This window comes from Musa acuminata, chromosome BXJ3-6 (genome assembly GCF_036884655.1).
Source record: "Musa acuminata AAA Group cultivar baxijiao chromosome BXJ3-6, Cavendish_Baxijiao_AAA, whole genome shotgun sequence".
NCBI classification, from domain to species: Eukaryota; Viridiplantae; Streptophyta; class Magnoliopsida; order Zingiberales; family Musaceae; genus Musa; species Musa acuminata.
In genome coordinates, this window is record NC_088354.1 from 30,247,483 (window position 1) to 30,391,661 (window position 144,179).

The 144,179-nt window shown below is 38.5% G+C and overlaps 9 protein-coding genes across 18 annotated transcripts; 4 read left to right on the plus strand and 5 right to left on the minus strand.

Annotated features, from left to right (window-relative positions):
• Positions 1-239: 239 nt before the first annotated feature.
• LOC103988906 (uncharacterized) lies at positions 240-5,470 on the plus strand. 5 transcript variants are annotated; one of them, XM_065154510.1, is made up of 8 exons: positions 317-347; positions 668-738; positions 1,755-1,953; positions 2,042-2,280; positions 2,355-2,613; positions 4,056-4,235; positions 4,872-5,027; positions 5,110-5,470. In XM_065154510.1, exons 3-8 carry the CDS (start codon positions 1,942-1,944, stop codon positions 5,284-5,286), a joined length of 1,023 nt encoding a protein of 340 aa, XP_065010582.1. In that variant the 5' UTR covers positions 317-347; positions 668-738; positions 1,755-1,941; the 3' UTR covers positions 5,287-5,470. The 5 variants fall into 5 exon arrangements, with proteins under 5 accessions (XP_009405857.2, XP_009405860.2, XP_065010582.1 ...); XM_065154511.1 differs by having other exon boundaries at positions 2,089-2,280; XM_009407582.3 differs by lacking the exon at positions 668-738 and having other exon boundaries at positions 240-347.
• An 8,251-nt stretch (positions 5,471-13,721) lies between these two features.
• LOC135639961 (probable inactive leucine-rich repeat receptor kinase XIAO) lies at positions 13,722-15,218 on the minus strand. Its single transcript, XM_065153997.1, has one exon. The coding sequence runs from the start codon at positions 15,073-15,075 to the stop codon at positions 13,852-13,854; it is 1,224 nt and encodes a 407-aa protein (XP_065010069.1). The 5' UTR covers positions 15,076-15,218; the 3' UTR covers positions 13,722-13,851.
• A 2,093-nt stretch (positions 15,219-17,311) lies between these two features.
• On the minus strand, positions 17,312-37,016 carry LOC103988908 (uncharacterized). 4 transcript variants are annotated; one of them, XM_018827054.2, is made up of 12 exons: positions 36,733-36,876; positions 36,590-36,603; positions 36,397-36,506; positions 36,236-36,310; positions 32,325-32,407; positions 31,767-31,818; positions 28,554-28,646; positions 25,467-25,535; positions 25,281-25,382; positions 25,080-25,148; positions 19,280-19,336; positions 17,312-17,660 (listed from the first exon to the last, which is right to left on the minus strand). In XM_018827054.2, the coding sequence occupies exons 1-12, from the start codon at positions 36,771-36,773 to the stop codon at positions 17,574-17,576; spliced, it is 852 nt and encodes a 283-aa protein (XP_018682599.2). In that variant the 5' UTR covers positions 36,774-36,876; the 3' UTR covers positions 17,312-17,573. The 4 variants fall into 4 exon arrangements, with proteins under 4 accessions (XP_018682599.2, XP_009405863.2, XP_018682598.2 ...); XM_009407588.3 differs by having other exon boundaries at positions 36,590-37,016; XM_065153998.1 differs by lacking the exon at positions 17,312-17,660 and adding an exon at positions 18,434-18,633 and having other exon boundaries at positions 36,590-36,893.
• A 567-nt stretch (positions 37,017-37,583) lies between these two features.
• On the minus strand, positions 37,584-43,359 carry LOC103988909 (GDSL esterase/lipase At1g54790). The gene is made up of 5 exons (XM_009407590.3): positions 42,989-43,359; positions 41,725-41,925; positions 40,181-40,347; positions 39,585-39,855; positions 37,584-37,966 (listed from the first exon to the last, which is right to left on the minus strand). The coding sequence occupies exons 1-5, from the start codon at positions 43,221-43,223 to the stop codon at positions 37,698-37,700; spliced, it is 1,143 nt and encodes a 380-aa protein (XP_009405865.2). The 5' UTR covers positions 43,224-43,359; the 3' UTR covers positions 37,584-37,697.
• Positions 43,360-51,380: 8,021 nt separating this feature from the next.
• LOC135640767 (BTB/POZ and MATH domain-containing protein 1-like) lies at positions 51,381-59,088 on the minus strand. The gene is made up of 4 exons (XM_065155502.1): positions 58,406-59,088; positions 55,380-55,728; positions 53,457-53,733; positions 51,381-51,798 (listed from the first exon to the last, which is right to left on the minus strand). Exons 1-4 carry the CDS (start codon positions 58,849-58,851, stop codon positions 51,620-51,622), a joined length of 1,251 nt encoding a protein of 416 aa, XP_065011574.1. The 5' UTR covers positions 58,852-59,088; the 3' UTR covers positions 51,381-51,619.
• Positions 59,089-61,192: 2,104 nt separating this feature from the next.
• LOC103988973 (RNA-binding protein Y14A-like) lies at positions 61,193-65,728 on the plus strand. Its single transcript, XM_018827349.2, has 3 exons — positions 61,193-61,549; positions 64,891-65,027; positions 65,306-65,728. Exons 1-3 carry the CDS (start codon positions 61,378-61,380, stop codon positions 65,321-65,323), a joined length of 327 nt encoding a protein of 108 aa, XP_018682894.2. The 5' UTR covers positions 61,193-61,377; the 3' UTR covers positions 65,324-65,728.
• Positions 65,729-69,779: 4,051 nt separating this feature from the next.
• LOC103988974 (protein trichome birefringence-like 11) lies at positions 69,780-71,901 on the plus strand. The gene is made up of 4 exons (XM_018827545.2): positions 69,780-70,189; positions 70,331-70,723; positions 70,809-70,967; positions 71,404-71,901. Exons 1-4 carry the CDS (start codon positions 69,831-69,833, stop codon positions 71,756-71,758), a joined length of 1,266 nt encoding a protein of 421 aa, XP_018683090.2. The 5' UTR covers positions 69,780-69,830; the 3' UTR covers positions 71,759-71,901.
• Positions 71,902-72,808: 907 nt separating this feature from the next.
• Positions 72,809-78,597, plus strand: LOC135640658 (uncharacterized). 3 transcript variants are annotated; one of them, XR_010497432.1, is made up of 9 exons: positions 72,817-73,207; positions 74,294-74,407; positions 74,508-74,576; positions 74,695-74,714; positions 74,797-74,849; positions 74,981-75,011; positions 75,099-75,180; positions 77,375-77,473; positions 78,174-78,298. XR_010497432.1 is itself a non-coding variant. In XM_065155335.1 (8 exons), the coding sequence occupies exons 1-8, from the start codon at positions 73,021-73,023 to the stop codon at positions 78,368-78,370; spliced, it is 753 nt and encodes a 250-aa protein (XP_065011407.1). In that variant the 5' UTR covers positions 72,809-73,020; the 3' UTR covers positions 78,371-78,597. The 3 variants fall into 3 exon arrangements, 2 of the variants coding, with proteins under 2 accessions (XP_065011407.1, XP_065011408.1); XM_065155335.1 differs by lacking the exon at positions 77,375-77,473 and having other exon boundaries at positions 72,809-73,207; positions 78,174-78,597; XM_065155336.1 differs by lacking the exon at positions 77,375-77,473 and having other exon boundaries at positions 72,816-73,207; positions 78,178-78,597.
• Positions 78,598-83,930: 5,333 nt separating this feature from the next.
• On the minus strand, positions 83,931-90,713 carry LOC135641083 (chaperone protein ClpD2, chloroplastic-like). Its single transcript, XM_065156117.1, has 12 exons — positions 89,927-90,713; positions 89,013-89,173; positions 88,669-88,898; positions 88,473-88,581; positions 88,260-88,390; positions 87,740-87,841; positions 87,369-87,650; positions 86,799-86,893; positions 86,409-86,703; positions 85,799-86,032; positions 84,604-84,837; positions 83,931-84,382 (listed from the first exon to the last, which is right to left on the minus strand). The coding sequence occupies exons 1-12, from the start codon at positions 90,565-90,567 to the stop codon at positions 84,077-84,079; spliced, it is 2,820 nt and encodes a 939-aa protein (XP_065012189.1). The 5' UTR covers positions 90,568-90,713; the 3' UTR covers positions 83,931-84,076.
• Positions 90,714-144,179: the final 53,466 nt, after the last annotated feature.

The window sequence follows — 144,179 nt, forward strand, 5'->3', positions numbered from 1 at the left end:
TACACTATAAGAAAGATTTATTTGTTTTTAAAATAAAATACTCTGATAAATTGTAAATATTAGAATGTCGTATTGTCAGATGAACAAACCGCACCCGTCAAGAATTCGGTTTTATTTTTTTCGACGGGACGGACCGGACCGGTCCGGGCCGGACAACCACGGAAATCGAACAGCCCATTGGCCCCCAATCCACCTTCCCACGCCCCGCCCCGCTCTCTCTCTCTCTCTCTCTCTCTCCAAGAAAACCCTCCCCGTACTTAGTACGAGAGCTCTGACCTTTGACCTTCCTCTCGTTCTTGCAACCGGAGCAGGCGGAGAGTTCGAGAATGCCGATCCTTGTAGCTCAGGTAATCCCTGCCTCCCACCCACTATTCTCGCCTCCCGTCTTCTTCTTGAATTGATCGTGCGAGCTCAGTTCACGTCTCATGTGGATCCCAAGTTAGATTCCTTCTTGTTGACTCCTTTTAGTTTTTCTGCGAACCACGAAAGCGCGGCTTTTGGGAGCGGAACTTGTGCTTTGATTCTGGTGCTTGTAGAGCTTAGCTAGAAGTAGAGCTTCGAATGTGGTTGATGGCTGGAAGCAGCAATTATTGTCATTGTGAACCTTTTCTTCGGGAGCTTGCTGTTATCTTTAGCACACGAACATAAAAATGTTGTCTTTTTACAGAACACAACAGTCTGATCAACAGGAAGGTGCAGTAAGAGCAAGCGGTACTCCTTGGGATGTCGCATGATAAGGTCTTTATTTCTCAGTTAAAAGATATGAATTTTGCGGATCTTCTGTGTCGTATTAAGCAGAGAAAATATGGATGGTTGCGAGAACTGATTAATATTTGAAGGTGGGAACGATAAAAAAGGGGAAAAGGAAAATCGATTTGGGATGATGTTGGAGTTTTTATTGTGATAATGTGTCTGCATGTGAAGACGGGAAGAAAAAGGATGGGAATGGAAGTTAGTTCTCGGGCCTTGGGCTAGGAAGGAGTGATTGTCAGCTAGCTATTAGATAACATTATATGCCAATTGGATTTTATTCTTTTCTGCATTTGTTCTTAAACATTTTTAGCATAAGGCCCCATGAAGAAACATGATAAAATCATAGGTTTCCTTCTTTGGCATCATATGCTTGTTCCAATCTTTGTTAATCTGTATTAAGATCTATCCAACTAGTTATGCTAGCAAAGATCCTCCACTCTGTCATTGCTTTTAAAAAGAAAAAAATTCCTTTCTAAGAAAAATCCATTTGCTATCTTGTCTAATACTGAGTAGTTTTCCATAGTGCAAAGAAATACTTGAGCATTGCTGGCCTGCACCAAAAATGTAATTTTTGTTGACATGCCCTGTGCCTGTGACATGCTGGGATGGAAGGGCATGACATCTGTTATTAGCTGAGATGAGCCAACAATATGCATGAATTGTTGATACATCCTTAGTATGACACAGTACAGAGATTCATCCTTGGTACAACATAGACTTCAGTGCTGGCACAGTATGCCATGGTTGTAAAACTCGGATCTTCCTAATTAAATTTCAAACCATAATTCATATAATGGGCAAAGGAGTGATCTTGAGAAGTTTAGCTATCTTTCACAAGCATCACTGAAATATCATATTCGCATTCCTCCTTCCCACTGATTTTTTTTGTAGAATCTTCTGTTTCTTGTTTCCCACCTATTATGGCGAAATCAAATGTGATATAAGAACATAATCCTGGATCTAATTTGTCACTTATGGCTCTTTTATATGTTTTTAAACAGAATCTTATCGGTGCCCTGGAATCATTCTCAATATTTATATAGCATTTGCTCCACCCTGCTTCTGCAATATCATATATTGATCAAAGCTGTTATTGTGAAATTATCGACAAGCATGATTGGAGTTGATGGATTATCTGCAAGAGACAGGACAAGAAGTTGCATAACATAGTTATGATTCTTCTTGATCATGCAAGACATGGTATTTTCACTTTCCCATAATGGTAGTTTGATTTGATGCTAATTTTGTTCCAATTAAATTTACCTGACTGTCAATGATGCATTTGCAGAATGCATATTCAATTAAGACTTCAACATGTTTACATTTTCCACTTAGGATGGCTCTTGTCCTCTTTGTCACAATGTTTGGTGCCTATACCTGCTACATCTGTTTGAATCAGATTTCTGTTGAAAGATCAAAGAGTATGCTATTTGGTACCATAGTTACACGAAATCAATGCGAGATTCATGCCATCCCACCTGAGGAGATCCCTTATGTGCATTTTCCACAACCAAAAACTTATAGCAGGTGCACTTTTCATTGTTATACTGCTTTTGAATTTGATCATCCTTTAGTCTAATGCATGCTGCTGATGTAATCAGGGATGAATGCTCATGCACTCCTGTAAGGTTCTTTGTTATTTTGTCCATGCAAAGATCCGGTAGTGGGTGGTTTGAGACATTGCTAAACAGCCATCCAAATATCAGCTCAAATGGGGAGATTTTTTCTGCCGCAAGAAGAAGAAATAATATCTCAACCATTATAAACACATTAGATAAATTGTATTCCTTGGACTGGTTTAGTAGTGCTGCAAAAAATGAATGTGTTGCTGCAGTGGGATTTAAGTGGATGCTGAATCAGGTCTGGATATTTCTTGCCGTATTTATTATCATCTCCTTTGTTGTGACTTTGCTGATCTGGGTGACCTGAGGTATTAATGAAATTATATTAAAAGTTTGGTGCCTAGTGACATCCTGTGACTTGATCAGAACTTTAGAATGTCAGGTATCCATGCCAATGAAATGATATAAAAATGCTAGAGGTAAAATGTTCATGGAGTGCAATATTTAATGGAAAACGAGAAAGGAATGCAGACAGAAATAGCATAACACCTTAATCCAAAGTTGCAATATAATAATTATATTAGGAAAAGTGAGAACCTGTCTTCGGTATGTGTAAGACCAAATTGTTTGCAACCTGACTAGCACAATTCTCAAATTAAATGGGTCTAGGTGTATGGCAAGAGTAGCTATAGTAGTAATTCTCAACAACCATAGAATTGGTGTCAGCCTTGGTATAGTATGCTACCTAAGGTTCAAAGATAAATGATGTGTTATTCACTGGCTTTTCAAGATATAAGAGACTTTTTATTGACTATTGTGTAAAAGGTAAAATTTTATTCTGGAGTATTTAGTATGTTTGCTTATAGACCTTTTGAAATTTCATACTATTAGGAATGCTGCAGAAGGGATGCTTCAGAATTTTCATGCTAAAAATATTATTGCTTGTATGACATCTAATTAGGGTTGAATAACCTTGGTCTCATGGAGGCGAAAAAACCAAATTTACAGTGTTATTTACTCGAAGAGTGATTTACAGGGATATTTGCACTAAATGGAAACTTTATCATGCAAGATTAAGTTAATTGATAATCCAGCTTGAGATGTACCTGAATCATACTACTAATCCTATAAGTAGCAAGGAGCTACTTTCCTTCCTAGAGTAGGAATTTAACCCTAGTTTGAAGAAATGTACCTGACTGTTATCACTATAACCTAGAGGGGATTTAAATGAGGCCTTTGATGAAAGATATCCATTTTAATTTGTAATATTATGCCTGCTCTGTATTGCCATAGCTAGATTCCCTATATAAAAATTAAGAATCCTTATGCCATCGAAGCAACCTTGCATCATTGTGTGACCAGTTCCATATATGCAGTGTCTTGACTGTCATATAACCTTTTTATGGTCTGTGTAAGAATTCCATGTCAGTTAGAGGCAAGGGGTCTTTTCATATAGTATATGCATTTCGATAGGTTCTTATGTTTTCATGTAAGTTTGATTTAGGCAACTGTTTTGAATTAATTTTGTTTGTGATTTATAAATGTCACGTAGTTCAATTAAAAATGCAACTTCTTGAGGAACAAACTTATCCACATTTCAAAATGTAACTTAAATTCTTTATGAACTTGACTATGAGGCTTAGATATGTTTGCCAAATACTTTTTCCTATTCAAGCTTAGAATACAGTAATGCTGACTTGGATGATTTACATGCATGATTATTGCTTTATGATGTGTCAGGGAGTCATGGATCATCACAAAGAGATACTTGATTATTTCAAGTTGAAGCATGTTTCTATCATTTTTCTTTTTCGGAGGAACATCTTACGAAGGCTTATTTCTTTGCTCGCTAATGATTACGATAGATATGCAAAGCAGCTAAATGGTATTCACAAATCACATGTTCATTCAACAGAAGAGGTCTCACTCTCTCTATCATGCCACTGTCATCTATATGTGATATAATATTTGCTTCATTTGTCCTCAATTTCTTTCTCAGTAATGGATACTGCATGAGTCTCCATGACTTAAGATCTTACTTAATTTCTCTTTTCTTTAGCTACTGAGAGTATCTGAAAGTAACAGACATGTATCCTTTACACACATCAACACACACACATATTCCTCTACTTTCTTATTCTTCCTCTCATATGGCTACCTTGTCAGCCTACTATCTCTCCTCTTACCCTTTCCCTTTAAAAGGTTGACAAACTTACTAGAATTGGTTAAAACTGGCCATCTCTGCTGAGTTTGGTTCTCTGTTTAGTTCCAACCAAAGAAAAAATGAAAAGCAAAGTGAAATGACAAATTACATTAAAAAAAAAGAAAGATAAGGTATAAATTAGAGATTGGACTTTGACATTTGAATTTGATTTATTTGTCCTAGATGTTATCCATAGTTAATTCATTGATGTAGTGTTTCTAACAATCTTAAATTTTATGTGTATCTAAAATTTTCTTTTACAAACTTGTCTTATATTTGAAGCCTTGACCTCTTAATACTTCATATAAACCACATTCCTAATATTTGTTGTATGCCTCAAATGCAACCTGCAGGCTGAGGTTCTGGCACGATTCAAGCCCACAATCAATGTGGCAGTTCTGATGGCCAATTTCAGCTATGTTGAGAGGACGATAGCCGATTGCCTGCATTTCTTTAGCAGCATGCGCCACATTGTATTGTATTACGAAGAGATCATCGGCAATCAAAATGTCAGGAAAAACAAAATCTTCTATGATAAGGCTTGTTTTGAGTCACTTTTGTTGGTTGACTTTAATATTGCTCTTTGTGCAGGCTTTATCTCATGTACAAGAATTTCTCAGTGTTCCTGAGAGGAAATTAGTGAGTCGGCAAGTGAAGATTCACACCAGGCCCCTACCAGAGCAAGTTACAAACTGGGAAGATGTTTCCAAGATGCTCAATGGGACACGGTATGAGCATTTTCTTGGGCATTCTGATTATGGTGGATAATGTTTAAATGCCAATTTTATTCATGTTCAGATTAGTTGGTTAGCACAGTGTGATGAAATTCTTGAAAGTATCATTCTTGGTGATTGAGGAGTACAGTTTCAGTGACAAAATGTATTTGTTAGATGAAATAACCTGTTAACGAAAACAGGTGTTTTAGTTTCAGATAAAATGATTCTGCTGTCAACTCCTGAAAGGCATCAGGGGAAAAGATTTCCCTGCTGGTCCTTTTTCTTCCCTTTTTGAACTACCTAAAAGCACAAGATGATTGTTGAAATTTGAGAATATACTTCCAATTAAGGTTATAAATACCAGTAGGATCAAATATGTTTCAAACTGTATTCATGGATCTGCTCAAGTACTGATATTGAAACACAATAACACATAACTCAACATTAGTCAATATATTATTCATTTTATTATTTTATTTAATGATATTTGGATGATGTAGATCAGTATATCATTCTTGTTAAGTTACAGAAATAGTTATTTGATCGTTATTTAAACTGTTGGCTATGATAAATCTATATGGGCAAAGTATTAAATAAGGGGGGGTTTAAATTGTTGATGTGACCCAGCAATGTTAAATTTTGGCTGAGCTCCATCTCCTTAAGATGAATCATACAGCCAAGAATGATGGAGCTTGTGCTCCATCCATAAGTAAAGATTTCATAGTAGCCTTAATAGGCAATGTTAAATTTTGGCTGAGCTCCATCTTCTCAAGATGAATCATACAGCCAAGAATGATGGAGCTTGTGCTCCATCCGTAAGTAAAGATTTCATAGTAGCCTTAATAGACCATGCATTTCTCTTAGAATATTCACTTGGGAGACGTGCCACACCTTTTTGGAGTTAGAGATAAAATTGTATACATTGACTGTCCCAGATCGTGCATGAGTAAGAGTCTCGTGGTGTCACAGACAAAGCTGTAAACGGAGTATTTGATGTAATGTTTACGTACGTCCATGTCTTTTGGTTTTGTTCATGCTTTGCACAGTATGTACATGTAGAAAGCTGGCAGTAGGCTTGATAACTCCATTTTGGTTAATTTTGGTGGTCGTTTCAGACTTATAAACGCAGGTTGTGTGCAATCATCGCGTAAAGGCAAAATTGCCTAGAGACATGCTATTTAAGTTGCCATTTTAGGGGTTTTCTAGCTCCGTAGAATGGTGCGGAGTATTAGCTAGTACAACGCCCAAGAGCTACTCGGGTGGCACATTGCTGGATGGGCCTTTCAAGTATTGTCGAGGGTTGGTTCGCTGCATTGTTCTGTAGTAGTGTCATGTGGGCACTAGCAGTGATTTAAAAAGCGCTAGGCGCTAAGGTCCACAAACGCCCGAGGCGCTAGGCGCTCGCCCGAGCGAAGCGAGGCGCTAAAATATAAAAATATATAATATAATTAATAATTTCAAATAAATAAAAATTAACAACATTAAAATCAAAATAATATATTATTAATCTATTAACAGAAAATTAATCATTTCAAAATTCAAATAAACTTAATATTAAGAGTATACTGAGCCTGATGGAGAAACGAGGAAGCAGCGGATGGAGAAACGAGGAAGCAGCGGCGAGCGGCGGCGGCGGCAGCGGCAGCGGGAAAGGGAAAGGGAGCGGAAGGCGCGAGCAGCGGGAGGCCTCGAGGGAGGCGCGAGCAGCGGGAAGGCTCACGGGAGGGCTCGCAGGAGGCGAGAGGGCTCGCGGGAGGCACGAGCAGCGGGAGGCGTGAGCAGCGGGAGGGCTCGAGGGAGGCGCGAGCAGCGGGAAGGCTAGCGGGAGGGCTCGCAGGAGACGCGAGCAGCGAGAGGGCTCGCGGGAGGCGCGAGCAGCGGGAGGGCTCGAGGGAGGCGCGAGCAGCGGGAAGGCTCGTGGGAGGGCTCGCTGGAGACGCGAGCAGCGAGAGGGCTCGCGGGAGGCGCGAGCAGCGGGAGGGCTTGCAGGAGGCGCGAGCAGCGAGAGGGCTCGCGGGAGGCGCGAGCAGCGGGAAGGCTCGCGGGAGGCGCGAGCAGCGACAGCGGTGAGCAGCGGCAGCGAGCGACGAGATCGCGATCGGGATCGGGATCGAGAGCGGCAACGGCAGCAGGTTAGTGTTGGGTTAGGGTTAGGGTTAGGGTTGGGGTTATATCGGTTTAGTTGGTTCGATTGAACCAACTAACAACCGAACCAGGACCGAACCAGACTTAAAATTCTGGTTCGGTCGCCTTGGTTTACCCAGGCGCTCGCCCGAAGCGCCCAGCGCCTGGGCTCGGGCGAGCGCCCAGGCGGCGCTTGTTTGAAGCGCGCCGCCTGGGACATTAGCGAGGCGCTCGGGCCTCGCCTCGCCTCGCCCGAGCGCCTAGGCGAGCGCCCGAGCGCCTTTTGCAATCACTGGGCACTAGTGGGGACTTTGGTTTGTGATAGATCATCTTGGACCTTTTGTCATGCGATCGTTCAGAGCTTGCGAAGTCTATATTTGTAATTTGTATTGGCTATCAAGTATTTATTGAAACGACTGCTTATGGATCCCGAGTCAAACGCTTTCTCTAACTCATCTTCTCTTTTGTAGGTCATTAAGGGACCATAAGAGGTTTTAGGGAGATCCTTTGTGGACGAATATGCAAGGGTGCTGCACGACTTAAGTAAAACTAGCTAAGTCTATGACATATGGTATCAGAGTTGGATAAGCACACCTAGAAACACTTGACATGCAAACGTAGGGGACCTAACGGGGTTGCGTTGAGGGTAGCCAACATTCACGACTGTTTAGGGAAAACAGGTGTTGAGGTGTAGGGAAAGGAGTCGCTCAGAGGAGCGGACCTCCGAGATTGGCATTCAGAAGAATGTTCAACCCTTCGCGTGAGAGGCACCACGAGGAGAAACGAGCTGGGAAGAATGCGTAGTGCACAAAGGTTGGGATGGCTGAGTTCGAGCTACGATTTGACATTGGCAACCAAACTTGACGGTGCTTAAGGCAAGAGGGGTGCTTGGCAAAGGATGAGACCGTGCAAGGTAAGATGGGTTGCTCAGCGACCGAAAGAGTTGTGTAAAGCTCACAGAGGTGAGAAGAATTGCTAACTCGAAGAATTCAGTACTCATGCAAGGGCTTGTATGCGGGGACAAACTGTTTGTGGCTATCCCAAGGTGACTGAAACTCGTTGCTATGGAGCATTAAAACTTTCTCTTTAGCATGAGAAGGATATGTCCGTAGGAGGTTGAAGTGTACAACAAGTTCAACATGTTGTTAGGCCGTGAGAGGTGAAATGGGGGCTATATTGGCGAAGAGTCACAATCGAGCAAGTGCGTTTGTGAGGGTAGAACAATGCATAGTTTGTTCAGCAAGGCGGATTAGTCCAAGGAGATGATGGTCTCCGAAACTTTTAGAGGGAAGGATACGAAGAGGAAAGTTGTTCCAACGAGATAGATATCAAAGAGGGAGAATCATATGCAACGGATTGTACATGTTGAGAAATGGTACCTTAAGATAATAATTCCACAAAGCTCAACGAATCGAGTGAGCAACGAGGAGTCGTCGCTTAATCTCATATGAGGTAATCCATTGGTGGATGCATTGCGAGATCAAGTGGGAGAGCAACCCAAGGCAACACCAGATGAAGGCACTCTTGGAGCCGGTGTGGAAATCGGACTCAACGGAGAGTTGACCCATGGAATGGTGGGCATAAGGGCCACTATCAACTCAATGCAAACCGAGGGATGGAGCAACTTGGGTGAACTTGGTGAAGTGCCCAAGCCGCATGAAGGAAGTCGACATAAAAGATGGAACATAGAGCGAAGGCACGAAGCTTTCCCTAGACAGAGGTCAAGACATGAACTCTTACAGAGGTAAGAGCGGGATCATGTTGTTCCATGAGTCCCTCATTCTGATAAAGCAAACTTATCTTGTATGGTGCTAAAGACGACGGGAGCTTCGAGACACATACACCTTATCTCGGAAAAGCATTTGACGGAGGAATTAAGGCAATTCGACTTGCGAAGGCGAATTTAGGGTTAGAAGGTCTTAGCACAGGGCAAGAGGATGCGAAGGTAGGTACTCTTGAAGAATATGTCGCAGTGCTGCCATTCGAGTTGCTACAAAGGAAGCGATGCATAGTGGAGATTGTGCTAGGGGAGGTAGAGGCCTAGAATCCAGACAATGACACACCAACTTCAGCGAAATCGGTGGCCTTCGGGAGTTGCTAGGCGACGAACTGTCCTAGAGTTGTGCTTCGTCCGGGTGTGACCCAAGAGCGGGTGGACAAAATTCAATTGCTAAAGGAGCGAACATAATCCAAGGTGGCGGAGGCCGTGTAATGTGCTGGCAGAGGCCACACATGGAGAGATCGCAGTCCGAGTTCATCCCACAAAGATCAGAATACAATGGAGATGTCACCAGATGGCGACATAGTAAAACGAATCGTGGTGGAACATTTCAAGGCAATACGACATAGGTAGGAGATGTCCTACGAGGGATTGGATCATATAGAGGTATAATCAGGAGCTATTGGGAGCTTTATTATGGTGAACAACACGAAGGCAAGAAGGGCTATGGATTTAAGGAGTGAATGTCATAGTACCGCACAAGCGGGTCTTCCATGCGTGCATCGAATGTTGTATCGAAGGAAAGCCTTGGTCATCAGCATATAGGGGCTATGCACCACCGTGAGAGAAATTCGAGTGCAAGTACTATTGAGTCTCATGGGTAGGGCTTGATTATACAGAGGTATGATCAGAGCGGTTGGAGAGTTGGATTGCTTTAGAACTTATATTCACATAAGAGAGCCCGACATGTTAGAGGATAAAGCCGAGTAAGCGAACATTGCTACCAAGAAAGCTAAGGAGAATAGAATCAGCGTGAGCCCTGCAACATAATGACGGAGGCTATGCATGAGAGTTGTAGTCTGTCTTTCCATCGACCAAGGGGAATTGCTCGTAAGACATAGTGGTGTTGAAGCAAGTGGTTAAAAGGAGCGAGGAAGCAACGAGTCCAGAGGAACTCAGCTACCAAATCCAAGCATCAGTTAGAATGAAGGTGGACTTGGAGGAGTGCCACAGTGTCGTAGAGGCGGATCTACCGATCGCGAAGAAAGGGATGTAGATGCGAGGCAGCAGATAGTAGGGTCATGGGCATGGTAGCGCTATGGTACCGTTGAGGCGAGAGTTATGTGAAATCATCAATCCCTTGCTTTCATGGAGGGAGAGTGCTTGGTTGTGAAAGGGGCCGAGAAGGTGGAGAATATAGAGGTAAACTCCAAGTACCGAAACAAGGTTGAAGGGTAGAGGATAGGAAACTTCGTAAGATTGGTGTCAATAGACTTCTCATCAAGATAGACAAAGGTGGAGGGCTTCGAGTCGATGCAGCAATGCTCGACCAAGTAACGAAGTAGGCAGTATACTGTGTTGTACTTTTTCTACTCGGAGGATTAGGCAGTAGAAATGATGGAGAAGACGGTTCAATCCTAGAGGCGATCAAAACTAATGGAGACTTGCTCCAAGTCAGGGCAAAATTTTGCTCTTTTCTGATAAAACTTCTTGCATTCTAGAAGTTCGATGATAATGAGAAGGTGAATCGTAGTAGCTAACTCAACACAATGAGTGCAAACACTTCGAGTGCTTCGGGAGTGTGAGTAAAGAGTAGGCGAAGGCTAGTAACCAGCTTGATGCGTGGAGTATAATCCTCGAGGAGGTGCGCGAAGTAACATTGCCTTCTCAACTCTTAAGAAAATGGACAAAATTGAGTATCACAATTCTCTTATTTATTAAGTAGAGGAGCTTTGCACAAGTTTAAAGACCCTTCGAAGAAACTTAGTGGAAGACAATAGTGGTCAAATCCTCACCAATGGTGATCGATGCTATCGAGAGTAGACTTTTCGCTTCATTTCCCAACAGATTGTTAATCAAAAGTGAGTGATGCGAACCTACTTAGAGGCGACAATTAAGTGAAAGAGGAATCGATGGGCAAATTTTATGGAGGAAAGACCCCAAAACCTTCAAAGTCTACAATGCGATGTTCTTTAAGCTCCAACAGACATCTACCCAGTTCAAGCAACATAAGACGTTTGAGAGATGGGTACATAACAAGAAAGGTCTTTTCTTTCATTTGAAGGATTCGCAAGAACCAACAAGGATTAGCACAACTCGATCGACCCCACACTAGAGTCAGTCATTGGCGAGTTGAAATAGCATGGCGGATCAATGTTCGACTACTCAACAACAGCGGCAGAGTGCAGTTGGGAGCCAAGAGGCACTTTGCAGTTGGAGCAAAAGATTGAAGATTCAGGAAAGGCGAGGAGATACAGCGTCCACAAAGGCTTCGACAAGGACGTCGAAGGAATAAGTGGGGGAGAATGTTACGAATAAAGCTGTAAACAAGGTGTTTGATGTCCGTGTCTTTCGGTTTTGTTCATGCTTTTCACAGCATGTAGAGGGTTGGCAGTTTGCTTGACAGTTTCATTTTAGTTGGCTTTGGTGGTCGTTTCAGGCTTGTAATCGTAAGTTATCTGCAGTCATCACGTAGAGGCAAAACTGCCTAGAAATATGCCATCCAGATTGTCATTTTGGGGGTTTTCTAGCTTCATAGAATGGTGCAGAGTGTTAGTCAGTACAACACGTAGGAACTACCTGGGTGGTATATAGATGGATGGGCCTTTGGGGTATGGTTCGCTGCGTTGTTCCGCAGCAGTGTCATCTGGGCGCTAGCGTAGACTTTGGTCTGTGGTAAATCATCTTGGACCCCATGTGACCGTTCAGAGCTTGCGAAGTCTATGTTTGTAATTTGTATTAGTTATCAAGTGTTTGTGCATCCTGAGTTAAACGTTTTCTCTAACCTGTCTTTTCTTTTGTAAGTCGTTAAGAGACCATAAGAGGTTTTGGGGAAACTGACCCTTTGCGGATGGATATACAAGGGTGTTGCAAGACATAGACAAAACCAATTCGGATTCATCCTTTTTTTTTTTTTTTAATGTGGGAACATAAACTGAAGATAGCTATTACAAATAGATATACCCAAGAAAATATGATCAATTAACCAACAAATCAAATTCCTAGCAATCTTTAGTCATGCTGAATATGGATCGGGCTCCTGCAGTGAAACTAATATGTCATGTTGGCATCATGAGATGAACAGCATAAACTGATACATACTCATCATTTAGCAAACAAATAAGTTTGTCATCAGGCACTGTAGAACATGTCATTCAGGTTTCAACCCTTGGCAGCAGATTAAGCTGGCAATCAAGGCAGCTATCTTTTAACAACATGAGTTTTTTCTTATGATGAGGAGCTTTTTTTCCTTGCTAATATTATTACTATATTCTACAAGAGTGCTTAAGATATGACAAAGGATGAGCCAACTGGTAAACAGAATGATACAATGGGTGTGCAGAATCTAGTGCCACTTTATGCTGACATTTTATTGATTGAGAAGTAAAAAGATGTACATGCCCATCATAAGAATCACTGTCTGTCAACTCATTTCAGCAGTGAAAGCACATTTTGTTGTGTGTTTTGTGGGTCAATTCTTATCATTCTTATTACTATTCTGCAAGAATGCTTAAGATACAGGATGTATACAATGAATGTGCAGAATCCACTGCCACAGTGCTGACATCCACTGATTGAAAAGTAAATAGATGTGCATGCCCATCATAACTACTCCCTTTCAACTCGTGCTCAGCAATGAAAGCACATTTGTTGTGTTCTTGGTCAATCCTTGTTCAGTGGAGGCAGAACCATCTCAAGTGAAAGTACCCTTGCAAATTCTTGATGCACTTTACCTTAAATTTCTCCTCCTTTCTTCCTCTCTTTACTTCTAAGAAGCATGTCAAACTTTGCAATGTCTTCAATCGAGGATAGATTCAATTAAAGCATGCAATTTTGTGTATAGTAGTTTCTACCCACAGTGGATTGGGTTCATCCTTGTTCATATATATATATATATATATTTTGCTTTTCCATCTTCGTTCATGTTGAATGTATCATTGGGAACATGTGGGGGACTTTTAGTTGCACTTGGAAAAGAAATGAAACTCTCATTCTTTCCTTTTCTTTTTTTTTGTTCTTTTAGACCATTTCTTCTTTAACTCATTAAGAGGCTTAGAAAGAGAGAGATTGGTCAGGAATCTTGTTTCAATAAATTCTATGTATTTAAGATATACAAATGAATTGCACAGAAAGTGTGTGAAGATATGATCTTATTAGACTTGTTTAATTAATTATCAAAACAATTGATATTATTCAAAATTCAATTGGTCATATCAAAGTCAATTCATTTTATTGATATATATATATATATATATATATATATATATATATATATATATATATATATATATATATATATATTCTTCGCTTGATGCATTTCCTACTTACCAAGAGTTGATTTGTGATTTGGAGCCTCAACATAAGTTGGTGATTGAGGTTTCAATCCAAAGAATTGAGCTCAACTGACAGTCTACATTGCATCATTAGTTCTTCAACCTAAACCTTAACTCACAAAACTAATCAAAGAATGTTGTCAACGTTTACACAAAAAGGACTTCTTTTCTACTTCGTCTCCTTCTCGGGCGGCGGCGGCGGCGGCGGCTGCGATAGCGATTAGCCTCTCCAGTCGGGACACTGGTCGGCGGGGCGCATTCTCTGATTGCCGGCCTTGAGCGGACAAGGCGCGTCGAAGGGCGGTGCCATGCAGTTGTACTGCAGGCACAGCGACGCCCCCACCGGGATGGTGGCCGCCGCCGCAGGGCCGATCTCGAGCCCGGTGAGGAAGTTGTGCTGGAGGTAGAGCAGCTGCATCCCGTTGGTGAGCCCCTGCACCAGTCGGCTGGGCACCTCACCGGTGAACCGGTTGTTGTTAAGGTAGAGCCGCCCCACTGCGGCCAGCTGCGGCGGCAGGCGCCCCCACAGCCGGTTGTAGCTCAGGTCCACCACCGGGATGATCACGTCCCCATCGGGCGCCACCGGCCCGGAGAAGGCGTTCCGCTGCAGCTGGAGCTTCGCGAGCGGGAGCGCGAACACGCTCCCGGGGATGGGGCCCTGGAGCTGGTTGGAGCTGAGGTCGAGGAAGTTGAGGCGGGTGAGGCAGGGGAGGACGGCGTCCACGGCGCCGGTGAGCACGTTGGAGCCGAGGGCGAGGTACTGTAGGGACGGCGGCAGAGGCGGCACGGGGCCCGAGAGCTGGTTGTGCTTAAGGTCGAGGCGGAGGAGGGCGCTGGAGGAGTCCGGGAAGGGCGGGAGGGGCCCGGAGAGCTGGTTGTGGCAGAGGATGAGGTTGGAGAGGGCGGGAGCGGCGGCGAAGGCCGTGGGGACGGGGCCGGTGAGCTGGTTGTAGCTAAGGTCGAGGGTGCGGAGGTGGGTGAGGGCGCCGAGGGTGGGAGGAATGGGGCCGGAGAGGAGGTTCTTGCTGAGGGCGAGGAAGCGGAGATCGGAGCAGCGGGCGAGGGCGTCGGGAACGGGGCCCGTGACGCGGCCGGGGACGAGGGAGAGCTCGGCGAGGGCGGAGAGGCGGCCGAGGGCGGGATCGAGGCGGCCCTGGAGACCCGGGGAACCCGCGCGGGGGTCGCCCAGAGCTAGCGCCACCACGCGGTCCCCGTCGCATAAGACCCCGGAAAAGGTGCAGGGGTCGGCGGTGAAGTCCCACGCCGCGAAGAAGCTCGACCCGGGCATGTCCTCGAGGCCCTTCCGGATCGCCTGCATCGCCAGGAAATCCACCGGGTCAAGAATCCCCACCACGCCCGCCGACGCCAACACCATCGACCACAATGAGACCAACAAGAGGCGGCGAGGTCTCAGTAAGCAGCGGCACTCCATCGTCGTCGTCATCGCCCTCTGCTTTCCTTGTTTGAGTTCCTGAAGCAGAGAAGAAGAGCGGGGAAGAAGGGCGGCCTAATAAAGAGTGGGGGGGGTGATGGGATGTGGGTGTGCGTGAAAGGTGGGGGGAGGGGAGCTACAGCTTTTCTTGGTTGGGTGATTGCTTTCTCTTGTGGGAGGGCGTGAGCGCTTTAATGGCGGAACTGCAGAGAGAGAGAGAGAGGGGGGGGGGGCGTGAATGGCTTCTTTAGCTCTTCTTCTTCTTCTTCGTCTTCTTCCTTTTCTTTGTTGTCTGATGAGCGATCGTGTGAGATGATGGAGGCAATGGACCCTCTCGCCTCGTTTGTGCAGTATTAGACGTGAAGGATCGCGTTCTTTCTTTTAATGATTATTTCACTTGTCTTCTTCTTTCTTTTATTATATTACCTACCGTGGTGTGGTCCGGGGTCATAAACGGCTGTCCGAGCCAGGTGGTTCGGCGAGGGAGGCCGTTGACAGACGAACCGGCGAGGGTCACGTGAGCCTCGGCCCACACCGACACGTCGGCGGGGGTGGTGGCGTTGGCCTGCCAGGTCCAGGTGGGAGCCATGGATTGGGCCCCCTATGTCTTTACTTCACAAGGCAGGTACGCCTGCGGGTGTTCCGGATGAACGGGTAGGACGAGAGGTATCGCTCTTCGACGTTTCTCCCTCTTTCCATCAAGCTCTAACGTGATAGCGGGTAGAAGGGTGGGTGGGTTAGTGTGTGGAAATGCGATGTCAGGGTGACCTTTTGTTATCCTTCTCCATTGTTTGAGTATGTGACGATGTTATTAAATTAAGAAATAATGATTTTTATTGGTACTATTAATAAGAAAAAGAGTTAAGATGGGGAGGTGGAGGCGAAGACATGCCGTGAAAGCCGTGGCATTAAAATAGGTGGCGGCGGGTAATGCCACAGAAGTGGGCGGGCCAACAGTCCCGCCATCACGGGGGACCTGCACAGATCTTAATGGCATCATCGTGATCGTGTGCCCATCTCAAGGCAAGGACGACCTCCGAATCCTTGTGATGGACAAAGGGTCCGTTTATAGTTAATCAGCAGCAGGCGATATAGTGAAATTAATTACAATAAGGAAGGATGAATCAATCATATTAAAGATTCCCATATGGGGAGATCCGTTTGGTATCCTGCCTAGTAACAGTCGGTATCAGAGCTCAGGTCATAATATGATGCACTACTCAGCTTTAATAATTGAATTGAATTGTATTAATGTTCTTATTATTATTTGATGTTCTTATACTTAACAAATAGAGTATGACTCACTTGGGATTAATCAAGAAAATATCATGAGAATCAAAGTACAAGCTAGCTAATAAATATCCTACTTTAATCATGCATATAAGATATGATCCTCATATGAACCCTATAAGTCATCCTCGTGAGTGTGATAAAGAGAAAAGTCCAAATTTGTAGAAAAAAAAAAAACATAATCCTTTCTACGTTACTTGGAAGAAATAGAAAAAGAAAACAAATATAGTGATAGTTTTATTTTTTATAATCATATATAGAATTATTGAAAATAAAATTTTAAAATTTGAAAAAAAATATGATGAACTAACGATGACAGAATATATATATAATCAACTCCAAACAATTATATCAATGTTTCATTGCAATAACACCTAGTAGGCAGAGGTCAAAATGTTGACTGCGAATCGTAAGCTCATCTTATACGAATTATTAGAAACAGATCATAAATATTGATTTCATCTGGTTATGACCTTGGGTTGGGCGTACAGTCAGTCAAATCCAGCCCGAATTCATTGACATGCATAACCCTAGTGCTATATGATATACTAATTACTGATGAAAGTATGAAAAAATAAATAATTAACACATCACATTTCATTATTGAATCCCAGATATGCATCCAATTAGAACTAAAACTCAAATTGGATGAAATTTAGGCAACTACTCATATGACAACAATTAGGAAAAACCAGCTGAAAGTAACATTGCTAGATAAACTAAAATACATTGACCAAAGACTAATATGAAGCAAGATATGTGTGTACCTTAATATCAGAAATTGAGCCACATTTATACAAATTTCAGGTTCCATCATGGTTCTGAAACTTCAAGATCTCAGCAAGGATGTCGCATGCTTCCATTCACACATCTTTATTTCGAAATGTATTATTTGGAGCAGTCTCTAATACAAATAGAATAATGACAAGCAAAAGGATAGTGCTGACTCAGTAGAAAATTAGTAAGATCAGAAAGAAATCCAATTCTGAAAAATAGTTCTAATCACAAGGTCTAAAGCTCTGTTGATATGTATGATGCTCGAATGACAAGACCAGACCAACTTTATCCTGTTAACTGATTATGAAAATGCATGCTGCCAGAGAAATTAGACAAGACAAATCCTCATATCTTCATACGGATTTTACAGGCCAATTGAAACTGGCACTTGGACAGTGAGGCCGATTTGCCATTTCATATAACTGAATATGCCTCCAGAGATCTTATACTGATAACCGTGCGCAAAGACGCCAGTCTGCCCCAGGATGGAATAAGGATCTTTCAAACACCCATATGTCTCGTACAAGTACCTATAACAAGGAAAAATGATAATGTTTACATGATTATCATACATCAAGAACCACTAAGCTAGTCTTCTCCTAAACATCAAAAATCATTACAACTGGCATTTCAGAAGAGAGCATCTGAATTAACAGCAAAGGATATTGATGCTTCTGGTACATAACATGCCTGAAATGAAGGTTCCAATGAAGAGTCTGTTTTCATCCTTCTACATTTTTCAGCCATACCATGCAGCATCGGTTGACATACCACCCAGAAAACTAGTACCATACCGGTCCAACAAGGTATCAAAACCCAGTATGGACTGAGATTCTAGAGCTAGCTTAAAATGATATAGAAGATTACCTAGACAATAAATCAAAATAACCAGTGCATGAGCTTTTTTTTCCCTTCGGGTGTTGCTAAAAGAAAATTCTATTAATGTTACTGAGTTGAGGTTGTTCGTGCTATTTTTTGTGAGGCTACCAGCAATTCCATGGGGGAAGAGGACTGAGCTGCCATCTTTCATGCTTGGAGCATGGACTTGTCCAATGCTGACTTAAGCAGCATCTACCAAACTACACTTCTTGTAGAAAAGGCTCGAGTGGATCGTTCCAAAGAATCTTGAAACATCCACAACATTGATAGTGTAAAAGTATGGTTTATTCCTATAAAATTAAAAACTTGTCGGATGATTTAAGGACATGTAATCATCAAGCAATAATAATGATAAGATATTTTAAAAACATCTAGAGATGCTTCATGAATACTCAAGGGTGGGGCTTTAGCTTGTGAATGCTGACCTATAAATGATGAACAAGATGAATGATCGATAGAGTAGTATGATGATACTTACATATGATGGTACCTTTCTTCTTTCATCTATAACATAGATTAGCATGCTGGATTGTGCATACTTACATCTTCATCCTAGTAAGATTTATTAGTCAGGCATCTAGCTGACCAGTGACCATGTAAATTGGAGATGGAACACATCTTGTCCTGGTTCATCATGCAAAGCAAGCACAATTGTGTTGTCTGAACCAGCTGTCATGTATAGGCCAGCAAGATGAATACTAGAATTTATGTACACATGTTCAAAGCAGCATTGAACCATTCAAAAACAAATGAACATAATATTGTACAGCTACAATTTTTGTGCCTTAAACTATTGGCAAATGGGTCTACATCAAGCCATGCCTCATTGTTTTGATGGATGGTCACATGCTCAACACATATAAGGAGAATTCATGACCAAAGAATTCAAAATCTAGAATTCTTAATATAATTAAGTACAGTTTGGAATAAAATGCTTGTAAATTAGGGCCAATGAAGGGTATTGGATAAAATATAGCACTTACCACAAAGCAGAGTTAAGTGATAAAAAAAAGGTCCAACACACTAGAAAATTCTCCATACAACCTGAACATGATATTATTATTTTTGTGAATGCTGATTGGCAGCTATAAATAATCTTTTTATGTGCTAAATATCTTGTTGATACAGTAAGGCTATTTTTCTGATAGATAAGTGGACAATATCATTTATTTTAAAACCAATCAACCACGATTGCAGAGTTTTTAATCTTCAGCAACTCTTATAGACTACTTATAGACATAGCACTACAAAGTAGGATGAGATCACTTACCTCTTTTGTTTTGTCTCCAGAAACAACAGCACCTTTTGCATTATATGCTTCAAACCTCTACAAGGAAAACAGAATCAACCAGATCAAGAGAACTCAGGAAAACATATTGAGCATCATCTGGAGTAACATCAATGACCTCAATATATTAGAGAGATTACAAAGCTGACCAACCTATTCCTTATGTTTAAAAAGAAGATCCACAATTACATGCAAAACCAAAAGTGGAAATAAAGGATATTAAAAGGGAACCCAACATACACAATTCATCACCAAGTATCCCCATTGTCAGTTTGTATCAAATGTAGAAATTATAAATCAGTGGTTTAAATAGGTGCCCGAACGCTCGCCTAGGCGCTCGAGCAAGGCGAGGCGAGGCGAGGCATGAACACCTCAAGGGTGGACCAGGTAGCATGCTTCGGTGAGGCGTCGCCTGAACCCAAGCGCTAAGTGCCTCGGGCGAGCGTCCAGTTCAAACGAAGCAACTGAACCAGGCTTTTAAGTCTGGTTCAATTCAATTGTGGCTAGTTGGTTCGATTGAACCAACTAGCCACTTTCTTACCTGCAAAAGCCACTCCCCGCACCCCCGCATGACCCCGAGCCATCAACCCTAGTGCAGCTTCTTCCTCCGTCGCTGATGCTTTCTACCGCTACCTCCGCCGCAGACACAGCGGACTGAGGCTTCCTCTATCGCCAACTGATAGGTCCGACGGCCTAGCCTTTGTCCGCAGCTTCCTTCCATCACCGTTGCTTCCATGTAGTTCCTTCCACCGTCGAGGGAGAGGACTACAGCTTCCTCTTCACGATGTCACCATTCGCAACCTCTATCGTTGTCGCTGTTGTCGTCTGCAACTTCCTCCACCATCGTCGCTATCGTCCGAAAGTTCCATTGTCGATGACTTTTTCTCCCCCACTTAATAGTTCTTTTCTCCCCCTCTAGCTACAGTTAACAATAGTTTAATGTTGTATTTTTATTTATATAATATATTTATTAATTATATTATATATTTTAATATTTTAATATTTCAGAGTGTCTCACTTTGCTCGAGCGAGCACCTAGTGCCGTAGGAATTTTGGGACCTTGGCGCCTAGCGCTTTTTAATCACTGTTACAAATATCTATATGCAAATATTCAAACATCAAAAATAGGCATTTGATAGATGGCTTAATACACATAGTTAGAACGTCACAAGAGAAACAATATAGTTCATAGTTTCTCATTCAATTATAATATGACACCAGCGGAAAATTATCTCAATAGTGGCCCATGCCACAACATAATAGTTCATCAAGAAAAAAAAAGGGAAAATTGTCTTGTCAAGATCAAACTAGGATGATTATCATCATACACACTAGTTATATTTTCTTAAACATGTTCAGGCTTGAATTTTAACAAAGCAATAGTAGAAGATTTAAAAATAAGAGTTTGATCTTTACCTTTGATAATAAAATTCCATTCGGTATTATAAGTGTTTAGGTCCTTAGGAATCAATGTAGACAACTTAAAATTATATGGGATAAAAATCAAGTTTTGTTGGCCAACAAGGCCTTAGCTTTGATATTTAACTTTGATAATTAGGTTCCGTTCAGTATTATGAGTGCTTAGCTCCTCACAGATGGATGCAGATAAATTTAGAAATCAAGCATATGGGAGAACAATCAAGACAAAGTATTTTATATTTGGTCAACAAGGCCTGATATTCCTGTTCCAAGTATTGTGTTACCCAAAAAGTGGTTTGTCGACTTAGCCATTGAGTCAATTGGCTTGACTTGAACTGGACCTGTTTACCTAATGGGTTCACAAGTCAGATCCAAGTCAAGAAATTTTAACTCATTTAAAGGTTGGGTTGGGTTCAGGTCAAGCATATAATTTCTTTATGGTAAATCTCAACCAATAGTATGGTTTGGACTTTGCACCCATGTAACCAACACAAATAGTTGGCTCACTATGGCTTGTTATTGTTTTGCCTAGCTCAACCAAAGTTGTAAATTTTGTAGGTAGCAAGCAGAAGCAGCAATTCTCTGATGAATAGTGCTAAAATGGGTATAAGTCCAAAATACAAAATCATGATTTTGTACTATCAAAACAAATTTAATTATCTAGTATAAGAAATAAAAGTTATATTTTATCATCATACATATTAGTTATAAGAAATTTAATTATCTAGTATAAGAAATCGTCTTGTCAAGATCAAACTAGGATGATTATCATCATACATATTAGTTATATTTTCTTAAACATGCTCAGGCTTGAATTTTAACAAAGCAATAGTAAAAGATTTAAAAATAAGAGTTTGAACTTTACCTTAGACAATAAAATTCCATTTGGTATTATAAGTGTTTAGGTCCTTAGGAATCAATGCAGACAACTTAAAATTATATGGGATAAAAATCAAGTTTTGTTGGCCAACAAGGCCTTAGCTTTGATCTTTAACTTTGATAATTAGGTTCCATTCAGTATTATGAGTGCTTAGCTCCTCACAGATGGATGCAGATAAATTTAGAAATCAAGCATATGGGAGAACAATCAAGACAAAGTATTTTATATTTGGTCAACAAGGCCTGATATTCCTGTTCCAAGTATCGTGTTATCCCAAAAAGTGGTTTGTCAACTTAGCCAGTCTAGAACCCATTGAGTCAATCGGCCTGACTTGAACTGGACCTGTTTACCTAATGGGCTCACAAGTCAGTTCCAAGTCAAGAAATTTTAACTCATTTAAAGGTTGGGTTGGGTTCAGGTCAAGCATATAATTTCTTTATGGTAAATCTCAACCAATAGTATGGTTTGGACTTTGTACCCATGTAGCCAACACAAATAGTTCACCCACTATGGCTTGTTATTGTTTTGCCTAGCTCAACCAAAGTTATAAATTTTGCCGGTAGAAAGCAGAAGCAGCATTTCTCTGGTGAATAGTGCTAAAATGGTTATAAGTCCAAAATACAAAATCATGATTTTGTACTATCAAAACAAATTTAATTATCTAGTATAAGAAATATCCAGACCGTATTTTTAAAACTTGTAATAATCTTATGTGGAAGGTGTATAACAGTCTGGGCATGGATTAGTGCAAGTGGTGTATTACAGTTTAAGCAGGCAGCAGACATCAAACCAGCACAAACAAGTAACCTTTTCTCAAGCTGTCAAGGGTCAGAACCAAGTTCAAAGTTTGAGAGATGTCCATTCAACCTTTAAACCAGACTGTGGTCTATATTTAAGTTAGGGTTTACGGGTCAAGAATCATTTAATTTTTCTTCTGCTCCTCAAGCAATGTCACAATCTAGAAGAAAGGAGGCGATTAGAGAAGAAAAAAAGAGGAGGAATAAAAGGAGATGAATGTTACTGAAAGGGCAGAGTCCCCATTCAAGTATGTCCCTCTTTCTCTCTTTAATAGCTTGTAGACTGTTATAATGTGGTCCAACCCAAACCCTCTCCTATGAGCCTGAAACATAGCAAAAGGTTATTTGGCCCTGGATTAGCAAAGGTGTTTTCAGACCTAGTGTAGCATTTGGATCACTATAAGAGATGAATATAGGCAATCAGCATGATTCAAGGACAGATTGGTTCAATCCATCAATGCAGCAAAATTCAGTAGGCTCTGAACAAGGTTTAAATACCGGTTCATACTGGTCTGGTAAGTTACCAAAACCAGTATTGGACAGGCATTTAAATCCATGAAAGAGCCTGTCAAACATAGTATAAGCCTTGTCCAGCTCGGTACAACATTTTCTCAGACAAAAGAGTACTAACCACTATCATTTCGGGAAGGACAAGGGGCCTATCCAACTTTACAAAGGAATGGGCATGGAAATGATATTCCCATGCAACTCATAGTCAAATTAGGAAATGAAACAAAAGGAAAGGAAAGGAAAGGCTTGACCAAGTTTTCTCACCAACTCCTATTAGTAACAGGATTGGTTTCTATTTTTCTATTATTGTTGGACTGATATTCATCAACAATATTAATATCTATTAGAAAGATTTTAGACTTTTAAGTTGCTGGTGTATAAGAGTCCCAATATATGTCTAGTTTAGATATGGCAAATTACTTTGCTACTAGTTATCATACTTTGAGAGTTCTAGACACATGTTCGGGCAAATTGATAACATTAGCTTTTTTACTTACAAACTTGTACATGTAAAAACTTTGAGCCTGAAAGATTCATGGATGTTATTTTCTTTTCTCTACAAGATCAAATTATCTTAGTAGTTTAGCTCCCAGTTGATAGCTTTGGAGGCATTTTCTCCTCAAATTAAAAAAAAAAAGATCCTAGTTAGGAGGATCAATCCTAACATATATTAGTACCATATTAGTCCAACTAAAATCCAACAAAGGTAGTGATATCAGTTTCAAACCTTGATCCGAACACCAAATATTCATACTTCATAAGTGGATGTCACAAATTTCAAAATAAAATGCAACATGATTGTCTACAATATATATACTATATCAAAATAATCAATATACTACATCATAGTCAAAACAATGAGGCAGAAAACTGATCACACAGACAAAAGGTAAAAGGTTATTAATAGGATTTAAATGATGATGGTCTTGTTCAGATAGAGACTGGTGGGATGGGGAAGCAAATATTGAGTGTTGGGGCTATTTTTTTATTTTATCTTCATTTTGCATTTATATTAGAGTTAAAAATATAAACCACACTAGGAACTTTTCGTTGGAGGGAAATCTAATAAGGAAAAGGTCTGAGTTAGTGAAAGGTGAAATCAGTTGAATCAACTGCCACGTGCCTGTAGTGTGACAGTCACTGTAGCAACCAAGATCACTATGGTAGGTATCTTAAACTAGCATGCGGGTCTACAGACCTATCTGCTGTTCTAGGTGCAGCTTTTTATGACACTGGATTCAACTCTTATCAACCCAAATTTTATCCTGTAAATCCTGACTTGACCTGCTAACCTATGCCAACCCGACCAAATCAATAGTTATTGAGTTGGATCCAGAGCAAGAAATCTTGGTCCTCTTGTAAATCAAGTTGGATTACTGTCACCCTTATATGCCCTTACCACTCCATCCACTCCATCTTAACTCAACCCAAACTGTTACAGGGTCTGTTTAACCTTTCAAAAAACTAGATAGCATAGAGTGCTGTCTTACAACTTTCATTTGTGATATGTGCACCAAAGAGTGCAAGATTGATACTTTATGTAATATTAGTAAACAGAAAAATCTTGAAGGCAAGAAATATGACAAAACACTTGGTCTTTCTAACAATCAGATATAGAAAATAATAGTAATCTTCAGAGGCCTAGTTTAGCTAATTATTTTACTGCTATAAAATGGCACAAATACTGAGCAAAAAAGCTACATAGGTATGCTTGTGATCAGAAGTAATGTTTGCAATAAGAGTCAACCATGAAAGGAGTCAAGGTTTGAATGCATAGGACCACCACACAGCATAGTTTGTCACCATTTGCCGAATAACATAAAACACTATCATATTTAATGGATAATACAGTTCACAACAACGGTTTTTGAAGGTTAATTTTTATGATCAAGCCACCAAAAAACTTAGATCAACAGAAAGTTTATACATTGTGTACATTAACATAAGAGCCATTTCAATGGAATGAAGACTAGCTGTGCATAAAATTTATTCAGAATAAATAAATTTATGAGCATTTTAGGAACATACCATGAATAACTAACCTTATGCATAATAGAAAATGAAGAAAAACAGGAGAAATGTGTTATGCTAAAGAAAGGTTTAGGATGATTTTATTTTTCAAGAAAAAACATCAAAAGCAAAATATAATTAAATTAATATAGTTTTCAGAATATACCTGCTTTGCAGTTATTTCAAGTGTCATCTGTATAAAAGCCTTATCAAGATCATTTTTGTCCAAAGCAATCTGCTTGGAAGTCAAACAAAACAGAGAGAAAGGATAACTAAAGAAACAAATCTGAATATTTCTAAAAACATCATATAAATTACAAATGAAAACCAACTGTTAGATAAACCAACGAAGCAAACAAAATCTCACCATTCGAGCCCGCAATGTTCGGACACTAACCACAGGTTCAACCAATTCCCAGTGAACGGAACTCCACATTGATTCTCTTCGTTTTAGCTCATTCTTCAAGGTCTTCAATGGTAGAAACACAATTAACCAAGAGAATTTGTAACTCAAAACTACTTAAGGATCTGAAGGAGAAAAAGGGAAACTTACCGAATACATTTTTTCGGTGACAACTTTCCTTAGAGATGAAGTGTCTCCTTTTGCCAACAAAGTATTAATCTGAAAAGTTGATTCAAAGTCAACCCAATTATGAAGCGAAAATGTCCTTGGGCATGCATCTTCAACTCACCCATAATACAGTTCCTTTTTAAATGAAAACAAAAAAGAAGTTTCAAAAAACAAACACAGCAAGACATTATATATCTGAAGCCATAACTTATCAGTTCCATTTAGTAGAAGAACTGCATGGTCAGCCACAAATTATTGGAAGATACTGCTACATTGTTGCCAGTCATTATGGGAAAAAAAAACCTGACATTGCACAGTGACACTTGAAAGAAATTTGCTAAAAATAAACAACCTTACATACCAGCAAACAACATAAAAAAAGTTACAATGAAATTGATGAGATTGTTGCTGTACAGATCAAATTTTTACAAGGAACTAAAAGTATACTAAAACCTAGGTTCCTTAATGCAATAGTGACTCTTGTGAACAAATTTGAAATATCACATATTAAATTGGTTGTTTCACTTTCACAAACTCAGAAACAATTAGATTGGTCATGATGCAAGTCACCATCTTATAAATAGGAATTGGCAGATCCAAGAAGTCCAACGCTTAGGTCTAGATGAGACAATCTTGACATGCTGGTAGCAAGTCATGTCAGCTTCAAGCATAGTGTCCCTCAATTTCAGGGCTTGACCTAACTAACTGGATCTGAACTCTAATAGAAAGCATCATAAATCCCAACTAAACCATACTAACCATCCTAATTTCACTCTGTTTATTGTTTGAGTCCAGGAATCCTGAAATGCTAGGATTTGGGTTCATAGTTCAGGTTGAGTTCAGGTCCTTACTAGCGAACCTCAACCCTTCACAACCTGGCCCGTTGCCAGCTTGCTTGGATGTGGTTTGACTAGGCTTATAACGTTTCCAATGAGCAACATATTAGTCGTCAAATTGAATAAGCAAGAAGAGATTGCAACCAATGGAGAAAAAGTACCAAATAAAAGCTAGCTGTATAAAGGAAGGGAATTGGTGCTTAACTAAAACTTACAAAGAATCTTTCAAGCCCTCAATGATAATCATTGCAAGTCTAGAAGAAACTAAATGGTGCTTCACGAGCTTTCATGCGAAGAGAAATTACATCATCTTAGCCGTTCTCATCAAAAAGTTGTTTAGAGAGCACGACTCAAAGTTGAGAGAAGGCTAAGATTTGCTTAAGTGTTACAACCATCTATGTAGTGTTAAATTGCCAACTGTCTAAAAGTCATACAGAGATTCTAGACAAGAAAATCACGAAAGTCCTCCAACTGCAGGCCCTATGAGATCTGATAAACCACATTAGTACATTAAGCATCAATCTGAAGCTCTTCATAATGACTGTTCCTCCTCCCTCTCCCTCTCTCCAGTTTCCCCTCCACCTGTTTAAGACTCAGCAAGCACTTCACTATGATAGCTGCACCTTGACTAAACTTAAATTGATCTAAGCATAAATGAAGAGATACTAGACATGCATCCACAATTGTCATAGTAAAATACAATATCCACAGGGTCTGTCCTGACAGCACCAGATCTTAAACTTCCCAAGACATAAATCGATGAAACACAGTAACATAAATCCAAACACCAAAAGACTCACCACAAATCTATGCATGAAGCTTATGGTAACAAAGATCAACAAAAATTATAAGAACACACTGTCACGAACGGTCGTCGCGGACCCACAACAACTTCGTTCAACGAACCGTTCGTCACTTTTCCTACTTGTACAGATACATGGCAACATGTTTTACCTTGATTTTATATGTTTTTGCTTGAAAAATGTAAGCAACGACAGTTTGCAGCGCTGCAGTGCAACTGCTCGTCGTGCTGGGCCAAACTGCCCCAAAATGGCTCCGTTTTCGTATGTCACGGCCTGTTTTCTGCATATCGTAGGCTCACGCAAAACGTCAGCCATCTCAGCACCCTGGAACCCCTCGAGTGGCACCAGGGGGGATGGGGCTTCGGGGTAGTGTCGGACATTGAACAATCTACACAAGTTCGCACGTTACCTTGACGGGAACTTACCTTCGCGCCCGGCACCCAGTGAGCAGTTGTTTGTGGACTTGCAACTGTTCGTTGTACCTTATAAAGTCCTCGTTTTCTCCTTCCTCTCTTTTCTCTCTTACACTCAAGGTGCTCACTGAATTGCTTGTAAAGCTTCCCTCTTCGCAAGACGTCGGGACTTGTCCGTCGCTCATTTTCAAACTAATCAATTTTTTGTTTCGTAGATCTTTCAGGACCTGTATGAGGTTGCAACTAGGCTGACCCTTTGCGGACGCGTATATCGCAAGGGCACCTCATGACTTAGGCAATCCCAGCTAAGTACGAGGAGTTGGCATAAGGGTGCTTCACGACTTAGGCAACTCCAGCTAAGTTCGTGACTTTACCACGAGGATGCCTCACAACTTAGACAATTCTAGCTAAGTCCGTGACAATACGGAGCAACCTTCTAAATTCTCAAAAGTGCATGAAATTGATCTTAAACTGTCATAAGCAAAAAACCTTTTGCTGAAAGAATGATATCAGAGCATCTTGATGGCAACCCATCATTCCAATACTAGCATATGGAAGCAACAAAATTAGTTGCCACACTAGTGCATCGAAAAAGCTACATCAGCAGCAAAAAGATACTAGTTACCCTCTACAATATACACTAGTAGCCATTGCAATCAGAAGCAACAAAATTTGCCACTTAGTATTCTTGCCATTTGAGGCAATACCAGCAGTGATTAATACTTTTCCACCATCTATGGCAGCAAGTAATATATGATATTTGTTATTGTTTTCTAACTTTGTTCATAAATTTATTCTTTTCATGTTCAATTGGATAATTATCTTCTCAAGCAATATTAACATTTTCATGGATCAGTTTGCATATGATAACTAACCCTGTAATCAGTAAGTACATAGTCAAATGCAAATTCATAATCATGTCACATTGAATAGTACTCATAAAGATATCTTGCAGATTACTGAGAGAATGTAGGTCCACAATATGATACAAATCAATCAGATGAAATCACAACATACCTCTTTGTACAATCTTAAGGTGTGTTGATAAAAAAGCTTCTTCGAATATCCAGCTACTTTTCTCAACCTGTTGATGGCATAAGCACTCTTCATCTGCAAATCAGGCATAACTTAACCATTTGAATCATGTATCAGCAGTGGAGAGTAAATATTTTTTTCTGGATATGTGAGAATATAAAAGAATCAAGTCCATAAAATGGTTATGAAAGAACATCAAGGTAAATTTTGAACAATTTTGAATTAATTATAAAGAATATATTAAATCTAAACCTGGAACGCCCAGTCCTGATAGAATTTTGTATCAGATGTAGAACAACAAAAAATGCTAGGGGGATGGATCTTTTAAGATGAAATATAGTCATGGTGGCTCAGCAATAGGATAATATTTCATATCACATCAACCATTGGGTGTGATCAAAATCAGTTGGACCCTGATGTGTGTGTCCCAAGATAGATGCACTAAATTGTAATTTATTCTTCAATATTCCTAGTAACTATTAAGTATGGTTACCATAAGAACAAAATTTAAGTAAAAGATTTTCTGATACTCTGTTACACCAAAGACACCCTGAGGAATTCTACACCAAGAAAATGCCAACTAGTTTTCACCATGCATCGAAAAGTGGCAGCTAGCTGTTGCTACGTTAGCTTTTAGTATACCTGTTTAGTGTTACTACACGACTAAAAATTGCTTGCTCTGCAAGGATGTTCCTAGCAGAAAAATGAACAATGAATAATATTATTATAATTACCAATGTCATCTGATAAGAAAAAAAAAAATCCCCCTTTCCTTAGTGGTACGATTACTATCCTTCTTGTTGCTAAAACAATGAATATATTCACCATTCTTAAATACAGAATTACACAAGCTCTGAATAGTGAGTACAACTTGCGAGCTGAAAAACTTAAATTGCTTTACTTAAATTGCTAAAACAATGCATATACTGTTCGATAACAGTCGAAATCCAATTGTTACTGACCTGTACCGGTCGATAACAAATGAATTTTAACCATTACCGACAAACAACTCAGATCTGCCCCTTTCAAACGGTCAGATCCATTTGAAAGGGTTTTCAAACCCTTTTCTCCCCCTCTTTCACCCCCTTTCACCCTCTCAATCTCTTTCTCATAAACTTTTTTCTCTCATTCTCACATTTGCACTCTCTTAAGGCTTTACAAAGCTACGATTTGTAGATTGGATCAAGCTTGGGAGGCTAATTAGGAAGGATTAACACCTAAGTTAGAAAAATAACTCTTTAATCAAAGGTATATAGACAACTTCTCAATCGCATTCAGCTACCCGCTCAGTTTGAAGATAGCAATGATGTGGATAGCAGTGTCTCGACCGACGATGGTAACAACGCCAAGGAGTTGATGGTCCCGTTTACATAGTTTGAAGGTGGTGCATGGACCGTAGAGCAATATTTTACGCATGTCACCCAAGATTTAGATCATGGAACTCGACGTAATAGTTAGTCATTCTTCTCTGAGTAACCATACTGTCACGGCCTTAGCTGGAATTGCCTAACGCGTGAGGCACCCTTGCGGCCAAGACGCGAACTTAGCTTGCGTTGCCTAAGTCGCGCTTCGCCCTTGCGATAATGCTCCGCAAAGATCAGCCCACTTGCAATCTCTCGCAGGTCCCGAAGGACCTGTAAAAGAGAAAGTTGATTAGTTCGAAAGAACGAGTGACGGACAAGTCCCGAAGTCTCGCGAAAAGGGGAAGCTTTACAAGCAATTCAGCGAGCACCTTGCGTACACAAGAGAAAAGAGGGAGAGGGGGAAAACAAGGGCTTTAGAAGGTTGAACGAACAGCTGCAAGCCCACAAACAGCTGCTCACCGAGTCCCGGGCGCGACAACAAGTTCCCGTCAAGGCAACGTGCGAACTTGCGAAGGAGTGTTCAACGCCCGGTACTATACCGAAGCCCCATCCAACCCTGTGCCACCCGGGGGGCTCCAAGAGGCTGAGATGGCTGACGTTTTGGTGAGCGGAGGCGGATTCCAGAAATCAACCCGTGGCACACGAAAACGGAGCTGTTTTGGGCTGTTTTGCTCGGTTCGATGAGCGATCGCTTTGTAACGCTGCAGCTTGTTCGAACTTAGATTTTTACAAGCAAAATGACTCAAGACCAAGGCAAAACAAGCTACCAAGTAGCTGTACATGTAGATGAAAGCGACGAACGGTTCGTTGAACGGAGTTGTTGCGGGTGCGCGACGACCGTTCGTGATAATACGGTGATCGATCTTATAATACGTAGCAACATATTAGTGGCGAAAGTAGAAGTTCCGACATTCTACATGCTTCGTACCAGTACATGTCATAATCGTACTTGCTTCAGAAGCCATCTCGGACACTTGTGGTTCACGACGATCAGACTACGACCATCACCACATTGATGCACCAATGGCATACAGTGTATTAGTATACTCTGTCGTGAGATCAATTTCATGGGTTCGACAAATATATTAAATTGATATACAGATACATAGGATTAAGGATCCCAATCCACCGCCTGTGGAGTCCCGTCGTTCTTTTTGATGGTAGAACCAAGTATATCCATCTATCAATTACTTGATTCATTTAAATATTAGTGTTTAAGTTGTTTAACAAATAATCTAACAATTCAAATAATTTCTTTGTAGATAACTCAATATAAACGAAAGGACGGTCCGAACCATAAAAGCTACTCCTCAAAGTCCAAAAAAGATATGTGCCACTAATCTTCCCTAATTTTGATTATTTTTGCTAAAATTATACTATATTTATATTTATTTCAAACTTAAAAACCCTAATATAATTTTTTTTTCTATTTTTCAAAAATTTTTGGAGCTATTTTTGACCATTTTTCCTTGTCGTTGGTAGACCCTATCGTACCGACACACAATACATTAATATGCACCGTACCACTGATCGACCGATACACCGGTTCAAACCGATAAGATGACCCTTGCTCCAAAATATAAATTACTAACAAAATACAATACCATAAGAACGACTAGATCCAACACATGGTTGGCACTATAATAACAAAATAAGTGAACAAGACAAGTAAAATAATCACACAACAGAGAGAAGCTTCAGTTGTAACAAAAAATGTAAATATATTATGTCCTCGGAAAGATAAATGATAAATAATCTATGTTAAGAAAGATCAAATACAAGAACCTGCACTGTGGAAGGCGTAATCTCAAATCAGCATGCAAATAAGTACCTCCATAATTAAATCCTCTTTAGTTCTTCTCCAACCACTTCGCGTGAACCATCTGATTTACAATATATTATAACTCTATCATCACATATGCAAATTTGTATATATTCCAAGCTTGTAAATGTAATTGCTGAAAACAGACGACCTAGAGAATATAACGACACAAAAAGGCACTCATGATAAAGGCATGCAAGCAAATTGGCTAGCATTGCCACATGATATTTAAAAGAAAATTCCATTTTCCTAAAACTACACAATCTCAAAATGTGCATATATTATTAAGTAGAAACATAAACTTATTGTTTCTTCTTTGGGTGGTACCATGGAAAGATTAATGGCAATCTTTAATAGAAAAGAAACTGTCTGGGCTATCATAATAGTTGCACAAAGTGAGTTTTACATTATAATATTTACATCAACTCCAACTTTCGTGTAAACTTCAATTTCTAAAGAATTAAGAACACTTTCTCCTATGATGGTTATGAATGACAAAATGTCCACATCAATCAGAAAATCAAAGAGCTTAAACCAAAGAGAGGAATATAAAGTTAGTTTATCTACCTTCTCCAAAAGGAAATAGGTTCTCGAGGCGTATATGGTTCATAGACAAATCCTGGGCTCAGCATGGTCACCTTCAAAGACACCTACACATAATATACCATCAGTAGGAGTACACTTACTAAATGGACAGCATCATGTTCATGAATAAAGAAGTCTTAGCATTTTCAAGTTTATAACGTTTAATGTCATAATAAAAGATAGGCCAGGCCATGATGCCAGAATTAAAAAATAAGGACCTTATAATAGTAATTAACTTTATTGCAATAACAAAGAGATGGTGAGTGTAGGTGTACAAAGACTAAGGTTATCCGAGAGGGAATTTAACTCCAGCCACTGGGAAGGTCTTTTCAATTAATTGACCTCCTAACAATCTGAATTTCCCTAAGTTTGGTTTAACCAAGACTCACTAGGAAAGCTAATATTTTGACCCTGGATTCCAGTAAACACTTCACACTCATATTTTAAGTCTATGACACTACTCTGTTAAGTGTAGACGGGATTTTAGCAATACAAATGTGAGAAGTTACAAGAGAATGGGATGCAGGTTTGCTAGCACGAGAGGAGAATATGGATGTACAAATTTTCTAGGGTAAGAAAATGAAGAACCATTTCACAAAAGATGGACCTTAGTCAATTTAAAGAAGACGGCAAGTAATAAGTTCCTCTATCTGAGTAAGGAAAAAAGATACCTATTGACTATGTATGGTGAAAGACACTGTACAGTGGTATCATTGACAGTTGTGTTGAACATAGATCGACACTGGTATATTCTTATCAACATCCACTTTGTTCAATGAAATGCAGACATGCATTCAGATGAAGAGTGGACACTCTAATTTTATCCACATATGTTCCAAACTAGTGTGTCCACATCTAATCTAAATAAACATAAGAATGCATCAGTTGTTGGTAATGTCCAAATTTGACTTATCCAATTGAGACATCAATTACATACTTGCAAATATATACAGCATTGGCAGCAGATTGTACTAAAATAAATCGTAAAAGTGTGAAAAGACATGAATGGGATTGAGGTTCGCCACTGTGTGTGTAATCCACTGCCAAAAATGTGTCGCATTCATTGCCATGCTAGGTGTGAGAACATCTATCCATGATGGCCAAACAACAACTTGAACAGCACATACATGGTTTTGTTATTTCTTCTCATCATTCCAGGTTGCACCTGAATTATTTCAGGTGCCTTTGATCAAAATTGTTTAGATTGTTATAAATACTGTAAAAATGCATATATTCCAGCTTATATCACAATTGTTTATTCAGGAGCCATCATAATTAGTGAGTGATATCAGTCATCACAATAATGTGCCATGTGTGTCCAATGTTGGCCTCCATGAAAAACAAAAAAAAAAAAATCTTCATCAAGAAAGGCTGTTTCTTGATCAACTAGGCTCATAGGCTCACTATTCCAGGATATTGTTACTGATTGACTGTTAGGTTATTATTAGGAAGCAACTAGTGGAAAGAAAAGGAATACTGCAAACACCTTTCAAATCAACAACATGACTTCCTTGTCCACATTGCAAACACCATTCATTGTGTGATGTAACACCAACAGAAAATAGGGTACATTAGATGATTGTTAGAGCAACTACAATGCTCTCATCTCCCCATGGAGGGTGTGTACATTTTGTCCTACTAGTGTGCAATATGTTTATGTTGCGATATGAGATAATGCTGACAATATGACAACTAAAGTGTATCACCACTGCTCTCAGAAATGCCTCATGTAAAGGCACAATGTATAGGATCATGATATTGACTTCCATTGGCACCTGACCAGTGATGACATAATGATAAGGTTGATGTAGAGTAAGATTGGGGAACCATAATGATGAGGCATCAAAAATAAAGATGGTCCGATCATAATTAGGAGTTAGGACCACAAGGTACGAACAGTCTTTGTACTCTTCAGGATAGTATTGATCAGTGTTTCATCCCTTCGTAGTCATAACCAGTTTGCCTCTCTCTTTTCTACTTCTCATTGACCAATCAATATTAGTGCAATGCCCTTCTCCACCAAATGACAAGAACAAAGGTCTCTCCACCACTGTTATCATCACAACAACTATCCTTATCATTGTTGCTGTTTGCACCCCAAATAGAGGGAAAAAACATGTAAGAGCAAGGGATTCACAAAACTTTACCTAATGGCATCATATTTGTTTAAAGCCATTAAATTTGACCATATCCTCTGACCACATATCTAAGGAACTATGTGCTTCCACTGTAATCATGTCAATTTTACATGGAAAGGAAGAGGCTATTATACTAGTACATGAGGGCCAACTATGTGCTTCCACTGTAATCATGTCAAGTAGTTTTACATGGAAAGGAAGAGGCTGTTACACTAGTACATGAGGGCCAACGGGCTAACAACTAGCAATTAAAGCTTAAGAATTGTAGGCTATCTGATTAAAGGCCAGTTCTACTTGGGTTTCTCAAATAGTGGGCATATCATACTGGATCATGGAAATCATTATTAAGCAGGCCTAGCATCATAAATGTGAGGATGAGAGGCTTAGAGAAGAAAAGAGCTAACCCCAAGATGAAAGAACTAGCTTTGGATGGTACAAAGTCATATAAAAACGTGGAGTCAACACTAGGGCATGGACTTCACTTGTCGCCTGCTACAACACAAGGTTTGAAATTTCGTACCATACTGATGTATCGAGCTTTGCTCGGTACGATACGGTACATTGTACCAAGTGGTATGCTAGGGCATACCAAGCGGTATGCCTATATATATATATATATATATATATATATATATATATATATATATATATATATATATATATATAATATAAAAATATTTTTAAAAAAAGGCATACGTAGCCTCGACGACATCGCCTCCTCCTCTTCTCCTCATTGCCTCATCTACAGCATTCAACGAAGAAGGCGGTGAAGACGTCGAAGGCCGTAGACGTCTCCGGCCTTCGGTGAAGAACGTGGCGAAGAAAAAGGCCACAGAGTTACAGATGAGACGATGAAGGAGACCGCTGCCTCCCCTAATCCCCGTGTCTCCAGATCCTCCTCTTTACGACTCTCCTCGTCATTACCTCCTGGATCGATATCGTCAAGGGAGGGCGCTATCGGATCGGGATCGAGAGAGGGCGTGGAAACAAGTTCGCGTCGAGATTCTCCCGATTCTCCTCTTCTTCTCCCTCTTCTTCGAACACTCTCTCCTTCTTCTTCCTTCTTCGACGCTTCTCCCTCAGCCTAGCCGTAGCCAGGCCGCTATATCGAGCGGACCGCCCAGTAGTGGGCGGTCGGCGTACCGGTTCACAAGCAATACGATTCGAAATCGCAAACCTTGCTACATAATGGTTTTAACTTTTTAAGTTACAAGCTATGTGTAGGTTACGATGAGGACGTCAAGCCATTTATTGAGGGAGATTGTGATATATCATTGGTCTTGCATCAAAAAGTAAGAAAGAGGGTTATGATAATAAATAAGGGTCATTAGGTCGACTACTGGTAACTCTTGCCTAAGCATTTTAATCCTCGCATGGTTAAAGGAATTTTCTATTCGAATTTCTAAGCCTATGAGCTTAGGGGATCGAGGAGTGAAGAGCATAGTCATCTTAAGCAAACACAAGAGAAAAAATTATATATTCCTAAGCGAAAGAGCAAGAACTAAATGGGAATATGAAGACTAATCATGAAAATGAAGAACATTAGATACACACTCTTTTTTGCTCTCTCATTAACATCACAGAATTGTGGTATTCAATGATACTTCAATAGAGAGTCATCCCCTACAACCTTTCATGAAAACTTATTCAAGAAAGATTTTAGTTAAAATTCATTTTCTACTAAATATCCATATGGCTGACTACGTTTTAATAAACAACAACAAAACGATCAAGAAAAGCTACTCCTTTAACAACCTGTCTTGCTCCAGCGGGGGCTTTCACAATGGACATCGATCTAGAACCATTGAAGCAGATAGTGAACTCTGCAACCTGTCAAACAGAAAAAAAGAAACTACAGATATAAATATATAACACAACTTAAAACAACAAACACACTCCAACACGAACTCCCTCACCTTCGTGGATGACCGTGACGTGAAACCGCTCCCATCTCTGGCAGCATCCGGACGAAGGATGCTGCTAATCGTGCAAGAACAACTCGCGATGCTTCTTCGGAGAACAAACCCTGTGAAAATGAGGCGCGTCATTTTTACAGAACCTAGCGTACAAGAAGATTAAAAGCTTACGATAGAGATATAAGGACGATACCTTCGAGTCCTGAACTGAGGAAGTGTGAAGAGGATCGAGGAGTGAAGAGATTACAAGGGAAGTGGGAGTAAATCGCATCAGTTTTTTGGAAAGAGCCGAAAGAGATCGAATACTCTGAGGGAAGATGGGGAGTTTGAAATGACCGCTGGAAGCGCCGAATCGCATAGAATCTCGACAAGGCCATCCTCTCCCGCCGCCGGAAGCTCCAAGTAACTGTAGAGAGATCGAAGGTTGACGAGGGTTTTGGCTGCGAAACCCCAAGAAAGGACGCAGAGGTTTAACCGCAGCCGGTTCACCGTCGACGTCGTTTGGTTGGCTTGATCGCACAGCCCGGTTCAAGCGCACAGCTCCAGTCCTGGTGGCCGCCCTGTGTCTTTTCTGAGTCGCCGAGCAGGAAACCTCGGCTATCCATTAGATCATTCGAAGGGCCCTACATGGATACGCAAGAGCCAACAAGCTCAAAATAGGTTTCCTCCCTGTTTGGCAGCTCAGAGGAGATTGGTGAGCCGGGCCACCTGTCCCGTGTGAGACGAGAAACTCACATCTCCGATCGCGTGGGATCCACACGTCTCATCCGATCCGATGTGGCTCACCTTGGGCAAGCGCATCAGGTGTGTGAGACAACCAGGTAAGACGAGGAAATTTTGGGTGTAGATTTTGAGACGAGTAATATTAACCGGAGCTGGCGATTTCAACTTGCCATGATAACTCTAATTTAATTGATAAAAAATTTAATTATTTATCATAAAATTCTAGATTTAAAATTTCATCCTCCTCACTTACTCTTTGTAAATAATACACAAATAATTTTTTTATAATAATTATATAATATTTATTGAATATATATATATATATATATTCAATAATTTTCTAAAGCAACATTCTAATCAAGTAAAAAGCAATTTTACTCTTTTACTAATTACAAGCCTCAGAATGTGAATCCACAAAATAACAATGATCTCTAACCACAAGAAATTTGACTGCTTTGCAAGAATAGAGGACATAAACATGCATATATTGATGTAACTTGTATATATCTACATTTGGTTGACATGCAACTCTTTTGATAATGAACATTATACATTGAAATCTAGTGAAAACAGTGTAACTAAAACTTCAACTTGAGAGCAAACGGCATCTGGTCTGCAAATGGTGGATCGGAGTATCTCCCAGTGAGTATTTGGGACGATACATGAAGATTTGCAGCCTCTGTATAGTGTATGCCATCCCAATTGATGTATTCAGTGGCATCATTGCATGCTTTAGCTGTTGCTGAGCGTCCCTTCAGAACCTTTGTTTGTCCACAAGCGATTCGAGGATCGTAGTTCAATGGCAGTCCGCTATATCCACAGCATGCAGCAATTGGATTCTCAAATCCTGAAAAATATTGTGAAGCAAATTACAAATTGTTTGAATCGAAATGTAACATAAAAGTATAGCACAGAATCAAATACAATATAGTTTGGAACTATAAGGAGTTAGTTCATGAGGTAAACCCAGAATGCAAATACCAATCACAGATTATTTAGGTGTTGTATGTATCAACTTTCATTAAGAGAGACTGTTAAAGTTTGTCTTGGGATGGATCATACATTCCTAGGCCTCCATCACATTTGGTACGCACAAGAAGATGCACCTTTGAAGCATTTAAGATGGCTAAGGGAAAAAGTTGAAGTTGAATAAAGCAAGAAAAAATTGAATGCAAACTACTAATGCATTTGTAATAATTGATCACACTAGATTCAGACATTTACCACTAAATTTATTTTGTAAGCAGTGGAATCTCTCCCTAATGGTGCAAAACAGTGTCAAATCTAATTCTTCACAATGTTTCTGTTGGCATCATCTATCCTACACTGTCTCTGGTGGCTCATTGCAGTTATCCGTTTTGAGTGTATTTTCAGATAGCTCGCATAATGTTAAGACCTCTCCTAGTAAATATTTAAGACTACATGTGATGCCTCCTTTCCTACAAAATGTTAAATGTGGTTTAAGGTAGGATTCTCAATTTCGATATGTACCGCCCGATACATACCAATCCAAGAGGATACCAATATGCGGATCACCCTCTATCAGGCGGTACCGAAGCGTACCGACCAGTACTGCCCCAAATTTCAATCGTTACCGAAGCGTACTGATCGGTACGCTCTAGCATGATAGGTGGAGATATTTTAAAGGTTTTAGGGTGTACCGTCAGTATGCCCTGATATACCGACAATACATACTGTACGTACCATACCGAGCATAGCACGATACGTCGGTACGGACCGGTATTCAAAACCCTGGTTTAAGGTTTGATTCTTTACCAAGATATAAAGGTACCACCATCTCTATGTAATCATACTTCCACCGTAGAGTTAACTTCACAAGGGTCACAATGTGGCAGCAGGTAGAACTTGTTTTCCTCCATCTGTGTCCATGTTTTACACTCTAATCCCAGTCCACTTTTTTGGTGGCCTTCTCCGTGATTTAAACAAGGGAAGTAGTGCTAGCTATGGGAAATATTAGCAGAGTCTATCCATATAGTCCCAACCCCTAGGTGGCATTACTGCTTTCCTCAAGATAACTTACTCGTGTACAATATGTAGATACAATTTCATCATTTCCAGCAATGTCCTCCGTTTCACCCAGACCAGTATGAAACAGGTTGTGGAGGAAAGTTCCTAGTTCATTCCTTGGTTTCATCATTTCCAGCAGTGTTTATTTCACTAGGTAACATCAAGTTAGCTCACATTCATAAAAGATCATTTGCTCGAAGCGTGTCAAAAGTGAGAATTGTCCATGCATTTTTGCAAAAAAAAAATGGGACAAACAGAAATAAAAAATCAAGAAAACCAAAATGAAAGGACTGAGATAACCTTATAACAACAGGTCATCTCAAAGGACTGACGCCAGATGACATAGCAAGTAATTATTTCCTGAATCAACTTCCAAGTTCCAATAAAAAAAACTTCAATACAAGTAACCGCATTTGAAAGAGAAATTTTCTGCATACCATATCGAGAAAAGTTCGCTATGAGGTTGAACTTTATGGTGAACACATCAATGTAGGTAATAGTTGCATCAGCAAATACACCCCGCAGCTTTGTACAAAGTGTGTGAAGCTGTATGTTGAAAAGTTTAGCAGCTCGATTGTGAGAACTCACACATCCAAACTTGTCCAGTTTTGATGGATCTTTACCAAAAATGACTATGTTTTGACTTAAGCACCCAAGTGGACCAGTATTATGAATCCAGAATATCCTGGCACCTTGATCATATAATTTCTGGAAGCATAACCACAGAAGATTAGGTCAAACTATTACAACCACAAGAATCTACTGTAGAGAAACTACATCATATACCTTAGAGATCAAGCATATCGAACTCATAAAATGAAGTACATAAATCGATAACTCTCATAGCTTTAACTGTTGATTAGTGAGATAAGACTAGCTTTTCTAACTTCAAAATCAAATTTTAATGATACAATCTCAAAAGAGTGCTCCTGTATTAGACCATTTCACATAATAAAAAAAACTACTATCTGACAACAATTATTTTATTAATTATTTCATTAAGTTCTTGATATAAACAGAAAATAAATGGCACCTTTAATCCACTTTCAAACTCTGATAATATTTTTGGAATAGAAGCAATGACTTGTTCCTCAGTTTTTGAATAGAAGGCACCAGCAAGATCATTTTGGCCAATATCAAACATGTAAAGTCCCTGATCAAAGTAATCCGCTTGAGGAATGGATTTCCTGATCTTTTTGCCTGCAAGAAATTATAAAATAAGTGCTTGTTATGCCCCATGTTCAGTGCAGCTTAGCTAGGTAAATTACTAACTTCAAATTCTATGCGTTTGTATTTAGGGTTGATGATAGTTCTTTCTTTCTGCTCTCAAACCTACAAAACCCAGAGCTTAAAGGTTCTAAGGACTCAACAGAATGTTAAAGCAAGCAATTTGCAACTCATCACACAAAAGGAATATTTCTTTTAGAAGTTACAAAAATGTAGCTATGTCAACTAACAAAAGAATGTGCATGGATATAAATGCCTAGAATAAATAAGCAATCATGTATTGATTTGATTTAGGAAAGTGTTGAATAAACCTTCCACCTGACCATGATATTGGACCAGTTTTCCAAATCTAGTCCACCAGGAAGATTGCAGGAAATTGACATAGTTATCATCTCAGACAAAACCTTTCAAAACTTAATCATGCAACAACAATTAAATGACAAGTACTATTGGCTGTATAGCTAAATTAAAAAGTTTTACTTAAAGAACCTGTGATGCCAAACATAATTTGATTACTAGAAAGGAACACCCTCTTAGAGATAGATTGACTTCTTTAAGTGTGTGTTTCCTCAACTTCTTAGAAATTTGAGAATTATGTTCCAAGTCATATCCACTAAGAGATTTGCAAGCTGCCCACAGTAAAACGTCAAGCGTCACTTGTAACTGATTGCTAAAATATTATCCAAAAATTTGACATTTTTTGATAAATTCAACAGATTTGGCAGAGTTCAATAGAATTAGCCATCCTTGAGCATTTGGCACTTGATGTTACTGTTCTTTCGATTAATCTAAAATATGTGTATGAACTGTATATATGACTTCCTTGCTACAGAAACCTGCTCATTATGTATAAAGTTTATAAGATACCTTTTCATACCTCAATTAACTAATGGATAATGGAACACAATTCATTTAATGACAATTGTCACATTCTTAATTGTGCTTGTTGTGCCTGCAAATGAAAAATTAAAAGATGCAGAAATGCTTAAGAAATCTTGGTGACCTGAACATGCTAGAAAGTTAGTTTCTTAGGCCTTCGCTTCGTCTATTTAATGTTCCACTAAAGATAGATGTAACTAAAAAAAGGATCCATTCAATTTCTCTTTTTACCAAATCTCTTATTCACTGTGTTCAGCTAACAATTGATCATGGACACAAGGATATCAACCAAACAAAATGAAAAAGCAAGAAGAATGATATTAATTTATGATTGAAACTACACAGCTACTAGCCTATTACAATCAGCAATGTTTTTCCAATCAAAACTTCAGCGTCTCTGAAATATGTTAACCCAGCATGTATTGATAATCAGTTGGTTATGGTGCAAGAGTTAAGAACACTTGCACGTACCTTTGGTCTGTAACTGAAGAACTTGGTTTTTGAACCGAAAAAATTGAGCAACCTGGATGCCAAAGGAAAATGGACTGACTGAATACTTTGTTGCTGGAAGAATGGTAGACCCAGCTGCAGCAAAGTTGCAACCTTTCTGGAAGCTAGGTGCACCAACAGAATCCAAGTACGCATTAAGAAATGGCATATCCATAGCATCCACTGCAGCACTAAGAATGTAAAATAATAAGATGAAGCAACAAAATACAGTGTACAAAGAATACATCTTGCAGTATAAAATCTAATATAGCCAGATGGGAAAAATAAATTCAGAAACATTAACCAAGGACACTCAACCTATGTTTGGTCAATAATCGGGCAAAGATCAACAACAATACTTTATTAAATGAAAGTTGGTGGCAAAACTATCCAACAATAGATGACTACAGAAGGGCTTCAATGAAATTGCATGCAAAATTAGCAACTATGAAACTAAAATGACTCAAAAAAATTATGGATATTTAAAATTTCATGCTTCATCGAGCATCAAATTGATCCTAGCGTATGGGTCATATACCGCACCAATCTGATCTTGAACATGGCCATAAGTCTGCCCAATTTTTTTTATCCAGTGTGTTCTCCTCTAAGATGCTTCAATTTGAACTACATAATGTCTCTAGCACTCAAATGTATATAAAACCTTGCCTGGTAATTTTACCAAACTTGGAATTCCTAACGAACTCAGCAGTGAACTGGCTGACATTTCCTAGATACTAAAGCCTATAAAAAAAACTGAAATTTCTTCTCCATAAAAGGGTGAAACTTCCATCATGTTAGTTGTGTTGCTGAACTGGTTGATGAGTTGCAAATTCTTCTTGGCTAAGTAGCTGAAAGGTAGCAGTGGCTTCTATTGTTGAGGATCGTCAAAACACATTAATATATTGGGCCTTTTCTGAATGCGCGAGAGGGGGTGTCAAGGTTTATAAATATTTTAGATCATTTAGCTTAAGCATGTGAGATTTATGGTGATCCAATCAAAATCTCTATGACTAACCTGAAATCAGACTTCTAAACACCAGATTACGACAGAACAACCATCCCAACTCCAACATTTCAGCGTCGAATTAGAGTTTGGATAAGCAGTCAAATGTTATCATAATTATCTTGTCCTTGGAATGCATCAATTCCTTCCATTTTGCTTGTATTCCCCTAAAAAGAAAGGCGAAGCCAGCTCATCGAAACCCTAATGTAAAGGTCATAGATTCGGCGACAGAGTAGAACTTACTGAGGAAATCGATGATGAGGCGGCCGTCGCAGAACCGCCCAGCCGGCTTGGAGAAGTAGGCCCGCCCGTTGGGCGGCAGAAGGGGGTCCCCGATGCCAGCGGCGATGAGGTCACCCGTGTCGGAATTGGAGTCCCCGAAGTTGAAGACGGCCGGGTAGTCGAAGTCAATTCCGGAGGCCGGTGAGAGGAGCAGGGAGACGCAGATCGCGGAGAAGACGGAGGCAAGACTCGCCATCGGCGAACGCCGCGAGCTGGTATTAGGGTTGGAACAAGGATGTGACGCTGCGAGCTACAGGAGAAAGAGAGGTGGGGTTGATATGAGCCGACTGCTGCCGCAGACCACCTACGGTGCGATGGGTACGCTTACCGGAAGCGTAAGCGTGACGTTGACATGCGAATGACCGATGTCGCCAATGGGAATAAAGATATCTTTATTAGGGAAGTTGGTCTTATGAAGATATATCTTTACGGTTGATACGGTATTAGGCAAGTTGATAGATTGAAGCAACACATAAATGTCATGAAGGTCATTGTCTACTTTTGCAAAAGGTAAATAATGAAGATGGGATTTTGGTTGACTTATACAGTGGTAATTGGATACGCGCACACTTTTATTTGTGTTAACACGGATGTTGGAAGCTATTGTTTGATTTGGTTGGGACGGTGGGAAAAGTAAGGGTTCTCCTCCATTTTGGTGATGTTGATGAGGGGATTTATCTTTGGGTCAGAAAAAAAATTTCACCTTTGTGTCACGCATAAACTTCTAAATAGAATATTTGATGTAATGCTTATGTATGTCGGTATCTTTTGGTATGTTTATTCTTTGCATAACATGTAAAGGGATGGTCGAAGGCTTAATAGTTTCATTTTAGTTAGGTTTGTTGATGTGTCACGTGGATACTTGTGAGAGATTTTTGGTTTGTAATGTACCATTTTGACCCTTTGTTGTGTAATTGTTCAGAGCTTGTAAAGTCTGTTTTAATTTGTATTGTCTATGAAGTGTTTTCGAAAATGTTTGCTTGTGGATCCCGAGTGAGACGTTTTCTCTAACCTGTTTTCTCTTTTGTGGGTCTTAAGGGACCATGGGAGGTTGACCTTTGTGGACGGACACGTAATGGTACCACACGACTTAGGCAAAACCAGTTAAGTCCATGACAAATGGTATCAAAACGGGACAAGTACTCATAGAAACACTCATGCAAACGTTGGAACCTAGCGGGGCTGCGTTGAGAGTAGTCAGCATACGCACGACCGTTTAGGGGAAAACGGGTATGGAGATGTAGGGAAAAGGAGTCGCTCGGAGGAGCGAACATCTGAGATTGGCATTCAGAGGAATGGCCAACCTTTCGCGTAAGAGACACCACGAGAACAAGAAGCTTGGAAGAATGTAGAGCGCACAAAGGTTGGGATGGCTGAGTTTGAGCTACAGCTCGACGTTGACAACTATACTTGATGGTGCTCAAGGCAAGCGAAATGCTTGGTACAGAATGAGACCATGCAAGATCGAATGAGTTGCTCAGCGACCAAAAGAGTTATGCAAAGCTCATAGAGGTGATGGGAATTGTTAACTCGGGGAATTCAGTACTCGTGCATGGCTTGTATGCGGACAATGGAATATTCATTGCCATCCCAAGGCAACCGAAACTCGACGCCATAGAGCATTAAAACTTTCTCTTCGGCATATAAAGGATACGTCCATAGGAGGCTGAAGTGTGCAGCGAGTTCAGCATGTTAGTAGGCCTTGAGTGGTGCAGCGGGGGCTGTATTTGTTGAATCTCGTATTTTGATGATGAAACTCCTTGATATATGTTTATGATTTAATCTGCGTTTTGAGTGACGCAGGGTGCTTCGATCAGGATGAGACAATTAAAGCAGGAACATCATGTTGTGCCGGAGGAACATGTCAGAAGATTGGACGTCGGGCCGGTGGATCGGTCGACGTATCGACAGAAGGCTTCAGGCTGTGGACTCGGGCATCGGGCCAAGAAGAGCGGGTATTATGCCAAGGATATCGGAGTTGCGGAGTCAACTGGCCAATTGGGCAATAGGCTGTAGGAAAGGACGATGCGCCGAAGAATCGGACGAAGCGTCGAGGGACCAATGACATGCCGGACAACTTGATTAATTGCTTAGGATTAATTGTCTCGATCGAAGTTTTTGTTTTTGTGTGTGCAGGATTAACTACGATGAAAGAAAGACAAGCAGCAGGAGTTGCGCCGGAGTCAAGTTCATGATCACATTGGGAGTTCGAGAGTTCGACAGAAGTTCGGACGGTCGTCGGAGGTTCTGCGAGAACAGATCCGAGAAGTCCAGAAGCTTGCCAAGCGAAGCTCGTCGGAACTTGCCAAGTGGATCGTCGCAAAGTCCAGGAGTTTGCCGGAAGTCCGCAGGAGCATCACCGAGGGTTCATCGGATGATCGACGGAAGTTCGCCGGAAACTCGCCGGAAGAAGCGATTGACGCACCGAAGCAAAGCTGCAGAAATTGTCTTAGATCTAATCGTAGTTAGCACGTTGATTAAGTTGGAAAATGGGAGGTGATCCCATTAACTTAATCTTGGGCCAATTGGGCCCGAATTCGGACTGGTTTGGGCCAAGTTTGGAGCCCAACCAGTGATCTGGAATAGTGCCAGGAGGTGCAACCGCCCAGGCCAGGAGGTGGCACCGCCTGGGCTAAGCCTCCCAGCGAGACTGGGCGGTGCAACCTCCCCAGCCGGGAGGTGGCACCGCCTGAGCTCAGTCTTCGAGCAAGACTGGGCGGTGCAACCTCCCTGACAGAGAGGTGGCACCGCCTGAGCTTAGTCTTCGAGCAAGACTGAGCGGTGCAACCTCCCTGACAGAGAGGTGGCACCGCTTGAGCTCGGTCTTCGAGCTCTGCCAGGCGGTGCAACCTCTCCAGTCAGGAGGTGCAACCGCCTGATCCCGGAATTCCGGGATTTGATCGTTTTGAGCTCCAAATTTGAATTGGGTTGGGGCCTATAAATACCCCACCCATTCAGCACTGAGAAAGCAAGAACTTACCCGAAATCTTGATCTTTTCAGTGGTTCTTAGAGCTCAAAACTGCTAGTTTTCCTCCTCCTTCTGTTCTTCAAGTTTGAGTTGTAAAGAGAGGAGAGAAAACATATGTAAGGGTTGTCTCCTAAGCCCGTCAAAAGGAGTGAATTTGTAAGAGGGTAGTTGGCCTTCGCCTATTGAAGGAAGGCCTCTAGTTGACGTCGGTAACCTCATCGGTGGAGGAAGCCAAAAGTGGAGTAGGTCAAGACTGACCGAACCACTCTAAATCTCTGGTTTGCGTTTATTTTGAGCACTTTATCATTACTGCAAACCTCCTACATAGCTACTGCTCTCTGCGCTTTTACGAACGAGTTCTGTGCAGTTTACGTTCACGTCTTAATTCCATTTACAAACTGCAAACTGCTCTCTGCGCTTTTACGAACGAATTCTGTGCAGTTTACGTTTACGTCTTGATTCCATCTATAAACTGCAAACTGTCTCTCTGCGCTTTTACGAATGAGTTCTGTGCAGTTTACGTTTACTTCTTGATTTCACTTACAACTGCAAACTGTCTTCTGCACTTTTTTTACGAACAAGGTTCTGTGTAGTTTACGTTTACGTCTTGATTTCATTTAGAACTGCAAACTGTCATCTGCGTTTAGACGCAAACTGCGTTTAGACGCAAACTGCGCTTAGACGCAAACTGCGTTTAGACGTAAACTACGTTTAGACGTAAACTGCGCTTAGACGCAAACTGTGTTTAGACGCAAACTGCGCTTAGACGCAAACTGTGTTTAGACGCAAACTGTGTTTAGACGCAAACTGCGCTTAGACGCAATCTGCGCTTAGACGCAAACTGCACTTAGATACAAACTGTGAATCAGCTTTTGCATCATAATAGTTTCTATCGAACGAACGCAGCTTTCGGTTTTAATCGCTGTAAAATTTCCGCTGCACTAATTCACCCCCCCCTCTTAGTTTTCTCGATCCTAACAGTATTGACGTGGAGTCGTAATTTAGCAAGTGCGTTTGTAGGAGGCAGAACAATGCATAGTTTGTTCAGTAAATCGGAGTAGTCCAAGGGGATGGTGGTCTCCGAAACAAAGAAAGATGTTGCTCCAACGGGACAGTTATCCAGGAGGGATAGATCCCGATTTCACCAGAGGGAGAATCATGTACAACAGACCGCACATGTTGAGGAGGAGTACCTCAACAAATAACAACTCCACGAAGCTCAATAGATCGAGCGAGCGGCGAGGAGTTATCGCATGATCTCGCTTGAGAGAATGGATTGGTGGATGCATTGCGAGATCAAGTGAGGGAGCGACCCAAAGCAACACAAATGAAGGCATACTTGGAGCTGATATGGAGATCGGACTCAATGGAGGGCTGACCCGTGGAATGGTGGGTGCGAAGGCCACCATCAACTCAATACAAAAACGAGAGCGAAGCAACTTCGGTATAACTTGGCGAAGTACCCAAGCCACATGAAGGGAGCCAGCATAGAAGATGAAACATAGAGCGGAGGCACAGTGCTTTCCTTTGACAGAGGTCAAGGACATGAACTCTTGCAGAGGCAAGAGTAGGATCATGTTGTTCCATGGGTCCTTCATTCTGATGGAGCGGACTCATCTTACATGGTGCCAAAGACGAAGGGAGCTTCTGGGCATATGCACCTTATCTCGGAGAAGCATTTGATAGAGGAACTAAGGTGACTCAACTTGCGGAGGCGAAGTTGGGTTCAGAAGGCCTTGGCACGGGGCAAGATGACGTGGAGGCGGGTACTCTTGAAGAAGATGCAACAGTGTTGCCATTCAAGTTGTCATGAAGGAAGCAGTGCACAGCAAAGATTGTGTTGGTAGGGGCAGAGGCCCAGGATCCAAACAATGGTGCACTAATTACAGCGAAGTCGATGGACTTCGGGAGCTACTAGGTGATAGACTGTCCTAGAGCGGTGCTTCATCTAAGTGTGACCCAAGAGTGGGTGGATGAAGGTCGATTGCCAAAGGAGCGAACAAAATTGAAGGTGCAAGAGACCCTGCGATGTATTGGCAGTGGCCACACATGGAGGGATCACAATTCGAGTTCATCCCACAAGGATCAGAATGTAATAGAGATATCACTAGGAGACGACATGGTGTTGCGGATCATAGTGGAACAGTTCGTGACAATGCGATACACACGACATAGTCCCGTGAGAGACTAGATCATACGAAGGTCTGATCGGGAGCTATTGGAAGCTCTACTTCGGTGAATAACACGACGACAAGAAGGGCTATGGATTCACGGAGTGAAAGCCATAGTACTAAGGCAGGTCTTTCATGCATACATCGAATTTTGCATCGGATGAAAGCCTTGGTCATCAGCATATGGGGGTTGTGTTCCACCAAGGGAAAAGTTCAAATGTAAGTACCAGTGAGTCCTATGAGAGAGACTTGATCATGTAGAGATATGATCGAAGCAGTTGGAGAGTTAGACTGCTCTAGAGCCCATATTCTCTTAAGAGAGCCCGGCAAGTCAGAGGACAAGGTCGAGTAAGCGAACGTTGCTACCAAGGAAGCTAAGGAAAATAGAATCGGTGCAAATCCTACAAGGTGATGGCAGAGGCCATGCATGGGAGTTACAGTCTGTCTTTCCATCGACCAAAGGGAGCTGTTTGGATAACACAGAGGTGTTGAAGCAGGCGAAAGGGGCGAGGAAGCGACGACGAGTCCAGAGGGACTTAGCTACCCAAAATCAAGCATTAGTTAGAATGGATGTGGACTCGGAGGAGTGCCACAGAGACATATCTATTGATCGTGAAGAAAAGGGATGCAGATGCGAGACGACGGATAGTAGGGCCATGGGCATGGCAGCGCCATGGTACCACAGAGGCGGGACTTCTGTGAAAGTCAGTGATCCCTTGCTCTCATGGAGGGAGAGCGCTTGATTGTGAAAGGAGATGAGGAGGTGGAGCATGCAGAGGCAAACTCTAAGTATCGAGACAAGGCTGAAGGGCAGAGGCCAAGGAACTTCGTAAGACCGATGTCAATGAGCTTCTCATCAAGATAGCCGAAAGTGAAAGACTTCGGGTCAAGTAAGAGTGCATGACCAAGGAACAAAGCAAGCAGTACGCGGTGCTGTACCTTTGCTACTCAATGGAGTAGGCGGCAAGGTTAATGGAGAATACGGTACAATCCCAGAGGCAACCAAATCTATTAGAGAATTACTCCAAGTTAGGGTGAAAACTTTCTGCATTCCAGAAGTTCGATAGCATTAAGAAGGTGAATCACAGTAAGTAACTCAACGCAAGGAGTGCAAACACTTCAAGTGTTTCAAAAGTGTGAGCAAAGAGCAGGTGAAGGCCAGTAACCAGTTCGATGCATGAAGTACAACCTCAAGAAGGGGGGCGAAGTCAAGTAACCTTTGCCTTCTTAACTCTTAAAAGAATAGGCAAAACCGAGTACCCCAATTCTCTTATCTATCTAGCAAAGGAGCTTTGCACGGGTTCAAAGACCCTTCGAAGATAATAGAAGACAATAATTATCGAAACCTCACCAACGGTGATCAGTGCTATTGAGAATAGATTGTCCGCTTCATTTCCTAACGAAATGTCAATCGAAAGCGGAAGTGATGTGAACCTACTTGAAATGGACAACTAAGTGAAAGAAGAGTCGATGGACAAATTTTGTGGAGGAATGACTCAAAACTTCGAAAGTTTACGAGGCGATGCTCGTTAAAGCTCCAACAAGCATCCACCCAGTTCAAGCAGCATGTGGTATTTGAGAGACTGGCACATAATAAGGATGGTCTTTTCCTTCATCTAGAGGATCCGTAGGAATCAACGAGGATCAACACAACTCAGCCAACCCTACACTAGAGTTAAAGTCATTGGCGAGTTGAAACAGCATAAAGGATCAAAAGTTCGACTACTCAACAACAACAACGGAGGGTAGCTGGGAGCCAAGAGGTGCATTGCAGCTGGAGCAGAAGATTGAAGACTTAGCAAATGCGAGGAGTTGTAGTGTCGGTGAAAGGCTTCGACGAGGACGTCGAAGGAATAAGTGAGGGAGAATATCACGGACAAACATCTAAACAGGATGTTTGATATAATGCTTATGTATGTCCGTGTCTTTTGGTATGTTCATGCTTTGCACAGCATGTAGAGGGATGACCGAAGGCTTAATAGTCACATTTTAGTTGGGTTTGGTGGTCGCTTTAGGCTTGTAAATAAAGGTTGTGTAATGTGGACACTTGTGAGAGATTTTCGATCTGTAGTGGACCATTTTGACCCTTTGTTGTGCAATTGTTCAGAGCTTGTAAAGTCTGTTTGTAATTTGCATTGTCTATGAAGTGTTGTTTTTGGAAATGTTTGCTTGTGGATCCCAAGTGAGACGTTTTCTCTAACCTGTTTTCTTTTTTGTGGGTCCTAAGGGACCATGGGAGGCTTTGGGAAAGCTGATCTTTGTGGACGAACACGCAATGGTACCGCATGACTTAGACAAAACCTGCTAAGTCCATGACAGTTGGGCCCTTTGTATTTGCAAGGTATTAAATTTGGTTTTTGGGTAAACTTGTGGTCATCATCAAACTAATTGTTTAACATCATGGGCATTGGTTGTAAAGAGAATGGAATCGAACTGACAATTAAGCCATTGAACCGACAGACATTGCACTATTCCATGTAATCGAGCTATAAGGTTTTTGGTCTCTACTTCTCTTATTGCTACTAATACGCTATCTGCCTCTCTGCTAATCTATTTAAGACCAGTTATATATATATATATATATATACCCTTTCTTCCCAAGCTATCTTTTCATCCCAACTTAGTTTACAGAAGGGAAGATTGATGCTTACTTCTTTTACTGTGGTCGTTTCATAGTGTAAATATTAATAGGCCACAATAAATCATTCCTCTCATTTTTCAAACTGACCATCCACAACAGGATACACTTGCCTTGGTGAGTCCAAGATCAGATATGTATATTACTTCCGTCAAAACATTCCACCAGTTGGTTTTGAATATAACGAAATCAGGAACTGGATGATCGAGGAGAAAAAGAAATTGAGCACAAGGGACCTCTTAATAGTTGACCTTATATTTCTCAGATATTTCTGCGTCCCCCCATTACAGCTAATGTAATCAAATCGCCAGTCAAGAGACTAAATAAAAATGAAAACGAAATTATTATGATCCAAAATGCTACACAATTATCCACACAAGGCTATTTCACAACCTCCCGCCCTGGAGGTTAAGCGTTACACACGTACCACAAGCATTGCGTTGTTCAGTGAGGATATGGCGGGACTACTGTCACCAAAGCAAGAGAGGTAGTCCAACTGATGCAGCCAGTTAAGAGATGAGCCAGAGTGCTGTCTGATTCTACCCAATGCAAAACTATAAACGAACAGAAGAAGATGACGACCAAAAAACGCTCCACAATTATTCACGCAAGTTCATTCCCCACAACCTCAGTTCTGGCATGGTACAACATTGCAGGAAACCCTTAGCTCAGTTCTGCTGACAGTAGTCAATACAAGGCACATGGACATGGAAAATTTTCAAACTAGGATATTTATAACTTGACAAGAAACAAGTACAGGGCAGGAAGCAATGAACTTTCATCAATGGAATAACTGTTGCTGTTGCAGCAAATATCATATCCGGGGCTTCACCCGTCTTCCATTTGCATCACTCCCATCAAGGAGGGCATCACTTGAATACACGCTGGATGTTAGTGAATTTTCTCCGATCCTAGCGACGAGTGCAAGAAGCTCAATCAGAATAGATGGACAACTGACCTTCAAGTACTCGAATCCTTCAGTTTGCATCACAGCTGCACAATTCATTAGAACAAAAAAAAAAACAGTTAGGTCTAGTAACACAAGTTATCTAAGATACTAGTTGAGATTTTCTTTACACAGGCAGACAAGGCACGAATGCCGATTTAAGTACAGCCAACATATGCAATGTTATTCCTACAAGCAGAGAGAGATGCTTTCTTGTGAACCCCAAAACCCGTGTCACATGTTAGACTGCCTACTATACAGCACTTTCGCATGGCAATCACATAAGATGCGATCAGAGATCAGACACGATAATTTTTCATAGGTAGACGTTCAAATATAATGTCTGCCATATTCCAATTAATATATTAAAATGTTAAGAAGAAAACATCATGATCAATGTTAACATGCATTAGATGGTTCACCATCTACATGAAATAACTGAGACCTGAGAGTAGAGACAATGCATACTAAGAACAAGATATCACCAGAAAGACCATACAAACAAAATCAAATTCAGCAAGATCACAAGGAGTATAAATGGCAATTAACCTGTTAACTATGACTGCAGCCTACTACCCTATGCTCTATTAAGAGATAAAACCACTATATCTTGTAGAATTGCTCAAGGTCAAAACACCAAAGAGATCAGGTCATCGACAAATATTTTGAATCTGGTTAAATAATCAACTATATGTTTAATGCAAGAGACATTTCTGCAGAGACAAGTTTACAGTGATATCATTTCAATTTACAGTTATGCTGCGAAATAAGGATAAACTACAACAGAAACAGTACAGTGGTTTGCTTAAATATCACCCAATATGTGAGCAAGAATCAACATGACTAGACAATTAAATCAAATGTCATCTTTAGATCTAACACTCGGCGCTTCATAGAGTTGCAGATAGAAGAAACAAAATCATGATGTGCCAATGCATGAGAACAGACATCGAAAGCAAGACGATACTGTCTGGTTACTGAAAACAGATAAGCAAACAGAGAAAATGAGAACCTGACCACGATATGTCCTCTTAGTAAAGCGCTGAGATGTCAAGGAGGAAGATGTACAGGAAAACAACTTAATAGACACCATACAATTCTGGAATTGACATCTAGGGCGATTGATATGAATTGACATCTAGGGCGATTGATATAGCTACGCTGATCAGTAACAAGCATTCACAACATTTGTCATTCGAGTAACAGTACATTGGTCTTCAGATATAGCACTTGTATAGCATGATCCTCAGAAATCATGATAGCAGAACGTACTGTGAATTTTGATTCAAAAAAATCATCTGTACATAGCTTGAAAAAATTCAAGCAAAAACATTCAAATATCCTATTACCGATGTTTAGATGCATATACTAATCTTCACATAAATTAGAAAATACACAGTTTTTTTGCTGAAAGAACTAAAGCCAGTGTTGTAAGAATAAAATAGTCTTATAGTTAAGAGATGGAAAGCAGAACTTTCAAAGAAGAGCAATGTCATCTTCCTGTGGAAATGATTACTCCAATGGACAATTATCTTTGAAGTTCATGCCACACCTTGCTGATCGAAAACCAGCACTGGGAACAAACAGGTGACAGATGTGCAATGATATATAATAGACACCCATGTTGTGTTTGACCAGTCCTTAATTTTTTTGTCCTAAAGATGTCACCATGAGAATACATTTAGCAGAGGAATACTAGTCATACCTCTCAAGTTCTCTGGCAAAGCAACAAATTTGAGACAAACAGATTTAAGCTGAGAACAGTGATGCTGCTCAGCCAGTGCTAAAGTAGTGGCCACAGTATTTATGGCGACATCCTCACACAGCTTGACTTCACAAAGTATTTTAAGCCTATCCAATGCATAGCGGTCAGCAGCAGCAAGCAAATGTTGAGCCATTAGAGTGGAAGCACATTTTGTATTCAGACCAGCTAGCTCTTCCAAGGCAGGTAGGGAATCCCAGTATATGAAATGGAGTAGAGCCTGAAAACACAACAATATGCAAATTTTGCTTTAAGTTGTTAAAAGCTCAATTGGTATGATTACAAAGAGAATGACAATACTAACGTGCATGAGGAACAAATGTGATATACACAGATTCCACATTCTCACTGTAGCACACAGTATTAAACTATTAATCATTAGTTTTGTCTAATTAATTATAAATCACATATAGCAAATCCTTGTGCATGCAAAGATTAAAAAATGAAGATAAAGCCTACAGTAAGATGGCAAGCCCAAGATTGTATGAAAATTAGTTACACAAAACGCGTATATTCTGTGTAGTACGATATCATTGTCGAACATATGTTTTCAGTGTTATCCACACAAATGCATGCTGCACAGAAAATAAGGAACAAACTATGCACTACAATGATTATGTCATTGTCAATGGTGATCATGTTAAATTGATTAAATTTTCTTGTCACTTAATAAGGCTTGTGAATAAAATTTATGTTGTCTTGTATGTCAAAAGTATTTCATCCAACCAATATCACACAAAAAAAGAATCAACTAGAAAAATGTCATATATAGGATTTTAGTGTTGCGCTTGCTTTTAGGGAGAGATTATGATAAGTAAGAAACACAAGATCCATCAGAAAGCACTTGTGTAATTGGATTTTCTTGTATCATAACTCATCTTAAGGAAACTTCCCATGTTACAGCAATATAGTACAATGTCATCTTTAGTCAACCTCATTAGCATAGAAATAACCAAACACAAGGCAGACAAAAGTGCAGATGAGTATATTCTTGGTTTAACAGCAAAATATAGGAGTATCAAACCCTTCTGAAGTGTCAACAGTAACATAAATAATAACTTTATAATCAATCAAGTGTAGTATTGCAAGTGGCATAAATGTAGACATAAGCTTCAGCAATGGTACTATCTTACCTTGCATTAATCCTGAAAAAATACCTAGTATGAAAGAAAGAAAGCGGCCTAGCCAATCACTATGTGAACTCACCCAAATGATATAGAAAAGTATAGGTGATAATGTTTGACGAAGTAAATTATATAACTTTATCATTAATTGCATATTCCTTCTTAACATAGATCCAAAGGAAAAGCAGTCATATGGTAATTCATCTGTGCAGACTGTGAATATCAATAAACCTATCAAGACAAAAATTCATTCATGCCCTTGAGAAGAACCGTCATTTTTGTGTAGCAACTATATATAAAGTTCAACCTTAAACCTCAAATTATGATGCCACTATCATAGGTAGCTTCATCAAAACATAAAGCTTCTACGAGCAACAGAAACTTTGACATTAACCTCAGAAGTTATTCCCTTGTCGCTCAAGGTAACTTTTGGATAAAGGGGCTTGCCACAAACCCAAGAGACAACTGGCAAGCCTGCACTGAAGTAAACTGGCATTACTATGTATGTAATTTAAGACGTGCAACAAGACAGCATTTACTCCATTAACCAAAGGCCTAGAAAGAGCTTGAACTTGATCAAAAGAAGTAAAGAAACTACAATAACTTCTTAAATAAAGGGGAAAAGAGAAATCCAGTAAACAAGAATTCAAATTAGCCATAATGCATAAGTTAAATGACGAAAGAATCTGAACCACAAAATGTGACAACACCAAATCCAAATTAAGAAGCATAAATACCCTACCTTAAAAACTGGAGTTTCCATGTCTTCGACCTTTATACAATGCATGTTCCTGTCTTTCATCGGACCAAAAAGTTGAGCCCTGAAAACAGGTGAACGAGCTGCAAGGACCAATTTGTGAGCATTGAAAATCTCACCATCAACTTCAAAACTTACATCGGTTCCTTTTCCACTATCTAGAAGCTGGCCAAAATTCTGAGTTATGTTAGAAGATGGCACTGCAATGGTATAAATTTTGGGTCCCTCAGTGTGCGATCTAACAACGCCAACACTACAATTAACTAAGAGACAATCATCTTTAAGATATGCTGATGACTCTAAAGCACTTCTTCTGAAAAAACGCTTATAACCCCTGCATCATTCACAACAAATGCAATATTATTGTAAATGGGCATTCATAGTATAAATTATTGCATTCCTGTATAAAATTCACATAGTGCTATATTGCAGAACATGTAAAAGAAATGTAAGTATGCCCTTAAAAGAATGGCATGTTAACTTATTAAAAGCTCTCTCTTGAAAAAGATGAAAAAAATGTATCATTGATTATCTGAAATGATAAAAAGGAGAAAATTGACAAAACGAACACTGATCATGCTTGACTTAGTTATATCTTTAGCCAGCCAGACATTAATACCTAAAAGAAGCTTCAAATTGTTAATATGGAGCTTTCAGATGTCTATCAAAAATTATTCAGATGGAATAGTTCTTTAATACAGACTTCAGGAAAAATTTCTAACCTAACCAACTTCACGCTAATGTAACTTATTTTTTAGCATTACCATCTTTAACATTTGAGTTAAGAGGTAGAAAATCTTAATCAAGCAGATAATTAAGTCATTATGATGACAATAATACTAATATTAAGTAACTCAGTTTATGAGCATTACCGTTCTCTACAATTTAAGTACAAGGACATCTGAGGATGATTAAGAAAAATCTTATTCAAGAACATAATTAGGTCATTGTGAAATCAATGCTCCCTAATTTATAACCATGGACATTTTCCACGCAGAAACTGATAAAGGACAAGAACATCTTATCCAATAAAATTGTTGAGTAAAGGATAAGTAGATCAGACAATTAGTGAGACCACCAGATTTTACCACACATTTTCCACACAAAGCAACACGAGCTATCAAATAGCATACTCTTACTATTTTAAATGGATCACCAAAATATGCTAATGTTAAGTAGTTCAACTAGAACCATAAAACCCTTAAAACTGACTGAATTATATCATATTATAAAAACAATGAAAAACATCCAGCTAGCAAGCTTGGTAAGACTGGCAAAAGGGTCAAAAACTTCCTATGCATTTGAATCCTTCCTACCAAATTTCTTGATTGTCTATAACAAACACCAATCCTCGCTCTCCGCACCTCACCAGCATTACATCAGCAATGCATTGTGTTGCACCGGTTCCCATGTTCAGCACCCAGCCACAACTTGCATGTCATATGACCTTGGAAACCATGTTCCATGATGACCTACAACATATCTACCTAAAGCCTAATCTGATGGAGCCATGAATACTTCTCCCAATAGAGCCAGACAAGGGCCTAAGCCTTCTTTTTTGTTTTTGCTTAAGAAAACCCAGAGGATGGGTATTCAGAATAGTAATGTGAGTAAATAAAAGAGAGAGAGAGAGAGAGAGAGAGAGAGAGAGAGAAGAAGAAGAAGGGGGTGAGGGGGGCAGAGAGATAAGATATTTGCAACAAAATACTCCTAATAATTATCTGAATCAAAGTAGGGTTTGGGTATGGGACAATGTATAAGTAAAGAAAGCCTAAGAACCCTAAAAGAAGGTCAAGACTGAAATTTTTTTAATTTTACATTAATCTCCTGCAATTTACCAGTGATAGTTTTTTTCCTTGGTTTATTCTTTGGAGGCCCCTACTTCAGCTCAAATGAAAGGGGCACCTCTTAGGAGGCATCAGTCCTAACAACAAAGACCATGATCATTAACTAAATTCTACTGATAAACTGATACTGTGAAATTGTTACTAAAAAGCCAGATGTTGAATCATATAACAGAGCACATTATTCATATCAATTTTCTTCAAATAATGCATTAACACTGATAAGAATAAAACGCTAGTATAGTGGGAGTTTAAACATATCAAGGACTTCTGGCGAAGTGAAGAGAAATTCAAACAAGGGCATATTGTCAATGTGAACAGAAACTAATATAAATATTACTAGAACCTTCCAACTTTCACCTGTAAACAAGGGCATATTGTCAAAGCGAACAGAAAAAAATATAATCTATGAACAGATTACTAGAACCTTCCAACTTGCAAACACCTCTTAGGTTAATCAGGTAAACCACACTTTTTCCTATATCAGAACAGACTTTCACCTGTAAGTCATGTGAATATAAATATTTCACATTGTCAGAATTTCAAAAAGTAAAGGATTACTTTTTTAAACTCATGATCATCTTTTACAGTGAAAAAATTCAACATCCATGACCATCAAGACAAAATTTTCACTTAACAATTATTTGGTCATAGCTTGAGCTTAAAAGAATGAAGTGCGCAAGTACTGAGATGCCTCAAACAGAACCATGAACTGCAAGAATTTCCAAGCACACAGTCCAAATAAGAAAACAAGTGAACAAATAAAATCGATCAAATTCACCATGCACTAATCAGTTCAAGAATCAACGCATCCTTTCTTTTATGTTGCTACCTCATTCAGTAATTAACATTTTGATAACATCCACCCTCAGACAGCCATCTTCTTCGGATACCAACTAAATAAATGAAACTATAATTCACAACCAAGGTAATCACTAACGACTCATCAATAGCCTAGTTAAAAGAAGAAAAAAAAAACTTATCCCTAGAAACTAATTATGTCAATTTTATTAAGATGTGTTCTGCATATTTAAGAACGATCTACAAGATCCCAAAGCAAAGAAAAAATACATCAAACTAAAACCATCCCAAGAATCATAAATAAGTTATCCAACAAGAAAGAAACGATCGAAAGCATAATTCACACGACACGCCAGCCCAACTCACCACATGCTGCCGCGGTACTTGAGAGTATAAGGACCGCCCTCCAGCGTTCTCCCAAAGTGGCTATGAACCTTGTGCTGCTCCTTCCCGCTCTGATCCAGCAGCGTGAGCTCGAAAAGCGCCCTCACGTCGGTCCCCTCGCTCGCGAGGGCGATGAACAGTGACACGTACGCCGCGCCGTCCTCCAAGCTCTTCCCGTCAGGGTAGAAGTAGATGGCCCAGTCGTAGCCCCCCACCGTGAACGTGTCCGACGCCGTGTACTTGCCGATGCCCATCCCCTTGAGCAGCGAAAAACCGGAGATCCTAAAGTGGTGGGAGCCGTTCACCGTGTCGGTGATGGACGTCGACGCCGTCTCCGTCGGCGGCTGATTAGGCGCCGAGGGGTGGGAAGAAGACGAGGAGGACGTCCGGGAGGAGGTGCCTCCTCTGTATACCCTGCCGCTACCCATCTTGAAGGGCTCAGAACGACTGGATCGGCGGCCCCAATCGATCTAGGGTTCCGGCGAAAGAGAAATTGCCGAGGAAGGCAGAATCAATTGAAGCCCAACGGACCTAGGGTTTTGCTGTGGGAGATCGGGGGATTGCGATCTCACGAAATTAGGGTTCGAATCGACGACGGCTAAGGAAAAGGAAAGGGAAAGGGAGCGTCTATCGAGGTCGAGAGGGTAGAAGTCGGTCGAGAGAGAGGAAGAGGAGGTTGGGGGGCAATTAATAGCCGTCGGGATAGAACGAAGGGCGATACTTCTTGTACCCGTCCCGACGCAACCCTCTTTCCCACCTTCCCTGTGAATGGATAATTGGGTGGGGCCCATAATGAGTCACTGTCTCATCAACCCCCCCTCGTTGTTTTCAGTAAACGGGCGGTCGCGTTATCGGGTAAACGTTACTGGTGGGAAAAGAACGTTGTAGAAGAATATCTCGCAAGGGAAACGAGCATGGGATGCGTCCTCGTTTATGTTCTCACGTGTTTGGTGACGTACATTAGAAACTTTACGTGTTGCGATGATAAACTTCAGAGACCAATAGGCTATAACGGGCTGGACTTTTCATCGGGCCCATCTTAATAGTGATTTAATAACTCCGTATATTTTATGTCGTATTTGACTTTACCTTGTTTAATTAAAATATTTATCGATTTGAAATTTTTTTTTTTACCTTAATACTTTGATCAACTCGCACGAGCAAAATTTTGCAAGATTGGTGGAAGTTTACGGATGGAAAAGTCATTTCATTCACATTCAAGAGAGATTAGTACTTATCAAAATAAAAAAGAGAGATTAGTCATTTGGAAAAAGGTGACATTATAATTTTGTTGACGTAAGCCTATACAAACAGAGAGTGGTACCATTTACCGATAAGCATTTTAAAATCATCTTCGATACTTTGTTACTATTTTTACATCGTGGATTGGGAATCGATGCGACTTAGTCTTATCTCGAAGGTATAAGATTGTCTTGATAGGTCTTTATGGTGGTTAGTGTCGAGTATGAGTTAGTAGGAGCGGTCTCGAAGTGATCTTTGAGCCTCCGAGATCATTCCGAGGCTAGGTTGGGTAAGTTTCGTCTCCTCGAGGGTCTTACAACAAAGGTCAAAACCATGAAAGATTTTCTGACTCAACCTCTTTGACGATCGAGTTAGTTTTATAAAATAAAAATAGTAGGGGCTTTTGGGTCTAACTTTTGGTCCTTGTTTAGGTATGAGGGATCGATTTTTATACTTGAAAAATCAAGGAATGGATCACATCCAATGAGCAGCATATTCTTACAATCTTTTGTAACCCATTTATGTGAGGGATTGGTTTGTACGACCTCGAACAGTGCATCGTCGATAGAGGATGATGAGGGGTATTGCCTATAAGCCCTGATAGTTGATAGGGTTGAGTCGAATAATTTCTCACGGGTGACAAACCACGGGAGGCGCAGGTCGACTTGATCGTCCGAGAACCACTACCCTCAACAACCAATTTATATTGTCTCCTTTGGATTATAATCTACGATGGTCGACAGGTTGTTGCTCCATTGTCGATTGTGGAGGTGAGGACCTGGGCATTGTGTCTTTCGCGTCAACTTCTCGATGGTGATAAGCTGATGGATTATGATGGTTGCCAGAATATTTCCTAATAATACTAAAAATAAATCTCATTTGTTCTTGATATTGAGAAATTTTTATTGACATAAATAAGTAAATTCTTATCGAGAAATTATTTACTTGATTACATTGGTAAATAATAAGGCATACATGTTAATTTCTCATTGCATGTGCTCACTATTTCATCCTGATTATGTTTTAGAAATATAATGTTATTGGTTTATTAAATTGTATTAGTAACAATTTTTTAAGAATATACTCCTATCTTGTAAAATTTATGGATATACACATTCTTAAGTTAGTAAATTTGGTATAAAAAAAATTGTAAAAGTGTAGCCACAGGAGACAAAATTTTCATGGAACAGTAACAACTTAGTCATTTATTATCATAATATTTTATTAGCTATCAGATGGAAATTGAACTATTAGGAATCAAATTTGGATGCATTAGCCACCATTATGTTTAAGTCTTTTAGAGATAGTGTGGTGGAAATGTCAGTGCCACATGGCTGCCACATCAACGGACAACGGTGTTAAAGTTATTTTCATATGATTGCTACATCTTCCGAAAACAAAAACAAAAAACAAAATTTCTCGCGAATTCGCTTTCTGATGTACGTCACTATAGAGGTAAACAGACGTGGAGCCCATAGGAGCAAAACCGCCCCCAAAATGTTCGAATGCCTGCCGAGACTCGTCTCCTATCACTATAGCGGTAGTAAACTGTTTTGGGAGGTTTTATACTGCCGCATTCCGAGTCTCCGGCCTCGAAAGGAGGGTGGTAGCTTATTCTGTCACTCAAATCCGAGAGAGAGAGAGAGAGGAAATTGGTTGGTGCGGTAGGGGACGAAGAGGTGGTAGACTTCGAGCCCGATGAAGATGATCTCATGGACAAGGAGGCCGGCGCTGCCGAGGCCGACCCCTCGCCTGCACCCAAGCTCCGATCCACGATCGCCGGAAACGCCTTGGGCCCGGGGAAGACCAAAGGCAGAGGCTTCCGCGAGTCGGAGCTAGGGATTTCGATTCCCTCGAGGCCGATGGCGGTCCCGATCCTCAACGGTGCATGCTTGAAGAAAACCCTTTTATTATTTAATATCTAGGATTTTTGGATATGTGGTTTCTCTTTATTATTTATCTTTATGCTTCTGTTGCATTGGAGGTTTTGTTAGTTCGATCATTTTAGGGTTTATTCATCTGAGTTTATGTCAATGCATTGTGTTTAGAGTAGACGATTTTGATTTCGTTTTATTTAGTTATTGGAATTTTGCTTATCATCTTCATACACTTACTTAGTTCATGGAAGTAGGAGATTTGGTACTCACACTTCGTTGAGGATTTAGTGTTTGCCATTCTGCTGGTAGTCATTAGAACTATGTCACAAAAAAAGGAACAACATGGAGTTAATGAAGTTATCATGTTTGGTAGTTAAATGCCTGGTCGAATGTTATGCTTGTAATCTACACAGTAGTAGGTGGCATACACTTCAACTTTGTGTGTATATATGATGACAATTATAGGTGGGATTTTTAAAGAGTTTTTGGGGCGAAACATGCATTTCCTTCCTGCCCAAGCTACCACAGTGTCCGTTGTACTCGGATGTGTGACATTGTTAATAATCATTTTAACATTGAAATTTGAACTTTTTCACTCTATGAGCTGAAGCAATATATACAAATCAAGCCCTCAACATGGTCAAATCAATAAAATGAAGCTCCACATGTTTTAAGTCTATTGGTTTCAGTCTGTTCCATCTGACCATTTTGATACCAAGGAATAAACCAACAACTCCTTCGTGAATGCCTACACATTCATGTTTCTTTCAAGTTTTTTAATTATTTCTTAACAAACTATTATATTCAAATTTTCCTAGTTTATCATAGATTATGATCTCTATGTGTAATTAAAAATTCTAAAATAGAATAAATTAAGACATCCTTGTTGGTGCAATAATATAAAAATTATCCTTCAATGAAATCATAAATAGGTTCAAAATATTTTAAATTAAAATATGAGGTTTAGAATAAAAAAAAATCCGAAGGCACACTAGCATTGTCTTAAGCATATTTTTCAGTTTTGTATGAGCCTCTAATAAGAAACCACTAAGTTACAACCATATGGATTTTTTTACTAGCATGACCTTAAATAATCAGAAGATGTGTGAAAAGTAGAAGAATTGAAAACTCAAAGAAGATAAAAAGTTCAAATTTTCTCTCTTTTTTTTTCCCCTTTTTCTTTAATTTTTCCTTAAATTTCTTTTACCTTCTTGCTTGATGTGGAAGAGACTTTTATGCCCTCGTCCATCCATGAATATCTAAATATCCATGAAGAGACTTTTACCTTCTCATTCTTCTGTATAGTCAATGAATATCTAAATAACTATCATAAATGAAATAGAGTGAATTACGTTCCTTTGACCAAGACTTTAACTAAAACACAGTATGAAACTAGGAGCAGTTGCATCTTACATGCAATCAACGATGCTCGTTGTTGTTGGCATGCAAGTGTCTTACAAGTGCCACATGACTCTTCTCCAGTGTCTCTTCCTCATCCAGCAAAAGGGTAAAAGAAAATTTAGGAATATCATAGAGAAACAAAGAAAGAAAAAGGAGATAATTTTAACTAAGTTAATCTTTTTCTAGTATTTGATTTTTTAATTTTCTAATTCTTTCATTGATTATGCTCTTGGTGTTCGATCCGCTTTTGATTCTTCTCGGTCGTGCTCGTAGAAGAATCAACCTCATAGAAGAATTGACCTAGTTATATATCGGGTGATTTTTTGTCAAACACAATAATGGGGTTGATGCGATTCCTTGTCTTCTTGTGCATGTCTGATGAGAAATCACTGATGGATTCTTTTATGAGCATGATCGTGAAAAATCGGAAGACATTTCAGTACTAACAACATAATAAGTGAAAGAGTTGAAAAATTGATAGAACCTAATATAGAAAATGATTGGAAGTCAAAATTCTCTCCTTTCCCTTCTTTATTTGCTTCTCATTTGTCTTAGATTTTCTTCTACGTTTGCTGGATGGGGAATATACTTTTATAACCTATTCCAATTAATGGAAGAGTGTCATGTGAAACTTGAAGGTACAAGATAGTAGCGCCAAGTGTTGTTGCATGCACCAAGGTGCGATGACCCTTGGTTCCATATTATATGAGGGCTAGTTGCGGTCTAGGTGAAGGGAACATAATTCAAAACCTGAATCATTCTGTTTTCTTCAATTGGATGCTTCACTGAACAAGGATAATTCTTTGAAAAAACAATTAGTTGCATGAGCAGTTTTTATCTTATCATTTATTTTATCAGTTATTCATTTGTTTATTTGTTTGAAGTAAAATTTGTGTTTTGTGAGGATTCCAAGTGTTTTTAGTGGGAAACATAGATTTGTTATCTTACCCATTCTATTGTAGTGCACGATGTATGCACATTGACAATTCAGACATCATACATGCATGAGTGGACCATTCTGCCACTTATCACACCTTGCGTGCATGCAATAACACTTGTCTTGGCTGTCACATTAGTGCCATGTGGGATTCCTCCATTGGTTGGAGAGGCTATAAAATTCTCTTTTCCATCAAGGAAAAAAGAGTCTGTTTACGGCAGTGTCGAAGATACTTTGAGGGCTTCTGGATGTATGATTAATCTGAACACAGATGTTTGGTGTTGTAAGTTTGGAAGCAATTTTCAAATTTACACTAAATGAAGTATTTACCTTTTCCCTATCATAAAAATGTTTAGTTTGATTGGATATTTATAACCAATGTAAAATATATGTAGAGTTTAATGCTCAGCATACATGTGCTGATATTCTTTGATCTCATGAACAGAAAGAAAAACTACCATCTGCATGTTACAAGCCGGCAACACTGAGATTTAACAGCAATGAGCAACATATCATATAACTAACTCATACCAAGAAAAACAGTTTGTATGTTCTTCCTGCAACTATTGGCGATTGTAATAAAAATTAGACATGAGATTTTATGCTTATGGAAGAATCCCAAATATGATAAATAGGAGAGGGAATATGTTAATGTATTGAAGCATTTTCATTTCTTCAACAAAGCTTCTTTACTTTTTCAATAAAGCTTTTTCAATAATTGTTCTTATCTTCTATTCTTTCTATCATGGTATCAAAACAGTGAGAAAAGCGAAGCTTCGCTCTTGCCTTTGGCCAGCGATTTTCAGCTCTTGCCTTTGGCCAGTGAGAATATATAATAACTTACACAATTGTCAAACAAGTTGTATTTGTTTTTCTGATACTGCATGACATTTTGATGTTAGCATATCTTAATATTATTCCCAATCACTATCCCATATGTGATTTTTCATAGGATGAAGCTATTATTGGAAAGTAAGTATTACAAACACTTTTTCTTTTTGTTGAGACAGCTATTGAGGGGTGGATTATACTGGTCACCAGGGTCCATGAAGAGGCACAGGAGGATGATCTGCACAACGCCTTTCATCAATTTGGTCAGGTCAAAAAATTGCATCTAAATCTTGATCGTGGCACTGAATTTGTCAAGGTAATATAACAGTTCTCATTAACTTTGTGAAAACAGTCATTGTGTAACCATCTTTAATCCTTGTAAATATTACTATGTAGTCTCTTTTGATCTTTTTTTCTTTAAAATTGCCGGAGATAAAAACAAAAGTGCTTAACCACTAACTTTATTTTTTTGGATAGTTTTGGGACTATAATACTTCTGTAGACATAACTGTTAATATATAGAAATATTGGATGTACCAGTATTCAACTTTTTAATCGTTTGATCTGACGGATAGTTAAATCAAATTTTGACAGTGGCATATGGAGCTATAGTGTGCAACAACGGACACAATGGGGTACTCTCTGGCTATGAAGCACGAACAGGCTATATATATATATATCCTCGTGATTCTTGAGGGTAAGGATTGTGAATTGGTTGATTCGTTGAAGTCTAATAATAGATGTCTTGATGCTCCAAACAGAAGTTGACACTGATTAACAATACTTGGCTATAAAATTTGTCTTACTAGTGTGTCTAGTGTGTCGGTCAACTAACGACATGGTACGTGTTGTGTTCGTAACGTATCATGTGTTGGTATGATTGTACATATTGATAACACAAAAAAATATATAAAATAACTTTAAAAATTTTTAAAAATAAAAAGATTAGGATTTTTAAGTTAGAAACAAATACAAATTTGGTATAATTTTAGTAAAAGATAATCTAAATTAAGAAAGAATAATGATACATATTTTTCTCGAGCTTTGAGAAGTAGCTTATGGTAGGTTTCGGATAATCCTTCCAGTGATATTGAATTATTTATAAAAAATAATTTGAATAATTAGATTATGAGATAAATAATTTATATTTAAGATTAAGAGCTTTGTGGAGTTTGAATTGTAAGTTCACAAGAAGTAGATGAGTTAGAGAGAGTGAGGGAGAACGAGTGGATAGAAAGGATTTTTTATTGAATTCAGTGAGATCTTTATAAAAAATCAATTAATCAATTAAAATGCTTGCATTACTTTCCACTACTACTTTTCACTATTTGTGTAGCTTATTTTAAATTAAAGTCTTTGTACGTTCAGTTTGTAATTTGCTTACTTATTTCGGGTTATGCCTTGATTGAATTCAATGAGAGCTTCAACGAAGCACAAGCTACAATTACAACACTCGATGTATCCGAGCTTCGTACGCAAGCAATTTTTGTTGATTGGGCATTTAGTAGAGAAGGTAATAATATTATATCTACTTATAATATCAGTATCATATTTAAGCAAATTATCAGTAGCATCTTCCAAAACTTCATATTAGAAGCTGAAAGCTGATTATTGTTCTGTTCGTCTGCATTTTCAATCGCGTGATTTCTTTTCTTCAAAGTTGACTTCTCCCTTCAACATAACATCATCTCCCGTTCCCTTAATATCCACCCCACAACCCAGATCCTTCCTTAAATAACATTTGCTAGGAAACATCGTGTGACACTAATTTAAATCTTTAAGTTGCATAATTATCTAACCATTACTTCCAAATTTTTATGCACTCTGGTTCTTGTTGATCTGCCAAAATATGTTATTGTAATTTCTGTTTCTGGATGATCAGACTCGAGTATTGGAAGTCCATATGACAATTGCATGTCTTCTCACAGTGGAGAATCTCCACGTACTCATCGATCAAGGAGCCCGCCGAGGAGGAGGTATTTAGGCTGCTTTCTTGTGTGTGTTCTTTTGGATGTTATCTTTTACATCCCAGATTTATTTTTTTTAAATATTATTTTATTATTTATAATTTATATAAAAAATATTTATGAATTTAAATCTTTATATTTATAATATTAAATATTTTATTAACTAAAAAAAATCATATCATAAGTGATGAAAAATCTTTTTCATCCTATCCTACGCCTCGTATCTATTATAAAGTAATAGATTATTTTTAAAATAATTATAATATAAATATATATCAGCATAAAATAATATTTAATATTTGTAAAATATATATAAATATTAATAATTTAATATTAAATGATAATATATTAATTTATTATAAAACTTATGTATAAAAAATAATGATAATTTTTATGTAATAAATAAGATCTTACTAGATGTAATGGTGCACTCATTCAACAGTGGATGTCATACTCCACATGATGGATTTTTCCCAACAACAGATGGAGTGGTATCCCTCATCCGCTCAAGTGGAGATACGTTCTTCCTAACAACAAGTGGAGGAACTGTCTAATCGTCACATTTGATGGCCCATTAATCCTCGGAATCACCCTACATGTCCTTGGCATGGATTCATAAAGAACTATTATCATTCGTTTACATTCATCCATTCATTCACGCATACATTCAAAAAATAATATGATAAAATATTATGAGGTACCATGTTTAATGTATAATCTGCTCGACTATGTCCATTGGTGATTTTGCAGTGTGATGGATCATAACTCCTTTTATAAGTTACACTTATAATGTGGATCACTAGCATAATCACATATACTATATGATAAACTTTAAAAAAATATAAAATCAATAATCATTTTCAAAATGAAACATTCAGATAAAACTTTTAAGTTTATCAAATCATTAAGACATGAGACATTAATCTCTCAATAGTATTTAATCAATTAAAACCCTAATTGAAATAGTCCAATTGACTTGAATCAAATTCAATTCGACTAGGACCTAACAGAACCAATCCCAAATCCTTATAGAATCGGTTTGGAATCACCTTAGATTAGTCTAATTTAGATTTGATTGATTTTGATTATGTCAAGTCGGTTTAAACTAGTTAAGTTAGTCTAGAATCACCCTAAATCATCTTGAATTAATAAGCTCAAACCAATAAAGTGAGAGAAAATCAGATTATATCATATAGTGCTAGCCCAATTGAATTGACCTACTAGAGTCTTAGACGAGTCATGTGTGCTGCATGTGTTTATCCCAAATAATATTTGATTAGGATCTAACGGAATCCACATCAAATCCTTATAGAATCGATCACGAATCACATCGATTTTATTGATTTTGATTAGGTCTTAAAGTAGTTAAGTTGGTTTGTAATTACCCTAAACTAGGTTAAATCATTCAAACCTATTTGATTAAATCAATTAATGAACTCAAACTAATAAAGGGAGAAAAAATTAAACTATATCGTATAATGCTAGTTTAAACTGAACTGACTCACATGAGTATTAGATGGGTCATGTGCGTCATATATGCTTGTCCCAAGCTGGATAGAGGAGTGATGATATGTCTAACACTAATCGCATAGTTGGATGGGCCTAACTTCGTAGATTAGGATGAGCCTCCCTCACAAATTGGGTTAAGCCTTACCATTAAACTGAGCCACACTTAGCTCGCGAGTTGCGTTGTACCTAGACACATGAGTTAGGATCATGTCTGATTGGGTTGTACTTGGCCATACGAGTTGGACTAGACTTGGTGATATGGGTTGGGTCGCACCTAACAATATGGGCTGAGACGTATATGGCCACATGAACTAGGTTTTGCCTGAGCATATAGGATGGGTCGTATCTGGCCACAAGGGCTGGGTCGACCTGATCTAGTAGATCAACCTAACTCAAATCAGACCATAATTAGATTCCTCTTATTAAATTAGCTTTTAATATATTAAATTATTAAAAAATAACTTAAATCTATAAATTAAATAATTTAAATTTATGATCTTAAATTTGAAACTAATTAAATCATAAAAAATTATAAAACATAAATATATCAAATTAAATAAAGTAGAACTATTAAGTTAATCCAAAAATAAAAATTATTATAATTAAATGAATCTTGAAATTCGATTAAGCTTAAGAGATCATTATAAGTCAAATAATCATTTTAACATCACAAATCAATTATCATTATATATTAATCATAAAATTTTAAAAATTAAAACATTATTATGCATCATAAAAATCTGAATAAATAAGTAATAGTTTAAATTTTATTTTATTTTCATATACAAGGATAGAAATATAATATATATATTTCTTATGGTCCACACATAAAAATAGAATATAAACTATTTATTTAATAAAAATCACATCATTCATTAAGAAATAAATTAATTAATATTTTAATTAATTGATAAAATTCTTAACTTATTCATATGATTAAATAAATTAATTTTAATTATTTTATTAATCATACTATCCAGATAAGAAAATTAATAATTTAAATAAAAAAATATTATTTATAAAAAAAAAATTAATGTCATTCATCAAGTACAAATAAGGTTGCACACTGAGTGCCTTTTCTCTCTTCCAAAATTTCTTTTTAATGCTTTTTGTGCCTGCTTTAAAGCTTTAGTCGAAACCTCGGATTGGTGTTTTAACAGCTGAAATACCAAATTCGAAGGTCAGAGGTTGAGGGTTAACTTTACAAAATTTTGAAAATGTCAAATAGTCTAATTGGTAAAATGATATTTAGGGTTGAGTTAATATTATCTTTATCAAACTATATCTTTAGTCACTTTCGCACATAAATTGATTTTCATCGATTATCATATGAGCCACTCCTTAAATGGTTTTTTTTTTTCCTTCTAATATCAAACTTTATAGTGATAAATTGTTAGATATATTAAGAAATAAGTTGTTCAGATAAGAACGTTCTGAAGCCCGAAGCAACTAAGAATATTATAAGTTTGCTTTTGCTCCTATTGTATAAATAAATCCACATCCTGTCATCGATATGTCTTCCTATATGCTCCTCGTCGACGGCTCCCTGCCACCCTCGACTTGTTTTCTCCGCTACTCTTGTGCTTATGCATGCAGAAACCACCACAAGCAAGATTTGTGTGGACGTGGCCATCAAGAAGTGGATGAAGACCGTGGAGAAGCTCGTGGTGTTGGCCTGTGCCGCCTTCGCTGCCTCGTCTTTGTTCCTGTTGTGCTCCCTCTGCTTCCGCTTCTGGGAGGCGGTGGCCGGTGGGGCCCTGGTGGGCGGCGAAAGGTCGCAGGGTTGGGGAGTACAGGAAGTGCTGAAGGGCGAGGAAGACAGAGGAGGTGCCGATGGCTGCGATCTTTTCGATGGAAAGTGGGTGCAGGACGAGAGCTACCCACTGTATGAATCCAAGAACTGTGCGTTCATCGACGAGGGATTCCGGTGCGCCGAGAACGGAAGGCCCGATCGACTCTACACGCAGTGGCGGTGGCAGCCCGCCCGTTGCAATCTCCCCAGGTCGTCTCTCTCTACGGTGAAGAATGATTTGGTTTGGGTGGAAGGGAAGCCAACGAATGGTTTGCCGAGTCAACACCATTCCGTCGACACGATGAACTCCATCTAATACATTGAATTCCAATCTGTCGTTGATGCGTGCAGATTCGATGCCAAGCTGATGCTGGAGAAGCTACGGAACCGTCGGCTGGTCTTTGCCGGCGACTCCATTGGGAGAAACCAGTGGGAGTCTCTCCTCTGCATGCTGTCTTCAGCCGCCTCTGCGAACGACGACTCCGTGTACGAAGTCAACGGGAAGCCCATCACCAAGCACAAGGGGTTCCTGATATTCCGGTTCAGGGACTACAACTGCACCGTGGAGTACTACCGAGCCCCCCACCTGGTGTTGCGAAGCCGGCCACCCCCTGACGCGCCGTCGCCTGTTAAGAGCGTGCTCAGATTGGACGTCATGGACCGGAAGTCCGCCGGGTGGAGGGATGCCGACGTGCTGGTCGTCAACACCGGCCACTGGTGGAGCCATGAGAAGACCATCGGAAGGTACGTACGCTATGTCTAATAAGCTTTTGTTTACGGGAGAATAACGTAGTTTTGAATGCCCTCCATTGTGCTGTGTGCTGTGAAGTGGATGCTATTTCGAGGAAGGGGGGAAGGTGGAGCTGCAGATGAGCGTGGAAAGCGCTTATGAGAGATCGATGAAGACATTCTTAGATTGGATTGACAAGGAGATCAACACAAGCAGGACTCAGGTCGTCTTCCGTACTTATTCCCCTGCACATTCCAGGTTGGTTTGATCTTATGACTGCACGCATTGCAACATCTTCAAATTTAGTGCCTTGGTGTCATAGACTGTTATTTAGCATATTATTTTTTGTTGGGGGAGTGAAGAATTCGCAAAACGAAAAAAAAAAAATATATATATCAAAAAAATCAATCAATATACTTAGATTATTGATCCAATATGATTAAGCTCAAGTTAATGATGGTAGATATCACGATTGGAGCTTGATGAGTTAACTGATTTATCGATTTCGTTTGGTTCAAATCAGTAATTAAGATATTACAAATAGACTCATTCAAATCATTTGTCTAAGACTAAACCACGCATTACATATGCATTTACTTTGTGAGGACTCAAAACCATCACGGTTTCCAGCATGTTTCGGGTAAATGCGAAGATCGCACTTACTGGACCTTTTATATGCATTACATTTTTGCAGTAAAGGTGATGGGGAGAGTGGAGGAAAATGTCATTCGGAGACAGTCCCAGATTTCAGATTCTCGTATGCCTTATCAAAATCATGGAGCCATTTCCTGAACCCATTCACAGAACAACGCATGCAGAATTCAACTCGATCTGCATTGAAAGAAATAGATGTGTTGAATGTGACCGAGATGACAGCCCAGAGAAAAGATGGGCATCAGTCACTGTATCATGTTGGTCCTCTGAGCGATGCAAGGCTTCATAAGGAGGATTGCAGCCATTGGTGCTTGCCTGGGGTTCCTGACGCATGGAACGAACTCCTCTATGCTCTTTTCCTCAGAAGAGACTTCAAAGCTCGAGTAAGGCCATGATGGATCGTCAGAAGTGGAGTTATATCATTTTAAATGATCTACAGCATGGCCTTCACGATTCAAGGATTTGTTTCTGCATGACACTTCTCAGTCCTTGCAAGGACGAGGTGTTTCTGGTGATCATGGAGTTGGCCTTGCTTGAAGAGTTTAAAGAGGTTATTTGCTCATGCTAAGAGTTTAAAGTGTTTAAACATAAGATTAAGATTAAATATTGATCGAGTTAATTAGAAATTAATTATGAATTATTTGATTTAATTAAATTAGTACGGCTGTGTGGAACGAATATTCAATCATTATTATTATTATTTACAAATTTTAATAATATTAATTAGTTTTGATATTTTTTAAAATAAATTAATTATGAGAAATAACGAGAATCCATTGTTCCTCGCCGCCGATGGAGATTCCTCGTCTTCGTCTCCGCTTCATTCAAACTAGGAATGAAACGAGGATGCGGATAAGACGTGGTCGGATCGGAAAAGCACACACCGTCTTTTGCCGTCTCGTTCACATCCTTACTGATTCGACCTGCTTCGGCATCGACAGCGAGGGCTACTCGGTCGGACCGAACCACCCCCGTGATGTCTCAGGGTCGACGGGCTGTCCCCCGTGATGGGTCTCACTCACCAGCTCATCCAGGTGGTTTTGTTGGAGGCGACGTCACCCACGAAACTTCCAGCGGCTGACTCGGCTAACCATTGGTAGGTTTCGGTGACCGACAGTGCAGCCCAGTGTGGTGATGCTGCGGTCATAAGACGTCGTTTCGCTCGAGCCTAACCGTCCAGTGGGGACCACAGACGCCTTCATGCCCTCTCGCGGGCGGTTTTCTTGGAGGCGACGTCACCCGAGAAGCTCCCAGCGGCTGACTCGGCTAGGCGAGGTGGTAGGCCTCAGTCACCAACAGTGCCGCCTAATACAGCAAAACTACGAAGACCACGGCGACAAAAGTACTCGGGCATTCTACCCCTCTCTTGATTGGTTCAGCGATGGCAACCCCCTCTGCCTTCAAGCGTCGGCCCGTTCGGCTGAAACCAAAAACCGCGATTTTTCTCTCCGTCGGGAGTCGTTTTCGAGGCATTTGTGGGGGAGGGGAAGGCCGGGTAGAGTAAAAGGGGGACGTGATGGCGACGGGCCGCGGCGGCTCCTCGCGTTGCACGCACGAGATCGATGGATCGATGGATAGGAAGGATCGATGACGACAACAAAGGTAGGGAAGTGGGCGAGGAGGAAGAGGAGGAGGGGAACCCGAGAGGCGGCAGTCGATGATGATGTCGTCGTCGCAGCGCAACGCGTACAGCTACGGGGACGCCCTCTACTGGGACGCTCGCTACCTCGCCGACGGAAGCGCCTCCTTCGACTGGTACCAGCGCTACTCCGCCCTCCGCCCCTTTGTTAGAAAGTACGTCCCCGTCTCTGCCGGCGTCCTCATGGTCGGCTGCGGCAACGCTGGTTCGTTCCTCTTCCCTCCTCCCCCACCTTTACCGTTATTCCGTGTGGCATCCGGTTCATTCATGTGGTCGTCACTTCTCGAAATTGAGAACTTATTAACGAGAACCACGTCTCGCTCAAACTTATAATTTTGTCGGCTTTTTTTGACGTGTTCCTTTTTTTAGATTTTGTGTTAGTTTAGGTTAGGCTTTCATTGTTCTGGGCAGGAATGCTTGATTTTTCTTCTTCATAGACTTGTTTATCACGGGAAAAAGGGTTGTTCTGTCAATGTTGAGCTATGAATTTAAGTTGGAATTGCTGAACCTAATCATGAATTGCATATTATACGTCTTCATTGTACCTGTTTTTGGTCTGGTTCGAACTTTTTTCTATAATTATAGTGATCTTCAGTTTTAAAGCTTTCAGTAGTTTTTGGCTGGTACTGGGTGTTCGATCATCAAGTTCAAACTCTGTTAGCTGATTGAACGCTTTGCAATCGTTCGGATGATCAATCGGATCTAAATGTGTCCTGTACGTTATTGACATATTCTAGAGGTAAATTTAGGCCTTTTTGTAGCCTTTGCATGTTTGACTTAGATTTTGCTCATTTAGTTAGGGTACAGATTGGATTTTCATTTTAAGCTAAGAGGAACGTTTCAGACTCATCCAGTGGTTAAAGATAGGAAATAGTGGTGACATATATGAGCTGCTTACTACTAGATTGTATAGGATATTCAAAGTAGTTAATAATTGGTACATTATCAATCATTTCAATTGTTTTTTTCATATAAAGAAAAAAGCTAATATCTTAGCTGCTGCATGTGGTTGTGAAATTATTATTCAAAGTTCATCATTTCTAGATATAGCATACTTATATAGCATTGTGCATGCACATAGACAAACATTATAAATACTATTTACCATGTTTGCATGCTTGTTATAGCTTATATCTTCTGTCTTTTTTCATGCTATTCGATAAAGAGTTGCCTAATATTTCATGTGACATGTTAGCATAAATGCTATTTAGTTTATATATGATACTTACTAAGTTCTTCATGGATTTCTATTGCTGACAAGTTGATTCAATCTATCTATCTGACCTTGCAGTTATGTCAGAGGATATGGTGAAGGATGGTTACATAGACATCATGAACATTGACATCTCATCAGTTGTGACAGAAATGATGAGAAAGAAATACACACATATTCCACAACTACGCTGTATCCTATTTTTAGTTATTCATATTCGGTATTCTATGTACCACAGCTACTAATTTTGGATAAGCAGAGGGATCTAGTCTTTTATCCTTATGATCAACAGACATGCAAATGGATGTAAGGGACATGAGCTTCTTTGATGATGAATCATTTGACTGTGTCATTGATAAAGGTACTAAACTATCTTTTTATTGCTATGTTATTTCTAGTTAGGTTTAAATACATTATACAAAATTTTCTTTTTAATTGTTGTTGTTTTAGTCACTTATCTCCATAATGATTTTGTTTAGGGACTTTGGATTCTTTAATGGTAAGTGCTCTGTGTTAAGCTTTATAAAAACATTAAAAGGCAGTCATTCTTTGGGTTAACTGTAATTTTATCTGGATGTTAGTGCGGTGTGGATGCTACACTTAGTGCCTCCCGGATGCTAGAAGAAGTGAACAGGTTTGGGCTCCAGCAATTGTTTCTTTTTTTTTTTTTCTACAAGTTCAATCATTGTAAAATGTCTAATATTTATCCAATATTATGTGTGTATGTTTTATTTACTTTGACATTTGTTATTTCCTTGAAGTTAGGCTTCTCAGACCTGGCGGGATCTATATGTTGGTAAATCCTGGTTCTTGAGTACATCTGGCAGTTTTAATCCAATGCATGACGTATGAATCCAGCATAAGAATTTGCTAATCTTGGCAGATAACTTATGGTGATCCATCAGTTCGAATTCATCGTTTAAACCAACCAGGATGCAGTTGGAATATTATATTGTATATTATACGTAAGTTCGAAAGTCTCCTCTCAATGTCTGTGTCCACATTTTTTTTCTGTTCTTTCTATTATACTTTTAGGCAAGTTGCAAATGGTATCGGACCTCTGGTTGTGCATGAAGTTTGGTGTGTTAACAGGGCCTTAGAAAGGAATAGACTACCAGTTTATCCCTTTGAATTGGCAAAAATTATATATATATATATATATATATATATATATATATATATATATATATATATATATCATTTAGCTATTAATTTTAACTCCAGTTTGTGTTATAATTTCTAAGACAAATTTACAAAAGCTTGTAAGGTATGGAGCATTTCATATCCTTTGTGTATTTTCCTTAGTTTGAAAATATTGAAAATAAATACCATCCTTATGAGGAGCATACATAACTTGTTTAAGCAAAACAATATTTAAGGCAAATTTTAAAGTTTTGATGATTGGTTGTTTTAGTAAATGTCCTCAACCAATATACTTAGAACTAGTTAATTTGAAAATTACCTAGATTTTTTAGTCACACATTCATTTGCTCCTTTATCTTGATGAAGAAAGTCCTTTATATTATTCAAATCTTTTTACTAAATTAACCTTAAAAAAAACCTTTAGAAAAGTAAGATGAGGCGAAATATAGATTGAGGCCATTGCTCCTCCATGTCCCCAGTGATGTCTATTAGACAATATATGAACATCTTCCAAGTGTATTTGATAGTCAACTTTGCAAAGAGGCCCAAATCTTCCTCAACTTTCTGGTTCAAGTTGAGCAACTAAATTTTAATTGACCTTTGAAGTTATAATATGGATTTGACTGATAGAGTACCTTATTGGGTTTGGGTTTGACTCATTTGACTAAGTTGTGCCTTCTTTTGAAATGTTAAACCTGACAAACTTAAGGAGAACAAAGACAGGTGGAGACGGGAAGTAATGATATATCTGGGTGAAAGCAAGGAAAACATCAGAACTGAGAGAAGAAATGAAAGGTGGGGAAAATTTTTATCGTGGACATCAGTTGATATCTATTGTATGTGTGGTTATGGTTGGTATAACCTAGCTTGTATTATTGATTATCAACCATGACTCGTATCTTGCACTACTAGTATATCTAGGTATAGTAACAATAAGACTTGGATAGGTTGTTGCTGTTATTGTGCACTTCAGTCACTAGAGCATTGGGTCTGACAAGGACTTAGGTTGTGTTTAGAAACACATTCGTATTTTTAATATGCAGTTGAAGAAAGGGGTTTGAGTGAATATGTGGTTCTAGAATGCTTTGAGTCTTTGGTAAACAATAGATGAAAACTGTATTTTAAATGTCTATTGATGTCAGTGTTGTTTGGTAAAATTATATTTCAAAAGTTCATTGAATATTTTGTGATAAATTTACTCTTCTAATAATTTTAATATTTATTCTAAAATGAATACATATTTTTAAATAAATAAATAAAATCTTAAAAAAATTTTGTATGGCCCAAATATATAATATATAAAAAATATAATCATAAATAATCTTTAAAACTAAATAAATAAAAATATCATATTATAGAAAATATAAATGATGTTGGTTTTTTACTAAATCATTGTAGTAATCTTATAATTTTAGATAAAGTCATAAAGTACTTTTGGAATTTGAAAAATTATATTAGCATCCTACAAATGTTGAAATGCTAATACTACCTTGATGTAACATCAACATTTGAACATTTCTAATATAGCATCTTGGTCAGATGCAACTTTAAAAAATTTACCAAACACTAATTCACATTTAAAATCTGTATTGGGCCATCAATACACATTTCAAATGTGTTCCCAAATGCATGTTATTGTTTGTAATTAGAGCTGGGCCATCGCTCTTACTAATAATCATCACACACTCAGAAGTCATCAATAGCATCACCAAACCTGACAAAAGTAGCTTGCATCATCCTCAACCTGGCTAAACGGCAACCGCTTTTGTTGAGCTAGCAATACAACTCCAATTTTTGGTTACAAATGAAGTAGGATAGTTAATTGCTCGTTTCTCTCTTTATTGATATTTCAACTGGGTGTCACTTGCAGTGGAGTGCTATTTTTATTCTAGTGCAAGATCATTAGATATTTTCTTATGACAGTTCATCTCTCTCTCTCTTGTTTTCCTTGTGTTTGGAATCTTTTTATTGTGTCCTTCATCACCATAATGACTGAGAATTATTTCAACTTTTCAGAAAGACATAGTACAAATTTTGAATCTCAACATCAACTGATTTGATGTGCTTCTTTCAAATATAAACTGACAGCCAAGTTACCCGCAGTTTTTCCATTGTGTAAGTGAGGCTTTTGATCTGATCGGCTATTTTAGTGGTAGATTGCAGATTCACAATTATGATCCACATCTATCTATTAGTCTCATTATAAATTGGATTGCCACTTTGAGAAACTATACATCATGCAGTCTCTTGTGATCGTTATTGTCATACTCGTACCTATCCGGATTAGCTAGTCTATTCTTGAAGCATTTTTGCATGTTGGAAATCTTCGATATTGCATAAATTCATATTGAAGTATCCAAAGTACTTACCTAATCTTTTTTGCAAATATGTATCATGTAAATTCTTGGGCATATATGAGTGTACCAGATAATGTTGCCTATAGTTGATCCTGTTCTCTTTTTGACTTCACATTAATGGCACTTATCAACTCAGTATTTACCTTGTATACATCGTATTACCTTCTGTTTTACATTGAATTTTCAAATAGAATGTGCAATACGCATGCCTACATATTTTTACCTTTTTAAATTTGCTTTCACAGGTATCTGAAGGGTAAAATATACAGTTGGTGTACAATATCTTCATTTTCTTATCTTCTAGAAGTGTCCCTGCAGTTAACCATTTGATTTATATTTTTCTTTGTCGGTATACTAAGATTTGTTTTATGCATCAGCATCTACTAACTCACTAAGACAAAGAAATTGCATAAAAGTATTTTATTATTGTTGCTTACAATATAACTGCTCTTTTCCAGCCAGGCCAGGATTCCAAAGCCATGGAGGATGTAGTTCGCAAAGGTCAATCATGGAACCTGTGCCACTTACCAAATGTGGTCAGCTACCAGCAGGTTTTGTTCTTGAAGATCCAGACTCGCACTACATATATGTTTGCGAGAAGGAACATGGACTATTAGGGATTGCTCAGAGGGATTGCTCATCAGCATTGAAGTAGCTGGCTCCTCAGGATATTTTAATTGTTGTTGTATTCCCAAAATGCTGCTGCGGAGACAACAATCTCAGTCATAGTGATCTCTGCCGCTCCAACTTTTCTCCTTACACAATTAGGCCTTGATTCCTGTCTATCAAGGTTGGAAAACATTTACAATTTCATTTACATTTTATGATCTACCAAACAATGATTCGGATATGACTGAAATTAAGGTCTGCAGTTTCTATTCATTAAGTGAAGATTGTATTTATTTTTTCTGTGATATTTTATATCAATAACTGTATAAATCCTTTTCTGAAATAGAAAGGGTGGAAAGAGTAACGTCCACCAAATCATGCTATCTCTGGTAGCTATTTGATGCAACTCCAGCTATTTATTACATCTAATGCCGTATACTATATGGAAGCACTCCTCTCCAATATAGTTAAAGAAGAAAAAAAGCCTTTAAAAATATGTTGAAATTGCATTTATTGTTTATTTTTAGGTTTCAAATTTCATTATCGATATTAATAATGAATTGCACCAAGGTTATTTCAAATTTGCACCTTGATGTTTGTAACACACTTGGAAGCTGTTGAATTGGTCATAACTACATCAGGTTTTACTTGCGATAAGGTCATAACTACATCAGGTTATTATCAATATTAAGCATCTTATCCATTCTCTTCATCTTTGTGTAGATAATGATATTGAAAAGAAAAAGAGACTTAAATTCTTATTGTTCGATATGTAGGTTGATTTCAAAAACAATCGAGGTCTACTTTCAAGTTCATATTAGTCTTAGATACCGGAGAACTGGAGAGTTTAGATCGAGACTCTACAAAAACTATGTCATGGGATTGCCAGACAAGGTCCCTCTAATGTTTGTTAATATGAATTCAGATGATTCATCAAAGTTAATGAGTATGTTCAGCTAGTCGAGTATCCTTAGAGTGCACTTGATGGCTAGGAGCTTTTTTTGTAGCATATTGAGATGAGGATGTGGTAAATGTCGAAAACAGTTATGTGCATCATTTAACCATCAATAGAATATGAGGTCATGTGTCAAACCTAATAGTTACATAGTAAGGGATTTGTCAAGTTAGCTTTTTAGCCAACGTTACGTAGTTAACCTCATGAGGTTGAGTTGACATCCTTATACATCACTGACCTCGTAGGACCAAGTCTCATACTGTCAAACGTGAGTGACATGTCAATGATTTCCTATATGTCATGCCTCCTATATCATATGCCCACATCATATTTGGGCATATGAAATGGATCTAGACACAATGTGCTAATATGTTGTCGATCACATCAGATACTTATTAATTGATATTCCATAGCTAAGTTAGTCGCATCGTTGAGGGTTGTTTCCTTGTCGGATTTGGTTGTATCATCATTATAGAATGCTTTATGGTTGATTCGATTGTGTCATTGTCAAAGGATGCTTCTTAGTTGAGTTTGACTACATCGTTGTTAGAGAGCTTTTTTTAGTCAATTCGATCATGTCATCATAGAACGATGCTTCAAAGTCAGGTTTAACCATGTTGTCATCAAGGGGCACTTCATGGTTATATTTGACATATTATCATCAAGGGATGCTTTATATCGGATTTGACTATATCATGGTGGCTCTTCATGTATATGTTACTCACGTTGCTAACTTTTGTCGCTTTGGGGCTTTGGCTTGCATAATAAACATTACAATGATTTAGATCCTCTCTTATGGTCTTTCACCATTGCATTTATTTTTCTTGGGTGTAATGTTTTAATTATATTGTCTGATCTAATTTGGTTTGATTTTTAAAAATTTATAATGATTTCCTAACATATTACATTCATGGTCCAATTAAAAAATTACACGTCGACTCTCAACTAGGGGTTGAGTTTGAGAGTCACCTTGTCTCTATAAATATATGATGACTTTTTACCTTTCACTTTATGCACTCTTATGAACCTTCTGTTAAGACCTTTGGATATATAAGTTTAAGAATGTTTAGTGGACTCTCAAACCTTCGCTTTCAAAGGTTTGAGATGTCCTCCTCTTTATTTTCCATGGTCTCGAATTACTGTGTATCCCTTCCCATCCTTCGATCCTTACTAGCCGTACTTTCTCCTCCTTAAAGAGGTCGAAGATGCTATGACAAGGGAGGTTGCCCCTCCAAGTGTGATTTCTTTGGATGGTGGATCTTAGTAGTCTATAAATGACTCCTTTAATATTGACTCGGATACCAATTTGGAAGACTTGAAACATCTTTGGTATATGTACTCCATCCCACTCAAGTTTGAGCTTATAGTTTCTCAATCTAGTGATCGATCCTATATATCAAATCATTAATTCTGCACTTATATAAATGCACTAGAGGTAGGCTTAAGTTCTCTTTATTTTTGTCAAGATCTTCCAGGTTTTAGAGATTTTTTCTACTCAGATAGTGTCAAACTTATGATATTATCTTATAATGTTCGTAAGGGAATATCATGGTCTCAACATAAACCTAACACTAATCCTATTATATGCATGCTACAATATGTGCTTCAAGTGTGTGGTATCCTTTTAGCTTGAAGTGGACGCAATGTTTAGGGGCCCTCGAGCTTCGATGAGTGTTAGGAGGAAATATTTTTTTTTATGTTTCTTTAAAGGATGGCTTTCTAGCCTTACTTGGCCATCTAGAAGTCTGCTAGGTCATAGAGGCCGAACTCATCGTCTCACCCCAGGGTCGGTAATTAAGGCTTTCTTACCTTTATTTATGAGTTTGATATCCTTTTAGTTGTTGTTACTATTCTTGATTTTGCTTTTCAAAAAAAAAAAAAAGATCTTACTAGTGGACTTTCTTATACCATCGACAAGAGAAAGCATAAGAAGTGATAACAGGAGTTGCAATAGTAATGAGAAAAACGACAATAATAGGAGTAGCCTGTGAACCACGAAAGGTGTTGTCCGATCCCTAAATTGAGAATTCCCTTCATGCTAGAGGAAGAAAAATAGACTTTAGGTTGGGTCCTCGACAATGACAAATGAATCAAGAATCCTTATAAGGGAGTAGGAGGAAGATGACGAAGAAAGTATTTAGCTCCTGAGATCCCAAGCACTCCTCGACTACTCAAGGGGAGAGGTGGTGAAAGATCCCAAGCTAACTAGGGTCCACTTCTAAGTCTGCCTTAGGTTGAGGTGTTGGAAAATCGAGGGACTAGGCCAAAACTCTACAACTACATTAGAGTCATGCTCAAAGAGTCTCTCTGATGCTTAAACCAGTATGAGTTCAAAAGTTTTGGTAGAGTATCAAAGTTTATGAGTATATTCAGCTAGCGCAACTTCTTAAGAATGCACCTCAAGTGCATTTTTATTATGGATGAGTGATTATTGGCTTGAGGCTCTGATAAATATCAGGAATAATTATACGTATTATTTGACAATCAATAGACCGTGAGATCATGTGTTGGGCCTAGTAATTATGGAGTAATAGTTTTGTCAAGTCAACTTTCCCATTAGTGTTATATAGCTAACCTAATGGGTCGAGTTGACATCCTCGTAGATGCCATGTTGCCAACCTTGTGAGATCGAGTCTCATCTGATATGTCGAATAAGTGGAAGTGATATGTTAATAATGATTGCCTATATGTCATACTATAAAGCGTTGTAATATATATTTATATATAACATAAAATTTTAGGGATAATTTATTTGAAAAAAAGTCCCACCACCCTTCCCCAATTCATTTTTATCGGATGACATCCTATATTTAAAAATTACTAATAATATCATTTTTATATTAATAAAAAATATATATCAATCCATTTTTATCTACTTCGTCTTTTCCTCTCGTTTTCTCCCTTTTTCTTTTTCCCTCTTAAACATTATTCTCTCCTTATCTTCGATTCTCTCCTCCCTCCTCTATTTGGAACATTGAGTTTGATTATAGAACTGTACTAAATACCTCTCTTTCTCCACAACCACCCGTCCTTATATCCTTCCTTGATCTTGCCTACCAATGACCCCTACGAGAGTATTAGGGAGGGACAAAATTGAAAACTCAAAACCAAAAGGATAAACCCAGAGATCAACAATAAAAAATATATCAGAAAGCTCACACAAGATTTAACATGGTTTCATAATTTTCACTTGTATCCATGGAGAAAATTAAATTATGGTTTCATAATTTTCACTTGTATCCATGGAGAAAATTAAAATTTTCACTGTGTGAGATCAATTACACCTTGAGTTATCCCTACTCAAGCATGATCCCCGTATATATCCTCTCATATATTTAAATTCCTAATAATTTATACTTTTCTTTCACTCTCAAAAAACCTTGAAAAAAATCCTCTCTAGACACCCTAGAGAAAAACCTAGGAGTACCCAAAGTATTCTTCATACTTTGCTCTCTCCTATGAAAACCTAGAGATACATGATATTTATAAAAGAATCAAATTCTAACTATCATAGTTTTCTTCCTTCACAAGGATTTTTCTTATACTAGGATTCTATTCTCTTGAGACACTAGCTTTAGGAATCTTAAGATGCTTATACTTGATAATTCTCTTGATAAATATTGTTTTTCACTTTTATATCTCTCGAAGAGAATATACTTTGTTTTAAGTTTTTTTTCTGATCTTTGTTACTTATCCTTATTGAATATCTAATCATTAGATCTTTATATAATTTGTTAGGGAGGGACAGGAGACTTTCAAAACCAAAAGAATTTCAAAGATTAACAATCAATAACATACTAGAAATCTAATGTAAGATTTAATGTGATTCGATAATTTCCACCTATCCATTGAGAAAATCAAAATTTTTATCATTTGAAATCAAATAGAAAATTCTTGAATTATCCCCACTCATCCCCTTGTATATCATCTTGTATATCATCTCATAAAGATATTATACCTAAAAATCTTAGATAGCACCATCTCTAAGCACCCTAGAGAAAAAATTTATAAACACCCAAAATATTTTTGGAATCTAGATATATGAGATACTTATAGAAGAATCGAATCAACATGAAAACTCTTTTTCATATTAATATTTTTTATTCTCCTCAGATATTAATATTAGGAAATCCAAAATACTTTCGATCCTAATAAAAGTATTATAATTGCACACCGGAAGGTGCAATAAGAATATGTTAACATCAACTTTTTTTATAGCACTGTCTCGAGTGGATCCTTTCTCGAAAATGTTCCATAGCCCACAAATCACAAATATTTGGGTGCCCAACTTTTTAAAGGCTGCTTCATGGAATTTTTTTTCCTGCCATTTAGCTCTATTTTAATTGTCTTAATGGGTTATTACTGTTACTTTCTTGTATGTATGTTTCTCAGTTAGAAAATAGGTAATCCTATTTATTCTACCTTTTTTTTCCCCTTCAGTTGAAGACTCTCCAACTTCATTTCACTCATCTCATTGTTTGATAGTTCTTTGAGTTAAAAGTTTGAGGTTGCAGATTTTGTCAGGCATGGAGTAATGTGATGCCACTCAGAAAGAAAACGAAGAGGGCAATAAAATTATGTGATTTATTAAACGTTACTTTACTAAACAATAACATCATAAAAAACATCTTGTCAGCTAACACAATAAATGTAATGGGGTCAACAGTTACGTATGACTCGTATATTCCCTTGATAATTTTCCAGTTAACAGTTATATACAGGTTATAAATGGTGTGTCTACAAAAAGAATTAGTAATTGTATGGGGGTGAAAGAATATAACTATGGAGAACATTTCACTATACTGTGGCATCAGACCAGTGGATGGACTGATCAGGTAGCTGATTCACGACAGGGTTTCCTGTGCCATCAACGTCCAGCGTAAGAGTGTCACCAGGTTTGTAATCTCCCGCGAGAATCGCCTCGCTAATGACATCCTCGATGATCTGAGTGACGGCCCTTCTCAGAGGCCTTGCACCGTAGTTTCTATCAAACCCTTGTTCGCACACCAAGTTCATGATGGCATCTGATACCTCCAGACCGATTCCAAGAGACGACAGCCTACTCTTGACTTGTTCAAGCATTATATTCAAAATTGCCAGCATCTGAAAAAGGAAAGCAACCAATTGAGATTGATGTAACGGCGATGCAAACTTGAAAATCTAAACCTAGGTGCTATGGTAGCTCTAGAATTTGGGAAGCATGCTCTCAAATTAGTCCTGCACTTAAGCAAGCATTTAGGATTGAATCCTTTGGTAAATAAATTACTTGGTATACCATTATCAAGATAAAGTAACTTTGACAGATTAATAATAGAGGAACAGACCTGAGTTTGCTCAAGCGAGCGGAACACGACGACCTCATCAATTCTGTTGAGTAGCTCAGGCCGGAAGTATGCCTTCAACTCTTCCATCACTAGTGCTTTCATCGATGCATATGAGTTAGATACTGTGTCTTCTGCAATCAAGAATCCTATGCTTCGTTTACCCTTGGAAATTGCTTCAGATCCCACATTAGATGTCATGACAATCAATGTGTTCTTGAATGAAACTCTCCGCCCCTATTGCACAAGAAGAAAACACTGAGGGTAAAACACTACTTCATGCAATATAAATGAGAACCGCATAACACCTGACATAGCAATAATGTTCCTAATGATATTGAAGACTGTTATATCATGCCTTTTAGAATGGAGAGTGAGATATCTCATGGCAGGGGTGGAAAACATTACAAGCAATATGTACAATTAATTGTACGACAGAAGCTTAATCTATGGCATTTTGATAAAAGCAGTTAAAATCAAGCTATTCATGCCCATCGAAACTGAGAAAAGAAAGTGAATATGAAAAAGTTCATATTACACCACAGAGATGAGACAACATCAGGCAGGGGCAAAGTTTCTTCTTGACTGAGACGACAATATGTAAGGGGGATAACTATATTTAAAACAAGAAAAATGTTAATTATCTTTAACAAGTACAAGGAAATTAAAATCATGCCATGGGTTTCTGTACTAGATTTGATTATGATAATCTAGAACCTAAACGCAGCACCACAAGAGGGCAATAAAACTGGAAATGCATTCAAATAGTTGTAAATTAATAGAATCTAATTAATATTTTGGTCTATCTAAAAATATCAATAGAGCATATCTTGTAAATTATTTCACAATAGACATTACGTGACCATCATGCCTTCCCTAGACACTCAAATAGATGTATTTGAGTATTGCAATACTGTTTTAGGACTTGAACTTGTTGATCACTGCATTATCATGAAGACCTCACTATGCTGCTGTAGAATTAAGCTTAGTTTTAACTGTTATCACGTCATAGAAGTACTTGCTAGGGAATTTTTTTAAACTATCAAATGAATATAGAAAACTTTGAAAAAGTGTGCTGAATTACAGCAATAGAAAATTAAAGAAGAGTTTCAATCATAAATATCCAATTTGATATATATGATAAGCTTTAGCGGATAAAGCAAAACATTTAGAGCAGCAGAAAGATGTTTTTACAAACCTGAGAGTCGGTTAGGTGACCATCTTCAAATACTTGGAGGAGAATATTAAATATGTCAGGGTGAGCTTTCTCTATCTCGTCAAGCAAAATCACTGTGAAAGGTCTTCTCCTAACTGCTTCAGTCAAAGTACCACCATCTCCATACCCAATGTAACCTGGCGGAGATCCTATAAGCTTGCTCACAGTATGCCGCTCCATGTACTCGCTCATATCCAATCGCAGCATTGCGTCCTCCTTTTATATTAATACACTATTTAGACTTTAGAGAATCAAACAAGTAGCAGCAAAACCAAAATGGATAAGTTGTTTACATAAATGCATGTTGTGAGAACCATGTATAATGAATGATGGAAGATTAAATGTCACCTGAAACCATTTGCTGGAATGACTACTAAAACCAATTTACCACAAAAGTAGAAACGATGAAGTTATTTCAATTGCATATTTGGCAAGGCTACATGCTTATTTAATGAAGCTTGAGTTACATATGAAGCAATCAATGCCTATATAGCAATTCAAATTTCATAAATGGTTAACTAGCTAAATTTAGTAGACATGTTCTGAAAGTAGAAAGAGAGAGAGAGAGAGAGAGAGAGAGAGAGAGAGAGACCGATCCAAAGTAGGAAGCTGCTAATGCTTTTGTCAGCTCGGTTTTACCAACTCCAGTTGGGCCACAGAAGAGCATTGCAGCAATAGGTCTGTCAGGATCCTTCAGGCCAACACGTGATCGCTTCACAGCTCGAGATATGGCATTCACAGCATCATCCTGGCCAATTACCCGTTTTCTAAGTTCCTCATCCAGGCCAACTAGAAGCTTTCTTTCATCTGCATTGAGCTGCTGAACTGGGATTCCTGACCAAAGAGAAGCAACTGTGGCTATTTCCTCTGGTCCAACGATAACTTGTCTGCATCAAAGCAAAGCCCAAGAGAAACAGTTTTGAGTTTTCAGAGTTCAGGACTGCCCAATTTATTAACGACTAAGAAAAGCCACATATCGTACCCGTCATAATCTTGTGAGTATGGGATAGAAAATTCTGAGACCTCCTTGACATCAACCAAAGTTTCAGAATCATCTGTAGTTTTATTTGCCAACACCTGAATGGATAACAGGAAATCACTTTTCATTAGAAAATATAACTTGAGGCGGGCACGGTTTTGATTTTCAACGAAATGGACTGAATCCAAAACAGAGTTCCATGGTATTTACTTATCCCACTGTAACAGAGAGTATCCCAATCTTCATGAATGTATTAATTTATATAAAGTTCATAATCTGAAAATACCTTAGATTTGAAATATATTATTTATATAAAGTTCCCAACCTTCATGTATATATTATGTTTTCTGTATTAATTTATATAAAGTTCATAATCTGATCCGTTCGCAGTTTTTCTGAGTTATACTATGAATTTTTAATATGTACGACACTAAAATGGTGATGCTAGAATGGCCAAAACATAACTTAAACATACTGTAGAAACTACCAAAAGGTCCTTGGACCAGGAAACAAAATCAGAACAGAGATCAGAGATTTGAAGACATAGTCTTGTGCATCAGTAAAGTTGTTTACCATGTCATGCATTGCCTGGACAGCTCTAATCTCTCGCCAGTATTCTTCGGGTGACTTTGAGAGCACAGAAATCTGCTCTTCCTTCTTCTTCTTGAATGCATCCATATGAGCTCTGCTACCGGCTTCATCAATCAGATCAATTGCTTTATCAGGAAGATGTCTATCTGGAATATATCTTGCTGAGAGGTATACTGCAGCATTTATGGCTTCTAATGTGAATGTACACTTGTGATGGATCTCATATTTCTCACGTAAACCCAGCAAGATCTTCACAGCATCCTCCTGAAGCATTTCAAGAAATGTATATAAAGAAAATCATACATTAGTAATATGAAATGATTAGAACGTTGGAACAAGAACTGTGATAGTACCTGGCTAGGTTCGTTTATGAGAACTGGTTGGAATCGTCGAGCTAAAGCTTTATCCTTATCAAAATGTGTCTTATGTTCATCTAAAGTTGTTGAAGCAATGCACTGTAGATATCAAGTGCATTAATACAAAAAAAAAAAAGAACTCCTAGATATGCACAAAAGATATTCAAATACTTTAATGTACAGGAACATTTTAGGACCAGACCACTACAAACAAATTGTCATGATATAAACAATGGTAACAAGATTTTCATCAGTTACATTAAGTTCACAGATATACATCAACAACTTGCATTGGATGCATTTTCAGATGATTCAAGTATAACAAGAATTAAACTAAATTCAGGTCTGGAAACACAAAGAGCACTTGTATCAAACCAAAAAAGTAGTTTCCCGATTCATGTAAATAAGATCCTCTACGGATACATCCTCTCTGAATCATAATGGCCAATGGATAATGAATACAGGGTGATGTCAACTAGAATCTTTTAACAAGCAATAATAATCCTTGGTGTTCTACCTGCAATTCACCTCTACCAAGGGCAGGCTTCAACAAGTTAGCAATATCAAGACCAGAACTATTGTTTCCTCTTCCAACACTGCCAGAACCAATCAGTGTATGAACTTCATCAATAAAGAGTATGATATCACCTGCATTTGTCCAAGTATCTAGATTGATGACAGAACTCAGTAAATACAGAACAAAGAACCATAACATGATACTCCAGCTAACCTGCTTTCTGCACTTCACTTATCAAACCAGTAACTCGGGATTCCAGTCCTCCCCTCTCTTTGGCACCTGCCATCAGTAAGCCTACATCCAGTGACATTATACGTTTTTCCTGCATAAAGAATAAACCTGAAGATGTTAGTACAACTAATTCAAGCAAACAAGTAGAAATTTTCATCATAAAACATGAGAAGCACACCTTAAGAAAAGAAGGAATCTCTCCTTTAGCAATGCGAAGAGCCAATCCTTCAGCAATTGCAGTTTTCCCAACACCAGGGTCCCCCAAAAGAATGGGGTTGTTCTTTGTCCTTCGGCATAGGATCTGGACAATTCTCTGAATCTCTGTATCTCGACCAATTACAGGATCAATGAGATCTTCGCTAGCCAGAGCAGTTAGATCCACACAGAATTGAGCTAATGGGCTTTTTTCTGACAAAATAAAAGAAAAATAATAGCTTAAACAATTTTGTATACTACAAGATACCAAAGAAGCAAATTTTATGAGATATCATAAAATGATAGCACTTGAAGAGGGCCAGCAACCTTTTGTCTTATCTGAAGACCTCAAACTTGCAGATTTTCTATCAAGAGATTTCTCTGGCATCTTTTGAGATGATGCCACTGGTTCTCTACCATCCTTGGCAAGCTCCCCATGGAGTCTGGATAGGGCCACCGATGCTAAATGACTGAGATCTGTTCCCAAACTAAAATGACAAACCACTTATCAGATGATAATTGAAGCCCATGGAAACTGCTCAAATGTACTTCTGAAGGATTAATTTAATCGACAAGATGTATTCAATGTTAACCAAGTAAGCGGCTTCTTTATGTATAACTGTTATCCCAAATTCTGGCAACAAAAACCATTATTTCCATCTAAAGAAAATATATAATTTCCATTAATAAAATACTACAAACTTGAAGGATGAGTTTTAGCACCATGGTATGCTTGCTTCCTAGTATCCTAAGTAACTAGAGTTTGTCACATAAGCAGCCTACCTACTTGGAAAAAGGGTAAGGTGTAAGGCTCCATTGGTTTACCTTCCCCAAAATCCCACATTAGCAGGATCCTGATGCATTCAGTTGTCCTTTCAATTCCTTGTGATACAGTTAAAATTCATTTCCATACCAATGATGTCTTAACATTAAGTCTCAAGGTGCAACACATTCTTATTAAGGAAAGGTGAGTCTAATAGAAAAGTCCCTCCGATTAACTAAGAGACATCTGATGTTAGAATGGAGAAACCGGATCTACATTTTGCCGTAATGGATGTGACGAAAATTTCAAATTTAGCAAGCTCATTTGACTCTATTGAATATACGAGTGTGGAAGCATCAAGGTGTGCTAATTTCAAATTCCAGCGCCACTTGAGCGTTTTTTGTGTCCTTAGATTATTAATTATTTGTCTATCTATCCCCCAAAAGATAATTCTGGAAGCTGTAAAGAGATTATATACCTCTGGAGGACCTGCGCCACGCTGCCATCATCGGCGTTCAAGAGGCCGATGGTGATGTGCTCCGGGGCGATGAACTTGCAGCCCATGTTCTTGGAGCATTCGACAGCGGCCTGGAACACCCGCTTGCTGTTGAGGGAGAAGGGCACGCCGGTGGATGACCCGGAGGAGGGCGTCGTGGCCTGATCAGCGGCAACCCCATCGGGCCAGATGGCCCGGACGGCCTCCCTGGCGCGATCGATAGTGATGCCGGTGCCGAGGAAGCCGCTGGGGGATTTGTCCTCGGCGACGAGGCCGAGGAGGAGGTGCTGGTTGAAGACGATACCCATGCCGTGGGTCTGCGCCTCGCGCTGGGAGAACATGACGGTCTTGATGGCCCGCTCCGTGAACCGCTCGAACACCGCCGAGATGGCCCGCCTGGACCGCCGTCGGTGGCAATACCGCTGGGAAGGGAGGAGGGGGATGGAGGTAAGCGATCGGCGTCGAAATTCGACCAGGAGGGAGGAGGAGGAACTCGAGGCCTTCAAACCGGCCGCGGTGGGGTAGAGAGAGGCGGCGACGGGGCGGCGGTGTGCGGAGGACGGGCGTAAGGAGTGCAGGGTGAGGAGGGAGGGAGAAGAGGAGGTCGAGCACGCCGCCTCCATTCTGTTCCTTTTACCTTTTCCTTCTTCTTTTGTGAGGGTAAAGCTAGAATTAACGAGAGGCGAGGATGACGAAGAAGAAGAAGAAGAAGAAGAGCGGGTAAACGAATACAGAATGCGAGGCGAGAGATACAGAGAGGAGGAGCAGATATTATATTGAGATCCTTTCTTGTGGGTATAGTCTTCCTATTATATACGATAGTGCAAATCCCCTAAAAATATTTCTCTTCTTGACTTTTTCTCGGAGAGTATTTCTATTTTAATTTTTTTTTTTTTGTCCAAGTAGAGAGTCCTTTTTCAATTAAAGAAACGTGCCCTCAATCATTCAGATGTCTTTTTCCTCTTTTTTCCATCTTTAAACCTAAATCCAAATGTTAAATATATATATATATATATATATATATTTAAATAAGCTCATTCAAAATTAGTTATCTTGCAAAGGTCTAACTCATAAATAATTAGAAAATCTTAGAAATAGCTTATAAAGGCCTATATGATACCTAAATGATCATTGTTTCTATTTTAAAATCTTTCAAATATATTTTTATTATTATTTATGTTAGTTTTTAAAAGCTTGAAATTATGTTATTTTTAATTTTATCCATTTTAAGGTGAATTTACATATAGTGTTATTTAATTTAGATGAATTTATAATCATTTTGTTTAAAACATAAATATTATCAGAAAAGCTTTTCGAAGTTTCAAGGAAAACAAAATTGAGGACTTGAATTATACTGTTCTTTTTGTCCTATTTAAAAATATTGTAACTCACTATTCATTTTTTTTTGAAAAATTTCAAATTTGAAATTGCCTTGAAAATGAGCTATAATGACGTAAATAATTGTTTTTTCTATTTTATGGATTCAAAATTGATATTCTTGTTTACTTTAGCCCTTAAAAACTTTAAATTATGTTATTTTAAAAATTTTATCCAATTTAAGGTGCATTTACAATCACCTTTGATCAAAAAACAATTGAGTATTATCATAGAAGATTTTCTGAAATTCTGAAGATGAAAAATATTTTGAAGACCTAAGTTATACTACTTATAAATTGACATACATTATTTTTGGGTTTCATTCAAAAATAGTGTAATCTCATTTGGAAACAATATAAGTCAGTCACTATCTAACTTTTTACAAAAATGCTAAAATTTTCAAAAAACTTTGAAAAATATATCTATTTCTAAATATTTAATATAAATAGCTTTATCTATTCAAACATTAAAAGTTTGAATTATGTTATTTTTTCAAAAAAATTAATTTAATATGAATTTACAATTACTTTGGACCAAAAACTAATTAAGTATTTTCAGAGAATGCTTTTTAAAGTTCTATTTTTTTTTAGAGACATGAGTTTACACTATTTTTTAATGAGATTGCATTGTGTTTATAGTAGTATAACTCCATTCTAAAATAATATAACTCTGGTCTAATTTTCCAAAATTATCAAATTTTAACTAAACCTTGAAAATGACTTATGAATGTCTAAATGATCTTTTAAGCCTTAAAATAGATATAGTTTTTTACTTGAGTTACATGGTTTTTGATTTATTTTAATTAAGTTATATCAAAATCATAAAGATAAGGTTTTGAGTACGAAATTAATAGATATTATAATATGAAAAATTACTGCATAATATACTTAGAAATGATTTTTATTTTGTATTTTTGAGTTTTTATTTACCCTATTCGTTTTAACTATTATTTAAAATATTGCTTTAAAAATATTTTATTATTTGATAGGACATTATTTGTATAATGTTTATGTCTATACATTAATTATGTATTTTTAATTTTATTTTATTAATATAAATAAATATATTAATATTATTTAATTTATTGGCTACTATCTTTTATTTTGGACCATTTTGAGTTCTGAAAGAGAGGAAAATGGTAAGAGAGTGATTGATGGTTACTTTTTATTATTTTGAAAAAGTAAGAGTTACTTTATGAGAAAAAAACCATCTACGGAACTCTGTGGGAAAGAAAATAAAACAGATATTTATTTTATAAAACTTACCCTATATAATTTTTACATATATAAAGTATTTATCCCTTCAACTCTTAATCCTTCATTGATATGTTCGCCATCTCACTACTCTCAAATAATCATTGATACCCATCATTTAATTGAGATTAAAATTTATTTAAGTACGTGGAATCATTTATATATATACGATATTTAATTGGCTGTTGATTGGTGACGTGTTCCGCACAAGCTGAGGGAGGTGTTATCGTTTGCCTTTTCTACGTTGCGTGGTCGGGATGGAGAAGAAGAAGAGGGAGGGAAGACTTGCGCAACGAAGGAAGCGAAGGCGAGTTGGTGGCTCGTGTTAGCCGGACACGACATGACATACGACACGTCACGCGAGAAATGTGCACGCTACAGAGTACGATCGCGAACGCGGGGCCCTCCTGGGCAAGACCGCAATTTTGGCCGTTGCCCGCGGGTACCGCGTCTCCTCACCACTCACAGAAGCACGCGCCCTCGAAATGGATGTGCGTCCCGACCGATTTGAAGACGCATCCTTTTTCTGATTGGTGGTTCGATCCGGACACGATACTTCGGCGCGTGTTGGATGAACGCCAGTCTTTGCATGCACTTCCTTCGAACCCGGCACGGCACCCCTATTGGATCGCGCGGTCTTCGAGATCGACTGGGACCCGCAGTTGCCGACCGATGAGGAGGCATCCTTTCTCTGATTGGTGGCTCGATCCTGACTGTGTGGGTAAGTATATCCTTCCGACTCCCCTATTCTCGCACCAATCCGAGTGAGCCCGATTCTCCAGATAGACATGGGACCCGCCAGTGCCGACCGACGAGCAGATATCCTCTTCTGATTGGTGGCTCCCTGAGGACACGCTACTTCGCTAGTGTGAATAAGCACGTGTATATCCTTCGGAGTAAAGCCGCATTCGCATGTATCCTTAAATTTACATATCCATATCTAAACAAGTATGTATGCTATGTAATGTAATTTTCATGGGTTGCAATGATAAATATGCCAAGGAAGCCGAGAGCTGCGTAGCCAAGGACGGAAGGGAAGGCGGCGTGGTACTCGCGGAGGCCGCACGGCAAAGGAGACTACGAGGCCACCGCGGCACGTTACTTAAACGTGGAGCGGCAAGGCAGTGTGATGGAGTCGCGCACGTAACTGTGATAGAGAAGCGGAGACAGCAACGTGGATCTGCCCCACCGCTGATATTTCTCGGCCTGAGCGTGACGGCGTCCATCTCCTCTCCCCCTATTCTGTCACCGTCACAGGCATAGTTACTCTCTTGGATCACTGCATCGCCGTTAAAACCGAATAGAAGATCGTAGATTTTAATATTTTTAGTAAAATAAATATAATTTATATATTACATTAAAAAGTAGTAAACACTATATAAGTAATCTTAACGTATTGAGAAAGAAAATGATAGAAACGGAAGAGATATATTGAGATAACTAAAGAGTAACAAATATAATAAAATATCGACAGTGATATGAAATTAATATTAAATAATTAATTAGGTAAACGATCCAGTCAAGAGGCACACTTCTTCCCCTTTTTGCCATTGTTTTGGTTTCTCGGTCAGCTCTTTTTCCACAACAAAAGGAAAGAAAAATGTGAACGTGAACAGTTTGTCGACACCCAAATGGGACTGTTCACGATGTACAACGTTAGGGGATCAAATGTTTTTAACATGTTTTCAAATAATTCCGGTGAGACTTCAAATCAACACCAAATCCTCTTTTTTTATTATCTTGTGCAAAATGATGCGTATATTATGTTCACATTGGAATTTGCAGGGTTCGTGTCTATAATTTAAAGCTTTAAGCGATGGATTGTGTTGATGTTATCATTAGCGGTCGATTTATGTGATTAAATAAGATAATTATCTTTCTATATGGGGTTAATTTTTTATATTATGACTCCTAAGGCTAAAAAATTATAGTTATATTATTATTAAAAAAAATTAATATCAAGACTTAAAATCTAATAATTATATATCAAAGATTAGATGCACATATATGTTTTGATATCATTCAACTTTTTTTTATCTGAGAATGCACTATTAGCGATAAAATAAGAGCTAGAGAGAGACGATAATATATATATATATATATATGTAATCTCATAGTTCATTGCTAATGTATCTCCCTACAAGCAGATTTTTTTTATTAATTAATAATCATAATCAGAATCTAATGTGATATATAATATATCTTATACGATCACAAGATCTAACATTCTCTGACTTAGCTCATTAATTGATAAAATATATAAAAATAATTTAAAATAAAATTTTATTTTACCTAATTAGATTTAAAAAATTAAAAAAATATTTTAAATATGATCATAAATTTTAAAATAAGTCAATAAGGCTATCAATGTGAGTTATAGTAGTTGTATATCATAAATGTTATACTCTCTTTTATTTTTATGTACCATAATATTGTTAGTTATTCATAATATAGTTTATAATAACCTCTATAATTTATATTACAAAGACAATCTTAATATCACATTTGACTATAATATACATATACATAAATATAAATAAGATAAAAAACTTTAATTGAGTAAATAAAATAACATATTCTTTAAATACTTTTAGTTGTAAAATTTTAGTAAATAGATCAATAATCATCAAAGTGATACTTAGGTTCTCAATTGGTACTTATTATTTTTAAATCATTTATTTGATCATGAAGTATTTTATCTACTTGAAACCAATAGGCTACTTGTCATTTTTAGAGAAGAAAACTAATACAATATTATCACAAAATATCTTCAATAACCTAGCAATTAAATCGACTATACCAAGTCTAGAAAAGAAATTTCACAGCTATAAAACTTGATTTGTGACCTCAAAGCATACCTTAAATTTATATTCTATTATTGATGATGTAATAAGTAATTATTTTAGATTTTTTTTAAAAATTATCTCTCCAGCTAACATGAATATAAATCCTAAAGTGGACTTCCAATTACTGAAATAATTTATAAAATCAACATCTTAATATCTCATTACTTAAAACTGATTTGATCTCTTGTATGTGAAAAATGTAGTCTTTTATTCCCTACATATATCTCATCTCTTTCTTTATAACTTTTCTATATTTTATTTTTGGGTTACTTTGGTATCTAGCATTTAAATTATAAAATTGATATATGGTCTTATATAAGTTTGAACATATAATAGACTTTTAATTGCGCATGCATAAGAAATATTTTTCATTTGATTTTTTGTAAATTATGTTTAGAACACTGACTTTGATTAGATTTTTCATCTCTAGTAATAAGTGTATATACTAAATCTCTCTATTGACTCGATCAATATATTTTTTCTAAAATAATCTCAGTAATCCTTGATATCTATATCTAAATATCTAAATGCCAATAATATAAGTTGTTTCATTCATATTAACCATCTTAAAATTCTTGATAAGAAATATCTTAATTTTGTATAATAAACTAAGATTGCTATTGACAAACAAAATATCATTCATATATAAAACCAATATAATAAACTTGCTCCTCTTGACTTTCAGATATATATACTAATTAATAGTATATTTCTTAAATCCGAAGAAAGTTATGGTTTCATAAAAAAAAAAAATATAATTGTTTGGAAGCTTATTTATAATCATAAATGAAATTCTTAGATTTACAAGCCCAATTTTTTTTTCATCTCTACGAATCCTACGTAGATATCTATTTAAAAATACTATTTTCATATATATTTAATATAACTTAAGATTATAGTAAGCTATTAATGTTATGAGAATCAATAATGAGTCCTTTTTTAGAAATTAAAGGAAATATCTCATTTTAGTAGATACCTTTTTTTTAAGAAAAATCTTAGACTAAAACTTTAGTTTTATATCGTTTGATATTATCCTTTGAGTCATGTTTTGCCTTAAAGACCTATATATTATTAGAAAATCTGATTAGAGCATCATATGCGTAGTAGAAAAATAGAAAACAAAAAATTAGATTTTTTTAAAAAAATCTTATCATCGTGCAACGATTGGTGCGCGAAAAATCATAAAATCAAAAAATCTATGTGTATCATATAAGAGGTGTTACATATGTAGATCGTATATTCCTGAAAGATCCCAGATTTATAGAAAAAGATGAAGGTGGTCAATTGTCCTCCTCTCTAGTGGTGATCCGATGCAACGACGATGCTCCTCAAATTGAAGTATGATCTTCCTCTTTACATGCACCACGAAGGCTATACTATCTTCAAGAAGGGGCTGATCCTTCTTACTATCCACACACCCCAAATAAGGGTTGTCGGTTGAGGAAAGAGGAGAGAGGAGAATAGGAGGGGCGACTAAGAGGAGACTAGCCTATGCCACATTTTGTCCCCTCCTATTTATAGAGGTTCCTACTACTTAATCATAATAGATTATGTCATATTGGATACTAGATCTCTATCAAATAATCTCTATTTACTCTTATTGGGTCTTACTCAAAAGACCTAACAATTCAGGGGCTTACTTGATCTCCAATCAGATAGGGGCTCTAATGGATATCTCATATCCGAACCTCTACTCGTTGCAACATGTATCATATATGTGTGACTCTCTAGGCTCGATATCGAGCTAGCTATGAGTCGTACCTATTTGAATTCCTTTTAACTCAGTAAATTATTACATCCATAATAATTCACTTGATTCAACAATTACGGACGTAGTGGAGACTACGGACATACTAGGCCACTACGCCAAAGCCTCGAGATGATACATGAGAATCCAATCCATTGGACCTATTTATCCTCAGTTACCGTATATCTATAGTCTATCATCCATCTAATATCATAGAGACCATATACTGGGCATGGTGCTATCAAGCACATACGAAATCTATTTTAGTCTCGCTCTAATCGGATACTCCTAGAGAACTCTTTCTCTCTTAATCCGAATGATCCTGACTAGGGATTTTCTTGAGTAAGAATATATAGCATATTCCTCTCATAATACCTAGAGTGGATGATCCTCTATCGATACTTAATTGATATCGTAAGGTTGACTACCACTCTCAATGACCGGTTGTGTTAGATATGAAACTTTCATACCCATAAATCTGATATCAAAGAATAGAGTACTCATATAGGACATCCTTGGTATCTTAAGTCTAAGAACCAGACATACAATTGAGACTACAAAATCACTATCTAATAATGAAGTATCATCAACTATCCAGTATTCCATGAGCGAATCAATTAGTGAACTCATTCTCCAATGAGCATATGCATTATATCCCTAATATCCCCACACAAGCAGTTATGAGATCAACCACCTTCATCATATAGATAGGCATATAGCACATAAGTCTGTTCGATTATCTCGATGTCCCTCTTAAGTAACATATAATTGAGATTATTTAGGATTTATGTTTAAAGACGAATCAGTCTTATTATCGTGATCTCATCATGATCCGATTCTCATTGCATAGATCCATGGACATAATAATATATGCAATATGTAACATAAAGTAAGAAATATCAATAATAATAATAAGCAAAGAGTTTATGCAACGTGTCATCAATAATAATAATCTCTCATCTAGATACCCTTACCTTTGAGAAGATTTGATCATAGTGACGTCTCTTCACAATCTATTTCTTTAAAAATAAATTCCATTTTTTCGAACATGGGATAATGGTCCCTCGTTCGAGCTTTGGTTGATTCCAGTTAATACTTAATTCTTCTAATTTTTTGTTTGGTTCAGAGCTTTGTGCTCTGATATTAAATACTAATTGCTTCAGTTTATACATATGAATTGGTTCAACACTAATTGATTCCATTAAATATGCTGGATGCCTAAAATTTACCAGCTAAATGCCCATATAGAGACCTTAAGCAATGTGACTCGACTTTTACAGCAAGAATGAAGATCGTACAAGAATGTGATTCATTTATAGAGATAAGGATCTATGTGCTTATATGGAAAGTTCTGCAGTCATTTTAATTGTGATATGGAAATGAAAAAGCTCTGTAAAGCTAAAATGTTGGTGGGGAAAATATTCAAGGAAAAAATTGGGAAACAAAAGCAACCCATAATAATGTTGATTCAAGCACAAATATTGGTACATATTTAATGTAGGATAGTCAGGGATATACTGTAGCATATATTATATCAATTGAATAAGCCTGTTATTTCCAACTGTTTGAATTTTCTAAGGATCTAATAGAGTGATTTTTTTATTTATGGAAGTTGAATTTTACCGCTACATGTCATCTAAATAAATTTCATTTGCTGTCATCTTGATTGCATATCTTGAATTCTCAACTAGAATTTTTACTATGAGATCATCAATGCATTACAACTTAAAAGTAGTCAAGAGCAAGGATTTAAATCTCAGTCGGACACCGGTTTCGATAATCTATCAAATAAGTATGATACCAGTATATAGGGTGGTGTACCGAGATTTATCACTTTGATGTCATAAAAAAAATAATTAAGGTTTCGGTAATCTATCAAATTGGTATTATACCTTAGAATTTTTAGGACCACATATGTATAATTAAATATATTAAGTCATTATTTTGATTAATCAAAATTAAAATGATCTAACTAAAATAAAATTAATTGTGTGGATACGAATAGGTACATTTCTAACTTGATGATTAGATAAGTTAGGAATATAAAACATCCTGGGACATTGATATAAATAGGGTTATCATCTTCGATTGCAGTATCAATTTTTCATATTTCTCTTCACCAATCAAAGAGAAACAAAAGGTTCTCGAAGATACTCTATAATTGAATGGTTAATTCACCAATTAAATCAAAATACTCAAATGGATTGTACACTTCCGTGTTAATATGTTTCATAATTATTGTAACATTATATATATATTATTATATATTTAATAAGTTTTATAAAAATATTCTAAAATTTATCTTTGGATCTATAAAGCATGTTTGATCCATATTTGATATGCTAAATTAACCAACACATGGTATCAATGCTATTCTATAATGATTACTGAACATCTATGCTTATTTTTGTTTATGTATTTAAATAATATTTTTCATTAGTATTTTGACATGATTCGGTTCTATCAACATTGGGAAAGATGATAATTTTATGTAATCATGTTGCAGCATATTTCACAATTTAAGATATTTTTTCCTTTTCCTGTCTTGTCCTCTTCACAGTATGCACAACATATGTAGCATACTTCACAATTTGTGATGTTTTTTCCTTCGCAACACATGTAGCAAGCTTCGCATAAATCTCCTAGTTGTAATGCATCTTCCAGTTTATTATTATTATTATTATTATTATTATTATTATTATTTAACGTCTTTGGATTTTATCTAAGCAAATTTAATTAATATAGTTGGTGTAAATATAATATTAGTTATATAAAGTGTTAGAATCTCAAATTTTGATGATGAAGTCAATTATAAATTGTTTGATCTAATCTATATATCGAGAAAAGTGTGCAGGATTAACTACGATAGCAGTAAGATATAAAGCAGGTGTTGTGCCGGAGTCAAGATCGAGATCTTATTGGGAGTTCGAGAGTTCGTCGGAAGTCCGGACATTCGTCGGAAGTTTGCCCGGAACCAACCGAGAAGTCCAGGAGCTTACCAAAGAAACTCGTCGGAACTTGCTAAGAAGATCGTCGTAAAGTCCAGGAGCTTGCCGGGAGTCCGTTGGAGCATTACCGAGAGTTCGTCGGATGTTCGCCGGAAGTACGCCGAAAGCTCGTCGGAAGAGCAATTGACGCACTAGAATAAGAATATGTCTTAATTGTCATAGTTAGAGCATAAATTAAGTTAGGATTGGGAGGTAATCCTACTAACTTAATTAGGGGCCAATTGGGCCTTTAACAAGGCTGAATTGGGCCGAATTGAGCACCTAATTCAGCCCCTGAATTCTTGATCGACGGTGGCATCGCTTGGAAAGCAATGCCTCAGGAAATCTGGGTGGTGATACCACCCAAACTAGATGGTGGTACCGCCGGTAGTTATTGCTGCCAGCGGTGGTACCGCCCCTGTCAAGCGGTGGTACTACCAAAGCTCGGTCTCCGAGCTCTGTCAGGCGATGGTACCGCTTAGTAATGGCGGTGGTACCGCCAGGATCCCAGAAATCCAGGATCAGACACTTTTTTGCTCCATTTTTTAAGTCATCGGGGCCTATAAAAACCTCACCCTTTTTTACATGAAAGGGCACGAAAAGCATTGAGATAATCTTGAGTTGTTGGGGTATAAAAGTGTTGTAAATAAGTGCTAGAGTTTGTTAGGATCATTTTATTTTATGAGCTTTTGAATAATGTTTATTGAGTCTGTTTAGTTCAGTTAGAATCGGATAGAGGTTTATTTAATATTTATTTATTATTAAAAATCCAAGTTACGGTGGAACTCTATAAATAGTGATGTAACCCTTTCTTCAAGGAATCAATCAATCAATCACTGAAATATTATTCCAGTTTGTTATGATAAACCCTAGGAGGCCGATTCTCTCGAAGCGATCAAGGAGGCCGATCCTCTCGAAGTGATCAAAGAGGTCGATCCTCTCGAAGTGATCAAGGAGGTCAATCCCCTCGAAGCAATCATTCCCTTTTTTATTCTTTCTTTGACGGTCTTATCATTTGGTATCAGAGCATTTTACGATAAGACTTTAGGGTCTTATCATTTGGTATTAGAGCAATGATCCTTGGCATTCTCGCTGCAATGCTGTCGTAACTATCATCCTTGGCGTTCTCGTTGCAGTGTTGTCATAGCTATCAAAAACAAAAATAAAAAAAAGAGAGAAATTTGTGTGAGGAAGGGTGAAGCCAGCAGCCACGAACGCTGATCCTTCTCAACCAAGAAGGAACCTCTGCGTCCCGGCCAACGACCATCGATGCCCCTTCTCCACCGCCATTGCTGCTGCCCAACCAGCAGCCACCACCGTCGCCGTTGCTCCCTCGCTACAGTTATCTTCATCTTCAAAAAAAAAAAAGTGAGAGAGAGAGAGAGAAAGAAGAAGAGAGAAGGCCGGTGTTAGGACTCTAGCTAGGAGAGTCCTGATTGAGAGGGACATTCATGTAAAACCTACCTAAGCCGAACCCTATTAAAGAGGTGAAGAGGCCGACTAGGGTTAGGAGGTTGTTTCTTAGAGAAGAATAAGGAGTTGTAAAGGAATAGGAGTCTTGAGTAGGAGTCATATTAGGAGTTGGTTAGAAGTAGGAGTCTTGAGTAGGAGTCCTATTAGGAGTTAGGGTTTAGAAGCCCTATAAATAGTCATGTATTCCTCCTCTTTTCATAAGCAATAGATGAATCTTTTCTGCAGCCTTTGAGCAGCAACTTGGAGGGAGAAACCCCTATAGAGTTCCAAGGAGGTCGATCCCCTAAAGAGATCAACCCCAAGTTTAGAATCTTTAAGGGTTCTAACACCTGGTATCAGAGTAGCATTCTTGGAGTCTCGCTGCCCTTCCATAGCCATCCATCAACCCTCCACAACCGCCCAAAGCAATTCCTACAATTGCTTAAAAGATCGTCACCAAATTCCGCCATCATCTCCACCACCACGGATCATCCTTTGATCTCCCCGTGAATTGCAACAGGTTCTGGTTTTCTACCTTACTGCTGCTGCAATTTAGTTATCCTTATTTAAAAATCCCAAAAAACATTATTCCTATATTGCTGCATAAACTTTTCATCATAAAGTTTTCATCTCTACGACGAAAGATACATTGTAGAATTTCAACCGTATAGCACCATCTGTTTGATCTTGCTACTGTGTTTTTTCTACCCAAATCTCTACGAAATTTTATGGCATCTTTGACATTTCCTAACAGCAGATTTTCCTTTGGTTTTGTCAAAATTTTTTTAATATAAACCATTGATATTTTACGTCTAATATGCTATACTTGAAAATCTGCACTGTAAAATTTCAGCCTCATAGCACTGTATGTTTGATCTTGATACTACGTTGTTTCTATCCAAATCTCTATGAAATTTTTATGATAGATTTGAAACTTCCTAACAGTAGATTTCCTTTTGGTTTCACTAAAAAATTCTCAATATAAACCATTGATCTTTTATGTCCAATCTGCTATACTTAAAAATCTGTGCTGTAGAAAATTTCAGCCGCATATTGTTGCCTTAACCCATCTATTTGCAATCTTTTTTTGAATGAAATTTCTTATATGCTTCATAGATCATCTTAGCTTCCATCTAAGATTAATCTATTGAGGAATTAATCTCTAAAAATGATTTTGTGTTGCTACAAATTTTTGTCGTAAGCTACTGAAATTTTTCGACGAGAATTCTACTATCACAATTTGCACTAATTTCCATGCTATTATTGCTAGTCATAGGTGCCCAACAAGCCAATCACGTGAGTGATGGCACGTGTGACTTGATACAGAATCTTTTTGCTTATTATATTTTGGCGTATATCACTTTATAACTATTTCATAAATGCATATATATATTGTGATGTCCTTGGATTTGTGCAATGGGAATCGGATCGTGATGAGATCACGATAATGAGATCGATTCACCTTTAACACATATCCTAAATAATCCCGGTCATAGGTTACTCGAGAGGGACATCGTGATAACCGGATAGACTAGTGTGCTGTATACTCGTCCATATGATGGATGCAGCTGGTCTCATAGCTGCTCGTGTAGGGACACTAGGGATACAGTACAGGTGCTCATTGGAGAATGAGTTCACTGATTGATCCGCTTACGGAATGCTGGATGGTTGATGATGCCTTATTGTCAGACAGCGATTCCGTAGTCCTAGTGGTGTATCTGGTCCTTAGACTTGAGACACCAAGGATGTCCTGTATGAGTGCTCCACTCTTTGATACCAGACTTATAGGTTTGGCTGTCCCCAGATCTAGTACAGCTGGTCATTGGGAGTGGTAGTCGACCTTACGAGGGCTATTGAGTATCAATAGAGGATCATCCACTCTCGGCGTCATGAGAGGAATATCCTATGTGTTCTTGCTCAGACAAATCCCTGGCTAGGGTCATTCGGGTTGAGAGAGAAAGAGTTCTCCGGGAGAATCCGATTAGAGCGAGACTCGAGTAGAAACCGTATGGGTCTGACAGCACCATGCTCGATATACAGTCTCTGGGATATTAGATGGATGAGGGACTATAGGTACATGGTAACTGAGGACAGACAGGTCCAATGGATTGGATTCCCCTGTATCGTCTGGGGACTACGGCGTAGTGGCCTAGTACGTCCGTAGTCGATGAGTCAAGTGAATTATTACAGAGATAATAATTCACTCAGTCAGAAGGAGTTCTGACAGGTATGACTCACGGCCAGCTCGATATTGGGCCTAGAGGGTCACACACATATGGTAGGCATTGCGATGAGTAGAGGTTCGGATATGAGATATCCGACGGAGCCCTTGTCTTATTGGATGCAGATCCAATACCCACTAGGGAAGGACCCATTAGGGTTTGACACGGGATCTCTATAAATAGGAGGGATTCACAGCCTCATAGGCTAGAGTCTTTGCTTGCCTTTCCTATTCTCCTCTCCCTCTCCACCTCAGAGTAGGCTTGGAGATTTGAGGAGTGTCGTCGCAACCCTGCTGTGTGGATCACTGCTAGAGAGGAGGACGCTTGACCTCCTTCACCCTCTCCTAAGGATCTGTAAGGAAACAGGGATATACGATCTCCCTAGGTGACACAATCTCTATACGCAGTTTTGTGTTTTACGAAATTTTACGCACCAATCTTCGCACGACGACGAACATCTTTTTGGGAATCGGGGATTTTGTTTTCTTGTTCTTCCGCTGCACATATGATGTCGCCCCCCAATGATTTCCCAACAGTTATACTACCGAATTTTTCTTGATTAAATTAGACATCCTTGCTATCATATAAACTTTAACTTTTCTATCAATTCCCTCCTCAATTCTCTTAAGTTTTTGGTGGAAATTACGTCGAGAAACCATTGTTTCTTCGACGATAATTCTGCTCTTACAAGACAGCACATACTTGCTGCAACTTTCATTGATTTCTATCAAACCTTTGCTGCCATCTACCACAGATCCAAAACTTTCATCCATAGCCCTAAAACTCTACTAAACCACACCCTCAAACTGTACCCAAAATAGCTACAAAATAAGCCTAAATCGTAGCCTACATCCACCAATCCACCAACCCTTTCGACCATCATCTCTCTCAACCTATACATGCCTTTAACCCGACAACAAAAGATAGATGATAACATCACAGATTTGGAGGCATATACTATGGCATCTGAGGAGGCAATCAATGCTAAATTCGAAGCTTTTGAGGCATGAATGGAGGATACGATTTAGACACTCTTTACTGAACTCAGATTGGGCTGACCACTAAGCCCAAAGAAATCATATCAAGGAGAGAGCTCTGCCCAATCACACGAAGCCCGAAGAGATGACTTCCAAAAGAGGAGAGGTTTTATGATCGATCCCAACTATCCACGCATGAGGGTGGACTTCCCTAGATGGGAAGAAAGAGACCTGATTGGTTGGATCTCACGCGCGGAGCGATATTTTCGGTACCACAAAACCACGGACGCATCTATGGTGAAAATTGCAGCTATACATCTTGAAGGGGATGCCATACAGTGGTTTAACTCATTTGAACACACTCATGGAATCCTCTCATTTCGATAATTCAAAGAATAATTGTCGATCCGCTTTCGACCAACCAATTACGAGAACATTAACGGACAACTAGAAAAGATCCGACAAACCTCCACCATTCAAGAGTACCAAACTAGGTTTGAAAGGTTATCTAATCAAACTCATGATTGGTCTTAAAAACAGCTATTGAGGACCTTCATTGAAGGCTTGAAGCCGGAGATCCGGGGAGAAGTTAAAGCGCGACAACCGTACACGCTTATGGCAGCAATCTCTTTCGCACGACATCAAGAGGAGCAATTGAATTATAAAGCTTGGAGGACTAGGGTTGCTCCTCAACTAGAAATACTGAAGCCCTTAGCCCCCCCTACTGTCGATCAAGTCCCTACACCAAAGAGGTTGACAAGAGAAGAGCTTCGGGAGTAATCTGCGAAGCGGTTATGTTGGTATTACAACGAGCCATGGAGTTACAAGCATTGCTATAGAAAAGGGAGACTTCTTTTGATTGAAACAGTAGAAGAAGAGGTCATTGAACATTCAAAAGAGAGTCTTGAACATAACGAAGAAGATGCGGAAGAAGAGCCACAACCGACCGACGTTACAGTACACACACTAGCTGGCTACTCAAACCCGCAAACGATGAAAGGGAGACTTCTTATGATTGAACCAATAGAAGAAGAGGTCATTGAATATTCAGAAGAGAACCTTGAACATAAAGAAGATGTGGAAGAAGAGCCACAATCGATTGACGTTACAGTACACGCACTAGCCGGCTACTCAAACCCGCAAACGATGAAAGTTGGATGCCTTCTCAAACAACAATCGATCACTGTTCTCATCGACACGAGCAGTACTACTAACTCCCTAAATAGTAAGCTTGCTATTCGGATGACATTACCTATCAAGAATCGCTGCAGGTTTGATGTTAAGGTCACCGACGGACGGATTTTGAAGTGTGATCGTAGGTGCCTGCGGGAGAAACTATTGCTGCAGGACCAAGAGATAATTGCAGATTTCTTCCTTCTCCCTCTTAACGATCATGAGGCCATGCTCAGAATTAAATGGTTGACGACATTAGGTGATGTTTCCTGAAATTTTATGAAACTAATTATGAAATTTTACAGTAAGGAGAAATAGGTGATATTACACGGGAAACGTGGGGGCGACATAACAACGATTTGCACACAACAAATGGATAAGGTTTTGCATAAAGCATGCAGCGCCTTTTTGGTACAACTTGAGAAGCAAACTAAGGGAGAGCCAACATAATTTGAAGATCCAAATCTACTTCCTTTGCTTGCTGAATTTTCATATATATTTGACGAACCGCGCAACCTACCTCTTACCTATCTGCATAATCATTGTATAACGATTCTTCCAAGCAAATCTCCAGCAAATGCTCAGCCATATCAGTATCCACATCTCCAGAAGGATGAAATAGAAAGGATTATAAAAGAGATGCTCGAAACAGGAGTTATTCGGCCATGTTGCAGCCCCTACTCTTCACCGGTGCTCCTCATATGAAAGAAGGACGGAACATGGCGATTATGTGTTGATTACCAAGCTCTCAATGGCATAAACATCAAGGATAAATACCCTATTCCAGTAGTAGATAAATTGCTAGATGAAAGGGAGTACAAATCTTCACAAAGTTGGACCTTCGATCCGGGTATCATCAAATACGAGTATGCGAAGAAAACATACCGAAAACCACATTTTGAACACACAACAACCACTATGAATTTTTGCTTTCTTCAAAAGAAGATGGAATATCTTGGGCATATCATATCAGAGGAAGGTGTGGCAGTAGACCCCTTCAATATTGGAGCAATGCAAAACTGGCTTACCTCGAGGAACATAAAATTGCTACATGGCTTTCTGGGTTTAACAGGCTACTACTGCAAGTTTGTGAAAAACTATGGAGAGATTAATGCACCACTTACTTCCTTACTAAAAAAAGATGTCTTCCAATGGTCGAACAAAGCCTCTGCTTCTTTCGATAAACTTAAGGCAGCCATGACGGCGACGCCAGTGCTAACACTACCAGATTTCAACCGACCCTTCATTATTAAGGTCGACGCATCTGGAGTCGGAATTGGAGCCATTCTCATGCAAGATGGTCGATCACTCGCATACACTAGCAAGACATTATCTCCCTACCATCAAAATAAGTCAATATATGATAAGGAGATGCTCGCCATTGTGTGCGCAGCAACGAGGTAGAGATCCTACTTGATTGGTCGACGATTTCAAATTAAAACCGACTATAAAAGCCTCAAGTACTTTTTGGAGCAAAATATATCATCCCTTGAGCAGCAAAAATGGGTAACAAAACTTCTTGGATTTGATTATGAAATAACTTACAAAAAGGGGAAAGAGAATATTCTTGCAGATGCGCTTTCATAACTACCCGAGCAAGCTGAAGTTTTGGTCGTTTCACTTCCGACTAGCGACTTCCTTGAGGATATTAAGATAGAATGGTAGGAAGATTTAGAGACTAGTAAGATTATAAAAAATTTGGAGGAAGCACCAAGCTCCGTGGCTCATTACAATCGGGACTCAAAAAAATTACACTATAAGGGACACATTGTGCTTATGATAAATTCTACTTGTATCTTCACGAGCAGATTTTGGACAAAGTTATTCTATATGCAGGGTACTAAATTGAAAAGGAGTACGACATATCACCCACAAATCGACGGCCAGACAAAAGTTGTAAATAGGTGCTTGGAGACAGCCCAAAGCCACCCGCCAAATATGACTATCCAAGGAGAACTCCAGACCCAACCAAGTACCATTATTGATTGACGGATCGTGACTCGACGACGACGACCCACTACTAAAGTGCTAATACAGTGGGTGAACCTACCAATAGAAGATGCCACTTAGGAGAACTATGACGACTTGAAGATCAAATTCTCAAAATTCATGAATCGTCAGCCTCGAGGACAAGGCTGATTTGAAGAGGGCAGGTCTGTTAGGACTCTAGCTAGGAGAGTCCTAATTGAGAGGGACATTCATGTAAAACCTACCTAAGCCGACCCCTATTAAAGAGGTGAAGAGGCCGGCTAGGGTTAGGAGGTTATTTCTTAGAGAAGAATAAGGAATTGTAAAGGAATAGGAGTCTTGAGTTAGAGTCCTATTAGGAGTTGGTTAGAAGTAGGAGTCTTGAGTAGGAGTCCTATTAGGAGTTAGGGTTTAGAAGCCCTATAAATAGTCATGTATTCCTCCTCTTTTCATAAGCAATAGATGAATCTTTTCTGCAGCCTTTGAGCAGCAACTTGGAGGGAGGAACCCCTATAGAGTTCCAAGGAGGTCGATCCCCTAAAGAGATCAACCCCAAGTTTAGAATCTACAAGGGTTCTAATAGCCAGCAGCCCACATCCCCTGCTTCTGGCCAGCCCACCCGCTGCTGCCGCTCTTCGGCCAGTGACCACCGTCGCCTGTCGCCTCACACATGAGCCACCACCGCTGCCTCCTTCTCCACCGCTACCCGCCTCTCCTTGGGTCGCAGCCACAACTGCTCGACCTCCCCTCCTCGGTGATCGTTGGTGATGTTGTTCCCAGCCGCGCCACCACCGTTGCCTCCTTCTCCATCGCCGTTGGCCTCCCCTTGGGTCGCAGCCACAGCCGCTGGTTGCCTCTCTCCTCGCGGCGATTGAAACAGGGCAACTCACCGATTGCCCTTGTTCCCAACCGCGTCACCACCACTTTTCCCAGTCGCCTCGCCGTTGCTCAATCACCGCTGCCCGCCTCCCAACCGCAACCCTAGTTGCCTCCCCTTGGGTCGCAACCGCAGACGCCGATTCGTCTCCTCTACCGACATCAACAATAGAGCATCCTCTGCTGCCGTAGCCGCGACCCTCGTCCTCCTTCTCCTTCTCCACTATCATCGCTATTTCCCGGTCAATCAACCACTGCCGTCGCTGCTCCTCAGCCACCAACCTTCCCCTCTCCAGCATCGCCGCCCCTGCTTTCGGGCAGCCCGCACCCTTGCTTCAACCGCACTAAAAATTTTATGTATAGGAAAGTTGCAGCCCGATTAGCCCACCATATTAAAAGTTATGACAGATTCGAAGTAAAGATTGCTAATGGATAGATTTTTACTTGTGATAGCAAATATTCAAAGATAAAGTTGATTATACAAAGCTAGGAGTTTCTTGCAGTGATTACTACACTGAAAGACTGACATGTTGCTTATACTATCAAAAAGTAGAGACCCTACTTACTTGATCAACGGGTTGTGATGCGTTGCAGATAGTCTATGACTGAAATGTTGAAAAAGAAGCTCCCTGAGTTTGATGCTGCTCAGCCTTGAGGACAAGGCTAATTTGAAGAGGGAGGAATTGTTAGAACCCTTTTATTTTATGAGCTTTTGAATAATGTTTATTGAGTCTGTTTAGTTCAGTTAGAGTCCGGTAGAGATTTATTTAATATTTATTTATTATTAAAAGTCCAAGTTATGGTGGACTCTAGGTGAAACTCTATAAATAATGATGTAACCCTTTCTTCAAGGAATCAATAAATCACTAAAATATTATTCCAGTTTATTATGATAAACCCTAGGAGGTCAATCCCCTTGAAGCGATCAAAGAGGCCGATCCCCTCGAAGTAATCAAGGAGGCCGATCCCCTTGAAGCCATCATTCCCTTTTCTATTCTTTCTTTGACGATAAGACCTTAGGGTCTTATCATTTGGTATTAGAGCATTTTACGATAAGACTTTAGGGCCTTGTTAGAGTTTTTCTCATCCCTTTCTAAGTTTTGAGATCATTCAAGAGAGGTGTGAGACTTGTAAGGGTTCTCTCCTAAACCTGTGAAAAGGTGAAAGTGCTGTAAAATAGGTGGTTGGTCTTCACTTATTGAAGGAAGGCCTTTAGTGGATGCCAGAGACCTCGTCGGAGGAGGAATCTGAAAGTGGATGTTGGTCACATTGACCGAACCACTCTAAATCCTGGTTTGCTTTTCATTTGAGCAATTTACAATACTGCAAATCTCCTTAATCCTCTTTTGCACTTTTACGAAAGCTTTCAAGTTCATAATCTCTCCAAAACGGATTGAATCGAAACCATTTTTGTGTGAATCAGTTTTAATCGAAACGAACATTTTTCTGAAATCGTAAAAATTTTTCGCTGCACTAATTCACATCCTAACAATTGGTATCAGAGCTGTTAGGATCGGAGCGGCACTAAGAGGGGGGGGTGAATTAGTGCAGCGGTGAAGTGCGATAAACTTTTCACGATTTAAACACTTTTCGGAAACTTTGTACGATAAAAGCAACGTTTTCGTTTAAAAACGTTTCGATTACGTTTTAACTTGAAGAGATAAGTAAGACGGAGACAAAGCAGTATAGCATTAAAGTGCAAATGGTTTTTAGTAATATAAATGACAATAAGTAAATACAAACCAGAGATTACGCCGATTTTACAGTGGTTCGGTCAAATGACCTACATCCACTTGCGAGGCACCTCTTCGATGAGGCTCCTACCTTCCACTAGCAAATCTCTTGAAAGGGAAGGGTAAATAGCCCTCTTACAACTTTTACAAGCGGTTCATCTCTTACAGATTTTCAGCAAGAAAGAAGGAGGTGAACACTAGCAAATTGAAAACAAGACTAGCAAAGACTCTTCTAAGACTTTTCTCTCAATCACTTGCTGCTCAAAAAGTTGTATTCTCAGCTGAGACTTGAGGGGTATTTATAGGCCTCAAGAGGATTCAAATTTGGGCTCCAAAAATTTGAATTCTCTTATGTTCCCGATGTTGGCGGTGCCACCGCCCAGCCAAGTGGTGCCACCGCCCAACGCTCGGGTTCTGGGCGGTGCAACCACCCAGCTCTCGGGTGCTGGGCGGTGCCACCGCCCAGCTTAGGCGGTGCCACCGCCTAGGCCAATTCAGCTCACTGGTTGGGCTCTAAACTTGGCCCAAACTAGTCCGAACTCGGGCCCAATTGACCCCTTCTTGGGTTATAGGATTAACACCTAATCCTAACCCTAATTAATGTGCTAACTACGAATTTAAAGACATTTTCTAAGCTATTACAAAGTCTGTAAGTCAAGACTTCTTCCGGCGAACTTCCGTCGGTCTTCCGATAAACTCTCGGAAACCATTCTGCGGACTCCCGGCAAGCTCCTAGACTTCACGATTTGATCTTGGCGAGTTCCAACGAGCTTCTTCGGTAAGCTCCGATCTTTCTCGGTGAGCTCCGCGAACTTCCAACGAATCTTCCGGCAAGCTTCCGAAAAACCCTTCGGCAAGCTCCCTACTCATTCTCGGCTAGTTCCGGCAGCATTCCCGACGAACCTTCGGACTTCCGTCGAACTCTCGAACTCCCAACGAAACTTTCGCGCTTGACTCCAACACTTTGTTTCGCTTTATGTCTTCATCGTTATCGTAGTTAATCCTGCACACACAAACCAAAACTCAACTCCGATCTAGACAATTATTACAACGCGAATTGACATTCTGTTGCCCGGCACGTCATTGGTTGGCGCTTCATCCGATTCTTCGGTGCATCGTCCTCTCTTGCAGCTTATTGCCCAATCGACGGTTGACCTCCGCAACCCCGATATCCTTGGCGCAATTTCGCTCTATTTGGCCCGATGCCCGACATCCGAAGCATTCAGCCATCCAATATCCTGACGTGATCTCTTCCGGCGCAACGTCAATTCCTCCTGCGTTAACTGTCTAAACCTGATCGAGTAGACCTGCATCACTCAAAATGTAGTTAAACATAAACATAATTATCAATTGGTTTCATCATCAAAATACGAGATTCAACAATCTTCCCCTTTTTGATGATGACAACCAATTGATGATGGAGTTAAACTTGACTCCCGGAGTTTAGACAAACCCCCCCTATCAATATGCCATATTGATGGAATCTTGAATTCAAACTGAATTCAAGTCATTGCAATATTCATCATGAATACTTGCAACACGTCATTATGAACTCATACATAGACTTATGCATATCATGTCATCAACATACTTCTCCCCCCTTTGTCATCAACAAAAAGGAGAAGTACAACTATTCTTTGTGTTTGTAATATAAGTTCAACTCATTGCATGAAAAACATAATATTAAGTTTTATCATCATGCAGTTTTGAAGCTAGAAAATTTAGCAAGTAATGCATCATGCTTAGGACATTCAAGCTATCAAGTTTTAGATATGGAAGTTTTACAGCATACAAGATAGTACTTTTGGTAATGTTCAAGATAGTAAGTTCTACATCATGCAAGCTAGCAATATTGAGATGTTCAAGAAAGCAAATCTTGCTTCTTGAAATATGCAAATTTGTCAAGTTTTGCTAGATGTGCAAGTTAGCATTTTTGCCTCTTAAGATAGGAAAGATAGCACATTTGCTTCTTTTGAGATAGCAACTTTTTGCTTCTCTTTAGACTACAAGCTAGCAATTTTTACGATATGTAAGTTTCACAATATACAAGCTAGCAAAAATTTCGAAAGCAAATGCAATATAGCTTTCTTGTGTAAGCTCATAATTCTTGCTTCCTATTGCAATGTGCAAGTTGCAAGTTTTGATTCTTGAGATAGGCAAGATAGCACTTTTGTAATTTTTGTTTCTTAAGATAGGCAAGCTTGTGATGTTCAAAATAACAAGCTCTTTCTTCTAGAAGTGCCATTTTTGCTTTCTTTGCAAAGTGTAAGCTAGCAAAATGTTTGAAAAAGTGATCATGTTTTGCAACATACAAGCTAGCAAAAATGCCAAACTAGCAAGAGATAATGTTTTACATGAGGCAAACAAACAATTTGGCAAATGTTACATTTGCATCTTCTCTTTTGAGAAGTGCAATTTTTGCTTTCATCTTGAATTGTGCAAGCTAGTTAGTTTGCCTCTTTCCATGATGTCCACGCTAGAAATTCTTGCTCCCCCTTTGTCATTGTAAAAAAGAAGGGAAGACCCTTATATCAATTTTCATATTATGATAAAGGTAAGTATCATTCTTATTTGTGCATCATTATATATTCAAATTAAAACATACACAATTTCAATAATCTTATTTTTCATGCACGATACCGAAAAATAAATCAATCATCATTAATAAGCATATCATACATGATATTCAAACATTAAAATTTTTAAGCATTTATCAACATGTTGATCATGATACCAAACATTCATCATTTAAAGCATTCATGATACACATCATATGCAATAAATACATCATGTACATCAATATCATAAGTATTGCATACATCATTTTAACTTTATGAATATTTCATCATTGCATGCATCATACCAAAATATTTCAAGCCATGCAAGCCATAAATACAAAGAAATCATGTCATGAAGGATAAAATCATTTGAATACCAAAAGACATGATTCATATAGTAAATATCTTCTTTAAATAAAATATCAAGAAAAATCATAGGAGTACAAAGAAGTGATCTTGTTTTAAAAGAAAAATCAAGTAATAACTCCAAGAACTCACAAGGAAAAATCATGATTCATTTAGAAAATCTCCTCTTAAGAGAATATCAAGTAAAATCGTAGAAGATCGATTAATGAGAAATTTTGATTTATAATAAAATCTCATGTATCGAATGTCGAGAAATCAAAATGATGATTTATATAAAAAAATATCACAAGTTATATTCAAGAGAAAAATCATCATTCATTTTCAACTTATTCAATTTGTCACATCAATATTTCTTAGATATGCATGATACCAAAATATGGTTTTAAATCTTTAACATATAACATACATAAATTAAAAGGAGAAGGGAAGAATTCAAACGTATAAAGATTTCAACCATCTCATAAACAAATGTAAGACCAAGTCATGAATCCAAAATTCCATAAATCAAAATGATCATCAAAGGTAATCTCATGTTATTCCAAGAAATCAATATCATGATTTTGATAAAACTCATTTCAAATTTAAATCATCAAAATCATCAAAATATCAACATTACTTTCAAGAGATTCAAAATGGTATACATAGATTTATCATAATAAACATCAAGATAAATAGGATAGAGAAAAATAAATTTTCAAGGAAAAAATATTTTCCTCTTTTTAGTTGTTTCAATTCATATGATTTTATTTCACTTATACCAAATAAAAACATGTATAATGTTTAAAACCGAAAGTGTAAGATTTATTATAACAAAGATTAATAAGGCACTTTCATTATGGTAAAAATCAATAATCCATAAATCACAAGATTCATATGCATAATTTCAAAATTTATTAAGCATGATCATTATGCATGACACTAATACATGGTTTCAAAATGTTTAATATTTTCATTACATCATTATGCAATGGTTTCATTAAACATAATTTTGAATGATTCTTATAGATAACTAAAACTTCTTTAGTTTTAATTTATGTGATTGACTTTATATTAGCATGCTCAAGTTTTGTTCTTATGTCAAAAACATACATCATGTTTGAAAACCAAAGACAAGGTTTAAAAAATATCATCAAGCCTTCCATATAAAAACCATGCATCATCATTGAAGGTTAATATGGAAACAATCAAAATACACATTCTTGCTTCTCAAGCACATATATACGATTATTTAAATCTAACATTTTATTCTATTAACATAAAACATATAATTTTTAAGAAAAATAATTATTCAAAAGAAAAGAGAAAATGCATCATGGAAAACATCAAGTAATTTCAAAATAATTCAAGAGAGTTGAGTTACTTACCTTGTAGTCGAAGCCCGTCAAAGCCCAATTCGTTGTTTCACCTTTGGAAGTTCTTGATTCATCCTTGGTTGCCTTCCTTTTCTTTGGCCTCTTCCTCCGTTCAAGTTCATTGTTTATTTTAGATTTTTGTTTAATGAATTTATTAAGATTTAGTGTTCGAAATTCAAGTTCATCATTGTTCTCATCACTTGAGTCATTGCTCAAGTGGTATCCATTTGTCCGGAGTTCCAAATCCTTCTTGTTCTTTGGAAGGTGATTTTGTTTATCATGTGCATTGTGCACCATTTCATATGTCATCAACAAACCAATTAGTTCTTCAAGTGGAAAAATATTTAAATTTTTTGTTTCTTGTATTGCGGTTATTTTAGAATCCCACCTTTTTGGAAGGGATCTTAAGATCTTGCTTACAAGATCAAAATTCGAAAAAGATTTACCAAGAACTCTTAGATTATTGACGACATCCGTGAAACGGGTGTACATGTCGCCTATAGTCTCGCTTGGTTGCATTTGAAAAAGCTTAAAATCATGCAATAAAATGTTAACTTTTGAGTCTTTGACTCTACTAGTTCCCTCGTGCGTAATTTCAAGTGTTCGCCAAATATCGAAAGCCGTTTCGCACGTAGAAATCCGATTGAACTCATTTTTGTCCAAAGCGCAAAATAAGGCATTCATAGCCTTTGCGTTTAAAGAAAAATATTTCTTCTCCAAATCCGACCATTCGTTCATCGATTTAGAGGGAAGTTGAAAACTGTTTTCAACGATATTCCATAAATCCAAATTCATAGAAATCAAGAAAACTCTCATTCGAGTTTTCCAATAAGTGTAGTCCAATCCGTTAAACAACGGTGGACGAAAAACCGATAAGCCCTCTTGAAAGCCATGAAGAGCCATTTCTCTCGGGTGTAAATCCGAAATAAGAAATACCGGGCTCTGATACCAATTGTTAGGATCGGAGCAGCACTAAGAGGGGGGGGGGTGAATTAGTGCAGCGGTGAAGTGCGATAAACTTTTCACGATTTAAACACTTTTCGGAAACTTTGTACGATAAAAGCAACGTTTTCGTTTAAAAACGTTTCGATTGCGTTTTAACTTGAAGAGATAAGTAAGACGGAGACAAAGCGGTATAGCATTAAAGTTCAAATGGTTTGTAGTAATATAAATGACAATAAGTAAATGCAAACCAGAGATTACGCCGATTTTACAGTGGTTCGGTCAAATGACATACATCCACTTACGAGGCCCCTCTTCGATGAGGCTCCCACCTTCCAGTAGCAAATCTCTTGAAAGGGAAGGGTAAATTCCCCTCTTACAACTTTTACAAGCGGTTCACTCTCTTACAGATTTTCAGCAAGAAAGAAGGAGGTGAACACTAGCAAATTGAAAACAAGACTAGCAAAGACTCTTCTAAGACTTTTCTCTCAATCACTTGCTGCTCAAAAAGTTATATTCTCAGCGGAGACTTGAGGGGTATTTATAGGCCTCAAGAGGATTCAAATTTGGGCTCCAAAAATTTGAATTCTCTTATGTTCCCGATGCTGGCGGTGCCACCGCCCAGCCAAGCGGTGCCACCGCCCAGCCCAGGAGGTGTCACCGCCCAGCTCTTGGGTGCTGGGTGGTGCCACCACCCAGCCTAGGCGGTGCCACCACCTAGGCCAATTCAGCTCACTGGTTGGGCTCCAAACTTGGCCCAAACTAGTCCGAACTCGGGCCCAATTGGCCCCTACTTGGGTTATAGGATTAACACCTAATCCTAACCCTAATTAACATGCTAACTACGAATTTAAAGACATTTTCTAAGCTATTACAAAGTCCGTAAGTCAAGACTTCTTCCGGCGAACTTCCGTCGGTCTTCCGATAAACTCTCGGAAACCATTCTGCGGACTCCCGGCAAGCTCCTAGACTTCACGATTTGATCTTGGCGAGTTCCAACGAGCTTCTTCGGTAAGCTCCGATCTTTCTCGGTGAGCTCCGCGAACTTCCAACGAATCTTCCGGCAAGCTTCCGAAAAACCCTTCGGCAAGCTCCCTACTCATTCTCGGCTAGTTCCGGCAGCATTCCCGACGAACCTTCGGACTTCCGTCGAACTCTCGAACTCCCAACGAATCCTTCGCGCTTGACTCCAACACTTTGTTTCGCTTTATGTCTTCATCATTATCGTAGTTAATCCTGCACACACAAACCAAAACTCAACTCCGATCTAGACAATTATTATAACGCGAATTGACATTCTGTTGCCCGGCACGTCATTGGTTGGCGCTTCGTCCGAATCTTCGGTGCATCGTCCTCTCTTGCGGCTTGTTGCCCAATCGGCGGTTGACCTCCGCAACCCCGATATCCTTGGTGCAATTTTGCTCTCCTTGGCCCGATGCCCGACATCCGAAGCATTCATCCATCCAATATCCTGACGTGATCTCTTCCGGCGCAACGTCAATTCCTCCTGCGTCAACTGTCTAAACCTGATCGAATAGACCTGCATCACTCAAAATGCAATTAAACATAAACATAATTATCAATTGGTTTCATCATCAAAATACAAGATTCAACAAGAGCAAGGTTCACTCTCGTTTGGTTTAAAACCCAAGAGAGATGACATTTGCTGGCAACCTAGAGGGCCATTCAATTACACATCCGCCCATGTTCAATGGGATGGATTACACATATTGGATGACTAGAATGAGGATCTTCCTAATTTCAATTGATTTCAAATTATGAAATATTATAGAAAATGGCTTTCAAAAGTCTTCTCTTTCAATGAACGATTGGAATGAATTGAAGAAGAATACTTTCGCTTTAAATGCAAAGGCTATGAATGCCGTGTTTTGTGCATTAGATAAAAACGAGTTTAATCGAGTATCGATTTGTGAAATGGCTTTTGACATTTGGCATATACTCGAAGTGACTCATGAAGGCACTAGTAGAGTGAAGGAGTCAAAAATTAATCTTTTAGTGCATTCTTATGAGTTATTTCGAAAACCGAGTGAGACCATTGGAGACATGTACACCCGATTTACGAATGTTGTTAATGGTCTAAAAGAACTTGGTAAAGGTTTCTCGGATTTTGAACTGGTTAATAAGATTTTAAGATCCATTCTAAAAAGTTGGGATTCTAAAGTAACGACGATTCAAGAGGCCAAAGATCTAAATAATTTTCCTGTTGAAGAACTAATTGGGTCACTAATGATCTATGAAATGACATGTAAAGCTCATGAAGAGCTTGAGGATACCCTTCCAAAGAACAGGAAGGACATAGCACTGAGAACACAAGAAGACCACTTGAAAGAAAACTCAAGTGAGGAGGACTTTGATGATGACTTGACACTCTTAACAAAGAAGTTCAAAAGATTCATAAAAAGAAATAAATTTAAAAATGATACTAAAAATAAATTTGAACCTAAAAGGGAACAAGTGATATGTTATGAATGCAAGAAGCCTGAACACTTCAAGAGTGAATGTCCCCAAGCAAAAAGGAGGCAACTAAAGAAGAAGGCTCTCAAAACTACATGAGACGACTTAAGTGCATCCGAAGAAGATGAGACAACCATCACTGAGCAAGTTGCTCACTATGCACTAATGGCCATTGGAAATGAGGTAACAAGTTTATTTGACGCAAATTTATCCTTTGATGAACTATTAAATACTTTTAATGATCTATTTGATGAATATAAATTAATTAGTAGAAAATATAAATTGTTAAAAAAGGAGCATGCTTCTCTTGTTAGTGATTTCGATAGATTAAAAGTTGAGCACAATGATAGTTTAGCTCGATGTACAAAATGTGATGAACTAAAAATACTTCAAAAGGAAAACTTGCTACTAAAAGAAACCTTAAAAAAATTTGAGGTTGGTTGCAAGTCCTTGAACATGATCCTTGCAAACAAGGGTCACTTTCATAGAAAAGACGGAATTGGATTTGTGAATAGCTTTCACCAAAATCCAACCACCTTTGTTAAAGGCTCTACTTTGCATATTTTATCATGAAATAAATATAACTTTTGTTACAAATTTGGGCATGTAGCTTATCATTGTCCATTCAGGAAATGTAGTACATATAAATTAATTTGGGTTCCTATAAGAACCTTAAATGACTCAATGCAACATGATAAATTATGTAGATCGATTTTTGAAACACCCAAGGTCAAATGGGTACCTAAAAATTATCTCTTTTTATAGAAAAATGTACCATCACCAACTAGGAGCAAGAGATGATACTTTGATTTTGAAGGCTCAAGGCTTATGACCAAAGATCCAAAATAACCCATAAAGCTCTCTAGCCAAAATAATAAAAAGGGATCATAAGAATTAAAACTATTAGTTACAAAATAATACTTATAAGATCATGATGCAGTAATTATTTAAAATCTTGTGTGATAAACACTTGATCTTAATCTCTCAAACCTGAAAATTCTTATGCATAAGTTCCCTTTCTAACTTCTTCCAGAGTTCTAAATTTCTATGATACATTCCCTCCCAAATTATTTTTCGGATCGAATTCTATCTAACAAGATCATGAATTTGTTAAATTTTTGTTTTCGGACTTTCTTGATCACTCACCTGAATCATGATCTTATAGTGTGCGCAATAAGCCATATGCAATTTTCCATATGAGTTTTTACGATGTTTGCGTACAAATGATGAATCATGAACTTATGGTAGGTATTTTATAATACGAGTTCAATTTAACGTTTGAGTATGATGTGCATTTTATATGATGAATCATGAATGTAGAGTCTTCAATACGAATTTCCTTTTCTTATGATGTGATTTTTACATGATAAGGTCGTGTGGTTCATAACAATAAAAATCTTTCATGATAAGGTTGTGTGGTTACATGCAAGCAGTGCTCGCTGCATGATAAGGTTGATGTCACCCCCCTTCCCCTACACAACTATGTGAGCAGTGTTCACTCTTATAAACCCCAAGTTACGGTCGACGGTAGAACCGACCCTAACTCATTTTGCACTCCTCCAAACACCTCCAAACCCATTGCTCTCCCTCTAGCAACCCAAAAATCCCCACTTCCTACTAGATCAAGGATCAATCTCCGACATTCTTTTAAAGATCACTAGAAAGGAGAACTACAAAGGTAATCTCTACACCAAATTGATTCTCCTTTGTATTACTTGTTCTTGCTCCTTATTTGCCTTCATTATTGTAGTCTTAATGGGTTCTAGAAGATCCTCCAGGGACAAAGGGAAAAGGAGATTAGATGAAAATTATGACTCCATACTTTTCGATTCTAATCAACATGCTCTGAAATTTTCATCCAGAGTCTAGACATGTTCATAAGAGAAAATATGTTGATTTAGATGAATTAAGTGATTTGGAACCTATTCAATGGCTTACAAATCTAGACATTCTCCCAATTCTTCAAATAAGTGAACCTATCTACCATAGACTTGTTAGGCTATTTTACAACAATTTACATGCAGATGAAGAAGAAAAGGCATCTACCTATCTATTAAGACATCATATACCTATTATGGATAGATCAATTTGCAACATCATAGGAATTCTGGTAAAAGAAAGAGGATGTTATTTTAGAGGACAATGGGATGAAGAATCGGTTGGGACTACTTACGTTAATGCCTTAGGAACAATTTTTGGTAATCCTAACTTAACCATTCTTCCAAAAAGCTGCGAACACTTACTACCTTTAAGCACTAAAATACTTCATCATATCCTGATAAGTATCATTCTCCCAAAACAATATCATGATGATGAAGTAAGCCAAATGGAATTAGATACCATGTATTGGATTATGAAGGGACATAACAATTATTTTGGTTACCTAATACAATAAAACATGATTGAACTATCAAAAAGGGGACATGATGCTTCCCTATAGTGGCTTAATCACAAGACCACTCAATGCCTATGATATTGCTATTCCACCCAACGAAGAAATTATAAAACTAGATATATTTAGTATCATAAATAAAAACATACTTTGACGGTTGAGATGTACATTTAGAAATGGTATATGGACTAGACTGCCTAGAAGGACTGATCCCCTCCAACCAGAACTAGAACCCGAAACACCAATTTTTAGGGGTAATCAATCTCCTCCAACTAGTCTCTTTGAGGAATCACCTCCAGTAGAGCAAGCACCTCCCTCATCTATCAACGACATAGGGACTCAGATAGATCATTTTGAACAACGATAAGATCGACTTGAACAATGCCAAGATCAAATCTTAACTAAGTTGTAGCAAATTCATCAACAGTTTAATACTTTGTTTAGACATTTGAACTTTTCACCACCTGAATAAGCTGTGTATGTATTTAAGGAGAAGTGGACATAATTCCTCTTTGTTATATTGTAATCATATGTTGTTTACCTTAATGTTGTAAACTTAAAATGCTACTTAATTTGATGATCGCAATGCTGTGCTTTGATGCTTAAAATACTACTTACTTTGATAGTAAAATTCCGCACTAACTACCTTGATGGTTAAATTCTGAGTTTACTTTAATGAATATATCACTCTAAGAATTAGACTTGATATATCTTTTGAATGAATAAATTCCTTGATATATTTAGTTGTTGGTATCTATGACTTGATGTATTATGATTATTTGCGGAGTTAGGAATGTTAATTTGTCCAAATGCATGAATTTGATATATATCTTTTCCGGACAATCTTTCACTGAATGAAGCTTTCATGAGTCTATGCCATATCAAATTGCTTTATACCCTTGCTCCATCACTTAATGATTTTTGATACATGGAATTAATTGACAAATGCATCTCTCACGGATTTATCTCATGTGAATTTTTAATGAGAATTAATGTTGGCAAGATTTTAATGTTGCACTTGGTATCTTGAGATGGGTTATATGAATTTACTTAAGTTTATGATAATATATATGAGCATAATTTGTGATTATCTATTTTGCTCTTGTTTTGGTTCTTTTGCAACAATATCTGCTAACCTCAGTTCGGTATCAGTTCTAAACAGAACCAACTTTAAGGATTGGAAGGAAACTATTTTGATCATTTTGGGTTGCATGGATCTGGACCTTGCACTAAATGAAGACCAACTTGCTTCTCTTATGGAAAATAGTACTCATGATGAAGAAGACTATATAAGAAGTAGGACAGGTCTAATCGCATGAGTCTCATGATCATTAAGTGTGGCATTCCGGAAGCCTTTATAGGTGCAATATCTAAAGGGATTACCAAGGCCAAAGATTTCCTTATCAAAATAGAAAAGTATTTTCTTAAAAACGATAAGGCGGAAACAAGCACTCTACTTCAAAGCTTGATTTGCATGAGGTACAACGGCAAAGGAAATATAAGGGAGTACATTATGGAGATGTCTAATCTTACTTCAAAGCTTAAAGCATTAAAGCTTGGCTTATTAGAGAACTTACTTATCCATTTGGTTTTGATATTGCTTCCTGCATAATTCAATCAGTCTAAGGTCAGTTATAATTGTCAAAAGGATAAATAGTCTCTTAATAAGCTCATTTCATATTATGTGTAAGAAGAAGAAAGGTTGAAAAAAGAAAATACTGAAAGTGCCAACTTGGCTAGCACCTCTAAAGATAAGGGCAAGAAAAGGAAATACAAATCAGGAAAGAATGACGCTGATAAGAGTCCAGCACAAAAGAAACAAAATAAGGATGATACTTTTTTCTTTTGCAAGAAATCTGGGTCTTCGAAGAAGGACAAAAGAGTTCGTTCCTTACTTTGGTTTGTTCTAAAATCAATTTAACTTCAATACCTAGAAACACTTGATGGTTAGACTTCAGTGCAACTACTAACATCAGTGTTTCAATGTAGGGTTACTTGAGCTACCAAAGGCTCAATGATGCTAAGGGATGCATTTATGTGGGAGACGAAAAATCAATAAATGTGGAAGCTATAGGCACATTTAGATTATTATTGTGTACTGGATACTATTTGGATTTGAAAGACACTTTTGTTATATCATCATTTAGATGGAATTTAATTTCTATTTCTTATTTGCATAAATCTAGTTATTCTTGTTCATTTGGAAACAATCAGTTTACTTTATATTTAAATTCAAATATGATTTAAACTGATTCACTTGTAGCTTATGACAATCTATATTTACTTAACACTATAGTGTCATATCATGAATCTCTGAATACAGAATTGTGAGGTGCTAAACATAAAATTAAAAATTCAGGTGTATTATGGCACAAATGTTTGGGTCACATATCTAGAAATAGAGTTGAAAGACTTATGTTAGAAGGGATTCTTGATCCTATTGACTTATTAGGTTTAGATATTTGTGTTGAATGCATTATTGGTAAACAAACCAAACCTAAGAGATTAGGTGCATATAGAGCTACATAAGTCTTAGAATTGATATATACAGATATTTGTGGGTCATTTCCTATACCTTTATGGAATGGTCAATAATACTTTATATCATTAATAGACGATTACTCTAGATATAGATATATGTATCTAATACATAAAAAATCTCAGTCTTTGGATGTGTTCAAATCATTTAAGGCTGAAGTTACAAATCAACTCATTAAAAGGATAAAAAGCATTAGATTTGACTATGAAGAGGAATATTATGGTAGAAATGATGGCTTAGGTGAATAATGTCCAGGACCATTTGCTCTATACCTAGAGGAGTGTGGAATTATTCCTCAATATACAATGCTAGGGTTACCTAATATGAATGGTATAGTTGAAAGACGAAACCGTACACTTAAGGATATGGTAAGAAGTATGATTTCTCAATCTACTTTACTAGAGTCACTTTGGGGAGAAGTAATAAAGTTTGTAGCTTACATTCTTAATAGAGTACTAACTAAAGCAACTGCAAAAACACCTTATGAGTTTTGAACTGGGAGAAAGTTTAGTCTAAGACACCTTCGTATATGGGGTTTTCCAATTGAGGCAACGCCTTATAAGCCTAATAAAAAGAAATTTGAACTCCGAATAGAAAGCAATTACTTTATTGGTTATTCTGAGCAATATAAGGGGAATAAATTGTTAGAAATTTTAGAGGCGACATCACATGCACAATGGAAGAATAGAAAAACAAAAACCCCAAATTTCTCAATGATATGTTCATCGTCGTGCGAAGATTAATGCGCAAAATCTACAAAACTAAAAACTACATATATGAAAGATTATATTTTACCTAGGGAGATCATATATCCTTGAATCCCTACAGATTTGTAGGAGAGGGTGAAGGAGGTCAAGCGTCCTTCTCTCTAGCGGTGATCCATACAACAGGGTTGCGATGATGCTCCTCAAATCTTTAGGCATGTTATTTGAGGAGAAGAAGAGGAGAGGAGAATAGGATGTGGCAACTAAGAAACCTTTAGCCTATAAGCCTTTGGTTCCCTCCTATTTATAGAGGTCCCTTATTAACTTAACTCTAATGGATCCTACTCTATTGGGTACTAGATCTCCATCCAACTACCCAAGCCTCTTAGATTAGTGGATCTCTATCCAATAATCTCCCATTGGCTTTTATTGGATCTCTTTCATAGGATCCAATAATTCAGAGGCTTATTAGATATATAATAAGAAAGGGGCTCCGGCAGATATCTCATATCCAAACCTCTACTCGTAGCAATGCCTACCATATGTGTGTAACCCTCTAGGCACAATATCGAGCTGGCTATAAGTTATACATATAATAACTTCTTTTGGCTTAATAAATTATTATCTCCATAATAATTCACTCGACTCATCGACTACGGATGTACTTGGCCACTACGTCGCAATCCCACACAGGAGAATCTAATTCATTAGACCTATCTATCATTAATTATCATACATCTATAATCTCTTATTCATCTATTACCCCAAAGACCGTATACCGAGTATAGTACTATCAGGCCTATATAGTTTCTACTCGAGTCTCGCCCTGATCAAATTCTCCCGGAGAACTCTCTCTCTCAATTCGAATGACCCTAGCTAAGAATTTGTCTGAGCAAGAACATATGAGATATTTTTATTATGACACCGAGAGTGGATGATCCTCTATCGACACTTAATAGTCCTCATAGGGTTGGCTGCCACTCCCGATGACCGAATGTGCTAGATCTGGAACCTCCAAACCTATAAGTCTGGTATCAAAGAGTGGAGTACTCATATAGGACATGCTTGGTATCTCAAGACTAAGGATCAGATACACCACTAGGACTACATAATCGCTGTCTGATAATAAGACATTATTAACCATACAGTATTTCGTGAGCGGATCAATCGGTGAACTCATTCTCCAATGAGCACCTGCAATGTAGCCCTAGTGTCCCCACACGAGCAGCTATAAGATCAGTCGCCTCCATCATATGTATAGATATATAGTACACCAATCTGTCTAGTTATCTCGATGTCCCTCTTGAGTAACCTTTGACCATGATTATTTAGGGTATATATTTAAAGGTGAATCGGTCTCATTACCATGATCTCATCATGATTCGATTCCCATTGCATAGATCCATGAATATCATATTATATTCATGCAACAAGCAATATAAAGTGATAAAATATCGATATATAATAAGAAAAAAGAGTGCGTGTCATGTCACACGTGTCATCACTCACGTGATTTGCTTGTAGGGCACCTATGACTAGTAATCTTGCACTTGACCCAAAGCCAATCACCTATATGTTTGATCTCCATCAGACCCCTATGACGCTTAAAGACAATCTAAGACAACGACTTGTCTTCGGATGTTATCTTCCGATGGAACTCTTTCCACTGCTACATCTCCTTGGTTCACGATCTCTCTAATTAGGTAGAACCTCTTCAGAACATGCTTAGACTTCTGATGAGACGTAGGTTCTTTCGTTTGAGTAATCACCCTATTGTTATCACAATATAAGGGAATCGACTCCTCGTTGCTCGGCATGACTCCCACATCTGTGATGAACTTCTTCATCCAAACTCTCTCCTTTGCTGCCTCTATTACAGCAATGTACTTTACCTTTGTGGTTGTGTCAGTAATAGTATCTTACTTGGAACTCTTCTAGTATACTGCTCTTTCATTCAGAGTGTACACATACTCCGAATTCGACTTGCTATCATCGATATCAGACTGGAAACTCGATTCCATGCAGCCTTCAACCTTGAGGCTATTACCTCCATATATCAATAAAAGATCCTTAATCTTTCTCAAGTACTTAAATATATACTTTACTGCTTTTTAGTGCTCTAAGCCTGGATCCGCTTGATACCTGCTCGTGACACTCAGAGCATGCGCTATATTAAGTCTGGTACATAGCATGACATACATGATAGACCCTATCGCCGAGGCATAGGGTATCCTATCCATGTTCCCCCTTTCTTCAAGAGTTTTTGGGGACATACTCCTAGAAAATGATATCTCATATCTCATCGGTATGAGACATCTCTTGAAATTTTCTATGCAAAATCTTTTGATAATGGTGTCTATGTACCTGGATTGGGACAAGCCGAGCATCCTCTTGGATCTATCTCTATAGATATGAATCCCAAAGATATATGATGCTTTCCCTAAGTCCTTTATGGAGAAGTGCATAGATAACTAAGCATTTACTCTGGATAGCATTCCTACATCATTCTCAATGATCAAGATGTCATCTACATATAACACCAGGAAGGTGATAACGCTCCCACTTACCTTCGTGTACACACAAGGCTCATCTTTATTCTAAACAAAGTCATAAGATCTAATTGCCTCATCAAATCTTATATTCTAACTTCGGGAAGCTTGCTTTAGTCCATAAATGGACCTAAGAAACATACATACCTTATCTGGGCAGTCCTTGGATACGAATCCATTATACTATATCATATACACCTCCTCCTTGAGGTTGCCATTGAGGAATGCAGTTTTCATATCCATCTGTCAAATCTTATAATTATAGTGTGCTATAATAACTAATAGGATTTAGATGGATTTTACCATGGCTATGAGTGAGAAGGTTTCATCATAGTCAACACCTTACCTTTGACGATATCCTTTGGCCACTAGCCTTGTTTTATAGGTCTCTACCTTTCCATCTACTCTGATCTTCTTCTTGAAAATGTACTTGCAATCGATGGGTACAATACCTTCGGGTGCATCAACTAAATTCCAAATCTTGTTGGAGTATATGGAATCTATTTCAAAATTCATGGCTTCTTACCACTTCCCAGAGTTTATACTCGTAATAGTCTCCTCGTAGGTCTAAGGATTAATATCCTTAACATCCTCTCCTCTAATATATCCCACATATCTCTTAGGAGGATATGATACTCTATCGGATCTACATAAAGTAAGAACTTGTGTACTAGGTATTTGAACAGACTCAGGCTGTAGAGTGGTGCTTGAGCTAGGTTCTCCAACCTCGCTCAACTCTATCACGCTCCACTATCTCTGCCAAAAATGTGTTCCTTCTCAAGAAACACTGCTCTCTTGGCTACAAATACCTTTTAATCCTCGGGATGATAGAAATAATACTCATAAGATTCCTTAGGGTATCCCACGAACTTGCACCGCTCCATTCTTAATTCCAACTTATCGGGGTTGTTTCTTTTAATGTGGGCAGGAAAACCCCAAATCTTAACAACCTTTAAATCAGACTTCTTCCCTTTCCATATCTCATATGGTGTAGACACTACCGACTTAGTTAGAACTTTATTCAAAAGGTAAGTTACAGTCTGTAGGGTATACCCCCAAAATGAGATGGGTAGGTCAATGAAGCTCATCATGGACCACACCATATCTAACAATGTATGATTCCTCTTTTTAGATACACCATTGAGTTGAGGTGTATAAGGAGGTGTCCATTAGGATAGAATCTCATGGTCCTTAAGGAACTGGGTGAACTTTGTACTCAAGTACTCACCTCCTTGATCTAATCGAAGAGTCTTGATACTCTTTCCAATCTAGTTCTCCACTTCATTCATATACTCTCTAAATTTCTCAAAGGCCTCAAATTTGTACTTCATCAAGTACACATATCCATATCTTGAGAAATCATCAGTAAAAGTAATAAAGTATAACTAACCACCTATGGCAATGACTCTCTCTCTAATTCCACTAAAAGGAGAGTTAGTTAGTTTTCCACGAAGGCAATGCTCGCAAATTGCATATGACTCATAGATATCCATCCTTTAGTGACTTTTGAATCATTCCCTCATGGATGTGACTTAGACTACAATGCCACATGTATGCACTATTCACCTCATCTCGTTTCCTCTTGGACACATTTACATTCACGATATATGGAGCAGTGTCTAGCATAAATTAACTATTATGCAATGTTCCTCTCGTGATGATCTCATCATCTAATATTATTGAATAATCATTATTCTAAAAAACTAATTTATATCCACTAATTATCTAACATGAAATGGAAATAATATTTTTGATAAAAGAAGGAATAAAATAACATGCATCTAATATAATAATAGCTCTACCAGGCAGATGTAAGGTGACCTCGCTGACATATACTATAATAACTTTTGCTCCATTGCCCATCTTAAGGTCCATCTCGCCTCTCGCCAATCTCTTAGGTTTTGCTAGAACCTGTAACGAATTGCAAATGTGATAAGCACTACCAGTATCCAATACTCATATGTTATCATAAGAGTCTTACAAATGGAGACTGATCATGAATGTACCTGAAGCTTCTCTAAGCTTCTATTTCGTCCTCTCTGCAAGGTACTCTTTGCAGTTCCTCTTCCAGTGCTCATCTTTGTCATAGTGGAAGCACTAGCCTTTTGTCCTTTACCAGGTCTTTCTTAGCAACCTTTGCTTTACCCGGTCTGCCCTTGCCCTTCTTAAGGAACTTTTCTATCTTCCTTTTCTTTCTGATCTTATCAGTATAAAGAACTGACTTCTTTTTCTTGATAGTGCTCTTTACCTCTCTCAACATACTGAGGAGCTTAGGGAGGGTCACCTCAAACTTGTTCATATTAAAATTCATCATGAACTATAAAAAGGAATCTGGTAAGGATTGAATCACAAGATCCACACATAGGTTATCCTCTATAACCATTCTTAGGCCTATGAGTTTCTCACGCAGACGACCAACGTTGCAAGTAATAATTGACCACTTCTGCGAGGGTAGAATGTTGCCCTTTTTCTCCTTTTGCATCAATGATTTTGACATAAAAAATCTTCCTAAAATAAAACATACAGTTCAAAACCAATCTTTCACACGAATAACCTGACTCTGATACCACTGTTGGGAATTCTGGGGGTGACATTACAGGCGCAATGGAAGAACAGAAAAATAAAAACCCTAAATTTCCCAATGATGTGTTCGTCGTCGTGCGAAGATTAATGCACAAAATCCGTAAAACCAAAAACTATGTATATGAAAGATTATGTTTTACCTAGTGTCACAGACTTAGCTGGTTTTGCCTAAGTCATGCGGCACCCTTGCGTGTTCGTCCGCAAAGGTCATCCTCTCCGAAGCCTCCGATGTCCCTTAGGACCCACAAAAGAGAGAACGGGTTAGAGAAAACACCTCATTCGGGATCCACAAGCAAACATTTCTGAAAACACTTTATAGACAATGTAAATTACAAACAAACTTTACAAGCTCTGAACAGTTACAAAATAAAGGGTAAAATGGTCCACTATAGACCGAAATCTCTCATACGTGTCCACATGACACAACCTTTATTTACAAGCCTAAATCAGCCACCAACCTAACTAAAATGAGACTATTAAGTCTTCGTCCGTCCCTCTACATGTTGTACAAAGCATGAACATACCAAAAGACACGGACATACATAAGCATTACATCAAACATCATATTTAGAAGTTTGTCCATGACATTCTCCCCCACTTATTCCTTCGACTTCCTCGTCGAAACCTTTGTCGATACTGCAACTCCACGCCTTTGCTAAGTCTTCAATCTTCTGATCCAGCTGCAATGCACCTCTTGGCTCCCAGTTGCTCTCCGCTGCACCACTCAAGGCCTAGCAACATGCTGAACTCGTTGCACACTTCAGCCTCCTACGGACGTATCCTTCACATGCCGAAGAGAAAGTTTCAATGCTCCATGGTGCCGAGTTTCGGTCACCTTTGGATGGCCGCGAACATTCCATCGTCCGCATACAAGCCCATGCATGAGCACCGAATTCTTTGAGTTAGCAATTCCCTTCACCTCTGTGAGCTTTGCACAACTCTTTCGATCACTGAGCAACTCATTCCACCTTGGATGGTCTCATCCTTTACCAAGCACCTCGCTTGCCTTGAGCATCATCAAGTATAGTTGACAACGTTGAGCCATAGCTCAAACTCAGCCATCCCAACCTTTGTGCGCTCCGCATTCTTCCAAGCTTGCCTATTCTCGTGGTGCCTCTTGCGCGAAGGGTTGGCCATTTCTCTGAATGCCAATCTCAGATGCCCGCTCCTTCAAGCGACTTATTTTCCCTACATCTCCATGCCCGTTTTCTCCCAAACGGTCGCATGTGTGCTGACTACCCTCAACGCAGCCCCACTAGGTCCCCCACATTTGCATGCTAAGTGTTTCTATGAGTGCTTGTCCCGCTCTGATACCATATGTCACGGACTTAGCTGGTTTTACCTAAGTTGTGCAGCACTCTTGTATGTCCATCTACAAAGCTCAACCTCCCCGAAGCCTCCTATGTCCCTTAGGACCCACAAAAGAGAGAACGGGTTAGAGAAAACGCCTCATTCGGGATCCACAAGCAAACATTTCCGAAAATACTTCATAGACAATGTAAATTACAAACATACTTTACAAGCTCTGAATAGTTGCACAACAAAGGGTAAAATGATCCACTACAGACCGAAATCTCTCACACGTGTCCACATGACACAACCTTTATTTACAAGCCTAAAGCAGCCACCAACCTAACTAAAATGAGACTATTAAGCCTTCGGTCGTCCCTCTACATGTTGTACAAAGCATGAACATACCAAAAGATACGGACATACATAAGCATTATATCAAACATCCTGTTTAGAAGTTTGTCCGTGACACTAGGGAGATTATATATCCTTGAATCCCTACAGATTTGTAGAATAGGGTGAAGGAGATCAAACGTCTACCTCTCTAGTGGTGATCCATATAGTAGGGCTGCGACGATGCTCCTCAAATCTTTAGGCCTGCTATCTGAGAAGGAGAAGTAGAGAGGAGAATATGTGGCAACCGAGAAACCTCTAGCCCATGAGCCTTTAGTTCTCTCCTATTTATAGAGGTCCATTGTCAACTTAACCGTAATAGATCCTACCCTATTGGGTATTGGATCTCCATCCAACTACCCAAGCCTCTTAGATTAGTGGACCTCTATCCAATAATCTCTCATTGGCTCTTATTGGATCTCATCCATAAGATCCAATATTTCATGGCTTATTGAATATCCAATAAGATAAGGGCTCCGACGGATATCTCATATTTGAACCTCTACTCATCGCAATGCCTGTCATATGTGTGTGACTCTCTAGGCCCAATATCGAGTTGGTCATGAGTCATACATATCAGAACTCCTTCTAGCCCAGTGAATTATTATCTCCATAATAATTCACTTGACTCATCGACTACGGATGTACTAGGCCATTGCGTGTAGTCCCCAGACAATATAAGAGAATCTAATCCATTGGATATGTCTGTCCTTAGTTATCGTGTATCTATAGTCCTTCATCCATCTAATATCCCAGAGATAGTATATCGGGCATGGTACTCTCTTGCTCATACAGTTTCTACTCGAGACTCGCTTTAAATGGATTCTCTTGAAGAACTCTTTTTCTCTCAATCTGAATGACCTTGACCAGAGATTTGTCTGAGCAAAAACACATGGGATATTCCTCTTATGACATCGAGAATGAATGATCCTCTATCGATACTCAACAGTCCTCATAAGATTGGTTGTCACTCCCGATGACCGATTGTGCTAGATTTGAAACCTCCAGACCTATAAGTCTGATATTAAAGAGTGGAGTACTCAAACAGGACATCATTGGTGTCTCAAGTCTAAGGACCGGATACACCATTAGGACTACGAAATCACTATCTAACGATAAGGCATCATCAATCATCCAGCATTTCGTGAGCGGATCAATCAATGAACTCATTCTCCAATAAGCACCTGCACTATAGCCCTAGTGTCCCCACATGAGCAGCTATGAGATTAGCCGTCTCCATCATATGTATGGGTATACAGTACACTAGTCTGTCCGGTTATCTCGATATCCTTCTCAAGTACCCTATGACCATGATTATTTGGGGTTTATGTTTAAAGGTAAACCGATCTCGTTATCGTGATCTCATCATGATCCGATTCTCATTGCACAGATCCATGGACATCGCAATATATTAATGTAACATACAATATAAAGTGATAAAATATCAATATATAATAAGCAAAAAGAGCACATGTCATGTCACATGTGTCATCACTCACGTGATTGGCTTGTAGTGCACCTATGACTAGCACAAATTTTATGATCCCATATTAAGAAATATTTTTGAGATGGGTATTGCTACATTCTTTGAGAATATTGAGTTAGGGGGGAGAAATAAGGTTAAAGACTTTACTTTTGAGGAAGAATTGGTTCAGTCTGATCCAATTTATATAGTTACAATTGATGTGGCAAATTCAATACCTCAAAAGGATATAGTTATTTCAGCTTGCATATAGTACGAGGAAATCATTTATGAGGAGCAAACTCAACATCCATAAGAACCTGTGCCACAAGAGCCAGCACCTTTGCAACGATCCACTAGAGTAAAAAGGAGTGTCATTTCGGATGATTATATGGTATTTCTCTAGAAGCACGAAGAGAGTAGTTGTATGATGGAGAGGTGTGAAACCCATTAGTTGTAAATTGATTTTTGTTGAATCTCGTATTTTGATGATGAAACCACTTGATATGTGTTTATGATTTAATCTACGTTTTGAGTGATGTAGGATACTTCGATCAGGATGAGACAATTAAAGCAGAAAAATCATGTTGCCCCGGAGGAACATGTTAGAAGATTAGATGTTGGGCTAGTGGATCGGTTGACATATCGACAGAAGGCTTCGGGCCAAGAAGAGCGGAGATTGTGCCAAGGATATCAGAGTTGCGGAATTAACTGGCCGATTGTGCCAAGAGAGGACGATATGCTGAAGAATCGGACGAAGCATCGAGGGACCAATGATATGCCGGACAACCTGATTAATTGCTTAGGAGTAATTGTCTAGATCGAAGTTTTGCTTTACTTGTGCAGGATTAACTACGATAGCTTAAAGACATAAAGCAAGTCTACCGGAGTCAAGTTCGATAGGGGTTCGAGAGTCCGCCAAGAGTCCGAAGATTCATCGAAAGTACTACCGGAACCAACCGAGAAGAAATCGGGGACTTGCTGAAGGTTTCAGAAGTCCGTCGAAGAGATTGTCATGTTGAATCTCGTATTTTGATGATGAAACTCCTTGATATATGTTTATGATTTAATCTGCGTTTTGAGTGACGTAGGGTGCTTCGATCAGGATGAGACAATTAAAGCAGGAACATCATGTTGTGCCGGAGGAACATGTCAGAAGATTGGACGTCGGGCCGGTGGATCGGTCGACGTATCGACAGAAGGCTTCGGGTCGTGGACTCAGGCATCGGGCCAAGAAGAGCGGGTATTGTGCCAAGGATATCGGAGTTGCGGAGTCAACTGACCGATTGGGCAATAGGCTGCAGGAAAGGACGATGCGCCGAAGAATCGGACGAAGCGTCGAGGGACCAATGACATGCCGGACAACTTGGTTAATTGCTTAGGATTAATTGTCTCGATCAAAGTTTTTGTTTTTGTGTGTGCAGGATTAACTATGATGAAAGTAAGACATGCAGCAGGAGTTGTGCCGGAGTCATGACAATGATCACGTTGGGAGTTCGAGAGCTCGACGGAAGTTCAGACAGTCGTCGGAGGTTCTGCGGGAACAAATCCGAGAAGTCCAGAAGCTTGCCAAAGGAGCTCGTCGGAACTTGCCAAGTGGATCGTCGCAGTCTAGGAGTTTGCCAGAAGTCCGCAGAAGCATCACCGAGGGTTCATCGAATGATCGACGGAAGTTCACCGGAAACTCGCTGGAAGAAGCGAGTGACGCACCGAAGCAAGCTGCAGAATATGTCTTAGGAAATAATCATAGTTAGCACTTTGATTAAGTTAGAAATGGGAGGTGATCCCATTAGCTTAATCCTGGGGCAATTGGGCCCCTGAAGAACTCAAATTGGGTCGAATGGTTCAACCCATTCGGACCCAGGTTGCTGTGGGAGGTGCAACCGCCCAGGCAGGGAGGTAGCACCGCCCAGGCTATGTCTCCCAGCGAGACTGGGCGGTGCAACCGCCCCAGCCAAGAGGTGCAATCGCCCAGGGCTCAGTCTCCGAGCGAGACTGGGCGGTGCAACCTCCTCTGTCAGGAGGTAGCACCGCCAGAGCTCAAGTTTCGAGCTCTGCCAGGCGGTGCAACCTCTCCAGTCAGGCGGTGCAACCGCCTGAGCTCGGTCTTCGAGCTCTGGCAGAGAGGTGCAACCACCCCTGACAGAGGTAGCACCGCCCAAAGCCTCAGTCTTCGAGCTCTGCCAGGCGGTGCAACCTCTCCAGTCAGGAGGTGCAACCGCCTGATCCCGGAATTCCGGGATTTGATCGTTTTGAGCTCCAAATTTGAACTGGGTTGGGGCCTATAAATACCCCACCCATTCAGCACTGAAAAGATACAGAACTACATCGAATTCTTGATCTTTTCTGTGAAGATAAGAGCTCAAATTTATGTAAAGTCCAAAAGTTCTCCTCTTTCTGTTCTTCAAGTCTTGAGTTGTAAAGAGAGGAGAGAAAGGTTCTGTAAGGGTTGTCTCCTGAGCCCGTCAAAAGGAGTGAAACTGTAAAAGGGCAGTTGGCCTTCGCCTATTGAAGGAAGGCCTCTAGTTGACGTCGGTGACCTCGTCGGTGGAGGAAGCCAAAAGTGGAGTAGGTCAAGACTGACTGAACCACTCTAAATCTCTGGTTTGCTTTTATTTTGAGCACTTTATCATTACAGCAAACTTCCTACATAGCTACTGCTCTCTGCGCTTTTACGAACAAGTTTCTAAGTTCTGATCTTTCCGAATCTGCATTCAGACGTAAATCGGTGTTTTCGTACGATCTTTACATTGTAGTTTACATTTACGTTTTGATTCTATTTATAACTGCAAACTGTCTTCTGCGCTTTTACGAACGAGTTTCTTTGCAGTTTACGTTTACGTTTTGATTCCATTTATAATTGCAAACTACCTTCTGCGCTTTTACGAACCAGTGTCTAAGTTCAGATCTTTCCGAATTTGAGCTTAGACGTAAACTGTGTTTAGACGCAAACTCCGCTTAGACGCAATCTGCGCTTAGACGTAAACTGCGCTTAGACGCAAACTGCGCTTAGACGCAATCTGAGCTTAGACGCAAACTGCGCTTAGACGCAAACTGCGCTTAGACGCAATCTGCATTTAGACGCAAACTGCATTTAGACGCAAACTGCATTTAGACGCAAACTGCATAAACTGCGCTTAGACGCAAACTATGTTTAGACGTAAACTGCACTTAATCATAAGAAATCTTAGAATCGGCTTTAGCATCAAAATAGTTTTTATCGAAAGAACGCAGCTTTCGTTTTTAATCGCTGAAAGATTTCCGCTGCACTAATTCACCCCCCCCCCCTCTTAGTGCTCTCGATCCTAACAATTGGTATCAGAGCGGGGTATTTCTCATTTCAGATTTACATCTGAGAGAAATGGCTCTTCAAGAGGGCTTTTCGGTCTTTCGTCCACCATTCTTTAACGGATTGGACTACACTTATTGGAAAACTCGAATGAGAGTTTTCTTGATTTCTCTAAATCTGGATTTATGGAATATCGTTGAAAACAGTTTTCAACTTCTCTCTAAACCGATGAACGAATGGTCGGATTTAGAGAAGAAGTATTTTTTTTTTAAACGCAAAGGCTATGAATGCCTTATTTTACGCTTTGGACAAAAATGAGTTCAATCGGGTTTCTTTGTGTGAAACGGTTTTCGATATTTGGTGCACTCTTGAAATCACTCACGAGGGAACTAGTAGAGTCAAAGACTCAAAAGTTAATATTTTACTGCATGATTTCGAGCTTTTTCATATGAAACCAAGCGAAACCGTTGTTGACATGTACACCCATTTTACGGATGTCGTCAATGGTTTAAAATCACTTGGTAAAAGCTTTTCGGATTTTGAACTCGTTAACCAAGTTTTGCGCTCACTTTCTAAAACTTGGGCTTCAAAAGTAACTGCTATTCAAGAATCGAAAAACTTGAACCAATTTCCACTTGAAGAACTAATTGGTTCATTGATCACATATGAAATAACGTGCAATGCACGTGAAGAACTTGAGAACCACCTTCCAAAGAATAGGAAGGATTTGGGACATAGAACATTTGAAGACCACTCGAGCATAAGCTCAAGTGATGGTGAACTTAAACTACAAATGAAACAAAAATTAAAAAGTAAAAAGAACGGAACTACTTGCTTTGAACGCAAGAAGAAGGACAAAAATTGGGATGAATCAAGCTCCTCCGAAGACGAGGAGAAAATCAACAAAGGCGAGGTGGCAAACTACGCCTTTACGCCTTTCGACGCTGAGGTAATCAAAATGCCTTTAAATTACTTTGAAATTACATGATGCTTTTCATAAAGCATTTTTCTTTTTTATTTAATTTTCTTGAAAATTGCATGTTTAATAATTTTATAATGAAAATACAAACAATTAGGAATCATGCTTATCATTCTAGTAATTTTGAAAATAATCATGAAAATTGCATGTTTATGATAAACAAAATGATTTTGATTAAAAATACCTTATGAAATCATGCTATATGTGGTTGAGAAGTAATAATGTGTATCATGTTGATTTCCATTGTTATTTCTCGATTTTGAGTATATGAAATCATGTTTAATTTGAAGTTATGATTAATGAGTATATATTTTTGAAATTATGTATGATGATTCTTGATATTTATGGATTATCAATTTTCATGATAATGACAGTGGCTTTAAAAAAAAAAATTGATGCATGTTTTCATAAATGAAAAGGCATGCTAACATGAAATCGATCACTTAAAATGAAACACTTAAAAAGGGGGGAAAATATATTATCAATGAAATCATGAATCTATTTATGTTATAAATTTTGTGAGCCATAAAAATGATTTTGATGATTTAAAATTGAAATGAGTTTTATCAAAATCATGATCTTGATTTATCAAATTGAATGAATTGAAAATGAATAATAATTTTTCTCTTGAATGATTATGACTTGTATTCCTTGTATTCATGATATGATTTTTATGCAATTCTTTGTATTCATGAAATATTTATCTCATCACCCAATTATTTCTTTTCAAAATTCCTCAAGTGATGATATGAATGCATGAGATATTCATGAATTTATTTTGATGTATGCAAATGAGAAGTTTCGATCATGCATGGTAGGATGCAATGTGATAAATTAATACCATGATGATTTGAAATATTTATGATTTGGAATGATGCATATGCTTTTTATTATGATAATGTATCATGAATGCTTAAAAAAAAAAATTAAATAAATAAATGTTTATATCATGTTAGATGGTTTTACATATTATGCATGATAAGCTATAGTGATGAGTGAAACAATGATTGAAATAATATGAATGATGATTTGTAATCATGCATATAATAATGAGTTTATATGTTTTAAAAATGTGCATGTTTTAATTTGAAAATATAATGATGCACAAATGAGATTGATACTAACCCTTGTAATGATTTAAAAATTGATGTAAAGGTTTTTTTCCTTCTTTTTGACAATGACAAAAGGGGAGATAGCTAGCTTGCACAATTCAAGAAGAAAGCAAAAATTACACTTCTCAAAAGAGAAGAAATTGCTATCTTGAACATCACCAAGAAGTGCTATCTTGCAAGTCTCAAGACACACAAATGCAATCATGCAAAATTTATAATTTTGCACATTATTAAAATTTATGATGCTTTGGTGATTATGCATGTTCTAAAATGTTATAAAATTCACTAGCTTGCATGATGTAGAACTTAGCTATATTGAACATCACCAAGGAATGCTATCTTGCCTATCTCAAGAAGCAAAAAAGTTAACTTGCACATCTAGCAAAACTTATATTTCAAGAAGCAAGAGTTGCTTTCCTAAACATCTCAAAATTGCTAGCTTGCGGGCCTTAAAATGTAGAAATTTTTTGCTAGCTTGTATATGGTAAACTTGCTATCATACTACCATGATGATGAGCATACCTTATCTTCATGATTATATTTGAAAAACTATGGCAAAAATATGTCCGAATGATTAAACGTGTTAAAATTATTTTTCGAACTTTTTTGATTGAATGATCAAATCACTTGATTGCCATAATGATTTTACACAATTACTTGCCATGATTACATGTTGGAAATTATGTGCTTAAATACAAAAATTTCCATGATAATAAGCATGTTTTACCTTCATGATTATAATTGAATATCTCTAGTAAAACCCTGTCCGAATGTATGAAAGTGTCAAATTTCATTTTCGGATTTTCTTGATCCTAACAATTGGATTTTCTTGATACATTATCCTTTTCCGAACTTAATAAGCATATGTCATATCAAGTTTAATTCACATCATTGATTTTTGACATATGGAATCATCTAGCAAATGCACTTATCATGTGAAAAATATTTTTCGAGAAACATATTTGATGATTCCCTCTTATAAAAGGAAGATATTTTTACATACAAGGATTTGACTCACTTACATATCTTAATCCTTGCAAAAATGAAGTGTGCTTTAATATCTTATCGATTTGAACTTCACATATGGCTTTCCTCCTTCATGTAAAAAGATAACAAATAAAAAGGAAGAAGCAATAAAAGCTATCTCCATGTCATGTTTTCCTCGAGATGTTTGCATTACTGGTATCCTATCACTCACTGTTGAAAAATGACATGAACCAACTTATGGCATCGCACTTATATTTAAAATTTGCTTATATCGTTCTCCTTGTTGTTGATGACAAAGGGGGAGAAATATATGAATTGATATCTTTGCTATCACTAATGGTTGCTATCACTGATGCTGATATGTTTGCTATCACTAATGATGATATGGTTGCTATTACTGATGTTGATATGTTTGCTATCACTGATGTTGATATGGTTGCTATCACTGATGCTATGATTAGGCCATACTTGCATCACCAAGAAATATATGATTGCTATCATTGCTATGATTAGGCCATACTTGCATCACCAAGTAATATATGATTGCTATCATTGCTATATGCCCTGTATCAAGATATCAAACAAAAATTTGCATCGTACGAGCTGATATCTTACCATGTGATGCAATGCTACACTTGCTAAAATATTCGAAATGTGTACATCATGAAATGATATCAAAATCTTGCTTCACAGCTTTACATGTCGATATCATGCAATATGATGAAATGCTACAATTGATAAACACTTGAAATAGTTGCGATATCAAAAGCTAACACTGCAAAGGAAGCAAAAATTTGCTAGCTTGCAACTTGCATATTTCAAGAAGCAAGTCTTGAATATCTCTAAACTGCTAGCTTGCAAGCTTGCATGTGCTATCTTGTATGCCGTAAAACTTGCATATCTAAAACTTGATAGCTTGAATGTTCTAAGCATGATGTAACATTTGCTAAATTTTCTGGCTGCAAACTTGCATGATGGTAACAATAGATATTATGTTTTTCATGCAATGAGTTAAAACTTACATCACAAACACTTGATTGTGGTACCTCTCCTTTTTGTTGATGACAAAGGGGGAGAAGTATGTTGATGACATCACATGTTATGCATAAGTTTATGATGACATGTTGCTTGGATTTTTGAATCCAAGAGTTTCTATCAATATGACATATTGATAGGGGGAGTTTGTTTAAACTCTGGGAGTTAAGGTTAACTCCGTTTATGATGACATGTTGCTTAGATTTTTGAATCTAAGAGTTTCTATCAATATGGCATATTGATAGGGGGAGTTTGTTTAAACTCTGGGAGTTAAGGTTAACTCCGTTTATGATGACATGTTGCTTAGATTTTTGAATCTAAGAGTTTCTATCAATAAGGCATATTGATAGGGGGAGTTTGTTTAAACTCCGGGAGTTAAGTTTAACTCCGTCATCAAGTAGTTGTCATCATCAAAAAGGGGGAGATTGTTGAATCTCGTATTTTGATGATGAAACTCCTTGATATATGTTTATGATTTAATCTGCGTTTTGAGTGACGCAGGGTGCTTCGATCAGGATGAGACAATTAAAGCAGGAACATCATGTTGTGCCGGAGGAACATGTCAGAAGATTGGACGTCGGGCCGGTGGATCGGTCGACGTATCGACAGAAGGCTTCGGGTCGTGGACTCGGGCATCGGGCCAAGAAGAGCGGGTATTGTGCCAAGGATATCGGAGTTGTGGAGTCAACTGGCCGATTGGGCGATAGGCTGCAGGAAAGGACGATGCGCCGAAGAATCGGACGAAGCGTCGAGGGACCAATGACATGCCGGACAACTTGGTTAATTGCTTAGGATTAATTATCTCGATCGAAGTTTTTGTTTTTGTGTGTGCAGGATTAACTACGATGAAAGTAAGACATGCAGCAGGAGTTGCGTCGGAGTCATGACAATGATCACGTTGGGAGTTCGAGAGCTCGACGAAAGTTCGGACAGTCGTCGGAGGTTCTGCGGGAACAAATCCGAGAAGTCCAGAAGCTTGCCAAAGGAGCTCGTCGGAACTTGCCAAGTGGATCGTCGCAGTCCAGGAGTTTGCCGGAAGTCCGCAGGAGCATCACCGAGGGTTCATCGGATGATCGACGGAAGTTCGCTAGAAACTCGCCGGAAGAAGCGAGTGACGCACCGAAGAAAGCTGTAGAATATGTCTTAGGAAATAATCATAGTTAGCACTTTGATTAAGTTAGAAATGGGAGGTGATCCCATTAGCTTAATCCTGGGGCAATTGGGCCCCTGAAGAACTCAAATTGGGTCGAATGGTTCAACCCATTCGGACCCAGGTTGCTGTGGGAGGTGCAACCGCCCAGGCAGGGAGGTAGCACCGCCCAGGCTATGTCTCCCAGCGAGACTGGGCGGTGCAACCGCCCCAGCCAAGAGGTGCAACCGCCCAGGGCTCAGTCTCCAAGTGAGACTGGGCGGTGCAACCTCCTCTGTCAGGAGGTAGCACCGCCAGAGCTCAAGTTTCGAGCTCTGCCAGGCGGTGCAACCTCTCCAGTCAGGCGGTGCAACCGCCTGAGCTCGGTCTTCGAGCTCTGGCAGAGAGGTGCAACCACCCCTAACAGAGATAGCACCGCCCAGAGGCTCAGTCTTCGAGCTCTGCCAGGCGGTGCAACCTCTCCAATCAGGAGGTGCAACCGCCTGATCCCGGAATTCCGGGATTTGATCGTTTTGAGCTCCAAATTTGAACTGGGTTGGGGCCTATAAATACCCCACCCATTCAGCACTGAAAAGATACAGAACTACATCGAATTCTTGATCTTTTCTGTGAATCTAAGAGCTCAAATTTGTGTAAAGTCCAAAAGTTCTCCTCTTTCTGTTCTTCAAGTCTTGAGTTGTAAAGAGAGGAGAGAAAGGTTCTGTAAGGGTTGTCTCCTGAGCCCGTCAAAAGGAGTGAAACTGTAAAAGGGCAGTTGGCCTTCGCCTATTGAAGGAAGGCCTCTAGTTGACGTCGATGACCTCGTCGGTGGAGGAAGCCAAAAGTGGAGTAGGTCAAGACTGACCGAACCACTCTAAATCTCTGGTTTGCTTTTATTTTGAGCACTTTATCATTACTGCAAACCTCCTACATAGCTACTGCTCTGCGCTTTTACGAACAAGTTTCTAAGTTCTGATCTTTCCGAATCTGCATTCAGACGTAAATCGGTGTTTTCGTACGATCTTTACATTGCAGTTTACATTTACGTTTTGATTCTATTTATAACTGCAAACTGTCTTCTGCGCTTTTACGAACGAGTTTCTTTGCAGTTTACGTTTACGTTTTGATTCCATTTATAACTGCAAACTGCCTTCTGCGCTTTTACGAACCAGTGTCTAAGTTCAGATCTTTCCGAATCTGAGCTTAGACGTAAACTGTGTTTAGACGCAAACTGCGCTTAGACGCAATCTGCGCTTAGATGCAAACTGCGCTTAGACGCAAACTGTGCTTAGACGCAATCTGAGCTTAGACGCAAACTGCGCTTAGATGCAAACTGCGCTTAGACGCAATCTGCATTTAGACGCAAACTGCATTTAGACGCAAACTGCGTAAACTGCGCTTAGACGCAAACTATGTTTAGACGTAAACTGCACTTAATCATAAGAAATCTTAGAATCGACTTTTGCATCAAAATAGTTTTTATCGAACGAACGCAGCTTTCGTTTTTAATCGCTGAAAGATTTCCGCTGCACTAATTCACCCCCCCCCCCCTCTTAGTGCTCTCGATCCTAACATGTCGGAGGTTCGCGAAGATCATCGAGAAGGTTCGACTACTTGCCAAAGACTTGCTGAACTCGTCATAAGACCGGGAGCCTGCTGGGAGTCCGCTAGAAGAAATCCGAGGGTGTATCGGAAGTCCGTCGAAAGTTCGCCGAAAAGCTCGCCGGAAGGAAACTTGACGTTGTCGATTAAAAACTTGCTTAGGACTATGTCTTAATTTTGTAGTTTGCATGTAATTAGGGTTAGGATTAAGGGTTAATCTTATAACCCGGTTAGGGGCCAATTGGGCCCAAGTTCGGACTAGTTTGGACCAAGTTTGGAGCCCAACTAGTGAGCTGAAATAGTCTAGGCGGTGGCACCGCCATTGACAGGCGGTACCGCCAGCACCGGGAAAACCAAAAGCAATTCAAATTTGGAGCCCAAATTTGAATTCTCTTGGGGCCTATAAATACCCCTCAATTCTCAGTAGAGAGAACAACCTTTGAGAAGTTAGAGATTGAGAAAAAACCTTAGCAAAGCCTTTAGCAAGTCTTGTTTTCAATAGTTTAAGTGTTCACCTCCCTCTTTCTCTTTGAAAAATCTATAAAAGTGTGAACCACTTGTAAAAGGTTGTAAGAGAGGTATTTGTCCTTCCCATTTAAAGTGATTTGTTAGTGGAAGTTGGGAGTCTCATCAAAGAAGTCTTCGCAAGTGGATGTAGGTCATTTGACTGAACCACTTTAAATTGGTGTGTTCCTTGAATGTGTGAGTGTTTACCTTTCTAAAACCTTTATTTACATAGTAGCAAACTTTTGGTTTTCATCTCCTTACTTTACTCGAGCTACTTTTACTAAGTCATTCTTTGTCAAATTGAAATCTCTACGCATTTACGAAATCGTTTTCAAACTTACAAGTTTTAATCTGCTGTACTAATTCACCCCCCCTCTTAGTGCCGCTCTGATCCTAACAATTTTTAAAACCAAAAGTATAAGTCCATGCAAGTCAATAAAGTTTGGGAACTTGTCCCATTACTAGAAGGTATGAAACTAATTAGTTGTAAATGAATTTTTAAAACCAAAAGAGATCTTAATGGTAATGTGGAGAGGTATAAGGCACGTCTTATGGCAAAGGGCTATACTCAAAAGGAAGAAATTGACTTTAAAGAGACATTCTCTCCGGTTTCAATGAAGAACTCTTTTAGGATAATTATGGCTCTAGTCACACATTTTGATTTGGAGCTTCATTAGATAAATATCAAAACAGTGTTTCTCAATGAAAATATTGATGAAATAATTTATATGGTACAACCAGAATACTTTGTATTAGGAGACCCAAAGAAAATGATATGTAAATTGATAAAATCCATCTATGGGCTAAAACAAGCATCCGTTCAGTGGTATCATAAATTTCATCAAGTAATTATCTCATTTGGTTTTGAGATGAATGTTGTTGATGATTGCATGTATCACAAGTTCAGTGGAAGCAAATTTATTTTCTTGATATTGTATGTGGATGACATTTTGCTTGCTACAAATGATACAAACCAAGAGATTTCTATCTAAAAATTTTGAGATAAAAGATTCTGGTGATGCCTCTTTTGTATTAGGAGTCCAGATACACCAAGATAGATCTCGGGGTATTCTAGGATTATCACAAAGAAGCTATATTGATAAGGTACTCAAAATATTTTGTATGTAGGATTATAAACTAGGAGACACCACTATCGTAAAGGGAGACAAGTTCAGTCTTAATCAGTGCTTTAAAGGAAATATGAAAACTCAAGAAATGCAGAAGATTCCCTATGCATCAACTGTATGAAGTCTAATATATATATAGGTTTGTACATGTCCAGATATAGTGTACATTGTTAGAGTGCTATGCAGATACTTAAGTAATCCTAGAATGGATCATTGGAAGGTAGCCAAAAGAGTCATAAGATATTTAAAGAG

Excerpts from the sequence above, each read along its gene's own strand:
- LOC135639961 (XM_065153997.1), bottom strand. The coding sequence starts at position 15,075 with ATGACGACGACGATGGAGTGCCGCTGCTTACTGAGACCTCGCCGCCTC.
- LOC103988974 (XM_018827545.2), top strand. The coding sequence starts at position 69,831 with ATGAAGACCGTGGAGAAGCTCGTGGTGTTGGCCTGTGCCGCCTTCGCT. Across the intron at positions 70,190-70,330 it reads GCCCGTTGCAATCTCCCCAG|ATTCGATGCCAAGCTGATGC; the intron begins GTCGTCTCTCTC and ends TGATGCGTGCAG. Across the intron at positions 70,724-70,808 it reads CATGAGAAGACCATCGGAAG|TGGATGCTATTTCGAGGAAG; the intron begins GTACGTACGCTA and ends TGTGCTGTGAAG.
- LOC103988906 (XM_009407582.3), top strand. Across the intron at positions 2,281-2,354 it reads CAACCAAAAACTTATAGCAG|GGATGAATGCTCATGCACTC; the intron begins GTGCACTTTTCA and ends TGATGTAATCAG. Across the intron at positions 4,236-4,871 it reads ATGTTCATTCAACAGAAGAG|GCTGAGGTTCTGGCACGATT; the intron begins GTCTCACTCTCT and ends TGCAACCTGCAG.
- LOC103988909 (XM_009407590.3), bottom strand. The coding sequence starts at position 43,223 with ATGGCGAGTCTTGCCTCCGTCTTCTCCGCGATCTGCGTCTCCCTGCTC. Across the intron at positions 40,348-41,724 it reads TCTTCAGTTACAGACCAAAG|GCAAAAAGATCAGGAAATCC; the intron begins GTACGTGCAAGT and ends AATTTCTTGCAG. Across the intron at positions 37,967-39,584 it reads AGCGAACTTTTCTCGATATG|GATTTGAGAATCCAATTGCT; the intron begins GTATGCAGAAAA and ends AATATTTTTCAG.
- LOC103988973 (XM_018827349.2), top strand. The coding sequence starts at position 61,378 with ATGGACAAGGAGGCCGGCGCTGCCGAGGCCGACCCCTCGCCTGCACCC. Across the intron at positions 61,550-64,890 it reads GGCGGTCCCGATCCTCAACG|CTATTGAGGGGTGGATTATA; the intron begins GTGCATGCTTGA and ends TTGTTGAGACAG.
- LOC103988908 (XM_009407588.3), bottom strand. The coding sequence starts at position 36,773 with ATGGCCTTGTCGAGATTCTATGCGATTCGGCGCTTCCAGCGGTCATTT. Across the intron at positions 25,536-28,553 it reads CCTTAAGATTGTACAAAGAG|ATTAATACTTTGTTGGCAAA; the intron begins GTATGTTGTGAT and ends TCAACTTTTCAG. Across the intron at positions 17,661-19,279 it reads CTGGAGACAAAACAAAAGAG|GTACTTGTACGAGACATATG; the intron begins GTAAGTGATCTC and ends TCCTTGTTATAG.
- LOC135641083 (XM_065156117.1), bottom strand. The coding sequence starts at position 90,567 with ATGGAGGCGGCGTGCTCGACCTCCTCTTCTCCCTCCCTCCTCACCCTG. Across the intron at positions 88,582-88,668 it reads AGATTCCTTCTTTTCTTAAG|GAAAAACGTATAATGTCACT; the intron begins GTGTGCTTCTCA and ends TTCTTTATGCAG. Across the intron at positions 87,842-88,259 it reads TTGGTAGAGGTGAATTGCAG|TGCATTGCTTCAACAACTTT; the intron begins GTAGAACACCAA and ends TGATATCTACAG.
- LOC135640767 (XM_065155502.1), bottom strand. The coding sequence starts at position 58,851 with ATGGGTAGCGGCAGGGTATACAGAGGAGGCACCTCCTCCCGGACGTCC. Across the intron at positions 55,729-58,405 it reads AAGTACCGCGGCAGCATGTG|GGGTTATAAGCGTTTTTTCA; the intron begins GTGAGTTGGGCT and ends TGAATGATGCAG. Across the intron at positions 51,799-53,456 it reads TTTGCCAGAGAACTTGAGAG|CTGTGATGCAAACTGAAGGA; the intron begins GTATGACTAGTA and ends TGAATTGTGCAG.
- LOC135640658 (XM_065155335.1), top strand. The coding sequence starts at position 73,021 with ATGATGATGTCGTCGTCGCAGCGCAACGCGTACAGCTACGGGGACGCC. Across the intron at positions 74,850-74,980 it reads ATGCTAGAAGAAGTGAACAG|GCTTCTCAGACCTGGCGGGA; the intron begins GTTTGGGCTCCA and ends CCTTGAAGTTAG. Across the intron at positions 75,181-78,173 it reads TATTATATTGTATATTATAC|CCAGGCCAGGATTCCAAAGC; the intron begins GTAAGTTCGAAA and ends GCTCTTTTCCAG.